Source organism: Salminus brasiliensis, chromosome 1 (assembly GCF_030463535.1).
Source record: "Salminus brasiliensis chromosome 1, fSalBra1.hap2, whole genome shotgun sequence".
Taxonomy (NCBI): Eukaryota; Metazoa; Chordata; class Actinopteri; order Characiformes; family Bryconidae; genus Salminus; species Salminus brasiliensis.
This window is the reverse complement of record NC_132878.1, coordinates 58,587,506-58,702,953: the sequence shown is the minus strand read 5'-3', so window position 1 is coordinate 58,702,953 and position 115,448 is coordinate 58,587,506. Positions and strand designations below refer to the sequence as shown.

General features: G+C 40.8%; 3 protein-coding genes and 1 pseudogene across 7 annotated transcripts; all 4 read right to left on the bottom strand.

Moving 5' to 3' along the window:
- Positions 1-8,692: 8,692 nt before the first annotated feature.
- yy1b (YY1 transcription factor b) lies at positions 8,693-15,496 on the bottom strand. The gene is made up of 5 exons (XM_072683466.1): positions 14,801-15,496; positions 12,782-12,944; positions 11,854-11,914; positions 11,206-11,364; positions 8,693-11,007 (listed from the first exon to the last, which is right to left on the bottom strand). Exons 1-5 carry the CDS (start codon positions 15,339-15,341, stop codon positions 10,825-10,827), a joined length of 1,107 nt encoding a protein of 368 aa, XP_072539567.1. The 5' UTR covers positions 15,342-15,496; the 3' UTR covers positions 8,693-10,824.
- A 2,365-nt stretch (positions 15,497-17,861) lies between these two features.
- On the bottom strand, positions 17,862-74,270 carry evlb (Enah/Vasp-like b). Of its 2 annotated transcripts, none has more exons than XM_072683453.1 (13): positions 73,892-74,270; positions 36,216-36,384; positions 34,361-34,538; positions 25,598-25,661; positions 21,569-21,660; positions 20,999-21,294; positions 20,470-20,570; positions 20,269-20,320; positions 19,867-19,915; positions 19,569-19,629; positions 19,209-19,269; positions 19,055-19,112; positions 17,862-18,838 (listed from the first exon to the last, which is right to left on the bottom strand). In XM_072683453.1, the coding sequence occupies exons 1-13, from the start codon at positions 73,894-73,896 to the stop codon at positions 18,801-18,803; spliced, it is 1,224 nt and encodes a 407-aa protein (XP_072539554.1). In that variant the 5' UTR covers positions 73,897-74,270; the 3' UTR covers positions 17,862-18,800. The 2 variants fall into 2 exon arrangements, with proteins under 2 accessions (XP_072539554.1, XP_072539547.1); XM_072683446.1 differs by lacking the exon at positions 73,892-74,270 and adding an exon at positions 57,418-57,849.
- A 3,049-nt stretch (positions 74,271-77,319) lies between these two features.
- LOC140577058 (echinoderm microtubule-associated protein-like 1) lies at positions 77,320-81,070 on the bottom strand (annotated as a pseudogene).
- Positions 81,071-87,256: 6,186 nt separating this feature from the next.
- Positions 87,257-114,868, bottom strand: LOC140559782 (bromo adjacent homology domain-containing 1 protein). 4 transcript variants are annotated; one of them, XM_072683424.1, is made up of 7 exons: positions 114,781-114,868; positions 95,998-97,725; positions 95,520-95,875; positions 95,252-95,411; positions 94,319-94,398; positions 92,835-92,926; positions 87,257-92,725 (listed from the first exon to the last, which is right to left on the bottom strand). In XM_072683424.1, exons 2-7 carry the CDS (start codon positions 97,703-97,705, stop codon positions 92,539-92,541), a joined length of 2,583 nt encoding a protein of 860 aa, XP_072539525.1. In that variant the 5' UTR covers positions 97,706-97,725; positions 114,781-114,868; the 3' UTR covers positions 87,257-92,538. The 4 variants fall into 4 exon arrangements, with proteins under 4 accessions (XP_072539525.1, XP_072539507.1, XP_072539515.1 ...); XM_072683406.1 differs by lacking the exon at positions 114,781-114,868 and adding an exon at positions 114,227-114,659; XM_072683414.1 differs by lacking the exon at positions 114,781-114,868 and adding an exon at positions 101,596-101,679.
- Between the last annotated feature and the right edge of the window lie 580 nt (positions 114,869-115,448).

Sequence of the window (115,448 nt, the reverse complement as noted above, 5' to 3'; positions counted from 1 at the left end):
GAAAAGTGGCATTTAACCAAATATCAATGCTGTATGTATATTTAATGATTACTTGCAGAACCACCCCCCACCCCCCCCACCCCCCCCCCAAGATGAAAACTTGTGCACCAAATTGTTGTTTATTTTATTACAGATGTATTTTGTGCAGTTCAAAGATATCTTGGAAAGTCCAATGTTACCATGATGGATGTATCACTCCCCTGTTTATGAATTTTCCATTCCCATTTCAATTGGAGTTATTGGCAATAGCTTCCTTTCCAACTTCAACATCATTTGACAGCTGACTGCCAATTCTGTTACATTCATTAACAAACTCCCGCACTGGCTGCCATTACACTGATGGTGGGGAGAGGGCAGGTTATCCTACCCACTCAGAGACAACAAGGCCAATGATGCTCTTTGGGACTCCCAGCCACAAAGGAACTGCTTGCCATCATAAATAAAAATTAGTCAGCTGGGCCTGCTATGCATTTTTATTCATGCTACAGAGCAGGGTAGGGTGTTAATTGTTTAATTGTATCATGCTGAGCACCTGTCTAGAAACACCTGCCGGCCTGCACTTACTTTCTCCTCTGCATTTATACAAGTTTTCCTTTAATCTGTCACCCATCTGTATGTTCACTTGTTAAACATGTCTGATTATCAGTTTTACTGAAGTGACCTTGGGTGCAAAAATGGTCATATAAAGAATGATATTATTTTGATTAATCATGCTCTTTGAATAATCAGATAATGATGTATATTGTTTTTTTTTCTGTATGCCTCAACCGGTCATCTCCCTCACAGCAAAATGTACCTTTTATGACTAGTCACATGCATGCAGTACTAATTCTTCATTTGTACCCATTGACTTTGATATGGTTTTGTGATTTACACTGCATTTAATGATGGAGACACAGAGGCCCAGTTTTAGTTAACAGGCCAGGTCTTAAAGATTGAACAGAGAAGGATATTTAAATGAGATGCTGATGGCTGTTTTGTCAATTAATGATTGATTAATTCATGCACGCCAGAAGGGCAAGGTTGTCCTTGGTTCTGCTCATTATCGATATTACGCTGCAAAGTTTTGCATGCTATGTGACCGTCTCGAGGGGGTCCCATAAGGGCACATAAATAAAAGATGAGTATGTGTGGCAAGAGCATCTCTTGAAATGTGATGAGAAGTGCTCCTTAGCTCTTGGGGTATGTTTCAGTCAGCTGTGGATAAACAGAGCTTGCTGTGTTTGCAAAGGGTCAGTAATAACCACTCCTGCCATATGGTGCGTTGCTACTTCAGTGCTGATCTGCTGAGGCCAAGACAGTAAGAGTTTGGGTTTAATTCCCCTCATATGAGAGAGGGTTCAACCACTTTAGAGCCTCTTGAAGCTCTACAAGCACTTTCTAACATCTTCATTCTATCTATCTCTGTCTCTCATTCAGCAGCCATGGCAGCTCTGTTTACCTGTTCAGCAAATACAGTTTCCAGTTACTCTGTATTAGGCCTAACTTTTGATCATCAGCATATTAACCTACATTTCTCTATTGTTCAGCCATCAGTATTATCATTCTATGGCAGAAGTTGGGGAACTGTGGGGTTCTGCACAGTTTGGTGATTTTCCTGCTTAAACACACATTACTCAACTATTGTAACTATTGATTTTTTTTTTTGGGGGGGGTGGCTGAGGCAGGAAGCTGTTCTACACTCTCAAATATAAATGTGCTGAAAATCATGATGCCATGTTTGTTCCTCAAAAGATCCCCGTACAAAATGAATGAGGCTTTTTAAAGAACGTCCACATAATGCACGGGTTCTAACTCTACATCAAACCCAAGAATTGCCCAGTGGGAAATCCACATGTTTTATAGCAGCTTTTTATACACTTCCTGTGAATGGTGTAAGGTTTGCTTGCTTCTCTCTTTTCACAACCCCGTTTGGTTTATTGCAAACACCACTTTCAGTGGTTTGCAATAAACCAATCAAACACAATATAAACAGCAGCTCAACACTAACAACACTCAACTAATAGAACATGTGCTTTCTCCAAATTCAACACACAATGATACTTTTAATGACTCTGCAGTCTCAGATTTATTCAACCCCTTCATGACAAGCGTCTTTAGTGCTTAGTAGAGCAGCCTTCTGCTGTTATGACCTGCTGCTAATGTGATGCATAGCCAGGCACCAGCCTTTGGCAGCGTTCCTGAGGTATCTAAGTCCATTCCTCATGGGCAGTGGCCTACAGGTCACTACTATGCTTGGGTTTGCTAGCTAAAACCACTTTCTTCGAATCCCACCAAAGATTTTTTTTATGGGGTTCAAGTCAGGCAACTGTGATGACCACTCCAGAATCTTCCAGGTTTTCTTCTGAAACCAAGACAAAAGTGGTATTTGTGTTGAATTTGGAGAAAACACTAGTTCTATTAGTTGTGTTGAGCTATTTCAACTGTTCTTGTTTCATTGGTTTATTAACAGCTGAAAGTTTGCTAATAAACCTAAGTTGCAATGGGGGTTGAATCATTTCTATTGCAACTGTAGCTGTGAGGATTTGACTGCATTCAGACACAACCGCAGAGAGGTCAGGTGCTGGATCATAAGCACCACTCCAGCTCATCATAAAGGTATTGGATGGATCTCATCACTCCAGAGAACAGCTTCACTGCTCTACGATTCCAGTGCTTGGGGGCTTTATATCCCTGTACCCAACAATTGGCTCTGGGCATGGAGATCTTAGGCTGCTCTATTCTATTGCCAATTTATGAAAGACAAATCTCACCAAAACCCCTTTTCCCTCCTATCGACATAATGACTTATTTCCACAAGATTTTGGCTCTCAGGTCTCTCAAGTTAATGACATGGTGAAATAATAAGTTCTCAAATGTCAAGTAAAATAAGTTCAGGATAACAAGTCAGAGCCCATTCCCTCTATGGGCTGGCAAGAATGGGCATCCATAGTCTGACGCTTTCTTATGGAGATTAGACAAGCTGTGTCTGGGCGCCCCCTAAAGTAGCTGAAGTCCCTAATTAAAAGGAGTGTCGGGATACACAGTGTGTGTTTGTGTGTTGAAGCTGAGTATTTACAGTCTTTCAAACATTAGGAATGGATGGCAAAAAAACCTCAGTGCATCCCATGATTACTGTTATGTCATATCAAGAGCACAGACTTATCCAATTAAGCGTCGGCCAAGAGAGCAGAACCTTAATGTGGGTAAAGGGGGTGATGCTACACCAAATAAGTGGACTTTACATACCTGCGGAGGGAGATTCTAAACAGGATTATGATATAATGTATGCGCAGGGCAATTTCACGCATATGCATTATTAATGCGGGAAAATGTGCTCTGAATGAACATCCTTGTTAATATTGAATGTGATTACTCCTTCTGGGAAAGGGCTGTCTAGAATACAGTAGGATGATTGAAATGGTAAAACTTAAACAAAACTCAAGACTAGGTCAGTGTGGCATGTGGCAGAACTCGGGGACAGCTGTCCAAATGCAATACTGTATCAAAAAAAAAAACCATAATAAAAACAAAAAAAGAATGAGAAAACAAAACAAACAAAGCCAACAAACAGTAAACAGTCCTTCTTAGCGCAACGTAGTGGCAGTGGCAGTCTTGGCAGAGTCTTGTCTCCGTGTATTGGCCTTGTTCTGCTCAGTAACAGAAATATACCATTGCAGTTATCTGTCTGGAGGTTCGCTCTAAACAGTCACTGAGATTGTTCAGTCATTATCATCAATTGAGGTGCATAACACAGAGCTAATAATGCGCTGTTTAATTATATGGTTCGGGCCTGACTCATTAACGTGACGGGGTGGTTTGAAATTGAACACTGACATTTGGAAGTCATGATGCTTAACACGCATTTGCTGGAAGCCTGGTAATAGCAAGCTTTCAACACCTGATCTACTGCTCCATGGCTTGACGTTGGAGGAGAAAGGAATGGGACACCCTGAAGTAAATGCTGCTCTCGTTCATCCATTCAGTGCGGGTTCAAGGGCTAAAGGACACACTATCACCCTCTTATCAATGCATTAATCAATCACAGCTCTACAGCTTGTTTCTGCTCTCTCTCTCCCTCTCTCTCTCTCTCTCTCTCTCTCTGCCTCTCTCTCTCTCTCTCTCCACCTCCATGGAATTCAAGGGTATCTGCACACAGCCCTTCATGACTCAGTTACCTTGGCAACATATTTCTGCATGAATATATGTGAAATGCAGGCTTTGCTCGCTGCAAAGACACACAGGCTTCATCTGTGTCAGAGCTGCTTTTGATTCTCAAGTCACCTGCTGACAGATACTCACAGACACGTACAGGTTTCCACCACACACACACTCACACACACTCTGCATTTTCATGTAGATTCACCCAACTGCCGCTAAATGAAATATTCACATTAGCTAAATGAATAATACATTATAAAAGGAACAAATAATGCATGATGGCAAACAAACAGTTTGACTGAAAATCCACTTCTGCGCTTCATTACGGTAACAGAGAGCAACCAGCAGAGGCACATTCACTACAAGCCTTGTGATTTGGCTTGTTGGGGGAAACACTTCATAATCAGCCAGAAACATCCATGTTTCAGGTGCTTACAGCAGGCAGGAGGGTTCGACTGACATCAGCTGCATAGCAAGTAGCGCATTTGCTCTCCGCCGCCTTTGACAGTCGCAACAAGCAATTGCCTCCATAAATGATCCAAATCTAAACAAATGCATGAGCAGCCATGCAGAGTCCTCGCACTGCTAAACTGCCAATTCTGTGCACACAGAGGCGCAGGGCTGACACAGAAACACACACCCCTGCTTCCCTGAAGCCCTGTCTGCCTGCCTGCCTGCCTGCCTGCCTGCCTGCTGCACGAACACCCTGTCGGCGGCTGTTTAGGGGGGCATGTGAAAGGTGTGTTGCAGTGGGTTTAGCAGGAGAGCTTTATGCACTGTCAGAATTCCGACTTCTTCACGGCTACACCGGAACTGGAGCAGGCGTTTGAGAGGCCCTAAAACAGCTGTGCGCAAATCAGCGGCTGAATGAATGAATACACACTCTCCAAATCCGCGCTCTCCAACCCTCAGCCCTAATGCCTGGAGTCAAAAGAAGCGGTGCTGGGGATCAATAGAGCAGGTACACCACAAAACCCTTATTAATAGATACATCGCGAGCCTTTCTTCTCATCATTTAACACAGGCCCGTGTGTGAGGACTAAATCTGGCCCACTTCAATAGAGTATCATTCTGGGCAATGTGATACAGAGTGGGTTCACCTGTGACCTGCAATGAGGTGTACTGTGTGTGCACTGTGTGTTGTGTGACTGCTTGTTTAACAGCTCCTTTGTGGCATCAAAGAGTCGTAGAGCCTTTTACATCATCATCATCATTGTCGTCTTTGTCATCATCATCACTGACTGATCCCCATCAAAATGATCCAATGAACTCAGTAACCCTGCTGAAAATGCAGCTCAAGCCCAGCTGTTGCTGGGAGCTGGTTTTCAGATGCTCCAAGCTGGTCTTTGATGGTCAAGGTGGTTGAAAAGCTGGTCGTCCAGTCAAAAAACCTACCCTGTGCTGGTAAACAAGCTGGTGAAACTGATTAATTAGCTTTAGCTCTTGACCATGAACAGCATTGTGTCTGCTTTTATTGGTGTTAGATGGATTTGCTCTTCTATTAGCTGGACCAGCTGGACCAGCATGGTCAGCACAGTTCATGCTGGTCAGCCACCTTGGTCAGGTTGGTTATGCTTGTTTATTACAGTTAGCAATGCATTTTGATTTTAGCATCACATAAAGGAGCTTCAGTAATACTGGGGCAGTGGTGGCTTAACGGTTAGAGTGCCAGGCTATTGATAACAGGGTTGTGGGTTCGATTCCCAGGCCTGGCAAGCTGCCACTGTTGGGCCCTTGAGCAAGGCCCTTTACTCTCTCTGCTCCCCGGGCGCTGGAGTTGGCTACCCACCGCTCTGGGTGTGTGTGTGTCCTCACTCCCCCTAGTTCACTAGTGTGTGTTTGTGTGTTCACTACCACAGATGGGTTAAATGCGGAGGACACATTTCACTGTACATAGTACCGTGAAATGTACTATGTCAGGTCATCTTTACCTTTAGATGACCTGACAACTGACATATAGATATACAGAGTCAGACAGCCCACTCAGGGCATACCTGGAAGCGCTGGCTGTACTGAAACGAGTAGTTGCACGCAAACAATCTTGAGCTTGAGTCTGTGAGACCCAGGTCTCACAAACAGAACCAAAGACATTCCACTGCGAGCAGAAATGATACTTCAGTGGTTCCTCACCTGCATGCCAACCCCACACAATGAAAAAAAATAAATACTGCTTGTATTTGATTTTGTTAACCATCAGCATCACACGTTCTATACATATATTTATTATTACAACATTTATTGCATTTGGAAGATTAGGGTTTTATTGATCTGCATTGAATTCAATGTATTGCATTTGTTGCCGTCTACTAATAGCTGGTAGATTTCTCCAAGACGATAATCCAGATAGATTTATTATGAATTTCTACATTTACATTAAAAAGATCAGCATTGAGTACGTGTGCGTGAAAAGTATCAAATGTCTGCATCAGCCCACAGTACAGTAATGTGATTATTACAGCTGCAATAATGACATTTTCTGAACGTCCTTTGCTCTCTTTTTAGATGAATATTTATGAAGGTATGATTATTGTTTTAAAAATATTTCATTATATTAAAATTCCAGTTGTTGGCCAAATCTTATTTCCAATATAAAAACACTGAGCCCTTACAATTCTGGAACAGCTGGAGTAAAAAACAAACAGATTATCTCTCCAGATCCTATAGAGTCTTTGATCCTTGCTTGTGGACTTTCTTTGTCAGCACATCCCTCAGGCTTTCAAGGCGTTAAGGTCAGCGGACTGGGACGGCCATTGCAGACGCTTGATTTTATGGTCAGCAAACATTTTTAATGTGGATTCGGAGGTGTGTTTTGAATCACTGTCTGGGTAGAAGATCCAACCATGACCCAATCTTAGCCTCCCTGCAGAAGCAGCTAAGATTTGATGTAAAATCTCCTGATATTTGATAGTGTCCATGGAGCCAAGCACCCCAGGAAGGTTCAAAGGCCTTTGAAGAAAAATAGCTTCACAGCAGCACACATACTCCACCATACTTCACTCTGGGGATTAGATTTTTTTCTGCATGCTTTTGACTTTTTATGCAAACCCACCGCTGATGTTTCTTGCCAAAAAGCTACAAATCAAAGTCCCAGAGGAGTTTCAAATCACCTTTGTGATTTGACTACAGAAGATATGTTCTTCTGGAAAACCTTCCAGGTTGTTAGCACATAGATGTGGTGTCTAATTGTAGCTTTAGAGACTTACCGACTTTAAGACATAACCAACTCCTACAACTACCCTACAACTGACATGTGGAACATGTGGCCTCTCAACCCGAACTCTTCTCGTTGCCTGAAAGCAAATTAGAATATTAGTGCTATTAATTACATCTCCATTTTTTTTTTCAGGGTACAATACAGATCCTAGTCAAATGTGTGAACAAGGTCTAGGAGCTTCCAACACATTTACAAAAGGAATGGAAGAATTTTCATGAGCGTCAATAACTGCTGGAATACTGCAATAACTGATGTTGTTCAACATAATCAGTGTAAAATTAAGCTAATCAGCATTTCCTCAACCTTTACTACTAATAATGAAATGATAATGAAAAACAACTCTGTTTAAACAGGTGTTGTATGAATGATCCTTCAAGCCAAGTCAGACAGTAGAAGCACACACAGCTAGTCTTTCTGCACTACTGCCAGAACCATGAGATGGTTATTAGTTAGCTCAAGCACTGCAACATCCAATATCTGCACAATACAAGAACTGGGAATGATCATTACAGAAAAAGACCTGTAGCAATCACAATCATGTCATGGTAATGTTCTGAACTGTCTAGCTGGCTATTACACCCATAAAAAAGCAGTTTCACTTGTTCAGATGACTTAATTATACAATATAAATGAACCAGCATTGCAGCTCAGGACCACGGACAGCGCATCAATGAGATTCAGGCTTATTGTGAGAAGAACTGGATGATACGCTAGAGGGCTTAAATGTTCCAATGATCTATTCTATCGTTGTCGTTTTGACTGAAAGCTTAATAACGTACAAACAACATCAAAGGACAGCGCGACTCCAATGTTAGGCAATGATATCTTCCAAAGTGCTCTCCAAAAAGATATATTGATCTAGCACAGAAGAAAGAGCAGGGAAAAGAAACAGAAAGGGGGAAGAAAAGGAAATGAACAGGTGTTTTTAATATATTTAAGATCATAAATTTTACTTGGGGGGCATCACCTCTTATTCACATCTTGACCACAAGAGGTCAGTATCATTTCTGAGTGCATCAGAGATGCCACTCAGAGTCTGGGTCACTGGATGACCGTTGAGATCAACAGACACATGACGAGCAACGGCATACAGATCTACTTATTTAAACACCTCCAGTTCAGAGGCTGTTTTAGCTGCACATACATACTGACCCTTTCTAAGGCTTGCCCTCCAAAAGGCGAGGAACAACCCATATAAAAAGAGCTGGGACCATATTTCAGTACTCTCTCCTTTTTCTTTAATTGCAGCTCACTGAAATACATGAAAATGTAAATATTAACAAAGAATTTCATGGTTTTAGGCTTTTACAATACACAAATCTAAACAAAGAAAAATGATAGGTCACACTGTGTTTTATTGTGAGATGGGATTAAAAGTGAATTAAATGTTTTTTGCCATGTGAGACAAATGTGACAAAAGAGAAAGTAACTGATGAATAAACACTTTAAAGCAGTAAACACTTGAAATCACGCTGCTGTCCAATTCTACATGATCTCCATACAGCCATACAATACAAGTATACAAGATTATTCAATGGTTAGATTACAACCAAATAAAGACAGAAAGAAAACAAAACAGTAAAAGATAACTTTTTACATAAAATACTTTTGAAGTATTGTCTTACAGTAACTATGATCCACCCTTCCAAGAAGAACATGTCCTAAGCAAAACCTTAAATCCTCATGGATAAAGAATGATCAAGGCTGAAGCATAATCCCAAAAATAAGTGTACAATATGCACACTCAGAAATACAAAATTAAACAATATACAGTGGCAAGCAGATGTTTGGGCACCCCCCCGTCAAAATTCTGTTACTGTAAACGGTGAAGTAAGTAATACATGAACTGATCTCCACAAGGCACGTGGTTAAAGATGAAACACTGCATCCAACATTTTAACCATTATTTAACTTGAGTGTGAAACATGGAAAGAAGCTCCATGCAAATGTTTGGGCACCCCAAGAGATTTAAGCTCTTAGATTCTCAGACTCTTAAATTAAAATAATCTGTGCCCACAAAACAAAAGGCGGCTATAAGAAAACAGCTATGTGTTTTTAGCTAGCCGTTTCCTCAGTTTATTATGTAGTTAAGAAATGGCACTTGGTAGAGGTTACGGTTTAGGTCTAATACACAAAAAAAACAAACTTGGATAAAAGCAGCTTGTATTTATAGAAAGGCAATCAAAAGCCCCATTTAGCTGCAAAAGACATTCAGAGAGATTAAGCAAACTGGAGTAGTGGTGCACTGTTCTACTGTCCTTCATGGAAATGGCATCTGAACATAGCCTTAACTTTACCCTAACCCCAAAACTCGGTGTCTGAAGTTCTAAAAAAAAAAAAAAAAAACAAGTCACATGGACTGAAAGTTAAAATAGAACTTTTAGAACTGGCTACAATGAGCAAAGATATGTTTGGAAAGAAAAAAAGGTGAAGAATTTTATCAAACACCACCTTTCCAGCAGTCTATCACACATGCTAAATACCAGCAAATTCTGGAAGCAAACATCACACAGTCTGTAAAATAAAACTGAAGAGGATGAGCGCTCCAGTGGGATAATGATGCTAAATATACCTCAAAATCCACCATAAACTACCTGGTGTTACAATTGACCCCCAACCCAAACATCATAATCCGTAGGTAGACTTCACTAAGAGCAGTGCATGCATGACAGCCCAAACTCAGTGAAATAGAAGCCTTTTGCAAGGAAGAATGGGTGAAAATCCCCCAACAAAACTGAAAGACTCTTAGCCGCTACAGCGTTTACAAGCTATGACACCTGCCAAAGATGTACAGAAAATGCAGGGTGCTGCTAACTTTTGCTTCAGGACCTTTTGCATTTTGGTTATTTTTGAAATGGTAAAAGATGAAAATAAAAACACAATCTTGAATCAACTAAACTAGTAAAGACATGGAAGTCTTTAACTTCATGCCTTTTTGCAATCAGGTCATATTTTACTCACTTTGCTAGTCACAACAAGTTTTTTTTTGCTAGTTTTATTTTTTCTTTCTTTTTTACCAGGGTGCCCAAACTTCTGCATGGCACTGCATCTATGCAGACAGGTGAAATTTAAGTAAGAGCGAAAAGAAATGAAGCAAACTGTCCAAACGTCCTTGTTCATCTCGTTCCTGTGGTAAAAAGCAATGTCTACGAGTTCCATCATTCTGCTGGCCGCATCATATGCCATCAAAACGTGGGGTGCTCAGCTGGGTCGCACACAGCCCTGCTCTGCTCCTCGGCAAGGGCCACACGGTTAAGCAGGCTGAACTGAGGACAGATGGGTTGCCAATGTTTAGCTTCTGTGTCTTTAACAATTGCCATAATTTATTCCAAGATCTTCAGGTCATGATTTTTTTTTGCCCCCACTCCTTAGGAGAACTACAGAAGAGCACAGTTAATTCCTCCAGTGTTAGGATGTTGCGTTGAGGCGGAGTCCAGGTGTAAAAGGAAAAAAAAACAGAAAGGATGTGCTCATTGGTTGTTTTTGGCTTTTGCGTGTGTTAGAATGTGCGACTTGAGGTTGGTGGACTGAGCAAACTTTTTATTGCAACCGTCAAACGGGCAGACATATGGGCGGTCTCCGGTGTGAATCCGGACATGTGTACGGAGGTTAAAGTCCAGCGAGAAGCGTTTCCCACAGCCCTCAAAGGTGCACTAATCAGGACAGACAAACACAAGAGTTAGCTTTCTATTAAACATCACTCAGCTCTGTATTTACCACTAGTTCAATCACAAGAGTGCGCTACCAAAAGATTAGATCTCTAAATTCAACAAGCATCGGGGGGAGACAGGGCAGACAGGTTTTTACAAACATAATATATTTGGTGATGTTAGGCAAGGGCATGTTCTAACCTGGAAAGGCTTTTCTCCGGTGTGAACAAGTTGGTGGCGCTTTAGTTTGGAACTCTCCACAAAGGCTTTCCCACACTCAGCACACACATGAACCCGAGGCCCATGAGTGTGTAGATGTTTCCTCATAGCAGAGTTATCCCTGAACATCTTAGTGCATCCCTGGGGAAAGCCAATGTGATTAGGAGTGTAATAGTGTTAATCTGGTAAATGAATATTCCAACAAGAAAACACTCAAAAACACACTGGACATACATTTCTGCAGTATAGCTAGCTAGCTAGCTAGCCAGCCAGCAATAAAATAAATAAATAAATAAATAAAAAAAACAGCATTACTTGAGCTGCGGTACACATGGAGACAACTAAACATCTAGCATTTTAGCTATACAATGTCAGGAAACATTTTAGGATGCATCTGGACACACTGGCAATGCTGAAATGAGTAGGTGAGGACATAAGACCTGCGTGATTAGGCCCTGTTGCGATCTATGCAGAAAACTAACTGAATGATAATGTAAGGAACATCAGGAGAAACATGAGAGGAACAAACCAGTTCATAATGTGCCACCTAGTGGCAATTAACAGTACTCTGACGTGATTTGAAATCTAAAATGCTAAGTAATTCATTACATACGACTTCAACACACTCACTTTGTGGGGGCAGGCTATTGTCCTTGGTGCATCGTCCTCTTTAATCTTCCGTGGTTTCATTCTGGGAGAGCAAAAAGGACACTTGAATTAAATACAAGAAACAATATTACTCAATCCACAACTTTTTAGTCCCTTTTGTCATTTGTGCAAACAAAAATAAGGCAGTGGGCGGTCTGAAAAAGTTACATCACCACTAGTTTTCTCTGTGAGTGGAGAAGAGCTTGGCCCCTTATAACCTCATTAGTGACTACAATAAAAGATTCACTGTATATCTACAAACCCTGTGACCATTACGTTTAACAGTGCACCACAGGCCCACGGCTTACCGTACTGAGCTGCGACCTAAAGGGCCGCCACTGTTACTGTAGGGACTAAAAAAAAAAGCCAATTAATTATGTTGAAATAAAGTGTGCTGTACAGTGCATCAGTCAGTGCAGAAAAGTCTTGCTGAATTTTCTCTACATCAGATGTAGTGCAGAAATAAAAAATAAAAGCAATGCTCACTGTTACATGCATTTATTTTTAAACATGTTTGCTTATCTCAGGAATCACGCAGCAGGGATCACTGCAGTCTTAATACAAAACTACTCGATATCCTTCTGCATCACAGCTGCAGTAAGCATGAGTTTCAGATTTGCAAAGTAATATGGAGTACACAAGGAAACCAATATTTGAGTGATACTGATTTAACAGCAAACAATTACAGCCAGTGATTGACTGCTAACAGGATTCCCTGCAATAAAGAATGACAGCCGAAACAGCCTAATCAGAGAGCCATTAAGGGTGATCACCCCATTGCTATAGTCACACTGCACTCCACACTAGAACTCCTGATTCTGTCCAAAAACCAAGTGCTATGTCGAATTCATTACCATGATAATGGTCATTACCTCAGTAAACAAGTCACTGAAGTGTGAAATGGGCTCACCTGGCAAACTCTGCTAGCTGTTTGGGGTCTGAGAGGTCGATTCCTGGAATGCCACCAGGTGGGAGCTTCTTTCCAGTCATGTATTCAGAGTAGTCTGGAGGAGAATTCTCTCCAATGATCTGTTCCTCCACCACAGTCTCATGGTCAATGTCCTTTTTGTCATCTGCAATGAAATGTTTAGTGTGCTGTGAATGTCTTGACCAAGCACAATTTCCATTTAGTTCCTGATTTTAACAAAGTGGAAAAGATAAAACATGACAGAAAATGTGGAATGACCTTCATACATTTCCCAAATTGTTATATTGAGCAAATAAACACTAACTGTTCAACAGTAAGCACAAAGTAAATACCTGGTATCTTGATTTCAAATGGAGTTTAACCATTTTCTTATCAGACTAACCACTCGCCCTGCACAGTGGTATCTTTTGACGACAGATTAATGTTTTTTTTTTTTAGCTGATGCAAACCTTTAAGAGACTACTTCATGGCACAGATACAACCTGCAAAGATAATGTAGTGGCACAGAAAAAAACTATTTTATTATAAATCTATATATTAAACATAATATAATAATAATAATAATAATATTATTATTATTATTAATTGATTCCCAGGCTTGGCAAGCTGCCACTGTTGGGCCCTTGATCAAGGCCCTTTACCCTCTCTGCTCCCCGGGCGCTAGAGTTGGCTGCCCACCGCTCTGGGTGTGTGTGTGTGTGTGTGTGTACTCACTGCCCCTAGTTCACTAGTGTGTGTGTGTGTGAGTGTGTTTTCACTACCACAGATGGGTTAAATGCGGAGGACACATTTCGCTGTACAGTGTACACTGTACAAATACAAATACTTTAATAATAATAATAATAATAATAATAAGGAAAATAAAAATATCAACATGTAACCCCACAGGATGAAAGCAAGAAACTAACAGCACAGAGCTGAGGAGCAGCTGGTGCCATCAGCTATGGCTAAGACACATTACCACCCAACACTGTGGCCTCAGACTACCCCTAGGGCAGTTGCCAGACATGAAAACAAGGGTGGATCACTCCAGTCCTGACAGGCTCGAGTCACAGTTTGACTACCCTGCTGAGGAGGGGGGAAAAACAGAGACATGGTCTCCTAAACCAAACAAGGTCGAGTTTAAAGAGCCAGGAAATGACCAAGGTGTAGAGGAACTGAGTTTCCTGGCTGGAGAGCACACAACTGTCACTGTATGAAGAGGCGGAAGCGCCTCCGGCTTTGTTCAAGTACACTTGTGTACAGTCGAGGACTGGGTTCCGATACAGGCCTGATAGCGAAGAAGACGACATTAAAAACAGTCACCCACGATAAAAGGCCACTACTGACATAACTGACACTGATAACCAGGTTAAATCACGATGAACGCCTTGATGAATCTATAGCTAGCTAATGTAGCACTGTGCCGCTCAGCTGTTCGCCAAACTAGGAAAACAACCGCAGACAATACGGATTAGCAGGGTAGCTCAGTTAGCTCAGTTGGCTAGCAGTTAGCCCAGCTGAGGGTGGCTCCAGACAAACACACAAATCACCGATAAAGCAGTCCGAACCGCTATTTTATAATAAGGACACTTCGTGTATACGTCCTAGCGCAGCAAATGCATCCATTTAAGCGATCCATGGTCATCCACTGCCTCTCTAAACCCATGTTAGCCCGTAAGACCCCCCCGACTCCGCGGCCTACACGCAGCGCGACCAGCGCGCTCTCTCCGCCATCTTCGCCATTTTTACGGGCCGCCATACTGGACTCGGCGAACATGGCGGCGCCCAGCAACACCTAAAAACATGGCCTCCCTTCAAAACAAAAACACACCAGTCTAAGTGCTCGCATTTTCGGCGTGCGGCGGTCTCGGCGAGACTCCCGGCACCGCGCTACGGGTCGGGATCGCGGAGAGAGCCGCTGTGAGCGGACAACGCCCTGCAAGGGCCCTGCTTTGTCGGCTAACAACACGGCAGCAACCCGCCGAGAGAAACTTCCAAATTTGGCACGACGAAGCTCACCTGACGCCCACATCGTAACGGAGAACTCGCCCTCGAGAGTCTTTATCTGCACTTGCTTTTGCTCCCATTTTCTCCCGGTGGCCTCGGACGCGCTCAGGTAGCTCTTTTTGCCCGCTTTCTTGCCGCTGCCTGCCCCCTTCTTCATACGCCCCACGGAGCTCTTCCCCGCGACCGTGACCAGGGTCTGCCCGATGTACTCCTCCTCCGCACCGGGAGCGGGCACGGGGATGAGGATCTGGTCCTCGAACCCGTCGTCGGCTCGGAGGTCTGACTCGTCCCCGCCGACCACCTCCTCCCGGGTCTGCACCAGAATCACCTCCTGATGGTGGTGAACCTGGCTCGGGTCGTCCGTTACGAGCGGCTGCAGCGCGATCATGGGCTGGTGATCATCATCATCGTCGTCGTCGTCGTCCTCGCCGACCACCGTGGTCTCGATCGTCTCCACGGGAATCGTCTCCACCTCGATTTCGTGCAGCTCCACTATTTCAGCCGGCATCTCCGAGCCGTCTGTCTCTATGTACAGCGTCTCCCCCGATGCCATGTTGAACTCCGCCAGCTTTGCTCACTTGCTTGCGCACGCACATATACACACACTCACACACTCACTCACAGCAGAGCTCGTTGCCCCACAAACACACACCCCCTTCCCTGAAACGATAGTCGCTGCCGCTGCCTCCCTCCCTCTCCGATAATACAAATAACTCCGCTCCGTTCACACACGCTCACGTCTCCACTACGCTCCACTTCCAACTCTCGCGAGATCCAAGAAGGCCTGGGCGCTCACTCTCACACACACACACACACACACACACACAGTCCGGGACTCGAAGCATATTTTAGCTTTAAGCTAGCCTAATAGTTGTGTACTGAAAATCAACAGTGTACTTAATAACTACAGAAAACAAATTATATGTAGTATGGTTTTTTTTTTTTTACTGTTTGACACACTTTGGCACATTGTAAACCATCATTACTGCAAAGCAAAACATTAAATGTGGCTTGTCCAAAAGTAATAGCACATTAAAAATGCCCCCCCCCCAATTCTGTTGAGGCGTTCACTTCTGAATGAACAAAATATGCCATTAGAAAGATGTCCAGACTTTTGCAGTCTGTTCATCCCAAAGGTGTTTAATAGAGTTGAGGTCAGGGTTCTGTGTGGGCCTGTCAAGTTCCTCCAGACCAAACCTACCCAACCATGCCTTTATAGACCTTGCTGTGTGCACTGGGGCACAGTCATGCTGGGGCAGAAAAGGACCCAAACTGTTTCCACAATGTTGGAAGCACACAGATGTGTGAAATGTCTTGGCCTGCTGAATTAAGATCTCACTTGGACTAGGCGGCTTATAGGCAATCTCTGAAAAACAAGCAAATAGCATTATCCCGCTACCAAACTTTACAGTTGACACAGGGCAGTCAGGCAGGTAACTGTTCTCGTGCACCAGACTGGCAGATGGAGAAGCATGATTCTTCACTCTACATCTAATGCTTGCTGTTGTGCTTGGTGATGTAAGTGGTTGTTTGCAGCTGCCCAGCCATGGAAACCCGTGCCATGAAGCTCCTTTAACTTTACATGTACTGTAACTGTACTGTAACTTTACATGTAACTTTACACTGGATGGCCGACTTGCTGTGGCTCCTTAACGCTTCCACTTTGCAATGATACCACTCACAGTTGATGCTTGAATATCTAGGAGAGAAGTAATTTCACCAACTGACTTTTTATGCACTGGTGGCTCCTGTTACAGAACCACACTGGAGTTCAGTGAGCTCTTCAGATCCACCTATTCTTTCACTAATGTGTGGAAAGGCAGGCTGCAAGGCTAGGTGCTTGATTTTACACACCTGTGGCAATTATCCTAAATAAAATACCTGAATTCAGTGATTATCAGCCATAACATTAGTAGTACCACTGGCCTAATATAGAGTGGGTTCCTCTTGTGCCACTGCAACAGATCTGACCATTTGAGGCATGGATTCCACAAAACCTCTGAAGGTGTCTTGTGGTATTTGGCAGTGGTCTAGCTATCACAATCTGGCCTTGGTAAAAGTGTCTCAGATCCTTAAGTCCATTTTTCCTGTTTTTATCACTACCTTCAAGAACTGACTGTTTACTTGCTGAAGAGTTCTGCAATAGTCCTTCTTCTTTATTATTCCAACCACCACCATGTTTAACAGCTGATCCAGTGTTCTTGGGGTTGAATGCTTCAGCTTTACTCCTCCAAACACTTCTCTCATTTGACCATAAAGCATTCCTCCAGAATGCTGTTTCTCTGTTCAAGCACTTCTAATTTGTGGAGCAACTTCACTGGTGATGTAAAACTCTCTCGACTGTACAATGACACTGAGACTAGTGTTCCTGAAATATGGCAGACTTGTGTCTTGATGGTTATTGGGTTGTTCCTGACCATCCTCTCAGCTGACAGTTTAGCAATGTTGACTTTACCTTCCAATAACATATGTAGGACCTTCCTGATGTGTAAATCTATGATCCTCCCTGGCAGAATTACTGAGAGTTCCTTGATCTTTCCCTTTGTACTGTGTTGGTGAAGCTAAAGAGTGCTTTAAAAACAACCTTTTTATTTGGGCACAGAGAGGCTACCATCTGTAGTCAATCATGATCACTAACCGGAAGTTAAGAAGCCTTTGCAAGTTAAAGTATGTGTCTTATGCATAAGACATTCTGCCTGCTTGGGCAGGATTTTGAGGCAGGAAGACACTCAGTCATGTCCCAATGTAAAGTTTAGTAATGTATCCTATTTTATTGGGCAGAAATGCTACCATGGCAACATCAGGACATACTGATACATAAGTGGCTGTTCACGTAATTTTGCTCTTGTATGTTAATTCCAGAAAACCCAGAAAAAGCACAATATTACCCTGACATTCATGTCTATGAGGAGTGTATGTGAATGTCAGACTGTAACTGTGTGTATGTATAAAATATATGAACAAGAATTTCAAATCTTTAGACAATGTGAGAACCATATGAAGCACGCTGCCTATTGGCACTAGAGGAAGCTCACTGTATCACACGTTGGAAAGATTAATACACAGACCTCTCTCAAGTAAACACACCACCTCATTTATCCAAGACATGTTTTCACAGTTTTATTTCAATTTAAATGTAAGGTTTATCTTCTTTTCATCCAAACCAGGAAGCACTTGGTCAAAAAAGGGAAATAATAGAACAAACAATACTTCACCATATCCTTGCAGCCAATAAACATTTTATTAACAACATGGTCACAAATACTCTGGTGTACTGATGTGTTTTTTTTTTTTTTTGTTCATAAGATTGCAATATCCAAAAATGCAAGAGTTTGTCCCCTGTCCCTCGTCACTGGCTCCATCTTGTTTTAAAAATCTTTCTGTCAGTGATTACCTACACATTTTTGTTGCCAAAATGATTTTTAAAAAATATTTAAAAAAAAAAGAACATGATCAGGTAGTGAGAAGTAAACTGGTAGTGTATATGCTTATAATAAACTTTTAACACAAGCAAAGGAAAATAAAGATCAATAAAAATACAAAAGGCGTACATTTAGACATGTGCAATGACCAATGCTATTGTTATTATTATTATTATTGTTATTATTATTGTTATCATCATCATCATCATTTCTATCCATTTATTTTTTAATCATTTCATTACCAGAAACCTACAACCGCTTACATGAACACCACTACCACCACCACTAATAATAATAATAATAATAATAATAATAATAATGAAAACAACCATAAAAACAAATTTCTCTAAAGACTCTGAAAAGACAGTCACCAAATATTAATTTAAACCCAAAAAACACAGATCAGTGCAAGTGTCCTCCATCCATTTGTATTTCTGAGGGAAAGCACATGTACCCTTCATGTTAGAGCAAAATGATCCATTTGCTTTAACATGGTGGTATCGTTGCTGGGCGTCTTCCCTTCTTCAGCTACAGCAGGTTCTGCCAGGGGTTTGGGTCTCATAAAAGATGGGTCGCACGGGTCTGGGAGATTATGTCGTGCTAATTCTACTAAGTTCATGTCTAATGGCTGAAAGAGAGAATAGAGACATATTAAAGGGTCATGTAATGTGATTCATGGTTCGTTTTGCATAAAGTGGGGTCACAAATGATCACTTTCATGATTACAAAGTGACATGTCATGTACTTCTCATTATTTCAGTTCATTAGGCTTTGGTTTCATTTTGGACTGTGTGGTTGTCTGGATGTAATTTACAATAATAAATTATTCATAAACTGAACCTACCATCAATGATTTCATCCTTCACCTTGTGCAATTCACGAACAACTTCTTCCAAGATTTCCTAATCATTCATTCAGATTAATTAGTTAACAGAAACTGTTAAGAAAAACAGCAGACAACAATACAATGGATCAGTTTAACGAGGTTTAACTGTTACCTGTTTCATTCTGTCAAAGTCTAAGGCGTCTGTGTCACTACCACTCCCCACGGGTCGAACCCTAAACAGACAAACATGCACACACATTTAAACTCAAGGACTGTCAGCTTATTTTCTTTAAAAAAAAACTGGAACAGTTTTTCTCTTAATGTAAACAGATGTGCTTCACACTGCTGAATATTAGTATACAATTAATATTATTAAGGTGCATAAGAATTTGAATCATTGAACTCCAGTATTTTGTTAATCGTTTTAGTGCAGTAATGGCTAATATTGAAAAAAGGAAAAGAGTTGATGACATTAAATGATAACTGTAAGCTAGTCATTTCTTTTATAAAATGTTTTTAAAAACTCTCTTACCTAGATACCAGCGATGATCTCTCTGCAGAGTTGGCTCGATCCCACGGCTTCTTTGCACCATCTACAGGAGAGCATAAAAACAGCAGATTACAACCTGCATGTACCTCTTAAGTTGAGAAAGTCTCACGTGCTATGCCCTGTTATTTGGCAAATTCAATGAATTATTTGAGATGAACTGTATTTATATTACTGTATTTAGGAATGAATAAACAAGTGTGAATACTATTATCATCTGGCTGTACACTGATCAAAAACGGACTGGTCCATAATATGTAGAATGTGTTGGGGAGCTGTTTACCTGAGGCGTTCTGTCCTCTAGACATGGGAGAGGAGGAATTTGGATCATCCTGAAATACATAGTACAGTATAGTCTTTAAAACGATTCCTGTCATGTACAGAATTAAACTTGTGTTGAAACGTGAACATTTTCATATGTAAAAAGCTAAATTATTTTTCATTATCGTATCAAAACATCACACGGTTGTTATTGTTTTTTTCATCAAGTCGGCAGCTGCTCTTTTACATTTCATGATGAAAAGACCAATTACAATGGCACAAAATGACCTGTAAATGAATGTGCAACAAGTTCAGAAACATAAACGTTATAATTTCAGAGATACAAGGTATGACCAGTAATGTTGTAATACAAAACAAGAACAAACAGATCAAATAAAGTTTTCAGTATCTTTTCAGAACTTACATTTTGGCTGTCTCCATCTTTCTTGTCTTCAGACTGGCTTGCAGCTTTCCGTCTAGCAATAAGAGAGCAAAGGTCTTATGTTATTAAACCGTAGGTCATTACTGATGATTCTACACTACTGCACAAAAGTTCAGATTCATACACAACACTTAATTGCTTTTTGTTGTCTTGTTGTTCTTAAAAACTCTAGCATGTGCTGACCTTCGTGCCAGCAGGGCATTCATCTCCTCCATCAGACCACCGCTCCCTCCACTCGACCGGTTGGCATCATTTTTGGCTCCAGATGCTGAACTGTCCTCAGGCTGTGGACACATGGGCCAGTCAGAAAAGAGGCCACAGTACTTTGTGCTGCATGCAAGCAGGCCTGAGAAAACTGCAGCTCATTTAAGCTCCTACTCCTGACATCTGCTCCAAGCTCCATCTTTAGACATCTTAAATTAGAACATTGTTTCACAACAAGCGAGCTTCTGGCCTAATTAGAGACCACTGAAGATCTGGATTTTTGACACTGAGCTTACTGTGTACACCAAATGTTAGAATGGTAGACGTGGTGGTACATAAGAAAGTAATCTTTAAAGGGCCAGTATTCTTCATTTGTCTTGTATTGTAAGGGTCAATTGGTAATGATTGTGTGGGTTTAACCTTGTTGTATTACCAGACCATTATTTTCATCCTAAACATGCACAGGAATTGGTCCTTAAAAATATCTTGGTGCTAATATCAAACTGACCCTTTGCACTCGGCGCAGTTTGGCTCCGGCGATCATGGCAGCAAGGCCGGTTGGTGCTTGTGCTTCCTCATGGTGCATCCCGTGGCCCCCGTAACCACCTCCGACCACAGGGAGGGGGGGTGGAGGTGGAGGAGGAGCTCCTGCTGAAGGAGGTGGAGGCCCAGGAGGTCCAGGAGGTCCAGGAGGTGCAGGCGGCGGTGGAGGAGGTGGGCAAGGTCCTCCCATTGACATGGGAGGTGGCGCTACATTTGGAGGTGCCACAGAAAGCACAGCGGGGTGTCCCTGAAACGGGGAACCTGCCGGGAAACATGACACTTGCTAAATGAAAAACCTATACAATGTGCTATTAATGACATAATAATAGATAATGCTATCTATCCCACACACACACACACACACACACACATATGATATATATATATTTTTTTTCTAATTGTACTGCACAAAAGGATGACATAAGGATGAGGAGAATTGAGCACTCTGTTATTGTATTTGAATATATATGGTATCTAGGAGTGCAAACTGAAGCTACCAAAAAAACCAACAAAGCACATTTGCTCCCTCTCCTACCTGAGTTGGACGATCGCCGCTCTCTCTCAATATGCGCCTGCATTTGTTGCTGCTGCTGTTGTTGCTGCTGTTGCTGCTGCATCTCCATTTGCCTGCAAAGTGCACACATACACAAAACACATTCAAAGAGCAGGCCATATAATTTACTGTACACAAGCAGATCATTACCAAGCCATTACTGTCACACAATCAGCAGCAGTACTGTGAATGTTCTCAGCCCAGCTCACAGGAGAACGATGCTTAAGATTATTGGTAGTGCTGAGTAACAGTTAGTACCTCCTTGTGCTGTCAAGAACACTTTACTGCTATCTGCGCACACAACTAGTTGCTGCTTTTGCTTCTTTATTTTTACCTGTTATGGTGTTTAAAAAAAAAAGGATAAAAAGGTGCATGTATTCGTCACTGTACAGTGTGGACTGTACAGCGAAATGTGTCCTCCGCATTTAACCCATCTGGTAGTGAACACACACTCACACGTGTTAGGGGCAGTGAGTACACACCCAGAGCGGTGGGCAGCCAACTCCAGCGCCCGGGGAGCAGAGAGGGTAAAGGGCCTTGCTCAAGGGCCCAACAGTGGCAGCTTGCCGAGCCCGGGAATCGAACCCACAACCCTGTTATCGATATCCCGGCGCTCTAACCGCTGAGCCACCACTGCCCCTGGATTTCCTCTTATGGTGGACTTGTTGTTTGTTTGTGTCCCCTTTTGCTGCAGCAGCAGCCTCTGCTCTACACTAGATGTTGGAACATTGCTGCAAGGATTTCAGCTACAAGAGCATTAGTGAGGTCAGGTTCTGATGTTAGATGATTAGTTCTGGATCACTAACTAAGGGTGGGGTCTGCGTGTGCCTCTCCATCTCAGTCTTCCAGGGCGTGGTCCATGCTAGCAAATAACCCTATAGTATTATAAAGGGGTATTATACTTGGCATTAGGCATGACCTTGTGTGTCTGTTCCAGAAAATCTATTCTATTGGCTATGGTTTTCTATGAAGATTTGACAAGCTGTGTGTGGGCAGTCTGATGCAAGGAAGCAGCTAATGTGATTGAGTGATAGGCTAAAAGCTAACCCTATTAGACCCAACAATATCTTTAGCTAGTTAACCACACAATACGCTGCCTAGAAACAAAGGGGACAGCTACATCACTGATGTTTGACCCGAACTCGGGCTGAGTCGAGCCGAGATTTCCCACCACTTTCCTCAGGCCCTGTCGGTTTGGGATCAAGAAAATGGTTTGTGACATAGGGCTACGTTTTTTTATGATTTTTTTTTTTGGAAAGCTATGGCGTGATAATCATAATATAGTAATAACTCACACATTGATCATTAAAAAGCTGAAATCCTTTAGCCTGCTAAATGTTGCCTCGTTCATAATTTTTTTTTTTTTTTATCATTTGCATAGCATTACTGCTGTTTGCGTGTTAAAGGCTAAACGCTTATTATAAAAATATTAATTTGTTCAGAAAGTATTTTATATTCTTAAACCTTGTTAAATTATATTCAAATAGAGGAAAGTCATTCAGACATCACAGCCTATTTGGCCTGTGGATCATGGTTCCCATTCCTAATAAACAGTTTTATTAACAGGTCTCTGCTTCTTCCGTGTTGCACTGTTCATTAACATCATTTTGAACAGATTTTGCACATTTAAACAACTCGGAATTGTAGTTTAAAAAGACAGTTTTAACAGTCTTTACGGGCTCGGGTTCATAATGACAGTTAATGGGTCAGGACGGGTCGAGCTCGGACAGAACGGGCAAGGGCTGGAGTAGGGTCGGGCTGGAGTTTTTGGGCCCTAAACTCTAAACTCTAGGCTAGGCTATGCTAAGTTCTTGTGGGCTGTCACAGTGAAATTTACCAACCATTAAAAGCAGAGCTTTTTGAAGAGTCCACCATAAGAGGAAATCCAATGTGTGAAATAAATAGGCCTGTAAACTCCCACCAGTCAAAGCCATATATTTACTGTTTATACATCAAAAAACACCTTAAATATTCATGTAAATGTATTCTATGGTATTTTAGTGTCTAGATGTTTACATAGTGTATATGTATTTGTGTGTATGCAGTAATCAACTGCACAGCCTGCATTGCATGATGACATAACTAGCAGGTGTGAATTGGTTGTGATTAAATTGGTAAGACAAGTGTGTGGGAGGGGGAAATCAATCAACCAGTCAATCAATTGGACAAACTGTATATTGCTAATTGGCTTAATAATGTCTCTAATTGTGAATCCGATGTCTCCTCTTTCGCAATCAGGTTTTGCTGTGCAACTCTTTTCTGATGATGTGACAAGGCTGCCTTTAGATTGTTATATTTCTGTGATGAAATTTACTATATGGACAAAAGTATTGGGACACCAGGTTCATGTTATGATTTTTTTTTAAGTCGAGGGCATCAAAAAAGCATTTTCTTTAGTTGGAGAAACTGTCTTTGTAGCTTTCTACTAGATATCTGATGGGAGCATTGCTGGGAGGAGGTGATCACATTTAATGACAAGAACGTTAGTGGTGTCAGAATGTTGATTAAGCATCCACCTCTCCTCATCCTCAACTCCTCAACTCATCCCAAAAGTATTGTGTGTGCATCTGAACATCTGTGGCAGCAATTGGTGCAACATAACACAGTTGAATGCAGTTATTAGAAGGGGTGTCCACAAACCTTTGAACATATAGTGCATCATCTGGGAGACTGCACAGGTCAGAGCTACCAAGGACCCACCTTGCTTGGCTGCAGCCTAGCTTTTGTAATGTGGCTGCTGTGTCATGAGCACTTATATACATTAGCAAAGGCATTGCACACAAATCAGTGTCCATGCAATCAATCTGTCTAAAGCCCCATTGAGGACAGACATTCACCCATATCTGAGAGCAAAAGAAAGAGAGAGACAGATTGTCGTGGAATTTTCCAGCCATGCACTGCTGAGGAATAGCTGAGCAAGCAGTCTGGTTACTGTAGAGACAGGCCACACTTTAGTTTTTCCATCTTTTTACCACAAGGGGCAGCAGCATTTTCCCACTGACTTTCCAGGCCTGGTGCCATCCTATTTTCCTTTATTCTCATGAAGTCAGACAGTGGAGATACCGAAATACCATGGCTAAGCATAAATCGTTTTTTTTCTTTCTGTAAGCATATAAAGAGGAATGCTACAGAGAGGTTCGAGGGATATAAACTCCCCCAGCTCTGGGTTGTGATTATGTGACTCTCTCGTGTGATGGATAATGGGCCGAGATAGAGTGGGGTTTGAGATCCAGAACTAATCAATCAACATCCGTTCCTGGCCTTACTTAATGCTTGAAGACGGGATGCAATCTAATCCTCATGGCAAAAGCTGTAGCTGTACTGCAGCAAAAAGGGAAAATTCCTTATGTATGTCCTTGGTTTAAAAAAAAAAACTTGATTTGAGAAAGAAGAAACGTTGATGAGAAGGTGTCTACAAACTTTTGGCTATACAGTATAGTATAGACGCATAGAAACACATTACATTAAACATTCATGGACACAGTATTTTCTGGCAGCAAATCCTTGAGGAGATCTCTCCTACTACACGACCACTCTGGAGAGACTATGGAGCATTTGGGCCTCCAGTCTTCCAGACTAATGAACAGTTATATCCCACAGGCGCTTAGACTATTGAATAGCCTGATAGTCCCTTACAGATTCTGACTAAAATATTACCTCAGCCTAACTCCTCATTCTCATCTCCTGCACTCAGTCTACTGCACTCCATTCAAGAGACACTACATTCAAATTCACATGCCATTGTTACCTCCTGCTAATGACTATTATTATCACTGATATTATATCACGATTATCAGTGGGAATCAAAAATAATACATATACAAACAGCCACTCCTCCTGAGGACTATTACAGTTTTTGATTTATCTTTCCCAACACTACTGTCCACTGCTAACTGCTCTCTACTGGAAAGTTTATGCTATAGTGCTTTTTGTAGGCGCAAATGTGGACATCCTCATGCTAATTACAATGATTCCACTGCAGTCACAATGATCTTTTAGGCAAGAGCTTACCTTCTTTGTGCCTCCAGTTCATCTGTGGTGGGCCCATTCTGTACCTGGCGCTGAACAGCTGGACCTGTGTGCGAACAAGAAAAAACAATTGAAAGGTTAAAGGGCTGACCCAAGTTTGTTAACCCTCCCTGGTTAAATGTAAGCTTCTAGTAGTAAGTTAACAGAAGAAGTGTTTTCTGTTGTGTTTTGTTAACTTACAATAGACGTTCAACAAACTGAAGTACAAATTACGGCAACCCACTTGCTCACAAGCACCATTTTTACAGTTAGTTACATTTGTCACAGTTATTGATAATGATAACAAAATCACTGTTATTCAATATGAATCATTTTTCTTTTGTGGCTCCTTGAAACAGCAGGGAAATTCTGTGGAGAGTGTAGACCTTCTGTGGAAACCACATTTGTGTTTACAAGTAGAAGAGAAGCAATATTTTTAAAAAGTGAAGTTTAAACCTGTGCAATGTAACTGTAACTCAACATATATTTATATATATATATAAATTTAATACATTTAAATATATTTTATATTATTACTTTCTGGACCTGAATTTTCTATCTCTAGTAATTACATTTGAATATATACCAGCACATATAACTAAACCAACTTAACAATGGGGTAAACATGTGGCAAAAATGATAGAGAGACCTTGTGTCTTGCTAAGAAAGGTGACTTCATTATTAGACTGGGTATTTAGGGAAGTATTTGCCTTCAGTGCTTGACTCTTAGTCTGGGTAATGAAACATGAAACACTTAAATAACAGTTTAAATAACTTACTGTCAATGCCACATAGGCCTGAAAGTCAGAGGCCACACATCAGCGAGCTGCGCCATTGCGTGCCTCTGCGCACCTCTTGGATGAGGCATGATATTCTATCTTAGTCAGCCTTCTTAATTCAATCCACTCCCACTGAGACAGACGTTACCTGGCTCCAACCAGGTGGGATGTGCCTGAATTCCCGCCCATCACCACGTGTGCCTTACGAACGCCACACGTGTTTAGATGGTTACATCTTGTGCTGTTGCTGAGACTATGGATGTTACATTTACTCAGATACATGTATGCAAGTACAACCTGGAGGGATCTGCACTTTCCTGAGTATTTTCAAATGATGATACATTTAATTCATTAACATTTAAATCATTAACATTAGTTAATAATTCCTTATGTTTAGTTTAATTGACTTTCAATGCTTATTTTTTTTATTTTAGCTGAGAAGCTCTACTGTAATTCTATGAGTTACTCAGTACATTGAGTTGCCACTTTACAGGATCTGTTTGAATTGGGTTTTATTTTGGCACGATTTTTTTTTGTTTCACCAAATTAATAATTATTTTTCCTTAACACTTGTATGTTGTGCTACAGTGAATTATCAATAATTTAGAAGTGTTTTTTTTTACCAGAGGAGGATGGGGCCCTTTTTGGTTTCTCCCAAAGTTTCTTCCTCCAGCTTTTGAAAGAGGCTTTTACCACTCTCGTCTTTGAATCGCTCACTGTGGTTTTATGTGCTGCCTGTCTTTTGTTTCATTACTGGATTTCCATGATGCTGCTTTGCAACAACATCAGTTGTACAAGCGCTACACAATTAAAATAGATTAAACTCAAGTATGGGCTTAAGCTTTAACCTTTAACATTTTAGGTGCTGTCTAGAATCATGTTCTAATAGGCTGTAGTATAGAACCATCTACAAAATGTGTTTCCCCAAAACCATCTAAAAATGTGTTTTTGATCAATCCAAAGAAGCCTTTAACCAGACATAGGATCATTTAATCATCCAAATGGTTCATAAAATTGTCTTTAGTGAAGAATAATTGAAGAACCTTTTTTTAAGAGTTTACCCTACCACCTCTGCTCCTATAATGGAACATTCTGAATTAGGTGCTCATATTAATTTAATTGTATTTTTTTGTAATTTTTACAGTTTTTCACTCGTTGACATAATGTGAATGTTATATGTTATTCTTTACATTGTGTTCAAATTTAATGATAAATGGACCAATAGAAATGCTCCAAAATGACTCTTATCTTATTACACTGACTTGCATTGAAAGTGTAAACTGTAAAGTTACTATTTTGAGATAACGATGTCTTGATTGTAACTGCATGATTACTTCTATAATTACACAGCCACTCGTTTTTACTGCTCATTATTCTGCTGTGTATCCCAGGACAGACTTAAATGAGCCTAGATATTTTATTTCAAGGCCTTGCAGACCGTGAAGTGCCCTCTGGCCGTCACACTGTATGCTACGATAATGATCTAGACTTGGCAGAAACCGATAATGGGACCAGTGCTTCAGACCATTTCATGAGTTGCTATAATTATCCTTAAGAAATCTAACGATGCTTTATCATTTGATTGTGTGAAATATTTGATACATACAAAAATCAGACTCTTTCTGATCCGGTTTTGAAAAAAAGATGAATATTTTCATATTTAATTGAAGAGGACGATTTAACGAGTAAAACAGGCTAAATTATTCAAAGCTTGTGAAGTGCTGAAGGGTTGCTAAGGAAAAAAAAAACTCAAGATGGCCTGTCAGATGGAGGGGGGAAACTACAATTTGCCTTTAAACTGCTGTGCTGTTTAGAGGAGGGAGGAAGAAACATCAGAGGTGTAAATGAACCCTCCAGGCAATGACAGCAGCACACCTCATTACTGCTAAACGCTGACCACACATACGGCCATCCAGGTTGAATCCTTTAGACAAGAACAGGTGAAGACATGGACAGAGCAGGTAAAAGTCTGATAGCTGCCTGCTAATTAACAATGCTTAAGACAGCACTGATTCCTCAGATGCCTCAAATGTACAGGTGTAATAAGAGATACCGTTACTTCCTCAGGCTCAAATTTCAGCATTTCGAAATGACAAATAAAACACAGTAGAACCTGATCTGGGCTCTCGGAGCCAGGCACCACTGCTACAACTCATTTTTCATTGATGCTTTACGCACATGCTTCACACGCACGTATGCCAAACTACCAAAGCTCATTATCACCAGTGTGGAATATAACACATATAGTGTGAGAATGATATGCACTGATATAGGTGGGCCGATGACGAAATCCCATATTTTACATGCATACACTTACCAGACACTCCAAACTAAAAACTACAATGCTATATCTGTCCAGATTAGTAGTAAAGTAAAATAAATAAAATGGCGATATTTTGGTGCAATACACTCTAAAAATGAAAGGTATTACTGAGCAATGCAATAGAAGAACCATATTTGGATCCCTAGGTGAGAGTTATCCACGTTTGTGAGAGATGAGATAAGTGCAATGAAGCTTTTAAATGTTTTAAAGAAACTTCACTTGATGTAAAGCTGCTGTACACTCACACCACTCTCTTGGTGCTTCATATAATCGAAAGTGATAATGGCATCACTCAAAGAAACCTTTGTTGCATCTATATTTTTGAGAGTGTAGCCCAGCGTCACCTACACGTCCTGCTATTCCGGAGTTCAGTAAACACATCATCAGCTTGAATTGTCAGTCAAATCTAATTTGGAACAGAAGCTGATTTTAAAAATGAACCAATCTGCTCATATATTCTCTTTATCATGAATGGTTTTGAATGGCAAGTGTTTACTGCCACAAGCTGTGGTGGAACATGACATTACAAGCAAGTCAAATGTGACTCTTAACAGTTACAGTACCCTTGTATGAACCTACAGTGGTTGCCCTATTCTGTGGCAGACATACGCATGCATTTATCTCTTGTTTGGAGCTCACTGTGGTCTAACTCAAGAATCTAATACTGTAGCGGGCAGATGTGTTATTTTCCCTGTTTTTCACCTCAACTGCAAGATAAACTGTAGTATCATTCATTTCAAATCAACTTAAAATCAAATGACGATCAATTTGAGTCAAGAAAGGGTTGGAAAAGTACCTTAAGAAGCCTATCTTCATAAACCGAAGGCCGATCCCCGCCTGTAGCCACCCCAACAACTCACACGCAAATGATCTAAAGCCTGTGTCTTCTCACACACTTCACGCAATAGCTGTATCTGACGTGTAGGAAGATGATGGGGAGATGAAGAGAGACAGAGACAGGAGACAAGGCAGAGCGAGCAGTACCTACAGGACATCTTGAAGAAGAAGATCCGGCTGTGGCAGATACAGAAGCAGTGGCAGACCCACTCTCTGCTGATCATAGCGTTTCCGGGTCCCTCATCCCTTCTCCCTTTTCTCCCCCTCTCTCTCTCCTCCTCCTCTCTCCCTCCTTCACACTCCTCCCTTCTGCTCTCCTGTTTCTCTGAAGGGTAACCCCACACCTGCTGTGGAGCAGCAGGCCAGCGAGCCCACACTAGCTCATGTTTCTCTTAGCCTTCCCAGCAGGCTTCATGCACTGCCACACACACACACACACATTCAAACACCTCCAAGCCATTAGAGGGCACTCTATTAGGTTCACTGTTGGCAAAATGGTGGAAAACAAGAGCATAACTTTCCCAGATGGAGCAATTGTGGTCCTCCTTAGTCCTAATTTGGCCTGTGCGGCATAAGGTGTCTCAATTATCATTTTGCCGTTTAAAGTGGTCCTCAGCAGTCCTCAGCAAGGTAGCAGACACAGCCTCACACACAGAAAACCTCAAGATACAGGTGATGACCAGTCAGAGTGGATGATTTCGCATCATTTATAGCTGTCTGACCAGCATGGTGGAGAAAAAAATAGACAGATGTGAGTATGTTTATGAGATGGCCTATACTGCCAGCTTCTTTTCCACCAGTAAAAAATAGAAAAGACCAAATGCAGTTCTGTTCATTCATCTCTATATCTGCTATTTCAGTGGGTTCGGAGCCTATTCGGAATACCCCTCTTATTCATTCTCTCTCACCTAGGGGACAATTTAGCAAATCCAATTCACCTACCAAGCCTTTTTTTGGGAGTTGTGTGAAAACCAGATGAAAACCCGTGCGGACACAGGAATAACACACAAACTCCTCCCTGTCCACTGAGCTACCCTAATGCTGTTCTATAATTTTTTTAATATAGCGTACTCATGTAGTTTGGCAAACTATCAGACTAGCCAACACATGTTTGGTGCCTGCTTTTTTTGTTTGGTTTTGCAATGGAGCTCCAAGTTCAGTATAGCTAACACGTAGTGGAAGCTTATATTCTGCAAATTAGCACAATGAAAACAGAATGCTTAGCTCACCACACACTCACCTCAATCCAAACTGAGCTGTGAAGTAATCTCAAACAGACTAACAGCCATAAAAATGTGGTTTCTGACACTGTATGATATGGTCTTATCTATAAAAACAGGCCACAAACAGACACTGATTAGCTTCATACACTCTGAAATATGAAGGTGCTTGAAATGGTTCGTTGAGGGATGTTCAATAAAGACCCATGTTTGTAAAAGGGATTTGTGAATGAAAAGAACTGAGGACAATTATGGTTTAAAAAACACATCAGGAATCTGACATAGGCTTTTAGTTAGGAATGATAGGTGATAGGTAAATGAGCTGGTTATTCTGAGGCATCACTCAAGCACGTCAAGCACCTTTTTTGTAATAAGTGTAAGTAGTAAGTTGTAAGTGTAGTAAAAAACACTTAATATGTCTTGGCTGTTTTTACTAAATCTGGGGTTGGGGTACATTATATACATCGGAAACGGCTAAAACTAACCTAGATAATACACTACATATACAAACTCCCATACGGCACCGTGTCCTGGTCCATCCTGGGCTTGTAACACTCTACGACATTTACTATTCACAAACAGAGGGAGTGCAGTACCAGTGGCAGACGCACAGCCTTTGTTCTCTCTTCTCCCCCCTCTCCTCTTCCTCTATCTCTCTCTGTCATTCTCTTTCAACGACAGAAAGAAAAATTGGAGAGTCATGCTCTAGTACTGAGCCCAGGGGAGCACTCCTCAACGACTGAGTTTAATTAAGATTAGCACTGTACTGGGAAAACACTTCTTGGGTAATAACTTAGAAGCTCCCAGTCTCATTTACCTCCATAACCCCTCTATGTGTGTCTCACTCTCATTGCATGTCATTGAGGGAATTGTGTTCATGCAATTAAAGTGTGTGAAGAAGCGTGTGAGCATGTGAATCAAACTAATGGGTTTGGGAGTGCATATATATCGAGCTATATTTTTACTCATTTCGATTTTTGATCCTATAAAGGAATACACCAGCATATTTCCAGCTAATATGTTTGCCAAACCTGTAGTCTATGATGAGTTACCACAGATAACAATTTTGAGAATTTTTTGAACTCAAGACTGTACAGTACAGTCTTAAGTAAGGTTTTCTGTTATTTTCTAAGTACAATCTGGTTCAGAAAATGCAAGAACATAGAAAAACTGGGATGTTTCTCCTTTTTAAACCTGGAGATAAACAACAGAAAATGTTGGAACTTTTCAAAAGTTCGAATAAAGCAAAAAGGCAAGTAAAATGAATTAAGAAATATTCTATATTCAAGTTTAAGCAAATTTGTGACCCTGGCTAACGAAAAAAAAACATCCAGGTCATCCAGTAAAGGCTGTGTTGAGATTTCAGGTGGATTTTGGGCAAAATTGTAAAGTTTATGCCAGCTTGAGTGCATGCTGACATTGTATCAAAACACATATTATGATCATACTGTTAATTATTATGAGGTTGCCCCCACAATACATACTTTTAAATTGAATTTACATTTAATTGTGTGCATTTTACAGATCATGGATTCAGCCAACTATTCTGTCTTTTGCTTATTTCTAATGGTGTTTGTACTTTATTTGCGTGTAATTGTTAAATTATGTGTTTTTATACTGGATATACCCGGATACTGTGTTTATTTAAGACACTCTTAAATGTGCAACAAAAATAAAGCACTAATAATTTTTTTTTAATTCAAAATTTCCTTTTCAAAGATTCTACTATGCTAATATATTATTTGTAACTTACAATTTGTTAAGTAATGGTAAATATAAGCTTTTACACTAGCGGTCTCATTCATTTGGACCCCACAATACAGGAAAATATGTCAGAAATATGTCAAAATCAGACTGCATGCAATAGATGCAGCAGATTGAGATCAGATAGAAAAATTCTGCGATTTTCCTTTAATCTATGCGATGTGATCTACGAACTACATTCTCCAGCTACACAAGGTTCTCCTCCACATTTCATATGTTCTTCTGTAACGAGCCTGAAGTCGGCACTGCTGATTCAGTGCACACCATTAGAGGGCACTGTGATTCCCAAATGGCCATGCCGGCTCCATGCCCAGAATGGCTCAGTAGCACTGCTTGCATTGCTCAACACTCAGCCACAGATCCACTTGAGTACTCACTGTATGTATCTGGGTTAAAAATGATCAGACAGACTTCTGCTACAAATGTTCATGGGCAATACTAAGAAGACCTGCCAAAGCACTCACAGTGGAAGCACCATCTCATTAGTCCAAAGACTGCTGGGTTCAAATAGGGTGACTCAGGGCATTTTTACACCTGCACTTTTTAGTCTAGTTAAATGAGGACCCAAAAGACTGCACCAAGACACTAAGAGGTGGTCTGGGTCCGGTCCTTAACAAACTCTGGAGTGGTGAGAATGTGATCTGACCTCGATCTGACCCAACGATCAGGTGTTATTCCACAAGTTTGAGTAAAGGGCTTCCATAGCCCATAGCAATGTCATCTCTAGCCTTGCTCCATGTGAAATTGAACATAAATATGCACTAGTCCAGGACACAGTATTGCTGTTATTGTCATCTGTGTAACAGAATGTACATTTATATACAGTGCAACAAAAAAAAAACAATATTTAAGGTGCAGGGATGAATGATTAGGCAACAGTTTGTTCAGTAGAGGGTTTCATTAGCGTTTCATTAATCCCCCAGCCCAGCCCCTGTCCCCGCCTGCCACCGACCGTCTGTCAGCCTCTAAAGACTTATCCCATTAACCATATTACATGAGTTTTAAACAGTCAGCTCCGCCTGCAGTCTAATTCTTCTTACACTATGTCTTTACATCACAGCCCGACCACCTTCTGTCATGATTTTTTTTTTTCTTAAGAGTTTTGATTGGGTGGCTATTTTTATCTCTCCGGGTTCTATGAGTTCAAAAGACAAAAAGGCAGATAGACCATCCGAGGCCACAGAGGTCAGACGGGTTACATAAGGGATTTAGTGCATACATAGTGTGTAGAGTGTAGTGTGTGTGCATGGACATGGTCTGTCCTCAGGAGTTTTAGCTGTGTTCTGTTTGAGTTAAATAAGACATTAACCAGCCTGCTTAATATTCTGGTATAACTAAATACACATTTTGTGTGTGTGTGTGTGTGCAACCAACATGCTCAGGTACCCAGTTCTGATGCATTTGGGTGAAAGGCATTAACCAGCCTGCACTGAAGTGATGTGGGGAGAGAGAGAGCCATCTACCCATCTGGAGAGAGCAAGGCCAACTGTGCTCTTTCAGGTTCTGGCTGCTGACGGCAGGCAGTATGCCCCTTTACATGATGTGGAACTCTGTGTGCTTTTGAAATTACACTCATCAATCTTCATCCACTGCATACCACGTACTCTCTGTGCAACACTTTGCATGAAACCATATGCTTACACTCCTAGATTGCTGTACATCACAAGAAGTGCTGGGGGCAAGATTCATTTTGCTGATGACAGTACAGATGTCAGTTTAAGCTGTAGTGGTGGTAGTGGTGATAAGAGCAGAGGAACAGTAGTAGATAGCTGAAATAGGTTTAATCATAAGGTTAAAACAAGACTAACTCAAATAGTCCCTCCGCACTGTGATGCATGCTCACCTCCATCCTGGGTGCTGAGCACATTGAGGGCGAAAAGCATGGCATTGGAAAAAGTGGTGGCCTCCTCCTTACTGGCGAAGTTGAGTCCGTACACCTGCCTGGCATCGCGCCACTGGTGAAATGTAGGAGTCGCCTGATTGTATTTCAGCCCCTTTACGATGGAGTAGTTAATGACAACCTGGGAAAGGGGTCGAGAACAACAGTCAGCAAGCAGGGAAACATTCATGAATCTGGCCCCCCAATTATTTGTATCTTGCTCCTAGTTCAGATATATGTGACCTTTTTACACAGCATGACTATCTAGTCTGAAAGGGTGTAGATGAGAGAGTAAAGGTCCTCGTTTGTGCATGGTTGTGATGAATATGCCCTCCATGTTTCTTTAGCGTGGGCAAAAATGTTGATATTTGAGTCTATCTGTATCTATTGAGTATTCTGAAGTAGAATTGTAGGTTAATTTTTGTGCAGCTGCTTTTCCGAGGAGCCAATCAGTTAGGAGAGCTATACAATACATTGCGTGCTGATGAAGACTTGAAAGAATTTCATCTTCTACATGATGCGTCAACATCTTAACAAAGCATTCTTGGCAATGCAATCAAATTAAGGAACTTAACTTGCTTTGTAGTAGCAAACTATTGCAGTGACATGCATATTAGTCCTGCCAACTTGGCTCAGAAATTAAGTTTAAAAATTTGCTTGTTTGTTGAATACTGTAATTCATGCAGAGTTGAAATACATTACTGTTTAAGAAGATCATACAATTGCAGTAAAAGCATTTTTGTTACTAAATCCATAAGTGGACCTTATAAATATGCAGTGTTCCAAACCATGATTCTCAGCCTGCAGGTATAAGTTGTTTCTTTAAAAGCATACAGGCTTATGTTTTACATAGTCTTAGAGACTATTAGAATAGTAATGGAAATGGAGGCCACTTTCCAGATTCCTCAGAAACGCTGCCAGAAGCTAGTGTCTGGCTGTGCATCATGATTGCAGCAGGTCATAACAGCAGAAGGCTGCTCTACTAAGTACTAAAGGCGCTTGTCATGAAGGAGTTAAATAATTCAGAGTCTGCAGTTGTCATCAAAACTGGTTCTGCTGAATGTGGAGAAAGCACTTGTTCTCTTAGTTGTGTTGAGCTGTTTAAATTGGTCCTGTTTTATAGGTTTATTGTTTTGTTATTGTGATATTTTTGCTTGGGTACATTAACTTTACAGATGAACATATTTTATAATCCTGCATACACATGAAGATCAGACACATTCACAGTGCATATATATGTATATACACTTTATAATATTTGGTATTGTGGATTATTGTGAAATTGTATTATTATTTGGGTGGAGGCTTTATAAAAGCCAATATGGGTTTGTTTGCCTCTACCCACACTGAATGTAATGCTATGTTAAGAGTATTTTAAATTGTGCAAACAAACTAAACTATTGCAAACAACATTATTGCATTTTGCTAAAATTAACCTAATTTGCAATGGGGGGGTGAATAATTAGATTGCAATAAACATTCTGTAGTTAACAGAGTCAGTGTCTGTTATTGAGTTACTGTCAGGGGATAAAAAAAAATCTATACATTTAAATACCTAATTAAACCTGAAATTTGTTTTTTTTAATAATGGTCAGCAATGGCTTTTTCTACTGTATGTTTGGCATCCACAGAGATGTCACATTTATAAATTGCCCCATCACTTAACTGTTGGCTTGTTGTCATTTCAGTATTGTAACCCAAGCACCTTGAACAGTCAACAGAGTACTGGAATACTGTCTCAGACAATTGCCTTTAAACACAGTGGCCTCTATTTTGAGACCTGGACCCTAGTGTGAACATGTGTGATAAAATGAGTCACCTGCTGGTCCTGCAGTTTGACCCCAACCACACGAAAGGTGTTGTTGGCAGTGTTGTGGTAGATGTTGATGCGGCTAAAGCCTTGTTGGCCTGGCTTGATTGGCACCCACTTCTTGCTGGTGTCATCGTAGACCATCACCGAGGCACGGGCCTGGCAAATGCTCTGCTCACTGCAACACACACAACAAAAACAAAGCTAGTCAGGGCCTACTTTCACAAAACATCAATGAAGAATAGGACTGCTCATTTGCTCATCAGCTCATTAACTAAGATGTTAGTAAAAACACTATGTTAAATTATGAAAGAATGTACTACTAGATCACCTCTCCTTCTCTTTATACACAGCAACACTGGAAATGACTGTAATACCACAGAATTCATTTCACTATGATCAAAGAATTCATTTCACTATGAAAAATAACAAATCTTTCTAACATCATATATTCATGTCAAGAACATTCTAAAGGTGTTAGGGGTGTCAACATCTACAATCAAAAGAAGCCTTTACAAAAATAAATACAGAAGGTTTGTTTTCGTGGACACATGAACCCAAGATTTACTCAAAGAAAATGAGGTAAAAAAAAACCTTTTATGATCTAAAGCATACCACACTCATCTGTCAAACATGGTGGAGGTACTTTTATGGCACTAGCATGCATAGCTGCCAGTGGAACTGGGTCACTGGTCTTTATTGATGATATGACTGATGATAGAAGTACCAGGATGTTTTCTAATGTGTAGAGATAAACGTTCTGCTCAGATTCAACCAAATTCTGCAAAACGAATAGGATGGTGCCACACTGCACAGATGAAAAATGACCCAAAACATACTGTGAAAGCAGCCAAAAATGGAATGTTCACCTGACCTCAACCCCACTGATCATGCTTTTCACTTACTGAAAACAAAACTGAAGGCAGAAAGTAGGCCACAGGCAGCAACTTAAGACGGCTGCAGTGAAGGTCTGGCAAGGAATCTCAAGGCAATCACTGACAGCAAAGGATTTGCATATCTGTCCAAATATGTATGGACCTGACTATACGACAGCCGAGATCAACAAAAGACAGCAAGCGAGACCACCGCAACGTGGAGAAACTTTCCTAAGACCAGAGAAAGTTTACAAATATTGAAACTGCTGCCTGGCTTTTCCTTTTTGAAAAGGTTGTTTCTTTTGAAAGGTATAAAGAGGAGAGGAAGAGACGGGTCGAGGATGGGAGGGGCTATAAAATCACCTCTACTGTTATCTTTATTACACCTATTTAAACAAACACCACCAAAAGGTATACCTTATTAAATCACCTTACCTAGTACTGCAGCACATTCTACCGAGAGAGAGAGAGAGAGAGAGAGAGAGAGAGAGAGAGAGAGAGAGAGAGGAAGAGGGGTGGGAGGGATGGCATGAGTTTTCTGCTGAAATGAGAAAAACAAACAGAAGCCCCATCTGTGCACAGCTAAAAGTGAGAGTAGACCCCAAGGCTACTGAAGCCAAAATGGGCTGAGAGCACGAAGGAAACACACAGGCAGATAAAGAAGAGGAAAGAGGAGCCTTCAGAAGCATTCCTGTGCTCTGGTCTGTGTATTAAATATGGTTTTCAGTACTATTTTCAGTAGTCACACTGCAATGACGCACTGATCCAGTACACTGGGTTTGACCTGGCACTGCTGCTAATTAAATTGATGACCTTATTGTTAATCATGACACAAACACGTTTTACAGTGAAGTGCTGTATGTAGATTTTAAACTGAAGGAGAACAATAAAGGCACTGTTACTATACTACACAGAAGCTGGCATGTTCTTCAGAGTTGTGGAAAACACACTAATGCCCTTAAATCATGCCACTGTTTAGACTGTTGGCACATACATCTCAAAGTTTGCACAAATGTACTGAGTCTAGCTTTCAGATATTATTTCCAAAAGTCTGTGACTGAGTAATTCCGATGTCCAAATGACAGCATACACCAAAATTCCCACAAAAGAATGACTTTTCTTTAATATACAATTCTCGAGTATCAAAATAGAGTGCAGTAGTGTTTTTTTTTTGTTTGTTTTTTTTGTTTTTACAAACCAACAAAGTAGTTGCATTGGCTTGGAACAGGCTTGTCCTAGGCTGTGACACGAGATTGAACAATGCAGCGCATGACTAGAAATTTGACTGGCCCAAAATCGGTTATTTGAAATTGACCGGCCAGTCACTGGTCATGGCCAATCAAGCTAAAAATCGGCAGATTCTGGTCACCGGACGTTCAATTTGCACCTCCTTAAAAGTGCAACAAATATAAGCACAGTTTTATGTCGGTACTACTGCACATAGGGTCTAAGAAAATATTTGAGTACAGCAATACTGTACAGATTCTCAAAAATGCAGGATTGATTTTGAATAATTAATCATTCACACGTACTGGTGGCAGACAGTGGTTCATCTGGAGTTGTGAACCTCAGACCTCTGTTCTGACTGCTTAAAAAGTAAACTTTTCTTTGACTCAGATTTTATGCATATCATGGTATGTTTGAGTATACATTTTAGAAATTTCTAAAAAATATGCAGTATATCGCAATACATTAAATCCTAACCCCTGTATCGTGATGGGTATCATATCACCAGGTTCTTGCCAAAACTCAGCCCCTCACAGCTTATATAATCACACAGAAAAGCACTGGCAACAGAATGAGATGCTCTGGAGCAGATCCTAAGATCACCACGACCAAAGCCAGGCGTCAACTGTAGGGCTATAAAGCCTACATTGTGTTTACCAAGACTGTTGTGGCAGGAATGCAATCAAATCCTCCCAGCCATGTTCCAACATCTAGCGTAAAGTCTTCCCAGAAGGGTAGAGGTTGTTACTGCAGTAAATATGATGCTGCTATATGAATTATTTAAACACTCTAAGAAGCTAAATCTCCTCGCTTACAGGCTTCATAATTGCTATTACAGAACTACAGCTGTGTTCCAGGTGAAACTCTTTATTTTCAGGGGTTCGAGTAAGAGATGTGGTGGTATGGCAGCAGACTCTTGATCTTTTTGGAGAAAAGAAGGAGAACTGAGATCTTATTTTTGTACTCTGCATCTTAACTTTCAGCTCCAGACAGCCTCTGGTTATAAATAACCACATCTGAGCCTGAGAGACTAATGCAACACTCACAATACATTAGCAGCACTCCTCCTAACAGCCTTTAAATCGTCCAGCGTGGAAACAGCGCACTGAGCTGTTTAATTTATTTTCCCACACATGGTGGCTGAGTTCATTTTTAAAAGAGTTCCTGGCACCACAGCGAGAGACCCAGAACAAATGAGACAGAGAGAGAGAGAGAGAGAGAGAGAGAGAGAGAGAGAGAGAGAGAATGTGAGAAAGGGAATGTAAGAGAGATGGAACGACAGACATGCAAAAGGAAAGCGGGGGGAGGAAGAAAAATGTCTGAGAGAGATAAACAGAGAGGATAGAGACAGAGAGAGAGGGAGAGAAAGAGGCCGAAAGAGAGAGATGAGCAAATAAGATAAAGAGCAAGAGACACTGAGAAAGAGGAGAGAGACTGAAAAAGGGAGAGAACTTCAGAAAGACTGTGGGAAGAGTCAGAAACAGAGGAAGAATAAATGGGGTGAGGGTGAAAGTAAGACGAAAGCGGAAAAAAAGAGTAAGAATAAAATGTAGTCTTGATTAAAACACTGAAAAGCATGTCTCATCTCTAACTTCTTCTATTCAACAAAATTAACCACACTTTCCAGAAGCAGATACTATGGTGGTCCTTTAAATGACAAAAAAAGGAAACGTACTACAAAACTGGGGAAAGAAAAATGGTTTGATCCCAAATGCAAATTTCTTTGAAAGAAGAAAACTCTCAAACCTAAAACATCAACAACCAGAACCTAAACTACAATTCTTCTGACAAAACTGAAGATGCTATTAAACACAAATAAGAATCTGGGCATTCAGGAATAGCGTTAACCCCACCATACTTACCAATAGAAACTAGAGAGTGTAGAAACTGCAGAAACGGTGTGTGTGTGACTGCAGATCAGCACTGTTCCTTTGTTCTAAGTGTTTGCTAAGGTGTTGCTATGGTATAGCTGTTGGTTGCTAAGGTGTTGCTAGATGGTTGCTACGGTGTTGCTATGGCATAGTTCTTGGTTGCTAAGCCGCTGCTGTGTGATTGCTAAGGTGTTGCCATGGCATAGGCATGTTGTAAAATGTGGGGTGCCAAACGATGCCCAGAAGATGGTTAGTGCAATATGGTTGGCTAATAGATCTGTGTCTGCAAAAATATTTGGCTAAGACGTACCAGGCCAACACCAAAAACGTATCCAATACATCTGTTGTGTGCTGTGTCCACAAACCTTTGGCTGAAATGCGGGGTGTCAAAGCATTCACTCAACAACTCCAATCTTTAAAATCCAAATCGCTACACAAACCAGGTCTTGCGACTATGGCTTTCCCAGATTACACTGTAACAAAAGAGCAACAAAATAATACTACAGTGTTCTTGTTATAGTGATGAACACAATGCTGTGCTATGCTCAGCAAATTATTCACAAGCCCACCATAAAAGGAGACAAAGATATAGGGCTGTCAATAGGTTTCTAAAACCACCTGGGCATTTTTCACCCCAACCAAATTCACATGCTTCCTTGTTGGGCTGGATACGGTTAAAGTGTGCCATTTTACTGGGACACAAAATGTATTGCCAAATTCATACATAACAAAATTCCCCAGTAGCTGCAGATTTGAAAAACTGCAATCCGATAACTCTCCCATACTAAGAACAGTAATTTACATATTTTTTACCTACTCTATCCAATTAAACAAGACTATTTACACGGTCTGTAATGGAACATGAGGTTCCCGGTGTTCTATGTACTGACGATAACACTGATATACTCAGTAAAGCATACTGAGTATCACAATAACAATATTGCTCACGATTCAATAAAATATTTCTTTGTAGACACATTTCTATTTCCATTTTTGACATAAAATTTTGTCATTTCAGTCATCAAAAGCATTTCACTAGTTATACAGTGACAATGTACTTGATCAATTCATTTAATCTGATTTGATCTTTAATGAATTCCTTTAAAGCAGCACTCCTGAGCTGCAGATGGCAGAACTTGACAGTTCTGCAACTTCTGAAATCTGGAGCCAAGGACTTATTACTACAATCCATGTAGTGGAGACAATCCCGATCCTAACAATTTCAGAGGCATCCGTGTGAGCAGTAATCTGGGGAAAGCTTTCAACAGCATTTTAAACAAGAGAATTCTGTCTTTCCTTAGCACAAAACACAATGTCCCGAGCAAGAGCAAGAGCAAAAGCAAGAGCAATGTTCGGCAGCGTTTAACATCTATATTAATGAGTTAGCAGTGCAGTGGGAACAGGTTGAAACTCCAGGACTCTGGACTCTGTGGGATGGAGAAGTAGACTTGCTGCTCCGTGCAGATGACTCGGTGCTGCTGTCCCAAAGCACACAGAAACTACAGCAGCACTTGGACCTGCCAGAACTGGGCCTCAGCAGTAAACCTGCTCCACAAAAAACCCAGATGTCAGGAACACAGGTAGAGCACACACTGCAGTACACTTCCCTCAAACAGATCCCAAAAGTTCTAGATCATTCTCAGAAAAACGCTGCAGAGCCAAGAACTGACCCCTGAACTCCTCAGTCTCCTCAGTCAGCTGCTTCTGAAGCACTAAACCTGAAAGAGTATCTAACAGACAACAGCCTCATAGCACTGGTCTACAGCCCCATCTGAACACCAACCAGCTCAGTAAGAACAGATATGTAGAATGCTAGAAGACCGCTATCAGGCTCTAAAAACACACATATATATACTGGAGGAGTATCTCCTCATCGTCAGAGATCCAAATTAAGAGTTGGATCCTGACTAAGAACCGACTCCTGACAAAGTATCATGGTCTTTGGTCAGACCACAAAGTCCTGGCTGCACAGAGAGGACAGACTGTGTGATCACTGTATGGCTAGCTCTTATTTACTGCAAATAATAAATAAAATGCTGCCTTAAAGTGGATTTTCTTCCCCCTACAGGTGGGAAGTGGGATTTGCGCTTTGAGTCATCCCTAAAGAATGTGATTTACATACGCATTTCTGGACAAGCTGAGAGATACAGAACCATCACTGAAAGAAGCAAGTGGACGGAGGTGGTAGAGTAATATTACAGGATTTGACTATATGAATATGACTTATGAACGAAGGTTTCACAAGCGTAGTCATCCCTGTTTGTGCAGTAACCATCATGCCTTTCTTACACTTATAAACTAACAAGAAAATAATTTACAGAGCTGATCTCAAATGCTGGGAAAGTCTACAGAACTAAAACAATTACAGAACATTATCGGAGAGGGGTACACAGGAAATCATCTTTATTCATCTTTTTTATTATTATACTATTTTTAGACACTTCTGTTGTCAATTGTCTTGTTGTTACTGGTACTGGCAATACTTATATTACTATATTCTACTCATTACAGTCACGGCAACAAAGCTAGCTTGAATTTTGCCGGAGCAGTACGGAATAGGACAGAGAGACAGAAAAGAACAATAAGAATTGGAAAGATACTGCAGGTCTAGGACATACGCACACACACACACACACACACACACACACAGTGCAGACATGAATAAGTCAGCTGGTTTGGTATGCACCTTGACAGAAGACTAAATAAAGAAAGAGAGTACGGCAGGAGTCCAGCGCTCAGCTGTCTCTGAAGAGATTTTAGCACACCAGCTCTGAGGAGAGTGAAGCATCCTTTACAGAAGCAAACTAGATTTGCCGAGCACACTGAGTCTGACCATACTGCCACTTAGATCTCTCATCAATTTGCCCGTTAATCCTTCAGCTTTCTTCTTCCTAACTAACTCTTCACATCTGTGACCTTCCTTTAAAACCACTGCCGAAAATAATACACATCACACCGTGTAAAACAACATGAGTTAAACAGCACAAACAGCGCACAACTCTGTACACCAGGTATTCTGTCATATATTATCATTCTCTTTACAGCACAAACACACACACATGGTCAAATGAGATGAGCTGCTGGTGGAACTGCACAAATTCATACAGTGACTGGGGTTGACAGAATCAGCAACCAAACCTGTGTTCATCTAACTGTGCTATTCTGACTGTGTTCTAACTGTGTTCTGTGCTCAAACGTGTTCTTACTGTGCTCTTCAAACGGTGCTCTTCTAACTGTTATTCTAACTATGTTCTGTTAACTGTGATTCTAACAGTGCTTTTCTGTGTTGTAACTGTGCTTTTCCAACTGCATTTCTGTGTTGCAACTGTGTGCTCCTCTAACTATGCACTTCTGTGTTCTAACTGTGCTCTTCTAACTGTGTTCTTCTGTGTTATAGACATGCTCTTCTAACTGTGCCCTTCTATGTTCTGTGTTCTAGCTGTGCTCCTCTAACTATGCACTTATGTGTTCTAACTGTTCTCTTCTAACTGTTATTCTAACTGTGCTCTTCTGTTTTGTAAATGTGATCTTGTAACTTTGCATTTCTGTGTTCTATGGAAGTCAATGTAATGTGTATATATATTTTTATCATTTTTGGAGCAATAAGCAATAACAAACGACGTACACTGTGAGACATGACATACTCGTAATCCATCTCGTTGTTTGGTGCAGCTTCTCTGAGGAAGATCAGTGCTCAGACTGTTTACGCAACACATTCTGTTGTAGCACAGCAATGAGCTCACATGCATAATGAGGTGTCCGTGTTGAATTCTGTTCAGTGTAATAGTGCTCTATATAGTGATCTGGGTTTTCACATGTAGGGGATGGTATATATGGCACAGTTTCGGACACAGCTGTGGTATGGCAAGTCAGTGTGTCACTAAGTTAAGCCAGTTGTGCTGCTGGTAGAATTCAGCTAATGTATATGTGTGAATCTTAGAAATATCAAGGAGAAGCTATGAATCTAATCTTGTTAACTTATGCTGTAAGTAAAGGCTGCCTTAGCAATACAGTTTAGCCTTGGAAAATATTCCGATTGCATTTCTCATTTGAATGTGTTTGTATATATACGTAGATATGTGCGTATGCTCGTGGATGGGGGGTAGCAGCCAGCAGGCAGCCTGTCAGACCCCCTGAAGATCACGAGCTGCCTGTGAAGCTGCTTGGGCCCAGCCGCATGCCTGCACCACTCATGGATAATTCAGCTGGCCTGATGTTAATGTCAATGCACACATCTCTCCTCCTCTTCTCCCTACCATCCCCTTCTCTATCTTTCTGTTCATCCACCCCCACCCTGCTACCACGACCCACATGCTTCATTCTTCTAACCCCTTTTCCATGTCTCATTCCCTGAAGCCCAACTTGGATACAAAGCTGTATGACTTGGCCATCCATGCAGCTCTCTGAAAAACCCTGCAGCCTTCTGTCATGCTTTTCATCATCTCTCCAGATTCTTCAGTGTCATGTCGACTGTCCACTCTAGTGAAGGTAAATATGAATGACACTCTCGACTGTAATACACTTCTACGTTACAATTTTTTTATCCATTCATCTTTTCAATTTATTTAATTAAACAGGCTGGTACTGTGCCTTTAAGACTGATACTCTTAATGACGTCACAAAAAACGTTCATTACAACAGGCTCCTTACCAAAGAGATTCCAGATATGGTCAGTTTTAAAGCTTTAACATACTGTGTCTAATGATTTTCTTATAATATGGATCCTTTAATCTACTTACCAACTTGGTAAGTATCAAAGGCAGACAAAAGAAGTCATTTATTTTTTACATCTTCCCTGGGGTTTACTTATAGCATTTATGTGGGTTTATGCAGCAAAAACGGCATTTTTTCCTTGCTGTTTTCCATCCTCTCTATCTCTTAACATGCTGATGTTTATTACTGTACCTTTAAGACCTTTAAGAGCTCTGTGCTGATTGCCTGCCCAGTACATTCAAAAAGCAGTCCAGGCTGAAACCTTACTCATAATTTTCACATCAATGGTTAAGGCTAAACTGCTGTAGGCTGAGTTGGTGGTTATATGTAAATACATTGATTTTTATAACATCACACAAATCAATTCAAAATGGACTGTTTGTGCAGCTTAGTTTCCACATAATAATTGTATGGGCTGGGGAGTGAACAGAGTATTTTGAAACTCTAAAAAGGATATGCTACATTAACCTCTTTTATTGAGGCACGGGTTTCAATTTTGTTATTTATTTATTTATTTATTTGTTATTAAAGAGCTCCTCCAGCAAAATGTGTGTATTTGATCTATCATTTTAAGAGTTCTATAATAATAATAATAATAATAATAATAATAATTATATAATTTGGTACATATTGCACTCCCTATTTTACCCCCAACTCATTAGTTAATTAATTAAGCCCATCCTGAGTTGCTGTGAGTGTGTTAGAGCAGGAAAAACATGCAGGGCAGGGATCCTCTAGGACAGGGGTATTTAATTAAAATTCAGTACGGCCCAGTTACAGAAAAGTTCCTCAAGCCAAGATCCGGAACATCGTAATGTCTTACTTGCATTATGGTTCAGTGCCATATCCTGAATATTGAAGTAGACTAGTAGTTATTATCAACATTTTATGTTGGTGTCAAACCAGTCCAATTTATTATATTTTAACAATATTTATTGTCTTTTTACACTGAAGTGGACAAATGATAAATTATAAATAACAGACACTCTGAATAAATGTTCTTTTTTTTTATTTCAAGTACAAAAAGTGCATCTCAATAGGGCGCTTGAGATGACTGCTTTTAAAACTTGCCAAGGTCTCAGAACACACGAGACATACTGGTTTAGAACTGCCTGTGGGAAGAATAAACATGTACAAGTCCATTCTTGATTAAAAGCTTGGTTTTCACGCTCCACTTTTCTCTGCTTAGAGCACGGCATAAGAATCAGCTTTCCTCTGACTCGCTTTCTTCTACGACTGCTGTTTCTCAACCCCTCCCTGTGTGTTGCAGCACTAACCATAAGGCAGATATCTGGCTGAGTGGCGGCACGTGATATTTACAACATATGTATTTGGTTTGTGAGTTTCCTAGATCGCTTACATCCTGTCAAAATTATATAGCTCATAATAGCTTATCGGTATGGATAGCACAGCATCTGTGTCCGGACCTGGACCGCAGTCCACCTGTTTAGTGACCTCTGCTCTTGGGCCACTATTTGAAACCACTATGTAATGGAATGAATAGCACGTCATGCACATGGATTTGTCAATAACTACAACCAGTGTTGTAAAACAAATAAATAAATAAATAAATAAATGTTTGTGTATGTGTGTGTGTGTGTGTGCATGCTATCATGTTCTGCAATTATAGTAAACAGACAGGGTTAGCACCGGAACAGGTGACTGAGGCAGGTTTAGCCAGGTTCAATTGTGTGTTTAGTGAACGCATTGACTAAATGCTCTGGAAGCATCTGCATCTCCCTGACCCCCACCACTCCCCCCCCCCCCCACCGCCCCTCTCTCTCTCTCTCTCTCTCTCTCTCTCTCTCAGCTGACTGAGCACATCACAATAATCACTCTCTTTGTTTCATCTCATTTGCTCTCCACTACATACGCTACACATGCCAGGGCACCTCGTCATTAACACAGCAATCTCACATCAGCTCAACTAAGCTTAAATAAGCCTAATAAATCATCTGTCTGAGACCTGTGAGACTCTTCAAGTTAAGCTGTGTTTTTCTTTTGGTCAATCAGAGTGCATTACGCTAACAGGTAGAAGGGGGAATCATAAAGATATCGTTATATTTAGCAGGGCTAGCTGGCACACTTGCTGGTGGGGGCAGGATGGGACATTTTTAAGTGCTGTAGAATGTATTATTTGCTGTATTTTAAATAATCTGATGTTTACATAGAAGATGTTTGATGGTGTCGAGCTGAAGGCCAGTGCTACAGATCTACAGTTGTGGCACAGGCTGTCTTAGAAAACTGACTACAGCTGTCAACAACATTATGCTCTCCTACAGACCTTGTCACAGCTTTGAACAGGCCTCGACTTCTTTCTCTAGTGGGCAGGGTTTATGTAAATGTTGGGGTGTGAATATAATAAGTCAAAACTGTTACATAGCAATTTTAGGCTTTACGATTTGGCCTATTTTACAGCCCTATTTTGGTTCCGTTGAGAAAGTATACAACAGTGTTTGATGTCCACTGCTTGTCCCTTCTTAACAGTGTTGCACTGATACAGATACTGTATCGGTATTGGAGCCGATACTGGCACTTACACATAGTATCAGTATCGGCAATAGAGAACACCGATACCATAAAACTTACCATACATACATTTTTTAAAACATAGAACATTTTGGTTTGCATACTTTATGAAACCAAAAGTTTAAACAACCAGTAAACAGCCAGTCTTTAATAGTTATCACCATTAAACAGACTTTTTTTTGTTTTTTGTTCTAAAACCAAAAGTTGAGTTTAAGCAGCTTGTTTTAAGGCCACACACTGAAGTTTAGTATCTTTTTACAAAGAGACGTGTACATGTAATGAAATAGCACTGAAACTTTTCAAATGTGCAGTTACTTAACCAGTACATGCTGGTCTTTTAAAGGCTTATCAGGATTTATAGTCATCTATTGAGTACTTAAGTCAGAGTTGGTATCGGCACTCTGTATCAGCAGATACTTGAACATCTGGTATCGGTACCAGAAAGGAAAAAGTGGTATCGGTGCATCCCTACTTCTCAATACTCAACTATGCCAAGGTAAATGCAGGTTTCCATTCTAGGATCCCTTAAAAGTGAAAACCAAAAGGTTGTACAGTTTTTAGCCAACATTGGCATCATCTGAAATTCAGTCATTAACCGTTTTTAAGAGCTCTGCTGTAGATTCTCCAGCTGTAGATTTTCGTCAGCACTCGTCAGCGCCTCCACCGTCATGAGCTAATGATCTCACCGCACTGAATGACATGCAGGCTGCCTAATGCTGCTGTACTATTAGCTGCTCAGAGCTCCAGTCTCACAGTCAGCATTAAAGAATTAAAGCACGGCTCAGTGAGGTGAGTGGGCTGATGGTATGACGCATCCGTGGAGCCACGAACACACAAACAGATGAGACAGTGTTGTCAGGGAGCATCTCTTCTTGCTACGAGCTACTGCACAGGCCCTGATCGGAGCTGCGCTACACACTCATCTGAACACTTCTGAGCGTGCCTCAGCCATCTGCACTATGCTGTTCATCTTCACACAAATATAATTGGGTATGAGAGCAAGCAAAATCATACGTTATGGTGATCAATTAGATCACAGTACGCTTTTCTATGTGAATCGTGAGACTCGTTAGCACTCCTGTAACACTCAACAACTGCATGTACAGTGGGTCCAAAAGTCTGAGACCACTAGGGAAAATGCTACTATTCTGCATTCCATTTGTACAAAGACCTCTAGGGGGAGGTGGTGTCTCCGGGCTATTGATGACAGGGTTGTGTGTTCGATACCCGGGCTCGGCAAGCTGCCACTTTTAGGCCATTGAGCAAGGCCCTTCACCCTCTCTGCTCCCTGGGTGCTGGAGTTGGCTGCCCACCACTCTGGGGTGTTTGTGCTCACTGCCCCAAGTTCATGTGTGTGTGTTCACTACCACAGATGGGTAAAATGCAGAGAAAACATTTTGCTGTATGTAGTACAGTGACAAATATGTGCGCCTTTACCTTTTTAATGACTTCCCAGGGAGTTCAAGGTGGCCCTAGACTTTTGGATCCCATTGTTTCATAAAGATCATTTTGGCCTATTGATGACAAGGTTGTAGGTTTAATACCTGGGCTCGGCAAGCTGCCACTGTTGGGCCCTTGAGCAAGGTCCTTCACCCGCTCTGCTCGCAGGCGCCACAGCAGTGGATGGGTTAAAGGAAGAAGCCAAATTGCATCTGTGTCCAACACAAATGGTGGGTGTCTTTGTCTTTTGACTAATTATGGAGATCCTGTAAACATCTACAACTAGTTTACAATAACTGTAAACTAGTTAATGACTGAATAATTATATTTTATTATGATCAGCAATTATCTGAATTTTTTTATCTGAAGTAATTAACTAACTAGCTAGCTACCTCACTCGCTGATTGAAGGGAAAGATGGCAACTTTATGCTGACTGCAGTTATGCAGGATAAACCTGCATCCCACTATGTATGATCTGCAACAGTGTCTGTCCACCTGAATGTAACAGCACATAACTGATGCAGAAATAACAATGCCAACACCACACCACACCACAGTCAGCCTCGGTAATGATGACATCATGCACCGATATCCCTGGACCGCAGAATATGTCAGTGTAACCGTCTTTTTAAACTGCAGAGTTCATGTTTGAGTTCATGCAGCTTGATGTGAAAATGTCATTCCTTCTAAAAATAAGTGTTTTTAATAAGGAATGAGTATGATAGATGCATGGGCAAGTAAAGTGTAGCTGAACAGGGTTTCTGGAGCTTGAAATGCAGTTAAACATTCATTTATTCAGAGAGTCAGGGCCATGCAATGAAAAGAGTTATATCACATCACATCTGGCAAGTCCATAAACACACACACAACCACCACCACATTAAATCTCTAGTGGGAATGACGGTCTGACATTCTGCTCCCTGTGGAGACACAGCCACCATTCTATACCTCAACACTTAGGCTATGGCACATTTCATCCAGACACACACACACACAAGTCTCTGTCGTGTTTGTAGGGTATTTCCATTAATGCTTGGATAATTGGATAACAACTTCTATAGTAATTCAAATCTTACACCCAGGATCAACCAAAAGTCTTCCCAAATCCCAAATGGCTCAATGCAAATGTTGATCAAGGAAATTCTCATAAACATTCCTGGTTGTAATTACTCAAAGAAATGTGACCAATGTACTCATAATTTATTGGATTTTATATACACACATATATATATATATATATAAGATTCAGGCAAACATCAAGTGAAGTTATGAAATAACTGAATTTTGGGAGGAAGAACACACCTAAAGCCCCTTCTTCCCCAATCTAACGTCCTATGATTTCCATCTCTATTTTGTTCAGGACAAAGTCTTGCGCAACCCACCACTCCGTCACCTTCCTTTAACTCATATCTCAAAGTCCTAGCTCCACTCATCAGAGGGGGTCTGGCTTTCTACCACCAAGCAAAAGTGACCAAGAACTTCAGGCCAATGTTCTCTGAGTTCTCCTCCCACATTATCACAAGGTCCAAACTCGCAAAACAGCGTTTCCTTGTAACAAAATCATTGTCGGGACTAACAAAATATCCCCCCACTGTAACCCTTTGTGTCACATATACACACACAGTCTAATGGTGAGAGCTGGCCAAAGGCTGCTATACTTCTTCAAAGTGAGCCCCCAGACGGCTTATGAACTTCCCTGCCGTTGCCAAAAAATGTCTCGGTGCGCCAGCCAAGATGATACATCACATCACACACACAATTACAGTCTAATAATAGCCTGCCTTGTCACCCAGAGACACACGTTCATTAAAGGAGAGCTATTCTCATTCACATATCACTTCCAGAGCATTGTACCAATGAACAAATGTTATGGCCCAGCTCAGCCAGTGTGTAGCAGAGAGCTGAGCTCAGCAGAACCTCAGGCAGAAGCATTAGCAGATTTAGCAGTTAGAGACTGTTTGAACCGCACAGTTCAGCCTTTATGAAGGTTTTAGGGTTGCTACGTCTTCAGCCAAGGAAAACAGTTCGGCCCGAAGCGTTTCCAATACGCCAAACAGAGCAGTTGAAAATTATGAGTCAGGCCTTTTTTTTTAGGGTGAGTGTTACATAAGCAGCTTGCTCGGTTGCGCATTTGAGGTTTTTGGTGGCAGAGGAGGAGGAAGAGGAAGAAAATGCTCCCTGCTCTAAGATGGAGAGTGTGAGCTGAAGCTCAAGCTGTCTATGAAATAATTTACAGTCTTGAAAGGATGTTCTTGATGGGACGGACCTTAAAGTGATTTCTGAATTCTTGTGCAATCTGCAATCTACTTGTCCAAAAGTATTAAGACACCCCTCATCTAATTAGTGTTTTAAGTTTTAAGTTGTCTTACTTAACATGTTTAATCTGTATATATATAAATGCTACCATATGCTAAACCAGTAACTGTGTGGGACGTTCTAGAGCTGCTGTAGTGATGGTGTTCTAATAAAGGTGTTCTCTGGAATGGACTTGAGAGCCTCCCTACAGCCTAACACTGGTGTCCCATGGGCCATTGATGCCAAAGGGGAATGATGACTCAAGCTAGTGCTACAGATCAATTGATGCACCACTGTAGACCAGTTAACCTCTAATGAACACCTTCCTTTATTATCCCCACTATTAACTAAGTGTTCAAAATATTCTGATAGGTCTGTGTGTATATATACACACACAAGCACAGTACTATTATTATTATTATATATAGTATTAATGTATGTATTACTGTTTTACAAATACATTAGTGAGTGTATAGTAGTATTTATAATTATCATTCATCACCTGGTTTGGCTAATCAGTGCTAAATGGTGTTAAATCAGGTGAGCTCCCCTCCCAGTCTTGGTGCCCCACCCCATATAAAAACAAACTGGTAAAAATCAGTATAAGCCTTGAGTACACTACACACTTCTTAAAGCAGTTGCAGATTATAAAAAGACTTGGTATCTCACACTTCTGGACTTAGGGGCTAATGAAAAAATGTCCAATGCACACTGCAGCTGAGCCGAACCGTACACGGCCCAAAACCTGCGTGCTTCCCATTACCTAGGAGACACAGATTCACACCATAATTTGCACAGACCCAAACGTCATGGGTGAGAAGACAGAGTCAGCATGGTCCGTGCAGACTGCAGAGGGAGATGGAGGCGAGTAGCACAGTACCCTACATACTAGGCAAATGTTGGCTTCTCACTCGAATTTCCGTTCCACCTACAACGGTGCTGCAGTATCAGACATGTGTTAGCGCCAGAATGTGGCTGCTGCGTCATTTCAACGTAAAATGAAAATAAGAAACTGCACTTTTCATCCTCTATTTTCATTGGCTAAAGACAGAACCCTATGGAAAGATCACCATTCCCAATGCCAAGCATTGCAGAAGGAGTATAAAGCCCCCCAGCACCCCCCCTGAACCGATCAGCAGAACTGGGCTCAGTTAAAGGACGGTGGTGCATACAGGCTACAAACAGAGACCACTGCTTGTGCCCGAGCCCCTTTTTTGTGCTTATGAGGATGTTTTACCTGTGAATATGTGTGTGTTGTATGTGTGTGTGCAATGAAGCCTGGAATCTCGGAGGCACCCACGTGCTTACTCAGTTCACTGCATACACTGCAAGAACACCCTAATCTGTTGGCATGACAACTGGAGTGAAATATGTGCCTGGCCTAGAAAGAAATGCTGAAAAGGAAAAGAATGAATGAGCTTTGTGGTGTTGTAGTAAAGCAGCACGGCTTCAGAAGCTTCACACTGCAGTCAAATAATGCATGCAGTGGAAAAGCTTTTCTCGCGCCCTTAATCCACGAATGTATCACAATGTGTGTTGAGCTGGACGGCAATGAGCTGGACACTGAACACACAGAGCTATTCAAACAGCTGGCTGTTCAAACCAACAGTATCATCCCGGTCACGCAAACATTTTGTACACTGTATGTCCAAATGTTTGTGGACACCCCTTCTAATGCATGCATTTAGCTAATGTAAATGTGCACACACACACACCTTGTCTAGTTCCTGTAGAGATTTACTGCCAATAGACTAGGACTCTCTGCAGCAGATAAACATGAACCTGTTGGCACCAAGCCTAATGCCAGGTGTGGGCTCAAGGGGTTTAAAGCCCCCCAGCATTGAGCTGTGAAGCAGTGGAACTGTGTTCTCTGGAATGATAGTTCATGCTCCTATCTAATACTTTCGAGATGAGTTGGGGATGAGGTGGGGTGGCAATCATTCAATATCCTGACCTTACTTACGTTCTTGTCGCTGAATGCAATCAAACAACAATGCCCCAAAATCTAGCAGAAAGCCTTTCCAGAAATATAGTCTGAAATATAGTCTCTTGCTATGCTGTAAACATAATACATTGACTTGTTGTAAACATAAATAAATAAAGTCATGGAAAAGTGTTACATATGGGCCCTTTAAATCGACAAGAGCTGCCCTTGCACCATTCCTGACCTCATATATTTACAAGCCGCCACCCCCAGTATTTCTACGGAGAATGCCTACATAGTATTTGCATTGGGAAAAACCTCCAGGGTCTTTGTAGTAATCTCAGGGATTACACATAATGAAAATAAGAAATGAACAGTATGCACATCTGCAAATGCCAGCAGCATGAACACAGAAACAGCTCAGTAGGATTGCGGGACAGGGAAGTGTTTCTGGATTAAATACTAACTATAACCCTCAGCTCTCCCAGGAATTCAGAGCTACAGGTTCTGCCTTCTTTTTAATATTATCCTCAGCTTCCTTAAAAAGGCCCTATAATGTAAAACTGCCTTTTACAGCTGGTTATGAACTCACTGTTTTACTGATGTCACAAAAACCAACACACACACACACACACACACATCTCCTCAGCCTGGAATTGGCAATGTAGCCCCGCCCCTTCACACTAAAACAATAGAGTTTCAGGCTGGACTGGGATCTAAATGAGGTACAGTACAGGACAGCCAATACACAAATCATCATCATATCAGCCTTAATGTCACAGTAAAAATGAATAAATAAATAGTACAATTGGTAAATAAACCCATGAAATTGTCTTAAGTAGACTCAATGAAAAAAAAAACAATAAAGCTGTAGTTTTAGGGCATTCATAAATTTGGCTAATCAGACGCTAAACCGTGAAGAAATACTGCTTTTTAAAGAATGTCATCTATGTAATAACTAGGGATATATGCAGCTCAGCAAGGCTTACTCTCAGAGACAGAAAATCTCATGTAATAACAGAGACCTACCTAAATTATGGGAGTGAACGTCAGAGACGTTTTTTTTTCTTCTTCTTCAGTTCAGTAAGCTTTGAAATGCCTCCTGTAAGCAATGAAACATCTGAGCAGAAAGCATCCTGCCTTTCTGCTTCACCCCCATGGTTTTATTCTGGCCTTATTTCTTACATCTCCAGGCATGAGAAACAGTGATGTGGGCACTATTCCAATTTTATTCTTTTTTTTTTGTTTTTATATATCTGGAGGCCCAGCTGTTTTGTCTGGTCTAGTCTAGAAACCAGTCCAGAGCCGCTGACTGAACCCTGTTCTTTTCCAGAAATGCATGCATGCTCACACAGATGAACCCACACATCAGAAAAGGTTACGTTTGGTCTCGCTGCCTTGCGCTATCAGAGCCGACAGAATACACTGAGTGTTCTCCAGTGGCGTGGTTGCCATGGCGTCCAGACCAGTTGTATTATGGGATACCAGGGAGCGCCATGTCTCCATGGTATCCAGAATCCTTTCTGCAGGTACAAAGGCTTTCCTGTAGCATCCACTGCTGCCTATATGGGACACACATACACATCCATTTCTGTTCCAGTCAGACCCCAATTTCCAGTGCCTGCTTCTTCCTATGCATGCAAACCTCTAGGGAATTCCCTCTCAATTGGTTTTCCTTTCTTATTCAGTCTGTATCTCTCCTCCCTTTCCCTTCTGATTACTATTCCGTTCCTGACTTCCACACTGCAAACAGCACTGCACTGAACTTGGTCTAGTATATTTTTTGACAATTATTGTGTTGTTCTGATTCACATGGATGTGTTGCAAACATCTTCAGTCCAATTAATTCAACACTATTTAGTCCAGAAGCCCTACAGCTCCAGGTATGCCTCCCATCCTCCACCCGTTACTCCCTTTTGACCCCTGGCTTTTATTTGTTCTGTCCATCTCTCGCCATTTCTCATTTCAACCCCCATCTTCTGTACTAATAACCTCATTATTGATCGTACAGTATGCCACAGTGTCTGTCTGTAGCCTCATTCTGATGTCATGAACTCTCTGTTCCTCTCAGTCCAGCTGATCAGCACTATCGCTTCAATAGCACCAGCACACTGAGCCCCAGAGCAGTGGAAACAGCCAGCAAATCAACACCACAAACAGCCAAGCCACGGTCAGCACGCGTGAGCCAGCTACACTGCTAAAAGCCCCTGAGCAGTGGGCTGCTGGTGTTTACCCATAAAGGCACAGTCCAAAAGAACACAATCCGACATAACAGACCCTCCACGAATTATTGATATTCCTATCAACATGACAAGAGAAACTATCCAATAACCTAAATTCCAAGCAGACACGGTGCTTCTCTTCACGGGCCATTAACAGCAGCTTCGTTTTCAGTCAGTAAATTTCCACACTGCTCCTTTTTTAACAGGTCTCTGTGCGGTGGGGTTGGTGAAACTGCTCTGTACTGAAAACAATATGTGAAATATTCCCCTGGATAGCAAAGCAAATCTCTTCTCTGGCCCTCATTCCTGCAGGAGAGGGCATGGATTTGAAGCCAGTAATACAATCCCTACTCTGCAGGAACAACCACCAGCTCTACGTCCAAGTCAAACAGACATGCAACGATTATCTCCCAAACCAGAGAAAACACACAGTGGACGGGAGTCAAACACATTCTGGAGAAACATGCAGGAAACAGTGCCAAACTCAAAATCCAGTGGTCAGGCTTGAGATTTTTTTTTCTTCTACAGTCCAGTAGGAAGGATTGAGCCATCACAGCAATAAAATCTGATTAGGACCAAAAAATACCCGGCCCGGGTCTTTAAAGCGGCTCTAATCATGCGATTGGGAGAAAAAATGGATGGGTCCTGCCGAGAGGCAAGAGATTAGAGGACAAGATGAAATCTGAAACGATGGATGAGTGGAGAAATGGAGAGATAAAGTCAGGTTGGCAATGAAAAGACAGGGTTACTGAGAATGCTAGGCCCTGAGCCCAGTCCACTGGGCTCCATAAACACACCATTCAACAAAGAACTGAGAGAAGCAGGATCTGATCACCTCTCAGATGTTTCGCTGCTTGAAAAGTGATAAAAGCTCACCACATGGGTATTGTTTTGGTGTGGAAGCAGAACCAAATCTTCAAATTGCTAAATCTAAATGCTAAGGTAGAAAGGTAAGGTTTTCCAGATAATTTTGGACCATTTCTATTGGCCTATGCATTATGAACCCTGCACACAATGGATGCAGCTGGTGTTTTCAAACTGAAACAATAATAGAAAAGATCTGACTGAGTATTTCCTAGGTGAGTGTGTTTTTTGCTAAGGGCAATGATAAGTCAAAGAACCATCTGAAGTTTAAATGGTTTCTGTGCCTGGTTAAAACAGTTCTTCTCTATGTTGGAAAACCTTTTGTACATAGAATCTATCAAAATAAACAGTTCTATATAACAGCAAAAAGGGTTTCTCGCTATTGTTACAAGTCAAGGGCACACACTCTTGTCTAGTCCCTATAGAGAAGTACCGTCAATAGAACAGGACATGAATATTGGCTCCATGCCTAATGCCAGGTGTGGGCTTTGAGCTGTGGAGTATTCGAACTGTGTTCTCTGGAATGATGATGGTGCTCCATGCAATACTTACTTACTGTCACCTAATACAGTCAAATTCTTACTGCAATAGTCCATAACCTAGTAGAAAGCCTTCCCTGGACAATAGAGACAGTCACTCCAACGAAAGCAGGATAAACTTCTTTTTAACACCCTTAATTTCAGAAGAAACAATAAATGAGCAGGTGTCTCAATACTTTTGTCCTTATAGTGTGTTTTGGACATCCATACACTTAAACACACCTCCAGCAGTTCTCCCTACATGGTTGTTGCAGAAATGCAGAAAACACTGTCTGATGTATCACTACCTCACTTTAAATATGCTCTTCCTTCAAAACCCAAAGTGCTGATCCAAACTCGGTCAGCAGCGTCAGACCGCACTATTGAATGGAGACTGAGCAGTCACACAGCTTCTGCTCAAGTGTCTTCGTCTGCTGTAATACTGTAATACTGCTGATGCAGCTTCACGAGGCCTCTGAGGAATCACCTTCACTAACGGTGAGAAAGACCGAGCGAGACGCCGGGAGAACAAAAGAGCCACAGTCCTGCACTTCAATTGCATTAGAAAATTGTCCGTGCTGGCGCTACCCGCAGCCTGGCGAGCTCTGGCAGAGACCATAAATCAAGCATCCTGCAAACCTCTTCGTTCTCATAAAAGCCGCTCAATTAGCATTCCGCTCCACACCTCGGAGCAGCCACAGAGGACAGCTGGCAGCCGCCACTAAAACCTACCTGATCTTATACTCAGTGACCTGAGCGCCAGCATCACAGTAGATCTGGGGGAAGTAGAAGCGGTGAGACTGGAGGTTAATATCCATCGCTTCAGGTCATAGCAGAGAGGAACAGGTTGCTCCTTCCTCGTTCTCCTCCTTCTTCTCTTTGGCCGCCTCGTTCACTCGCTTTTTTGCTCGGTGGGTTGTAGGATCCCCTCCCCCCCTTCCGCTCTCGCTCCCCTTGTAGCGTTTAACGTGAACGGTTCAGGAACTGGACGTGTAGCAGCATCTCAGCCACCTTGTCCAACGCAGGAGTTGCAGAAAGGCCAACGTCCATCACAAACAGGACTCACACACACTCACACGTGTGCTTGCCCTTAGCCTCCGTCTGAACCACGATCCTGGAAGGGCTCGGGTGAAAAGGGGAAAAAATTAAGAGAGCAATCTCTTCCTTAATCAGAGCTGACGAAGAGCAGCGCACTGGAGGAGCACATTAATGACACAGTGGAAAGAGAGAGAGAGAGAGAGAGAGAGAGAGAAAGAGAGCTCTACTCGGTTGAATGAAATGATGATGCTCGCTATGAGGCATCACCCTCACACTGCCTCTCTGCCTCTCTCTGGTTTCATCTAGTGGATTACCAGCTCCCTCCCCCAACCCTCCATCTCTCCATCCCTCCCTTCCTCTATCCTTCTCTCCTCCTCCTCCCTTTCCAGCTGTGACAAGAGAGATGGTCTGCTAGCCCCATAGGCTAAAAGCCCCCCTCCCCCCAACACCAATGATGCTGGCTCCTCCTCCTCTCTCACTCTCTCTCCTGCTCTGTCTCTCTTTCTCCCCTCTTTCTCCTTCTGTCTATTCCTTAATTGGTTCTCCCTCTCTCAGTCTCTTGTGCCCTTTCGCTTTCTTGCTCTCTTTCTCCTTCATTCAATCTGCCTTCCTCCTTCTCTCTCTTCTATTCTCCATAAGTCCATTGCTCTCTTGGTCTCTCTTTCTTCCCCTCTCTCTCTTTCTCCCGCCTTTACTCCCTCTATTCCTTCTTTGGTTTCCCTCTCTCTCATTCTCCATCTAGTCCTCTTTGCTCTCTCTGTTTCTCTCTTGGTCTCTCTCTCTCTCTCTCTCTCTCTCTCTCTCTCTCTCTCTCTCTCTCTGTCCTTTGGCTGCTAAAGATCAGAAGTGCAGAACTACAGCAACAGGAGGAACTGCAGAACCAGTCCTCAATCTCACCATCACCACCCACCTTTCCAGCGAAGTGGACACTATTACGCTCCACACCTGTGTCTTTTACTTTGACGCAACCATTTAAGCTCTGGTGGCTGCTTGACATGTTTGAAGGTTTAGACCCTACACATATGTCTTCACACTAAATTCACATACACTTAAATGAACACTTCTAATGACACTGTGACCACAGGATATCCAATACACTCTTTGGGTAGCACAGAGATACTGATGATACAGTCCAGCCCGTACAACTGGATGTTTTTGATATGGTTATTATGTGTGATTCATTTCTGAAGAGCACAAGCTCAGTCTGACATAGCCAGATCCTGTCTGCTCCTTGTTTTTTAGGGCCTTGTATTTGCTATTATTTCCTGATGTGTTGCGCTAGGTTGCGTAATCCTATCACGAAGCTTTATGTAACTTTACACAATCCTACCAAGTCATTTTTCTCTGGTGCAATCACAAAAGATACCTGCAAAAGCTAATGCCGTGTCGTCATGTCATGAATGATCTACCATTTTCTGTAGTTTCCATGATTATTAAAGTGAATGCCTATTAGCCAAAAGCTACCATTTCTGGAACTCTATAAATAGAATATGAGTAGCTTTGCCACTTTATTATATTCACATACTTTATAAACATGTACATTTTTATTCTTTCTCTTTTTGTCTTTTATTTTATTTTATTTTATTTTATCAAGTCTTTATTCTTACACAAACAGTTGCAACTGCAACAACTGCAATGTCCCTCCTGGGATTAATAAAGTATTTCTTAATAAAGTATTTCTGATTATCTCAGAAGGCCTTCACACTGATTAAACAGCATGAATTACATTAGATCCTGGGAAACAAGGGAATGCACTCCAGTCCATTCAATCACCCCTCTTTTACATTATTACCAGGTCAACAAATGCATTTGGTAATTATACTTATTGCTGGAAATGGAATCTCATGTGTATGACATTTCTAACAGGAGCTCATTTAATGCATGAACACATTCTAAAAGGGCCGTATTCTAGCTCCAGATTAGCTGAAAGCAGAGGTTACAGATTGTGACTCCACATGGCTCATAATCTAGAACAGGCTTTTTTTAATTATATCAATGTTATGTTATGTTTTTTTTTTTGTATTATTCCTTTTAATTCCTAGGACCCTGAACAGGAAAATGTGGAAAAGAAGATGGGTGGATGGATGTTATATTTTTCCAGCTAAAGTGGCATGTAACTTATGTCAAAAGAGTGCAAAGTGGATAGGTAGAAGTGAATTGCAGTAAGGGTGGATGACACAACATTTTACATAGGGAAAAAAAGAATAGCATATGCGTGTGTAATTTGGAGCCAGTGGTTGTAAACACAATGACACTGATCTGGGAAAGCACTGATCATCATTATTATGACCAATCCTGATTTCTTTGCAAGGATTTAATGAGGCTTTTTTTTGTTTAATCTAAAGCTCACACAGTTTCAGTCCACATGCTTCTTTCACTTTCAGTGAGGGATCTGTATCTCATAGCTCCTCCAGAAAAAATGTGTCCTTTAGTAGGTGCTCAACGCACACTGTATGAAAAGCCCAGGAGCAAGAAATGGCAGCAATTCATAGTGTTGCATTATTGGGCCAAACTAGCTTTTTACATTATTAAACGAAACCCCAGTTGGCTGGTCAACTATTATAAAATCAAATAAAGAGCAAAAATAATACAATAATACATTGCCTTATCATGTCATCATAGCTAATCCCGAGATTGGGCACTATATAGAACACATTCTTTGCAAACATGACCCCATAATTGTACACAGTGCATTTATGTCATCCATCAATCCAAACAGACAGGCAGGTAGTTAGATGTATAGAGATGGAGGAGTGGAAGCTGTTTAGACAAAGGTACAAGCAGCCCCTCCCCCCAGCACCAACCCCACCACTCTCTCTCCAGCAGGTTCCTGCCTGGCTGCAGATTGCATTCTAATCCTTAAAGGGGAACACCTCCATTTGAGCCCAACCAGGAGAGTCTACTGTCTACGGCACAGTCTACTGTAACTGTAACCGCCATTGGCACAATATGGGAGGGCATGGCCTTCTGCTTCTGCTAGACTCACACCCAGTCGCACAGGACACAGGGCAAGTGCTACTGACAGTGAAGGTAAGGGGGGCAGGCAGAGATGAACAGATTGAGGAAGAGACAAGTAATTAAATAAGCATATGAACGAAGCAAAAGCAGAACCATCAAACCTAATTTAGTTTTGCTGGAGGAGGGAGAGTGTGAAAAGACGGATGACGCAGAGGGGAGAAAGAGGATGAAGTAGAGCAGGAAGATGGAAGAATGTAGAGAAAACTGGCTGAGAATGAAAGGATGATGAACCAGCTAGAGAGATGAAAGAGAGAGAGAGAGAGAGCGAGAGAGAGAGAGAGAGAGAGAGAGAGAGAGAGAGAGAGAGAGAGAGAGAGAGAGAGAGAGAATGTGAGCGAATGAGAGAGAGAGAGAGAGAGAGAGAGAGAGAGAGAGATGGGGGCTGACAGCTGTCTCTGAAGCTGATCTCTGTTCAGGTTCAGTGCAGCTTCCCCAAGGTCACACTGCATTACGAGTGACTACGGCAGTCAGTCACTTATCTGACCAGATCTCCACTATTTCTTATGGATCAGCCAAGTCTAACTTTAACCCTTCCAGACCGAGATGCATTACTTTTCTTTACTATATTATCCAAAAGGTACGTATTTATTGCTCTAGAATGTACAGTTTTAGGTACAAGTTCACATACACTCAACATGAACATGAATGTCATGACAATACTGGGCTTTAAAATTTTTTGGTAAACTGGGGCAGAATGAGTGACAACACACATGTTTAATAACAAAAAAAAAACAACAAAAATATTGGTTCAATTTTATTTTTGGTTAAATGTCCACTAGCGATTTGCACCTCCACCCAATGCTTTAGGTAGCCATCAACAACGTGTTTTTTTAACAATATCTGATCACTCTACTTGGTAGAATATTTAGTTAAATCAGGTTTCCTGACATTTTCATTATTCCACATATTTTTGTGTTTGGGGTTTTGCCCATTAAAACACCCGAATGGGTCCATCTCTGTTACAAAAAAGGTTCTGTATGGAACCAAAAGTGGTTCTTCTACTGCATCGCACAAAGAACCTTTTGTAGCACCTTTATTTTTTCCAGTTACCACAATTTCTGCATTTTCATCATTACATATAAAACTGGTATATTTAAATCATTGGTTATTTTGAATAGATATAAATACAAAAACAAAAAATCATGTGTGTTGTGTTCATACTGAGGCCTGGTTCCTATCACCATCACTGTACAATAAACCATTTCACATGAAACTATATTGAAGGACATCATTTACATTAGAGTGCAGAAATTTGCAATCTTTAATATATTTATTATTAAATCTATTTCTTTTATTTATTTTGTCATTTTATGGGAAAAAATGCTGCCAATGGGGAAGAATTCAGTCACTGGTTGCTACCTGGTGTATGTATGCATTTAAGGATAAGGGGTGTGATTTCAGCGAAGGCTACATCAATGACTGTAAAAAACATGTACACATGGTTCTATGCTGTCATTGCTATGCTGTCAAATTTGCAACCAGAGTCTGTACATTAGAGACCAGAGCCAGTAGAGCCAGATGTGCCTACTCATTTGGTAGACCTGCCTTAGGCCAAGCATGTCTTAGGCCGCCTTCACTGAGCTCCTAGTGTTGAAGCAAAGCGTATTTTATCCCTGGATATCCAGTTTGTCTGGTAAGTGTCTTGTAAATGTCTCAGCAGTAAAAGTGCAGTGTGTTTCCGTACAACTCAGCTACTTCATTTAATAAATAGAAAAAGGGTGCGTCAATCACACCATTCCTGAGCTTAAGTCCTTCTTACGACAGAGCAGAATGCTGAAAACTGATTTTTGGGGGGAATAAAAATGTGCCAGTATTATCACAGGGGAAACTAACTGTTGGAATTAGACACTGGAGATGGAAAGACAGTTTAGAGAAGGAAAATGAGATGAAAGACTATCACTAAAACATATGGGGATGGGTAGAGATACACATCATACTTCAATGAGCCAGCAGAGATGCTAGACCTGTGGATCCTTCACTTTTAGAAGACAGTGTTTTCTACAGTCACTGGGCTACATTGTCAAAAGGCAGTTAAAAGAAAATATGCTAGCATTCTCCCGAGAGAGTGTTTTCAACTTGATGCAACCACATTGTTATAATGAGCATCTTTTTAAGATTATGTTGTGGAGTGTACAACTGCTATTAAGCTTTACAGAAGAGCCTTTCAGTGTAAACAGAATACAGAACAGATGCACTGTAGGAGGGGCATGCTGTCATCACTTCATTAAGCCACTTTAAGAAAAGCTAAAACATATGTATTCCAGCCCGTATTACATCTAACACTCCTACTCCTACAGAGATGCTTAGAAGAAAAAAAGTGGAAGTAGTGGGATGAAAGTATGGGGAAATAGTGTGAGGAAATCTTGGGAAAATAGTGTAAGCAAAAGTATGGGGAAATAGTGTGAGGAAATCCTGGGGAAATAGTGTATGCAAAAGTATGGGGAAATAGTGTGAGGAAAGTATGGGGAAATAGTGTGAGGAAAGTATGGGGAAATAGTGTGAGGAAAATATGGGGAAATAGTGTGAGGAAAGTATGGGGAAATTGTGTGAGGAAAGTATGGGGAAATGGTAAGGAAATCCTGGGGAAATAGTGGAAGGAAATCCTGGGGAAATAGTGGAAGGTAAGTATGGGGAAATAGTGGAAGGTAAGTATGGGGAAACAGTGGAAGGTAAGTATGGGGAAATAGTGGAAGGTAAGTATGGGGAAACAGTGGAAGGTAAGTATGGGGAAATAGTGAGGAAATCCTGGGGAAATAGTGGAAGGTAAGTATGGGGAAATAGTAAGGAAATCCTGGGGAAATAGTGTGAGGAACAAATGGGGAAATGGTGAGGAAATCCTGGGGAAATAGTGGGAGGAAATCCTGGGGAAATAGTGGAAGGTAAATATGGAGAAATAGAGGAAGGTAAGTATGGGGAAATAGTGAGGAAATCCTGGGGAAATAGTGGAAGGTAAGTATGGGGAAATAGTGTGAGGAAAGTATGGGGAAATTGTGTGAGGAAAGTATGGGGAAATGGTAAGGAAATCCTGGGGAAATAGTGGAAGGAAATCCTGGGGAAATAGTGGAAGGTAAGTATGGGGAAATAGTGGAAGGTAAGTATGGGGAAACAGTGGAAGGTAAGTATGGGGAAATAGTGAGGAAATTCTGGGGAAATAGTGGAAGGTAAGTATGGGGAAACAGTGGAAGGTAAGTATGGGGAAATAGTGAGGAAATCCTGGGGAAATAGTGGAAGGTAAGTATGGGGAAATAGTAAGGAAATCCTGGGGAAATAGTGTGAGGAACGTATGGGGAAATGGTGAGGAAATCCTGGGGAAATAGTGGGAGGAAATCCTGGGGAAATAGTGGAAGGTAAATATGGAGAAATAGAGGAAGGTAAGTATGGGGAAATAGTGAGGAAATCCTGGGGAAATAGTGGAAGGTAAGTATGGGGAAATAGTGGGAGGTAAGTATGGGGATATAGTGGGAGGTAAGTATGGGGATATAGTGAGGAAACACTTGGAGATATAGTGAGAAAAATCATGGGGAAATATATAACATAGATATTATGTTGCTATAACATTTGTTCCCTTTGCAACCACTGGCTGCATTTAACCCGTGTACACTGAACTCATGTGTATTGTAAAAGCCCCTGAAAGAGTTGAGCAAGCCTACCACCATAAAAAGAGAGTGAGAAGCTTACCCATACTCATCCACTTCATACATGGCCAGTGGGACGCAAAAGAGAAGAAGGAGAGAAGAAGCGCTCCTGAACAGAATAACAGGGAGGGTAGGGGGAAGGAGAAAGAGGGGAAGAGAAGGAGGGAGGGGAGGACTGAGGGTAAAAGAACTGTCAGTGTAGACAGTAAATATGTTGTCCACTCTTCATATCCACATGGATACTGACATATAGCAAGGAGGCAACAGAGTGAGAGAGGGAGACAGACAGAGAGAAACTGATTGAAGCTGAGGAAGATCATGTGGTCCACCTTCTTGTCTCTCAGCTCATCCTCTAAAAGGATTGAGAAGCTATAAGTGACAGGATAGTGCCCTGCCCATTAACACACACACATGCAGACTTGTTTCAGTACAATCTGAGGACATGTGGTCAACCAAAAGACCAATTTTCTCTAGTTTCCCTACAAAGGGTACAGCAGCACATGCCTCTTCTGATTTAATGTGTCTAATAAAATGCAATCTGATCATAAAGCACACATTGGAGTAAAGAATACAGAGCTATAATACCTAGTGTCTAGTAAAACACAGCATTTACAAAGGTAATTTGGAGCACTTTATTTAATTACTCAAGTATAAAAATCCAAACAATTACACCTGCACCTTCTCTTTTACCATCCCTGCCTTTCTACTACCCTGTACAGCTTTAAAAGGCCTGTTTCAGAGCTGTGATTAAAAGGAAAGCTATAATAGCCACCCCTCGCTGCAGGTTTTCAAGAACCCTTTAGTGGCAGAACCACTGTTCTTCTAACTGACCCAGTTATCACCTAGATGGACAAGCAATGGAAGCCTACCCAGAGCGTTCCACTGTAACAGCATATTGTAGGTTTGCTGCACTGACAAAAATGGCACTTTGAATTTACATGATTTAAACGTGTCGAGCAGCTGCAAATGAATCAAATGTGTTACATCAAGAAATGCATTGCCAAAAAGCAGCGAAAGTGTTGATGTATTTCATTTGTGTACAAACACTTTGATACATTTGATACATACAAGCCATTTGTTCCAGTGTAGCTTGGTTTGGGTTTCTAAACATTTCACTCTGCATGTCCATCATTAGTCTTACTGCAGTCAGCTAAACAGAGCTGCTATTAAGGTCTTTTAGTAATGGTTTAGCCACAAAGTCAAATCTGAGTCATTTTGCCCCCAATGTTTCACGGTCAGCCCAAATAAGTTTGGTGTCTAAAGTTTGCTTCTGCATGAATGACGTAAATGACATAACTAATCAACAGAGGAAGCTTATGCCATGTTCCATGTGTACTGAGATAGCGGATTTATAGAAATCCAAGAAGGAAAGTCCAACTAGAACGCTCGTACAAGTAGAATTTATTACTTGAAAAAGGCGGGGGGGGGGGGGGGGGGGGGGGCGGGGTGTTCAAAATCCAAGATGGCCACAATGCACATCAACAGTAAGAGTACACACAGTGCCAACTTCTATTTGTGGGAGTGTTTCCATGATGTTTGGACAGCGCAAAAAACACCTTACATCGCTTTGTTACACAATACAACTGGTATCGCTAATAATGCTGGAACCTGGAACATAAAAATTGTGTGGGACATATTTTGAGTAGATTTGCCATAAAACACAGGAAAAAGGACTGTCAAACCAGTTCTGGCGTCTGAAGAAGCTAAAGACTTCAAGACTCGCGGTCAATTCGGCTGTGCCACAAAGCTTCACTGAATACAATGTGTTACATCGACACAATTCCTGCCAAAACTAGTGAACTTCAAGAGAACTTAAACTGAAAGAGGAGATCATGGAGGTATACAGTTGAGTCTAGCGGCAAAAATGCTAAATGTTAAACAGTGCCAACAAGGACAGTGCAAAATTCAATTATGACCAGACACCAAATGCCTGTTGAGGAAAAGCCAAACATGCTTTGGTCAATCAAAAACATTTGAGGCAAGACAAAACTGTAAGCTTGATTTTAGGCCAAAGCACTGCTTTACATACTTATGACGATATGGAATTCACCTTGGACCTTCTCTAATCAAATCAATGAGTTCATCTGTATTTATCTTCAATACAATTGCTGTAATATTGAACATACAGATCATACAAATCCAGCGGATCAAGTCTCTGACCCTTCCAGAACCAGACAGCTGTTGTTTCTTTTCATTTCCTCAGCAGGAACCTGCAGGGGAACTAGCACTTCATGCTGTACTTAGTCAGAGGCCTCCTCACTCCACACTTTCCTGAGAGGACTGCTTTGTCCAGGGTTCATACAATTTCAAATTCAAGGACTTTCCACGACTTTTCAATTACCAAAAAATTCAAAATTCCAGGACCAAAACCTTTTCCTTAATTTGTCCACTCTAGTAGCTGAAAGACTGTCCAGGCTAGCTAGTTAACAACATAATGCATGTTCATAATACCACGGCCAAAACTGTGCATGGTCATATGAAATACGGGCAGTGATTGGTCATGTGAAAAATTATGCAACTGTAAAAGTTTGTGCTTTATATCATTATATAAAAACACGACAGGAGCTCATTGCAATATTTAGTTATTTTTCATGGACTATTCAGGACTGGATTTTAGCAAGTTTATTTTCCATGACTTTCCAGGTTTTCCAGGACCTGTATGAACCCTGTTTGTCTTTGAAGCCTCATCTGGTCAACAGGACCGAATTCAGCAGGAGCAGTTCTATTTCAAACTCAAATGTGGGCCACCCAAGCAAGCAGCATCAGAGAGATCCATACACACCAACCAGGATCAATATGCACTCAAGTGGATCTATTGGCAGCGTGCTTTTAGTGCCTTCGCATTGAATGATATTTCAGAACAGTAGAGCCCTGTGCATACTCGACTGTGTGAAAGCTATCCCTGTAATGACATGCAGTTCAATTGCCTATTGTACATGGTGCCATTCAGGTTATGACCAAAGGGCTTGGGCAGGAAGAGGTCACTCAACAATACTCCTCCCATCATAGGTCTTCCAACTGGTGAAATAACAACAATAAGAGCACTGGCCCTGCTCTTTGAATTGCAGATGATATGGAGATCTGAGGCAATGATATGTACCTCTTTCTTTCAGAGCGAGCGTGGCGAGTTTTGAAACAAAATACACATTAGCATCCCACAGATGTTATAGTCTATTAATAAGCAATCCCCTATTCACTTCCTTTGTGAAATAAAATCCTCTATCCATTTCTAATCTGAGGCCCCCTTCTCTTCTTTCAGGTGCATCTGTCTCCAGACCACAGCATCAATCAATGCAGTATCAAGGAAGCATTCTACAGTTAGTGTGCTGCTGTATTATCAATGCTGTACTATTATTATTAACAGCATTAGAAGGACATGGAGAATGCGGGGACACTGATGCATCTCATTGTATAGGGATGTGCAATATTGACAAAAATGATATCTCAATATTTTCTGGGATTCTGCCAATAACGATAATTAGCCGATACTTTTCATCCTTCAATATGTGTTTGTAAAAGTCTTGCATTGCACTTCTTATTGTTCTACTTATTTATTTACTTAAAACTGAAGCATTCAAGTAAAAAAACAAAAAAGCTAAACCAACAGTGCAAGAGTTACTGACATTACAAACTTGTATCTTTTTTCACATTATTTCATGTTATTTGTCATTTTCAAAGGTTTTAAGTTAATCATTTTACTTTATGTATGTTTAAACATCTTAACATATTCAAGATCTATTTTACTTAAACTGCAAATTATGTGACTGCATTGTTTCTTATAGAAGTATGCAGGGGTCACACTTTCCGGTTTTTAACTCTAATCATTCCTGGACAGAACGCTAGCTAGTGTTCTTGCAGTAGTCTTTCCTATCAGGCTAACGGGCGCAGTGAATATATGAATTAAATGGTTTCCGCAAAGTGGGTGACATACTCGATAATGTCTGCTCGCACATCATTAAGACAACAATTAAGATATTATAATATCATATTACATATCACACACCCCTAATGTTATACATACACTTTTACACAAGATGGTCCACTAGATGATAGTAAGGTCAGGTACTGATGTTAGTTGGTTAGTTCTAGATCTCAAACAGCTTCCAACTCATCTCAGAGGTATTGATGGAGCCCTATTGCTCGACACATTGCAGTGTTATACCCCTCCAACTGAGGCCTGGCACTAGGCATGGATAACTCAGGCCCTTAGCAGTGATATGATCGGTCTCAGTGGGCCATTTTGTCACTGATCCATCCAAAGAGGACTGCTCCAAATAAAATGATGTTAATAAAAAGAATATTCCAAAACAATAATTTTATTTCTTACATCAATTAATCTAATCCTGGTTTAACCGGTAACCATACATAACACTATATACACTATACTACGTAAATGTATAACTACATACAGTTTCACTGCTGAGACACTGATGCATCAGTGTTCTGCCAGTGTAGTGGGAAGAATGTATTTTATTAAATACCAGCAAATAATAAAAAATCAAACCATCTGTAAAAATGCTATAGATGAAAAAAGGAAGGCTTTTACAAAAGGATAATGATCCTGAAAACTCCTCAGAATCCACACTGGACTACCTCAAAAGGTTCAAGCAGGAGATTTTTTTCATGAACATCACAATTCCCCCACATTACAACATTGTAAATCTGAGGATAGACCTATAAAGGATAGAATGAGGATAGAATGACAGCTCAATAATTTCACAGGACTAGAAGACTTCCATCTATACTCCTCTATTTTAAAACAGTAAAAAGTGAAAATATAAAAGTCATCTAAAATATTTAAAAAATGTTTAAACTTTTAGCTTCATGCCTTTTAGAAATCAGGTCATCTTTTACTCACTTAGCTATTCACAATGACAGATGTTTTGACCAGGGATGCTCAAACTATGGCATGCCACTGTACATGTCTGCCCTATATACCGCACTGGAGCCCAATCTGACAGATTCAACAGTCACTGAAGAGGTGGAAGTACTAGGGGACTAAAAAGGGTGTCTGAGTCAGCTAGTCTGAGAGGAATTAAAATAGCTTTGTAACTGTTTGCTCTACAGCTAAGCGAAATCAGAACACTTAATTGTAGTGCGGGCCCCACTGGTTTTAAATGAGGTCAATAAAATTTGAATGCTGTTAATGCTGCTAGACTTTCTTAGATGTCCTGTTGAAGTGGAATCATTAGGAAAGTGTTAAGTACCTTGTAAACATTACCTTTCATAACCGTAGGCTTTTTTCCTGATGTGGGAAGAAGGGAAAGAAAACTAAACCGCCCTGACATACTTGAACATAAAAACCATTATGTGAAAGAGTTGAATTAACTAATTTGCATCAAAATAGTGCCTTTTACAACCTTATATGTGCCTACGTGTACCCAAACAACCGGATGATCTTACCCACACACACACACGCAGGCATAAAATCTCTAAAAAAAATGACACAAATAAAGTATAATCCCAGATTAGCAGCAGGAAGCATACTTATGACAGAATCATTGGGTTAACACATTCACTCAACACCTCTAGGCCAACCAAAACAATACCACAGTCACAGATTAGGCTGGTCTACATCAGGGGTGCCTAACTCTGGTGCATGAAAACTGCAGAGCGATGCTACCTCAGATTCCAATCCAGCCCTTCAAACCAACCACAGTAAGCCAATTCTTCCATCTAATCAAATGTATTTACACATTTATATGTTCATTTTGAAACACATATTATTGTTCTAATTGCCAACTGTACGGCATCAGCGCTTTATAGGATGATAGCTGTCTAAAGAGTTCCTTCATTTAAACATAGTGCTGTTATTCCATTTATTATTTCTTACTGTCTAGCACAAGCCATACCCTGTAAATATTCACACACCTGTGTTCAAGCACTGGTCAACCCATAACGGGGCTGCAAGCATATTGTTAAATCTTCCAGGGTTATTCATTTATTAACTTTTGTGAAAAAACATAGTTATCTAGGCATTTGGATGTTAATTACATAGTACTTATTGCAAACTTGCAAGTTTATAAACTCCCTACAGCACAGTCAGAGACCATCAGTTATTTCAGTTATTTATAAGTCTACATAAATAAATGATATTATAATTTATTTATACTTATATGAGTTATTTAAGCCAGTCATTTAATTCCCAGTCAAATCAGATGTTACATTTTTAATTCCTTTATCAGTAGATTTTATGGAGAAGATGAAATATTTGAAGCTTCTCACAGCTTTTATCTTAAAGAGAGTTCCTCTCTTCCTTCAGATCTGAAAACATCCACAGGTGTTTGTGTTCATCTTTTGACTGTAAGAAGACGACACTGGGTCTGAAAAGGTGTAGAGAACATGAAGAAGCTTACTTAAAAAAGCAACATTTGCCAAGCACACTGCTGCTGTTCTCAAAACAATAGTCTGACCACCCCAGACCTCAATATCATTGAATGTGTTAGGGATTATTTAGACAGTGCTCCAACATCTAAGCTTGAACTTTGCAGGTGTAGAAAAATGACTCAGCAGAAGAACTGAAAGTGAGCCTGCTGAAAAGAATTAAAGCTGTGATGAAGGTAAAGGATGGACTGTGGAATTGTTGAGGTTTCTGTGTCTTTTTCTATTAGATGTCTGTTAGATTTCTAAAGCTGATTTTATATTGGCTGTTTTGACTAGAAATGAAAAATGAAATAAATGGGTGGTCTGGGATGCACAATACCGTATAAGCTCCTCTGCTATTTTTAAATGACCTATCTAGTCATACATGTATAATAATTATATTTAATTATATATAATATATAATTAGGATATCTCTAACACATAACATACTGATCATCAGAAACATATCTTATAAGTAAATTGGCATTGTTCTTATTGCAGTAACTTTGTAATTTAGTAAAGGACAATAACAAATATATCATATAATGGTTATTATCTAGATATTATCTAGATTATCTAATATCATATAGATATTATCTATCTGGAACAACTGATATTTTCCTCTGATATAAGCTCTTGCCCTGATAAACTGTCAAGTGGATCTTTATAGAAACATAACACCCGTCTTCTAAATGTCCCCGACCTAGTAATTTGCCAGAGCGTACCAGGCCAGTCTGCATTCATAAATGGGGTTATTGATACAGCCCATGCAGACAGGTCAGATATATGTAGACCACTGGTGACACACAAACCACACTCTGACACACACAAACATAAACAAGTCTCTCAACCTGTGACAGACACCGGTTGCATACATGTAAATGAAAGATGCATTTATCATATAAAGACAAATGAAGCAAATGAACAGATGGGTGTAAATACATAATATACAAAAATCTGCATTCTTATTTTTATTTATATTATTATTTTATTTATGTTTATAACCTGTATTAGCCATTTATCTTATTACTTGGGTTATACATTTTTAAGTTTTTAAACTTAAATGTCAGTAATTACTATCTACGTTATCTAAAATAAACACTATGAATAAATATATGCTGCTGTCCCCAAAAGCTGCAATTCTGCCCAGATAAACAGTGTTTAGGTTTTAGATGAATGTCTATGAGCCCTGTAACTGCAGCCATTGCATTAGGCCTGCCACTGTGTGCAGACTGGCCTGCTGGACAGCGACGGCAGGCAGACTTGGCAGCCACTGTCCCTGACCTTGGGGGGAGCAGAGAGTCTTCACACCGCCTGTTACAGGATCTGCCAGCACCAATTGGTCTCAGCGTGGCACTCAGAAGAGACCTGCTGTAACTGGCGCTGGAGGTGAACTGAAAGCGCTGCAGAGGTGAGTGTAGGGGGATGTAAACGTCACAGTGTTCTGAGGTCATGCAGATCTGTCTGCTGAGCATTTCAGAAGATTTTTTCACACCAATATAAAAGCTATTCAGCCTTCAAACAGAAGACTCTGACTGTCTGTAGCTGCTATTATTATTAAAATTATGTTTATTCCCTTGGAATTAGAATCAAAAAGATACAGCAACCTGGCAATATGATAGACAGTTTAAGTGACTGGACCTAAACACTTTCATCATAAACAAAATGACCACTTCTCTGAATCTATACAACACAAAATTCAATCTGGGATTCATATAACTTATTGACCATGCAGGGAACTAAAGGAGCGAAAGAGGAAACGCAGTACAGAGGCAAAAGAAATTAGGATTTATATGTAGAGCAGCACAATATGGACAAAAGACGTATACTGTGACTCTATTTTAGGGTATTGTCCTTGCTCCTTCACCTATAGGAGCGAACTGATAAAGGAATTGTTGGCCAATGGCAATATTTTTACATTCCAATAAACAAAATGCAGACATTAAAATGTGATTAAAATGTACTGTACTGGTACTGTCTGCCTGACCCACCAGAGCCAACAGGGCTGTATTTTTGGGCCTCAGCAGAGTGGGTGAAGTGTGTCCACGTTGTGTGTATATTAATTGCCTCAGTGATATAATGTTGTGTACGAGTTAAATCCGTAAAATATTGGTGATCTGATTGTATACTCTGTATATTCTGCTGTTTGTACAGAACTGTTTCTCTATGTATTCTAGAAGTACTTTTCCTATCCTATATGCTTTGTGATTCAACTTTTCCTTGTATTTTTATGTTAACTATATTATACTTCATACCTGCCCTGGGACAGCAGACCTGCTGGGCTAACTGTACCTGGCTTAGTTCTGTTCATGAGCTACATTAACCGACTACCAACATTCATCTGACACTGTGATTGGTCAAAGGGCTCGCAGTGCACAGCAATGAAACACTCTGATTGGTTACAAGGCTTATTTGCATACAGCCGCCTTCTGATAGCAATGTTGCTAAAAAAAATTCAATAACGCTATAAAACCATAACCTGAAATCAAACAGCCTTATTAATGTAGTATTAATTATTAGTGTATTATATTTTATTATATATTAATAATGTATTAATGTATTTACTGTGTGTGAATTTATTGCAACCCTCAACCCCCCCCCCCTCCTCACCTCTCTCAGCTCTTCCCATCAATGAAAGCTGAAATCACCATGTTACGCACGTGCCGTCTCGTTTCTATGACAACAGCGCCGTTCTACCCAGACCACGCCCTCCGCTGGGCCCTGCGTGCGCGTCCGCGTACGTGCGTTGTCCTGCCCTTTTCCACGTCTCGTGACCGTTAAACGTTCATAACCGCGTCCGTGTGACCGTAAGAGGCCAAACATCCCCTCAATGACCCATCCTCCCGCCTCCTGCACAGGCCGGTGACTGAGCCGCTGCCCCGCCTCAGGCCCGCAGCAGGTAGCCGAGACACCGGTCAGACCAAAGCAAGCAGGCGCGCGCGTACACACACACACACAGCGCTGCTTTAATCGAGCTGCTTTTTTTTTTTCACTAGATGACCAAACTGAAAAAAAGCGAGGCTGTGAGACAGATGCGGTCAGATAATCCTATTATGAGCTGCATCTCATAACCCTCGCAGCCTCCCGTGCAGCAGCGCATTGTGCACGAGGCTCCAGGAGCGGCGCGTGCTGCTGCTCCAGCGTTCTCTTACCTCATCGCTCCTCTGCGCCAAACGCTGCTGCGGTCTTTCCTGCCTCTTCCGCTGCTCTGTTCTCCTCCAGCTCACCGCCTCTCTGCTCTCCCTGCGACACTCGGCTCTCCGCTGCTGCCCCGACAGCTCACACACTGCCTGGGATGCTGGAGCTGCAGATGCTGGGGAGGGGGGAAGGCAAAGACGACGCGACACAACAGTCCGCTCGCTCTCGTTCAAGTGTGAAACAGCTCTGGCCTGTACTGTCCGCCCTCCTCACTTCCATCTCACATCGACCGTGTCCCCTGTGTGTGTCTGAGACGCTTCGGCACAGAGACGGGGGGCTGCTGCTGCTGCTGCTGCTGAGGGGCCATGTTTCCACTGGGTGAGCGAGAGAGAAAGAGACAGAGAGCGCGCGCGCGAGAGAGAGAGAGAGAGATGGGGTGGAGGCCCAGTGGCGCCCCCAGCAGCGTCTCCACAAACATACACCACGAACCGTCGATCCTGTGTGACCTTGCATTTCTCCCCAAAACAAGAGAATTAATTACTAAAGCATCCATTAATCCCCTCCTCAGAACAGGCGCGTCCATGACCCATATTGGTCACACTTCTCAGAATAACACTGCTATTCTAGGAGTGGTTTATGCCTTTTCTATAGCACTGAACAGGGTGATGAGGCCTGATCTTAGACCAGTGCTCACAAGTTGATGGTCCTCGCTGCAGAACCAGTCCAACTCCTTCCCCATCGTGTCTTTATTGGATTGAACAGGCATGTTCCAGAGTTAGTAGAAGTAGGCTAGTAGTAGTACACAGTAGTAAATGCTTAGTCTATGGCTTTTTTGGGGGCTAACATTGCCTAACATTGAGTAGGTCAACCTTGTGCCACCACAGCAGATCTAAGCTCCAAGTCGAGGCATGGACTCCACAAGACCTCTGAAATCGCCCTGTGGTATCTAGCACCAAGACGTTAGCTGTAAGTTGTGAGGTGGGGCCTCCATGGATCACGTTGATGAGCCTTTGTTGCCCATGACCATGTCACCGTTCCACCTGATGCCTAATTTTTTGGAGATGCTCTGTCCCAGTCGTCTAGCCATCACAATTAGTTTTTTCTCAGAGTGTCCTAGATCCTTATGCTTGCCCATTTTTCCTGCTTTTAACCTTCACCTTCAAAAACGGACTGTTCACTTGCTGCCTAATATAGCCCACCCATTGTTATGCCACTGTAGATGAAGACACTTTTTACTTCACCTATTAATGTTATGGCTGATCGGTGAACTTGAATCTAAACAGATAGTGTTGTTGTTCTTAGCTTTTAGCCTAGCAACTGCTCGCTCACCCGGGTTCGGCCTCCTCAGACAGGGCTTTTAAGTTCCCCTTCTGATGTGTGGTTAGCTTTAGTCTGTGGATGTCCAGTTTGTTATCGGTGGAGAGGGTTAGCTTACAGCCTAGCACTACCTGCTCGACTTCCTGCTTTTAGCTTTAGGTTTTAGCTCACAAGGGAGGTTCAGGGTCTGTCAGTGTCATGTACGGAACGCTATTGAGCCATGCCAAGGTTTTTCATTCTAGGACACCTTTAAACACACACACACACACACACACACATGTTTTCTTTCAGTTTGAATATTTCTCCCTTATGCAGTATGCTAAAATTAGGAAATGTACACAGCTGCTCACACTGAATAACAGAGAAGGCCGTCGGCCTATATACTAGTTACTTCAGTGTGGTTGGAAGTCTAGGAGATCAAAATTGACCTCACCCTCTATGATTGGGTTGGATGCCCCCCTCTCCCCCAGTGTGATGCTACTAAAAGTGAGTGTCTTGCCTTAGTGGGCAGATTTGACAATGGTTAAATTGGAAGAAAAAAAAAAAAGCAGAAGGGACTGGACAGTTGCTTTCTGATTATTGCCATGTTTAATCAATCCTCATAAATCCACTGCTTATTATTTAGTTATTCCGAGTAAGACTGGTTATTAAGTACATACTATGAGTTATTCTGTATCCACTATGGAAGTTATGTAGCTATAAGAGTGAGGAGGTGAAGTGTGGGCTGACATACCGGAACTGGAAAGGGTGTAAACAGATTACTGTGTCTGAGAGGAAACAGAATCAGTCGATGTTGTAATGTTGATGTTGGGAATCACTGTAAACAGACTGATCTGAGTTTGGTTTATAACAATAATGCACATTTTGTTTAGCATATTAGGCTAAATACTCTTGTGTGCAGTAGTACCTCTGTTTCCAATTGCGGGCCTATTTAGAAGCAGGGTCGGACCAGCAGGTGGCAGTCTGCAATATGTGGTGACACAATGTGCCTGCCATGTCACAGGTATACTCACTAACAAAGTAATGTATTGGAAGAGCTGAGTGATGTGAAGGGGGGTAGTAAGACAGGGACAGAAGAGTTCCAGTCAAATCTGCTGAGGGTGGAAATTTAGAGAAACTATACTTATGATATAGTAAAAGTAGTACTGTGAGTACTGTGTCTTATTCAATTTAGAGAAATGAATGGCAAGAACATGGAGTTATAGTAACAATGGTATTAAACAACTACATAGTATATCTATAGTAAGTAAACGTACATAAGTAAACACTAGTAAACGGTCAAATAAAGGAGAAAAGGACATGTTGGCATCTCAAACCTTATGCTACCATACGAATAAGTATGTGAACATACTGCATAGTCATCAGAAGTGCATTAGGTAGTGTGGTAAGGTAAGTACAGCAGTGTCTTGTTTAATATGCAGCTTCTGAGTGTGGTCACTGTGTCTCATGCAATGATAAGTTAGTATAGCTATGGACAGTTTCAATTAACACATTTATAAATTTGGGTGGAGGTGGTAAGGGGGAATGCACAGTGGTGTCCAAGGCAACTACACGTACGCTCTCCCATTTAGCATTGGTCAAGTCCAGTTTCATTTCCACCATGGCTTTGTAGTGGCTTTGACTTTCCAGTAATCATTCAGACTTGCAGCTGTTTTTTATTTTAATTCACACACGTCCATATGTGAACTGCATTGGTTGGCTTTAGTCTTTGCAGAGTTGTGCAGTTCGTCTTGCACTACCCCTGTTGGTTTTGACTGAGCCCTGTCTATGCGTACTGGACTGCTTCAAATAAAAGCTACTCAGTGAATGTACACTATATGTCTAAATATTTGAGAAAACCCATTCTTATAAATGCCTTCAGCTACTTTACATCCCATACAGAGAAGTACTGCAAATAGAACAGGACTTAGTAAATTCTACCCTTGCTTTATGTGCTGCATAGTAAGGAGAATGCATTAGCGTTGTAATTGTATTGTAGTGATATGAATGCTGTGAAACTGCAAACAGAGCCATACAACCTTTTTATGGAAAAGTACTTTTTTTTTTACAGACATGCCAATAAAGCAGAAGCACACTGATAAAAGACAAGCAAAGATATGAGGAAAACAGTTGATGATGTGTCAAATTAGAGAAAGATGGGTACACATTGATGTGTCTTTTCGCCAAAAATAGAAATTCTGCTGACTTTCATCCACCGGAATCTGCATAACAATTACACATCACTCACTAAACAACCAGCAAACAACTCATTTGTGGCTCATTACCAGTAGTAAACCATGCTGCTTCCACTAGCGTATGCACTAATGGTCTTCAGCATTTAGTAGCAGATCTGGAAGTACTGGCTGGGTGATTTAATTGGGTTCTTGTAGGTGGGCGTGTTGGTGGGAGAGAAAGGGCTTTGGCATGGGCTCCTCTGTTTCCGGGGGTCCATGACAGTAGGGCTCTTTCCTGCTCCTGCTTTAGTCTTCTCCAGGGCTACTTTATCCAGAGGTGGCCCACTGGCAGGCGGATACGCGCTCGGCTGCATAGCTGTGTCCACTGCCATCTTAGTAGACCCAGTCCTTCTTGGAAGGGGGCTCAGAAAAATCTGCATAGTCACTAAGTGAAGGGGGTGCATGAAGATGGGGACGATGGGGGTTGGAGTGAGGAACAAGGATTAGGAGTAGTGTATTTAGAATAGATGTCAACAGAGAGGCATACATAATAAGAATAATATTTTTTTAGTTTAACTTTGAAGTATGTTTAAATTGTATTTCTATGTTGTTTCTTATTACTAAAACTAATGACTAACTTTAGACACAACGCAAGGTGGCATGACTCCTACCTTTGCAGTGAGTCACACGTCGGGTTCCTAAACAAAACATAAGACCAATGATGACAGGTTTTAGCATTAGCAGCAATAGTAAAGTCTGTGAAAAAAAAGTATAGGACACAGGAAAACACAACATAATAATGATGCAATATAATGCTTTTCTTACCTACAACGCTGACACTGGCCTCCTTTGGTTTGCTACAAGATGCAGGTAAACAAATAATACCAATAGCAAAGCATGATGCTCACGTTTTGAATGCAGTAGATTAACAGTCACTCCTTTTCCATATCTATGTAAAAAAAAAGTCCATTTGTAATCTACTGATGTACATCTTCTGTTATTGGAAGCAGCCTGACCTGTCTTGCTGCTTCTTATAAGTGGTTGTGGTTGTGGTTGTAGGTGCTGGAGTGCGTCTGCCAGGAGGACCACTCGGACTGTCTTTCACACTGCTTGCCGGGCTTCTGACAAGAAAGATGAACAACTCACTTCAGTTAACGAATCAACACACGTCAACACAGTGCAGCTTTTGCTGTCAGGTTACGTGCTGTAGTACCTAGAGGATGTGGCAGAGGGCAGCGTGGAGCTGGAGCTCTTCCTCAGTGAAGAAGCAGCGTTGCTGGTTGATCTGGAAGACAGGGCCAGAGAGACAGGCCTGGCTGCTGGGGAAAATGAGCAAAGTTCCACATCAGAGTCAGATCATCTAGATCAGGTGTTTTCTAAATGGCCTATGATTGCAATACAATCTCCAGTGTATGATCTTTATACACTGGACCAAGGAGGACAGACGTTCTCAAGAAATGTGTGTTTGTGTGTGGGGGGTACCTTTAACAGACCCTCTCTTGGCGAGTGCTGCAGTCTGTTCCTCCGAGATGTTGAGTCTCTTGAGAACGTCTGCTAGCGCCATCTTCAACAGCTGGATCTCATCCTCTTGCATCTGAATGCGTTGCTCCAGGTACGTGAGCCGGTCTGCCACCTCCATGTTACTGTGAGCTGAGGCATGGTCGTCTGTAATACACAGAGAAAAATGACACTTCCCATGACACTTAGCCATCTTTCCCAGCATGTTTAGAAGAGATCTAAAATTTCACATTTTCAAGAGTCCAGCTTCTGTAGTGTTCTGTAGTGCAATATTTCTCAGTTGCCATGTAGCCAACATCAAAACATCTGGATTTCAAGGAGATGTAAAGGAGCTATTACAGATGATTACACAACTGGACATGTAAATGTTGCAATCACCACCATCACACTCCCATCAGACTCCCAATAGAGGGACAAACAATGCCGCTAACACAGGTATAACTCTTATTACAACCTATTAAACATACAAATTCACTGTGTTTGAGACAGCCTACCAATGTAGAGCATTCTAGAGTCTGAGATACTCTATGCTTGCTTTGGCTATGATGTTCTCTCGGTCACAGCTGGCAGACAGCATTATTAACATGTTAACATAATGGAATATAGTTTCACAGAGGTAACTATTTGAGTCTGCTGCTTCCTCTCTTCCACCAATGTCACTAAATCCAACCGCAGGCCCGTGCTACCTCCAGAGAACCCATATGGAGATTGGGATTAAAATAGCGCCTAATCCCAAGGCGGTAAAAGGGAATTAGCAAGACCGCATCCTGCTGGAGCAGAAATACAAAACAGTGCTGACTTCCCTGTGTGTTCACTTCACTTATGTAATATTCACAGAGCCACAGAAATGGACTTGTCCTAGATGGTGATCCCTCAAATTATTTCACTAGATGAAGTTATATTTTCTATCAGACCAATACAATGGACAAAAGCTTGAAGACTTGCCTAACCTGCAGTTAACTTACATTCAACAAAATCTCTCAACCTTGGTCCAAATTCCTACCATAACCATACTAAATAATAAATAATGATTTATTTGATTCACCAGAGTTTGTTAATATTTTGCACGCTTTAGGTAATGGTTAAGGTGACATGTTCAAATAAAGTGAGGGCTAAAATACATCCACATCCAAACATTTTATGCTTTCAAAAAGCAAAATATATGTAATAGGAATTATACAGCATTAACTTCTAATATTAAACAATAAGCTCCTATGTCAAATTGCAAAGCTATACAATACAAATGTGACTTTTCTGGTATTATTTTGTTAGAAAATGTTATATATCCTCCTGAGACTTGGACTTTTGCTTGGTGTGCATTTAAGGGTTTGGGATTAGTAGGACCTAACAAGTATAAACAATACACTTAGTCTTTGAACAGGAACTCATATGAGGCCAAAGGGTCAAAGTTTAAAAAAATTCATTCACATTTAACGTCATGGTGCAGAGAAGCAGAAATGTAATGTCCCCATATGAGGACACAGCATCTCAAGAGGATGTAACAGATGATAAAAACTGGAAAAGTAATGTACTACAAAATATGAATATTAATATGATTAAAATGTGATAGTCAAAAGATGATTATTTGACATTTAATTTGTTCTTCTTTTATAATTTTGTTCATGTCCTATTTACACATTATTATTATTATTATTATTATTATTATTGTTGTTGTTGTTGTTAGTGTCATTTGGATGTGTATGGTCAGGTGAAAAGGGGAACTAATCAATTAAATAAATAAAGAAATAAATAAGCATGCGCGCGAATCCACAAGAGAAGTCAGTTTATCTCTCCATTTAAATTTTAACAGTAGAGGACGTGTTAAAAGTAAGCATTTTAGATTCTCTAGTTATATATTCTCTCTATAAAGTTATATAGTTATATAGACTGTGGAATAAGCTTTTCTAAATTCTACATGACTGGTTTAGGCAGTAATCGCTCTTTCTTCTCACCTGTTATCACCAGACCTATTCAATTTGGTGAACTCATTAAAAAATACTTTCACAAACTGAAAACTAAGCCCAATCATTAAAAGTATGGAAGGAGCACACACTGACCTACTATGAAGTCTGCTTCAGGTGCTAGAAGGGCATCCCTGTGATATTGCTCTCTCAGCCGTACTCCTCCAGCTTCAGCAGCCAAGGATCCAGAGTGCTCCACCAGCTCCTCCATTTGAGCTTCTGAGACTGCCATGCCTTCCTCCATGTGAGAGAAGGTCTCCTTGGCGTGCGTGTGCGAGTGTAAGGAGGTCCTGTGTAGCGGGCCACACTCTTGCACACTCTTCTCCCTTGTGACCTTCTTAATTCACAGGGACACCCATACACACATCTTGAGGTGGGTGATGTCACTGCTCCCAGATTACTGGATCTGTTAAGCCATCTCAAGTGCTCAGCCAAGATTGTTGGGGAATTTGGGGGGGGGGGGTGTACATGCATGTACTGGACAATGACATGTGAGATATGTGTGCATCAAGGAGTACATACTTTAGTCAAAACATTTGAAAATGATTAGATCAAGGTAACTCTAGCTTATCAATCTTATCATCCTGGGTACTCTTCTAGGTAAAAAATGACTAAAATGTACTAACTAAAATGTATGATATATATGGCAGCACTTTTAGATTTTTTTACATTATACATTTTAGTTAGATTTTTAAAATATACAAATATACATGATGTTTGAATTCTCACATCATGATGAGAGTACTGTCCATGCAAGTCTTATGACAGCTTGATAAGTACTATAAACAGAGAATTACATTATATACCATCATTTCATATTGTTTTATTATTGCAATACATCAATAACTGAATAAACCCTATATAAACCCTATAATCCTTTCAGAATCATAGGAAAGGGCAAGTGATGCAAATTTTAAGTCTTGTAAATACTCCTTAAACCTTGTCCCAACAATCAGCAGCCAAGGGCTCCTCTAAACAGATGCCAAACACGCTTAAAATAATTCTATAAGAAGACACCAAAGAGTTTTAGTTATCGGCCTCCTCATTTAATAAATGTAATGAAGAAAGAACTGCTCATAGTATTGCTGTAAAGGCAAATCAGAACCTTGTTTGACTGCAAAAGACCTTTCAAGAAGACTCTAGAGTGCACGTGCACTGTTTTACTGTGCAGCGACACCTGCACAAAAATAACCTTAATGGAAGAGTCAAAAGTAGAAAACCTTTCCAGTGTCCTCACCACACAATTAAGCTTCAGAGATGTATATAGGCACATCTATACAAGCCTGGAGCATTTCAGAAACAAGATTAAAATAGAACAATTTAGCTACAACGAGCAAAAGGTGCAGAATTACATGAAAAGAACTCCTCTCCAACTGTTTATGCGCTGCGTTTGTGTTGCAGCCAGTTGCAAACATTTCCATGGTAGAGGGAAGAATAGATTCAATTAGGTACCAGCAAATTCTGAAAACCAACATCACACCATGTGTAAAAGCCTGAAGATCTCACAATCCACATTGGAATTCCCCAAGAGGTGTAGCTTAAAGTTTTGGAGTCCCCCACCCGAAACATCTTTAACAATCTGTAAAAAGAGCAGCACATTCAAGACAGCCCAAGAATCTCACAAAAACTTTGTTTGCGCTCTGCACAGAAGAATGAGTGAAATTCCCACAAACAGGAATTGAAAGACATGTAGCTGCTTACTCGCTAAAAGGGGGTGTTACTAAATACTGTCCATGCAGGTGGCTCAAATGTTAGGCCCTTCTCTTTTTCTTGCTGGAATTGGAATAAAACATAATCTTGTAGAAAATATTCAATTTTAATATGCAATATTAAAGTTTTTTTTTTTTTTAACAGTGAAGTTATTTTAACAGTGGTGGATGAAATGTTTATGGGGCTGCAACTAAAAATATAATGTACATCTAAAATAATGTGTTTATATATAATATATTTTATATTATATAATATATAAAGCTTAATATTTAGGTTCGTTCATATTCATGTATTATACTGAAAACACTGTTTTTTAAGGGAGGACTGTTTGCTCCTGTACTTGTGTTTGAATCATTTTTGCCCTTTGCTCCCATTTCTGATGCTCTAAACTGTTTCTGTAACCCAACACTTCCCAACAAGACCCTGTAATGAACATTCTGCTTATGCAAATCAATGGATGATTAGATGGGAAACCTGCTTAAGAGAATTCATTAAAATCTCAGTAAGCCCTGGAAGTTAATTGCCTCTGGGCCAGACAGCATGGGGGGCTGGATAGATGAGAGCATGATGAAGTAATGGTATCCCCACTAAGCTCTCATTCTGTTTATCTAGCACCCTACAGATTGGTTAATAAAACAGATGTTTCATTCATCTCCATCCACACTGGAAAAAGTGATGCATTGCTTTTTTTTTCACTAACCCATTAACAAAATATGTGATCAGCATGATGTTGTTTTTCATGTTATTCCACTTTTGGGAATAACATACACATTGTATTCATCAGAAAACAAAGCACACATTCAAAATGAGTAAATTCACTGCATCAGGTTTCCAGTGCATAGTGTTTCGAAACTCAAGGTACCTCCTTGTCTTGCTGATGTTCACACCCCTGACAAAGCTGCAGAAGCTCTCTCACACACTGTGATTATAGTTCTGGAGATAATTATTAACCTGAGGTGTTCGGGTCAGCCATGTAATAATCATTACTCATTTAAAAAAGTGTGAAAAAAAAGTGTTTCACAAAAAATCCTCCAAGCTTTTTTTTTAATCCCTGTCAATTCCAAAAAGGGATCTCTGTATAATACAGTAAATAACAGTAAATAACCATTTTGTTGTAAAATGATATGTGTGACAAGTTCACGTCAAACCGACTACTCTAAGCTGAGACTGAGCATTTCAGAAACAAGATTAAAATAGAACAATTTAGCCACAACAAGCAAAAGGTGCAGAATTACATGAAAAGAACTCCTCTCCAACTGTTTATGCACTGCGTTTGTGTTGCAGCCAGTTGCAAACATTTCCATGGTAGAGGGAAGAATAGATTCAATTAGGTACCAGCAAATTCTGAAAGCCAACATCACACCATGTGTAAAAGCCTGAAGATCTTAAACACACCTCACAATCCACAGTGGTGAAGCTTAAGGTTTTGGAGTCCCCCACCCAAAACATCTGTAAAAAGAGCAGCACATTCAAGACAGCCCAATCATTTTTTTTTAAATACCTGTCGATTCCAAAAAGGGATCTCTGTATGATGACAGTAAAGAACCATTTTTTTTGTAAATGAGATGTGTGACAAGTTCACGTCAAAGCGACTACTCTTAAGGTGCTAGTGAATGAAGCCATGAATCTGGTTAACCTTCAGGAAAAAAGGAATGGTGATTCCAGTGATTCTAACAGCCTCACATCACTAAAGAAATCCTCTTGTTCTTATCAGAAAAGGAATGAATCCCTGGCTGCAAAAGGTTTGAAGACTCCTTCTTTGTGAAACCAAAAGTGAGGCTTCTGCGGCATCTCTGAGAGAAGCCTCTGTGGCACAGTGTTCTCTTTATGACAGGAATAAACACTGTATAATATTTTAATGGTGCCTGAACTATTATAGGTTCTAAGTTGGCCCAACTCAGCCTACCTCAGTGCTAGGAACACCTACACCACAACACATCTCCGGTATCGGTCAAAGGAGCATGGGTTCCTCTTCAAGGTTTTTTTCCTCTTGTTCTGGGGGAGTTTTTCTTTGCCACCGTCGTCAACGGCTTGCCCTAAAGAGGCTTGGACACGGGTCTCTTTAAAGCTGCTATGTGACAACATTGGTTGTAAAATGAGCTAGAGACATTTGGATTGAATGGAATACAAGCCCACGGCATGATGAAGAGGAGTCCAACATTTCGGGCACATAGTGAAGTCAAGTTGAATTCATTCAAAAAAGCTGTGAAGTACAAGTTGCCTTTTCATTTTGAGTGGACCTGACTTTAGTGTAGAAAAATGGTGGAACTATGCAAGTCCAAATTTATTGTTCTCTTACTACCACACTGTAGAGCATGTAGATTTTTTCAGCCTACGCAGTGTGTGTGGTCAGTATGTCTTGACACACACTCCACAGAGAAAAGCCCTGCTGTCTGGTCACAGCTCGACCACTGCTAATAACTTTAAAGAGGATCAGAGAGTCCAAAGCTGAATCCACCTACAGCCGTAGGAGATACAGACAAGGACGGCAGGCTTTGCCAGGGCGCAAGGCGGACTTCCAGTGCAGCTGAGTAAGACTAAGCAAGAAGACCGCAGTGCTCAGAATCACAGCAACAACAGAAGTACGGCAATATAACAGATGCTTAAACATGCAGGCCTGAGTGGGAAAACATCCCACACACACACTGAAGCTGAAGAGCAGACGGGACACAGAGAAACCAATAAACTCCAAACACAACAGCCATATGTGCAAAAGCATTCGCTGGCCAAGATCAGTCAATATGCATAGTGCACTACAAAGACACAGCACTGCAGGGCTTAGAAACACATTCTATACACACGCTATGTTCAATTAAATGTGTTGCTGCTTTCCTGGCATGGATCAGACCTTTGCGCACAATCCACATAGTTTCATTAGGGTTTAAGTTGTTAGCCTGCTTTATCCATATTCCACCAGCATCTGTGATGTGCGTTCAGGGTTGGAACTGTTGGAACACACGATTTTCCTTTTTGAGGTTAAGCTGAGGAATTCTAAGAAAGACCTCCTTCTTCATTGTTCCATCCACTTTGTGCAATGTACCAGTTCCAGTGACAGGAAAACAGACCCAGAGCATGTTGCTACCACCACCATGTTTAACAGTTTGTACATTGTTATTGGAGTTAAATGTCTCATTATTACTCTACCAAACATTACTCTGGTCATTGTGGCCAAACAACTCAACAACTCATCCAACCATAAAACCTTTCCCTTGTCCATGTGTATAGCTGAAAACGTTGGTGCCGTTTTTGGAGCAGGGGCTTCTTTCTTGAATGGTAACATCTCACTTTTCGGCAATGTGAAACTCGCTTGACGGCAGACGGTGACACTAATGTTCCAGCAGCTTCCAGTTCTTGGTAGGCCTGTGCCATGGTGGTTCCTTGGTTGTTCCTGACCATCAAAACTAATTTCCTCTAATTTTCAGCCAGGGGTGACGTCACCTCCATATAACTTGAATGATGGAATCTGTAGTTGTTTAAAAATGATTCCAAGAAACATTCCTGACTTGTGCCGATCTATGACCCTGTTTACACCCGGTCACTTCATGAGTCTGGAGTATCAGGATAATATCCTAATATAAAAGGCCGAGTCACATATAAACTGTGTAAACACAAGTGTAAACACATTCAAGACGAATTTATACCAGATACAAATCCCACCACTCAGACCACTTCAGGAGGTGGTCTGAGACACATTTGGAAACATGTGTAAACACATCCATCTCTCCAAGACGCATCTCAACAACCTAAACCCCTCCCGGTAAAACCAAAACACTAGTATTAATTGCAGGGCAACCAGCAGATTTGCATATTCCATCCCACACAGTGATTGAATTTTAGTCATGCTAACCAGAGACGCATTTAACTACCTAGTGTAAATGCATGTGGCTAAAATCTTATCAGGATACAATCCACATGTGAATGAGGGCTATCTCTTTCAGATTTGTATTTAAGTTCCTTGGCCTTTTCCTACTGAGCCATGTTTGAGTGTTGTTGCTGACCATGTGCATCCCCTTATGACCACGGTTTACCCATCTTCTAATGACTACTTCCAGCATGATCATGCACCATGGGAATCCAGTAGATTTGGGAGTCAGTTGCGGCATAAAAGTGCTTTTAAAATACTCTTCAGGGATTGTGTGATACAGTCAGACCAACATGAATCAGAATTGCGTTTCCAACATCTACTGGAATGGACACCACAGGCCCTACCCAATATCAGCCTAGTGTTGTGTATATAATATGTGCTTAGTGAGTGTATGTAAATGTGTTGGTTTTTGTGACATAAGTTAATTCAACATAATTTACATATTTGACCTTTATGTAACAGCTTTAACAAGGCTTAAAGTTATATATTTGATTATTTTATGTGCCACAACATCTGAGCTCATAGGTTAACTGCTGACATCTAGTGGGTAAATGGTGCATGTCTTAATGCATCCTTCTGAAAAAAAAAAAAAGGGGGGGGGGGCTCACAATTCACAACAGTGGACCAGATGTCATGGTTTTTATGGTGTCTGTGGAACTCATGGGTGTGGTTTGCTTTGCCAGTCCATTCATAACCAACAATGAAAAAGGCTTTTACCATAATTGTACAGCATTGCCACACGTGCTACAGAACAGGCACCTCCACAGGGTAAAAGACTTTGAACCTGCAGGCTCACTGTGTGATTTGTCATATAAATTCATGCATGTTGCAATAAAAACACTTCAACAAAACAGGTTTTAACAAAAGCATGTTTTTTTTATAAATACTCTTTCATTTGAACAATAATCAGCAGGGATTCTTGTTGTCATTAAAAAACAAAAACAACGAAAACAAACAAACAAACAAAAAACAAAGAGTGCATGACAAAGCAACACAAATGATCAGATTAAAACATACCCACCCCCTCCGCCCGCCCTCTATTCCCAATTCAAAAATAACTTTTTATTCATTCTCCCACTCTATTAAAATATATGTTAGCCATAAGCACTAACCTAGTAATACAGAGAAAAACGGAAATCCTATTATACTATTGGTCTTGATAGGGGAATCCAAAAAAAACCAAAACGCCTCTTGTTTTTGGTCACCGTGGTTCTGGTTTAAAAGGAACTCTGAATCATTAAAAAAAACCCACATCAACAATTATTTCATTGCAGAGAAGTGGTCAAGCTCTATGATATGGAGGGATTTCATGACTTTAAGCATTTATACAGCCATGCAACATGTAATTAGCCACAATGGCCACCAATAAACACTTGATTAGGGACTTGTTTCCCACGTCTGCTCTTTTTTAAAGTAAAAGAGATGTCTAAAGATTCAATCTTGGATACTTGCAAAAGATTTAGACCAAGCTCCCTCATAATGTGGCGAGTTAACCATTCTCCTGAAGTGTTCAAAATGTGGGCTACCCATGAAGAGCCATCAGCTCAGAAGGTCTTCCTGGCACATGCTGGTACTCTTAATGTTCAAGAAGCCTCAAAGACCATGGGACTCCCCACTGCAGAGATTAGGCATCATCACATCAAACAACTGTGGAAAACAGACGTTTCAGAAAACGGTTTTTGTTCTGAAGCATGAAAACCCAAAGAAAAAACAAAGAAAAAAAATAAAACAGCAGACTCAGTATCCCTCTATGACCAGAAAACCAGTGTAGTGGAGTGACAATGGCAATCACCTGCTGTTCTTGGTCAAATATGTATTCAGAGGACAGATGACGTACTTTTCCTACCACGTACAAGAGTAATTCGATGAGATTTGGCTTGTTTCCCGCAAACCAAACAACTTACAGCGAATGGGAAAAGGCCACATGTAAATGCATGTCATATAGGATACTATGGATTCACAGCAACTGATAATTCAAGTACCTATGTGACTAAGGTATGTTGACAGAAATCGCTCTGCAATAACAGCAGCAGTACTGTACACTTACTAGTTGCTGAGGCTGCCCCACATTTATGCCATAAACACACACAAAGGGGCACCAGTAGAAGAGTGTGCTTTGGTCTTTACCCCTTGATGCCAACTCCAGTCTCCATAAATACAACAACTTTTGCAGCTTTTAGCTATTTTACTGAAGACTTCATAACTTAAATTAACAAATCAAACCATTTCAAAAAAAAAAAAAAAGGCGCTCATTGACCACAAGTATTGCAACAGCACTTCAAAATACTTAGCAACTAAGATGACTTGTTACTTGAAATATAGATAGACAATCTATATAGCTTGTATACTCAAATGTTAAATAACCTCTTTAAATATAGTTACATGTCTCGTAAGTACTAAAAACATATTGTGCAACATTTTATCTCATTTGAAAGATGGCCTGGCGATTCTTCAGTAATCAATACATGTACACATTTTTTTTTCTTTTTTTTCTCTCCACTGATGGCTCTCAAGTAATCCATACCTTTGGATTCTAACCTAATAAAATTATAAAAATTAAACACTGTCCATGTTTTAGCTCATGCCTATTTGGTTATCATTTTCGATTTACGGTCCACATCAAAACAAACTTTAATTAGATAAAACAATAGAAGGACTCTGATTTAAATAGACTCCTCAAAAATAGTCCCAAAAATATATTGCATATTCTACTTTTAGAAATAGACTTAATAAAATATCTCATGTTTCCAGGAGAAATTGAAAAACAGAGAAATATTTTGCTTACAAATACGGGATCAAAAACCTCTCGCTTCATTTAAACCACAATATTGTCATTTGAATAATTTTTTTTTAGAGAAGACCTGCCGATCACGGTATAATTGCAGCGACGTCGGCGCCAACGATGCAATGGAATGAAACAAGTTCTGGGTATTCTGCACACATTAGAACGTACACTTATATATATACCATATATAGTAACGTTGGAAAGCCATCTAAACTCATCTAAAATCTTAAAGCAGAAATTCTAGTACCACTGTACACCATTTCAACATTGGAATAATTAATATATAAGTATGGATATGGTTTTACGGTTAGAGGTTCATAAAACAAAACTACAGACATTTTAATCCGAGCATTCCTGTCCATGTATAAATTTCAGGCATGGGAAGTGTTTTTAAATAGCTGGGACCTTTGAGAGGGTGCAAGGTTTACCAGAAGAGAGCTGATTCATATTTTTCATATGTTTTTCATTCAGTTTTTGGACACTGATATCTGTTAAACAGAAAAAAAATTCTCGTAACACAGGCTCTGATTCAATCAACACAATTCAGAACATTCATATACCAATGTTGACTTACATAAGCTGATCATGACGGCTGTTTGGAGAGTGTAAATATGAATGCCTGTCGGCTCAAGCCTGACAATATTAAACTAAACTGCAAACCCACAACACAACAAAAGAGTGCCACAAGGAAGATTAGCATTTAAATGCATAGACTTGAAAAACGAGCTAATTGTGTATTGCAGATCCTACATATAAAACAATGCTAAGAAGATTTGTCCTGAAAATTCTTCAGATAAAAGTTTGTCACCCCTTAACACACGCACAATTCAACTGGCATGTTAGGCTGTAGCATACAGTACAAGCCCTCTGTCACATGCATAAATGTATCTCTAAGACTCGACTAAACAGCCCCTTGCCTTATTAACAGGTAAGGATTACACCAGTCTTCTGAGATACCTCGAATCATACCACTAACTTTGTGCTTCATAACCCAGCAGAACACAACACTGACACTCTCTTTACAGGACAACAACTGAGGAGTGTCACTATGTGACCGGTTCGATAGACATGATGGAAAATCAGGAGACCTTAATCCCAGGTGAAATGCTGAAATGTGCACTCAGTTAATGAAAGAGTGGGCAAAATCAGACAAGAGACTGCTGTAATCCCTACCTGACAGGACACTGACACTGTTATTAGGCAAGAGGACGCGTAACCCAGTATTAGATAAGGAATTATGCATGTGGCCAATTTTTTTTGTCGGGTAAGCTTACAAAAGGCTGGACAGACAGACGAGCTGGGTGTTCTGTTGTAGAATCCCTTTACTTTCTGAAGACGTGGAAAGACTTTAACCTTGAAAAGTACGAGTACTTGACCTACTCAGCATCACACAAATAGTCTAATATCACAGACATCAGTAAACTGCGGATTATTTACGAATCTACAGACTATGAAACCTGCTGCACGGCCGCCACATATGTTGAGATCTGCTTTTCTTCTGTTCTACTTTGAAAAAATCCTTGTTGATTAAATCACTGCCGTGAACAGTGTTGATAGAATCGGAGCTGCGGGTTAAAATGTGAAGTAAAACAAGCAGCAGAGCGAGAGAAAGGAAAAACAAATAAAGAAATGGATTAGTGCAATTTTACTAGGGTTACTAGAAGCGAGGGAAAATGGGCACAGGCAGGATTTCGTTGAATAAATATTCAAAATATATTCGTTATAAGTCTTGAGTGTCTCAATTCAATATATTATAAAACCTTTCCTAAAAAAACAAACAAAACAAAAAAAACAAAACAAAATTCGACAACAAACGTGAATCATGTCCGATCCGATCTACGGTATTAGAAAGCACAGGCAGATACGGGGGTCTTAACTAGTGAGTATGGTAATTAACACTGTGCTGACCTTTGGTTTATTTGATTACAGGAGTGAATATTCTTAGAAGATTGGGTCCAACTAGCTGCCTACAAAGCTACCTGTAAGTAATAAGGCAAGACAGAGAAAAATGGAAAGGGAGGACAACACTAAGTGAAATTTCATTGTGGGCAGGAGGTTTTTCTTCTTTCCCACTCAGTAAACTGGTTGAATAAGAAATCTCCACTTAAGCCCTATTCGGATGAGATTAGTTTTACATTTGGAGGCGGAGTAATGTAATTTTGACCAGACTCCCTCAGTGTTTTAAGACCAGTCCGAATGCACCATGTCAGTCTTTTTTGCGGATTGCAAGATCTCTGTGCCTTTCACGTTCTGCAAAACGAGCTGCAAAAATGTGACATTTCGTTAAATAATCTGTCCTATCCTGTTTTTTTTCTCAAATATGAAGGTGCTCAAGGAGGCATTTCGTTTCATCAAGCATGGCACAGATACCTCAGGTAGTTCAAGTCTGTGGCAAAGTCTTTGCGTAACGTAGCCTATAGCCTATATACATGTAGCTGCTAATTTTCAAACTAAAATTTCATTATTGTAGGTTATAAGGTTATCATCACTTCACGTCACGTCTTTTTGGAGGTGACAGCACTGCGTAAATTGAGCAGCCACTCCAATCTCAGCCAGCTCTGCTGAGATTTGTTTTCCTGTGCGAAATAAATTTACATACATTCTGTAGTAAAATTACATTACTCCACCTCCCCATGTACAACTAATCCCGTCCAAATAGGGCTTTAGTCCCTCATGATGAAAAACACGAGGAAGAGAACCAAGAACATGATTTGTCCACTTCCCCTCGTTCTTTCGGCCTAAAATAACTCAATCTAGACGCAGCTAAATTAGAACAGTCTTGATTTGTCCTGCTGTAAGTCACAATTCGAGGAAAAGATTTTATGTTTATGCTTAGAATCTGAAATTGCAGCTTGATCTAACTCACCAGTGTCATAGTCCAGTGTAAAAGACAAATCACTGAAGAGATATTAATATAAACCAAAACAAACAAACAAACAAAAAAAACACAGCTCACCTTCTATGCAGTACAGAATAAAGTACTGATATAAGAACTAGCCTACATTTAAAATATAGGGGTGAAAAAAGTGAAATAAAGCTGTCAAGCTCTCGTTCTCCCTCCTCTATAGTCACTTCACCTTAGATAATGCCACTACAGGGAATGTGGAGACAGGTTACTGATTAAACCATTCCCAAAGATCTCACTTTTCATTGTGATGATAAATGAGGGATGCTCCTTCAGTGGCGAATTGCTCTCCTACCTGCACTTTTCTCCTAATTCAAATCATACCTCTCTTCATGATAATGAGAACAAAACAGGCCAGTAGGTTTCACACAGAGGTCCTCTTAGAATGGAGGCTTTCCATTGTGTGTGAGGTGCAGGTGTGTGTTCTCTACGACCAGTCTTGAACCTTTACTGCAGGTTCTTCAGTATACGGCCGTAACGGAAGTCGTAGACGTGGCGACACAGGTAAACCAGCTCGGGGTCAACATCATCGGGCACAAGTCGGTGAGAGGGGATGGCACTGTCGGAGGGGCGGGGCACCACTGGGGTGCTGTCGGGCACGCCCTCTGATCGGCGCTTTACCAAGGCACAAAATCTAAAACACAAAACAGTACACTGTTGACTATCCATGCACAGGTGTGAATCGATCCCGGTGAGGTACAAGTACAACCCCAGCTTCCCAAATCAGAAGTGGAATATCTTACCTACAGTACTGTGCTAACGGCAAAACATAGCATCTGTCCTCAATGCAGGCCACACTGTTTTCATCTTGATGTCGAGAGGCAAATATTTCATTCTGAAAAATAGCAACAAAAGAACAATCATGCTTTCTGTGTTCAACATTTAGCTTAGCGTTCAACAAAGCTGATTGCTACATTTTAACCCTAGTCCTTCCCAGCTGGAGCTATAAACCATTTTGGAAGCACTTTACCTGAACAGGAGATTTCTATAGATCCATTCTTCATGAAATTGTGACAGAATATAAAGAATTTACATTAACTCAAGACAGTAAAAATGGCTATACAAGATTTGCGTGTGACAGCAATGATATTCTTATGATATGCACCAATTAGCCACAGCATGCCTATCTGCCTAATGTGCTGTTGGCTCTCCACGTGCCACCAAAACACCTCTGACATTTCTCCCACATTCAACACTTCAACTTATATTTTTAGCTGTTTACTATCTAAATATATCCTAGACCCAGACATGAGCGGTCATGTGATCATTAACATTATTTGCTTTATTTGCCATGATGGTCATAATGTTTTGGTTCATCAGGGTATATCAGTAAGCTGACTGTTCAACATTATTAATACACTTTCTTCGCAAACCGTAAAAGGGAAAGCTGGGGGTAAGACCAATTCTACTCTGAAGTGTCATTTTTGATTACACTATATGAAGGGTGTCTACATAACACATTCATATCAGTTTATATAAACACTTCATAACAGCTTCAGCGTCAGAATCAACAAGTACATTACTTTTTATTTTAAAGATCTGAATAACAAGCATTACAATTATGCCACCATATATTTAATTGCTTAAACTTCTGGGTTTTCTAGGTTAAAATCAACATCTATGAACTATTCATAAATTCATATTTTATCTTTTATACCTTTTATCTCTATTTTTGCTTGCTCTATGACTTAAATTAAAAAGTTTTTTCCTTCTGCTGTAAAATTACTATATTATAGTAATAAGCATAGGTCTTTGGAGATATAAGGTTTTTGCATAAGTGTAAATATATTATCTTAAAAAATATTCCCTATGTTTTAACATTAAAAAACTCCACTGCCACTCTGTACTGTTATTCACCGTAACCCTTTACATTCCAAGGCTTATTACACACTAAGGTGTATTATTCAGTAACTACAAGGACTCCTGTACAAACCGGTGGGGTAACAGAAGTTTGTAATAACACTTTTGGGCTTAAATAATAAGGGGTTAAATAATAAATACATAATAATAAATAAATAATAAAATACAAAGTGGTATACTTTCATTAATGTCGAATTTCAGTTTCTACAGGGCATGGGTGAGTAGTATAATCCCGTAGAATGCATTCAAGAGCATATTTCTCAGAGCACTTACTATTGTACACAGAACAGAAATTATATAAAGCATTACACAGGATGTAGATTGAGACCCATCAGAGCTGTCTGGAGAGAATGAGAGAATGTCTCACCTCACAGTGCATGCTGGGATCCCTGCCTCCCTGTGTGTGTTCAGGTCGATAGTACCAGAACAGACTCATCATCAGCTCTCCTGAAAAAGGGCAGCCACTGTGAACACTTAACAATGTTTATGGGACTGAACATAACATCTAGGCAGCTGTAGATCTGCCAGCAAAATGAGGGCTACAGACGTTTAGAAAGCAAAACAGATAAACTGTACATTTGGGAACAAATATCCACAGCAAAGAGGGAATGCATAGTCATTAGGTGGCTTACAAAAATGACCAACTTACACTAGGCTGTTATTACTGTTTGTCACACAGCATTTCAGCACAGTAAATATCCAGCAGATAAATCGCCAACCAGCCTCAACCCAGAGAACACTGGTGGCAGTAGAATAAATGAACCACAGATACAGCAACTGAACCACAGCTGAAAACAATGGCACCATATAACCACAGAGGGAAACAGACAAAAGCAGCAATTTAGAGACGTCTAGTAAAACGCCCCACTGCCCGACTAATCACCTTACAAATGAAACACTGAACTACTGTTGTTCTTCAATTTATAGACTTCAAAATCTATTCAATGTAAGCCTTAAATAAAAATATTGATTAGTCTTTTATTATTTTTTCTTGGATTCTACATATAGAACAGTTTAACAACAGTCCTTGAGAACTTCACAGGAGAAGGAAAAAATGTCAATGTCAAAGTTTTTTTTTCCAGGTCATTTTGGATAATGTCTAAGGTCCATTCATCATGAACTTCTGACAAAATCTAAAGAACAACTGCCAGATTCACATTATGTCAAAAAAGTCATCATGCTTTAGGGTGACAGTGACAAAAAGCTAAGCGTAGTACTGCTCATAGACACCACATGTCTGAAAACTAAACGCACTTTGCAAAATGCAATTTCTATAAAACCATGTCTAATATTGTCTCACCTGTCTTGGGGTCATCCCACAAAGCTGATATCTTGGCCACGTATGGTAACGATTTCTTTCTCGGTCCAGAGCGCAACAGCACAGTGTCTCTGACCCGAATCACTTCCCCATCTCGCTCGACTCCTTCATAACACTGTCGCAACGCAGTCTCATCTTCTCCCTGCAAAACAACACAGCGCCATAAAAAAAATTAAAAAAATGAAATGTATCTTGTAAAAAATCTTGTACAGATTGCCATGCTACCATCAGGAAAATCAGGAAAACTCACCGCAATAAAGACTTCTCTCTCTGTAGGTTCTCCAAAGGGTCGCCAGCCATTTGTCGTTCGGTGGCGATTCGCCTTTTTCTGCTGTTTGGCACTTACTGGGCTGGGCACTGGCTGTTTCTGAGACAGTTTTGAGTGCCCCTTAGCAATGGAGCCATTGGGTGGTTTGGTGCTTTGAGGGCATTCTTTTGGTCCTTGAAGCCTGACCTCTGTCTGTCTGTTGTCTGAGAGGGTGGACAGGAGACGCGGCAGAACCGTTGAGGACGGGCTTACCCTGGGCAAGGGGCAGCCAGAAAGGGGCAAGGCCGGTGGCACAAGCAGAGAGGTCTTGTGATCCCCTTGAGGTGAAGAGTAGCGTTCTGCAGAAACAACATACGCAACATCTAGTGTGAACAGAACCTCAGGTCTGGGTGGAAAGTTTCATAAAGAATCGTTTATTTATTTAACATGTATTCATTCATTTTTAGCTCTCATCTCTTACCCGTTTTGATTTGATGGCTACAGTTGGAGCAGCCTGTGGCATAAGTGCACGCCCTGCTGGTGACTGGCTGCATAGCACTGAACGCGTAGCTGCCGACCCTGCAGCCCTCGCTGTAGCAGGGTGACCCCACCGAATTGCAGAAGGCAGGGTGCGGGATTCCTGAGGCATGGGAGACGGAAGAGGACAGCAGCTTGGACCCGGAGACCCTACGGGCACACAGGGAGCTGTGTGCACAGGGTAGAGGCTGTGTACTTAGGCTAGCTGAAGGAGGCCCAGGATGAGCAATGTGAACGTAGTAACTAGAGTAGCAAGGGTCTGCACACAGGCATGGGTGGGCACTGAGGGTGAGGGCTGGGTGTGCCAGTGAAGACGGAGGAACCAGGCATTCGTGCTTCACCGAGGTCACGGGGTGCTCGTCTGTCTCACCATAGGCCTTCTGCCCCAGGAACAGTGCCAACCTGTGGCAGTATTCCACTGAGCCTTCAGGAGGACAGCAAAAGTACGGAGAAGTAATGTCTGTCTCCACCTGCTCCTCTTTCACCACCTTAAGGGGATATCCCAACATACTGCGAGACTGGTACCCCTGTTTGGTTAGGCGGTGATGGTCAGTTGTCCCTTCCCACTTCAGTTTGGATTCAAAACACCCCCTGCTCTTACACACTGCACAACCATCTTGCGGTGAAGCCTGTTTAAAGCCTTGCTCCTTAGGCTGTCGCACCCTGGATTTAGACCGTGAAGTGTGCTTTCCTGACGCTGTTTCCCTGTCCTTACTGTCGGTCTTCACTCGCAGCTTATTTCCTGTGGTGGAGCTTGTGAGCTTCAACAGGGCAGCAGCATTTAGTCCAGCAAGCCGTCTAGGAGCGGGAGCGTATAGAGTCAGCACACTGTCATCTTTCTCCTCGGACTTGCTTTTCTTGGCCTGCTTGTGGCTTTGGCACGTGTCATTCTTGTGGGCTTGGGCAGACCTTTTAGAAAGGGAGCAAATCTTTGCATCATCTGTTGCAATAGCCACAGGTGGTGCTTCATGCTGCTGTTTTTTAGCAAATTTGCTGCCTAGTGGCACATCTGTTTTTTCCAGCAGCAGGCTATTGACCGCCTCAGCATTGAGAGAGGCAAGGCGACGCTTACGAGGCTCCTGAGCTAGGGGTTTATTAACAGTTGGTTCTGATTTAGTTTTACTCTGTGTATTTAACGATTTCTTGGCTTTTTCTAGCTTCTTGTTAGGCTTTATGCTCTTTTTTTGCCGCTTTCTTCCTCGAATTACATTTGGATTCTCATCACGTAAGTCGTTTCCCTGCTCCAAAGCATCCTCCTCCAGGCGGGTGAGTAGGACATGGCAACTCAAGGCCTCAGCCTCGGGCGTGCTTCCCCGTCCTCGTAGTGGGTAAAGCTTCCTGTTCCGCTCTTCCCTCAACTTCTTGCTCACTTTTGCCTTGCCTTTCTTAGCCACATCCTTCTTTCTCCCGTTCTTCTTCACAGAATTCTCTAGTCTGGCTTTGCTTTCAAATCCATCACGGATCCATCGCTCCATGTCTTCTCGTCCCTTTTGCTTGCTCTTCTTGGCCACACCCTTCAGAGCTTTGCGCTCTTTGAAACAGCGCTCAGGCCAAGCTCTACCCATGGTCTTAGCGTGAGACCAGCCATCTACATAGTCACGGCCCTCGCCACGGCACTGGCTGAGGGAACCCTTTTTCCGAGCTTGGGTCATCACATGCTTTCCAAGAAAGTCTAAAGGGGGCAGAAACATTGCAAAAGGCAATTAAATGAAATGAAATATCATTTAAAATGTCATTTAATTAAACTTACTAACTAAAATAAGCTGCACAAGCCGTTCAGGGTTACTGCCCCACCACTTCAGGCACAGGTTACGTACAACGTTTCTGAGTTAGCTCACGTGGCTTTCATTTTATGACCTATTAATTTAGCGTTCTTTACTGTTCACTTGTGACTGATCACTGTCTAAGCACTGCTTTGTTTAATTTGATATAAAATACAAATTGATTGATTAATATAAAATACAAAACATGATTTTTCTTTCTCTTCTGCAGATCAGCTGTCAAGTATTACAGTTGCTTTTTCAACTGCATGTTTGGGTTGTAGTGAGCTCTTACTATTTTCTTTGCTTAGCAGTCACCAATGCTTTTTATACGAATGACCAACCCACTCAATTCACAAGAAAAAACAAAGGCTGAATTCATAGGAAGACATGACGATTTGTAGTCACTGTTACAAAAACAACATATTCAGTACTGATTCATATAATGCACATTATATCAGCTAAATATCATTTATGTTACTCCAATCTTGGAAACATGGAGCACATTATTAATATCATGGCATGTTGGACCATTGACTTCTGGTAAAAATACCTGTATTTTTTAATATCACAATATACATCGCAATAAATATTGCAGTTATTTTTTTCAATATCGTTTAGCCCTAATAAACACATTGTGACACGTATTTCCATTACTTGAGTAAACACACGAGAAAAGAACTTTAAATACCTTTTGGTTGATGTCCTGAATACAACTGTACTATTCAAATCAAATACAAATTACTCTGTGTTGTTTAATACTAGAACAAAGACATGAATGCCGAATGACAGCTATGCTATACTGCATTGTGTTGCTGCATAATCTACAAATAAGACTAGAGCTTGGAATATAGAAGGTGTGTTGCACAGTACAAGGCATGCTGGACTGGACTGCTGATGGTTTGTCTTTTTACATGAAAATTGAAAACCTCATGCATTGGGATTTTATGCATGTTTGATGCATTGTTACACTGCTAGTTATAGAGCAAAATCTGTGCAAAGCTCAGTGACAGTTTGTTTAGCTGACAACTGCAAACACTCATTTTGCATTGATTTAATAATAAAAGTCAAAGCTTGTACATTTAGGTCTGTTTAAGCAGGATTTACCAAACACTACAGCAGTAATCCAGTTAATACAGGCTGTATTTCAGTGCTCTTTCAATGCTCTTTCACATAGTTAATTAGCATAGCCCCAGTACTCCTAAAGTTCCTTATAATGATATGTCAGGGTACTTCAATCTAGGTTCTGGAGGGCTTCCCTGCTTAAACACACACAATTTAACTCATCTGTTAAATGCCAGATTTAGTGGATGTATCTGAGCAGGGAACTTGCCAATGTGTGTATTCCTGCCTTACGCCCAGTGTTTCCAGGTACGCTCTGAACCCACTGCAGATCTTACCAGGAAGAATTGGATGTAAAGCTGGTTAGATGGATGTACTTTTTATGAAATTATTCATTAAAACAATTTTTTTTTTGTTTTAATAGTTGAGGCAGATTTTGACCAGTAAATAAACTAGAAAAGTGTACCTGGCTGAATGTCTTAGATTTTTTGGGGTGTAAAGTGACCACTGTTAGAGTTAATGCATTATATGGACAAAACATCAGCATTTTACTATTGCTATGACAGCACTATGCCTTATAATGTGTTAAAATGTACTGATAAACGAATAATCATCTAATAAACATTTGACCAAATAATGGACTGTTGGGTGACACTCATTTGAAGCTGAGATCGGTCTGATCTGCATATTACAGTATTCTAGGAAACCAGTATCGCAAAGGCCAGCAGCACTCTAATGATTAACCAGCAATATACCAGATAGCCTTAGTGAACTTGGTCATTATAGATTTCAACCACACTCATAAGTAACCGTTATCAACAATTGTACTGTTTAAAAAGTTTTAATGTCTACTAGTGGGTAAAACACACTTGGACAAGTAGTTTTACCATCTAAATCACGACATCAACATGACATGATGTTTGCTGACTAATGATAGAAGTATGCTACTGCTACTATTTTTCTCCCAATCAAACACGATCATTAAAAAGAGCACAAACCTGCAATCAACATACAAAAAATAATAATTTCTTTCTCTTTCAAATTGGATTTGATGACCCTGCCCACTTCTCGATTCAGTTGCTAAGAGGTGTGCAAAGTCATTGAGAGTGGTTTCATGTGAAATGTGCTACTCTAGCCAAGAAAGACTGTTTACAATGGTGGTGATAGGATCTCTAAAATCCTATAAAAATCTCAGAAAACAATTACACAGTATGGTTACGAACACACCGCCTGAAGCCTGAAACAGCATTTACGACAGCTCTGAGACAGGACGGTGTCCCAAAACAATTCTTTGTAAAACATGCAGGTGTTGTAAAGCCAAACTAGTGGATAACCACTACTGTACAATATTCCTGACTAGTCCATATAAAACAGGCCATTTTCAACAGCAAATCAAGTGATATATATTTACAAGCACTGGGACCTCTGGGGACTGGGGTTTCTGATCACCACTGAATAAACTGAAGCTGGTTTCATTAATTAATTGACTGAATTATGCAGAAATCTGCAAAAAAAAAAAAGTGAGCACTGCACAGACACTTTATCCATATTAGTCTAGGTTAGTGTCTCTAGCATACAGGACACTTTTCTCACTTATTTTGTATTGCAGTGTTCATTTTTATTATTTTATCTGCTTTTGGTTTTGCTCTTCTGTCTATTTCGATGCTTTCCGTGCTGCTATAATGTGAGACTTTCCCTCTGGGGTTAATACAATTAGATCTATCTGTTTTTAATGTAGTCTAATGTAGTGAGCTCAGAGGAGGGAAGACCTCCGGGTCAATGCACAGACTACCACACTGCTTTTACTTATGAACAGGCTACAAACTGGCTTACACCTTCAGTACACGTTGCTATAATTTTCCATGCAAAAAAAAAAAAAAAGTTTCTATCATTTAATAATACGCTCGTGCATGCGCCGATTACTCAGCCGGTCATTATAAGCTGCACATTACATGGCAATTAACGTTTCCCTTTTTTTCTTTTATGGAGGCTAATACTGCGTGTAAATCCTCACTATCACGTTTCCTGGTAGAGTGCTAAGCTGCCGTTTCTCCAGGCAGGTCCCGCTGCACCTGACCCCAACAGCAGCCGACACTCACTCGGCTCTGCTCGTCCCCTACCCGCCACGGCCATGTCCCGCAAAACGGGACGGGAAGTTTAGGGGAACCCACCAACAAAGCGGAGCGTCGATGGGCGCGGGCGCGGGCGCGGGCTCTGAGGCGCCGCCGGGCTATTACCGTCGCCTGAAAGGTCCGGTTTCGCGTTCAAACTTAAGTTTAGCCTAACTAGGGGAGCAGAGGGGGCGACGGTTGAGCCGTGCTGCTGTGCTGCGCTGCGCTGCGCTGTGGCGGTCCTCCTCCTCGACACCTCGGGCTGACACAGTTGGCTTGACGTCAGCCTACATCAGAGGGAGAAATAACAGCCTGCGATGTGATCGGTGCAGAGAGGCTGCAGGAAAAACAGCACTTTAGCCATGGCCAAGACACAGCCTCGCAACAACACACCTTCAAACCAAATGGCGTTTCGCCCTCTCGCACACTCTGGAACTACGTCCAGCCAGCCCACGATGCAGCTACAAATCCGCCCTCGCCACACAAATGTTTTCGCCAAAAGAGAAAACGAATTCGTCCTGGAAAGGGTCGCACACAGTCAGCACCAGAAACGCGCGCAGGCGCCGTTTTTGAGTGGTCTTTTCAGCCCCACATCCCAGCCATACTCACGATCAAAGACATAATCCAGGCAGCCGTCGAAAGAGGTGGATTTATTAGTTAAATGGCAAAGCCCGTGGTCGCGCTGAGGTGTGTGCGTGAGGGGGGGGGGGCGCTCTCTTCTTCCTGCTTTGCCGATTTGCACACAACTTCAGCTGCACCAATCAGGATGCATGCGCGCGGAGCTCGACACGGCCTCCGACCAATCAGAAGAGGGCCAGTTGTTGTTTCCAAGCGATGACTATTTGTAAATAATAAACGCCAGCCTTTATAACTTCAGTCAGACGCCCCTCACGGGGCACCGACCACCATCTCTCAGCCTCCCTACCCCCCTGAGACAAAGTTCAGAGTCAAGTTTAGTGCTGGAGTCTGAATTAAGCTGTGTTACCTTATTAAAAAACGGGGTGGAAAGCTGTTTGTTTATCTAGACAACAAGCAGAGAGCATGTTAGGTTTAGCTAGCTAACGTTTCCAGAGCTCTCCTCAAGAACTAGCTACCACCTAGGTTATCTGCTCATTACAGTGAAGGAGGTGAGCTGCTGGGAGGTGACTGGAGATCACAGAGAATCAGCAGCCCACCCTGTGTTCTTCTAACTGCGCTCTCGTTAACTGTGCTCTTCTAACCAACATGTCAATAACTCCAACCTTTGTTTAATGGGTTAGACAGCTTTAGGAGGACGCAGGTTCGGCTGCCGATTCTCTGTGATAACCTCTTCTTGAGGAGAGCTCTGGAAATGTGAGCTGGCTAAATCTAACATGCTCTCTGCTTGTTGTCTAGATAAACAGCATTCATTAGTAACAAAGCTTTAATAATGATACAGGAGGCTATTTATGAGCTTATCGATACACAGAGTGCATTAGCTTCACCATTTCCACAGCTCTCCTCCAAAACAACCATCATTACAGTAAATCAGGAGAGTTCATGAAAAAAAAAACATTATGATGTTTATAAAGTTTTATTTCAGTCTAGATCAGAACAGTTTGCTGATTTCCCAGCTCTAACGAGCTTAATAAACCTGATAATCAACAGGTGAGTTAAATCAGGTGTGTCTAAGCAGGACAAGCAAAAAACTATGCAGGAATACGGCCCTCCAGGACCGGAATTGCCCACTCCTGGTCTAGATGTACCCTGCTTACATTTTAAGGTACATTTAAGGGAAAAAAGAGAAAACTACGTAAAACAGCTTTTGCTTTTCATTTTGACTCATATTCTACATATTTATACATTTCAATAAAATTCTGTGTAGGCAATTTGGCACAAATTCCTCTCCAAACAAATAAGTGTGGTTACACTATACTTTATATAAGTACTTCATATTAAGTGTGGGATACTGTAAAATGCTTACAGTAAAATAACAAACACAACAATGTTAAGGTGGCTTGATGTACTAAAACAACAGCCTTACTTATCATGAATAACAGTACTCCATACTGCCAGATGGACCAGCCTGTGATCTAAAAATAAAGCCAGCATTTTTACGTTAAGATGTTTCTTCTCCATTAGGGACCCACTAAAAGAACAAAAGCTCTCCTTTATTACTTTATTTTTAGACTTCTCCATTTGTCAGTATTAAGAAAGCCCAGTAATATGTGAGAGATGTCTGGTGCATCTAGGTAGCTGTTTAATACTTTAAGAAACATGTTTCATATATATATACATATATTTGCAGTATATATATATATATATATATATATATATATATATATATATATACAGATACAGATATTTGCAGTATATATATATATATATATATATATATATATATATATATACATATATATAGCCAAAGAGTTGCTGGCCAGTGTGTAGGATTATTCATATAATCCAGCAATGTTGGATATGTTATGAAATGAGCTATTGAAGCACTTCACTTAAAGTAGGCCATCATGCTCAAACTACTAAAACACACTACTACACCTCAGGAAGACACACATAACACAAACATGAGATCACAAATAGTGTGTGTGTGTTTTCAGACTAGATATGTTACAGGATTGATCCCGAAACATTCTTTTTTTTTCCCTACCGATATCCAATCCAGTATGTTCTGGTAATGCTGAACATATTATTCATCTACACTAATATTCATTAAGCAATCATAAACAATGTTTTACACTATTTGTCATATCAGTTCATGTGTTTGCATAAAGAATAAATACAAATAAACACACATCCAGTAGTCAGAATAAAAGTTAGCGTAATCAGAATGTATGGTTGATCAGGAAAGTTGATGATGTGGTGGTTAGAAGATGGTGGTTTGGTCGCTGATTCTCTGTGAACTCCAGGCACTGCATGAATTGGTTTAGTTCTACTAGCATCTGACCTGATTTACTTTAATGAAGGGCTGATTAGATACACTACAGAATGTAAAAATCACAATGCATTGTGTAAGTGTTTTTATACTATACAGAGACAATGAGACCTAAGAGTTTTTGACAGTACTGTATATGGTACATTCAGGTATGGGATATCTGAGTTGGATTTCAAAGACAGCTTTAAAACTAACCAAACTCCACTCCTATCGCATTGCAAACAAATAATTCGATGTTTTGATTTTGCATAAAATGTCAAAATAAAACATTGTAATGTATTGTAATTGACATGTAAAACATTGTAATTGAATGTAACACACCTATTGTTGTTCATTTATTGGTAAAGTGTTATTTAAAAACTTGTATTCCCAAAGAATAGCTGCACCAAATTGTACAGCAGTCCCTGTAGTTACTGAACTATACAACTTGGTGTGTAATTAGCCTTGGAGTGTTAAGGGGTTAAACACCAGCTTACTCCCAGTTTATTACAATTTCAGCAGATGGTCACTATGCTTTCTAAGTGAGCAGCAAGAAACACTGCAGATAGGACAATTAAATGTTATTTCTAAGCATTTAAGTATAGTGAGACATTTTTGACAGCCTATTAGTGGGGAGACCCATGGCTTGGTCATTCACGGTCTGAAATGTGTGACCTCACTGCCTCATAAGCCTATTGCCTACTGCCCCAAAATACCTGATTGTGCCCTGTGTAGTTAAAGATTTCACAGCGTTTATATATGAAACGTGCTTGCAAAAAAATGTAGCACAACCACACAACAGACTGGAGTGCATTTACAACCGCATACATCAGCATAATGAAAAATACATCAAAGTGTGAAACACATCAAAACAACTACCAGTCCAGCTGTACACATGCATTACATTGAAAACTCATCCCAACATCTCAGACGTTTGCACATTCTTATTTAGGGCTTCTAACGAAGGTGGGTGAACACTTTCCTTCAGTGCATCTAGTGCTGAGAATGAGATCCTTTCAATCAAAACTAATGTGAAAGTGAACCACACCGCAGTATGACAGCATGACGCCATCAGCATGGAGCTTTCACTTTTCCTCACTACACTCTAAACCATAGACGATAATGACCCTCAGAATGACGTGTCCCAAAGGCTTCAGGGAGGAAGATGAAGCAACTGCCTAAACGTTTGTGATGGAACTTCAGTAGGATTGCTATGTTTATACACTTCTGCAGTGCTGAAAAAAACACTAGTCTATTTTTCCATTCCATGACATGTGGTTGTTTTGGGTTTTTTTTACTTGGGCCTGTTGGGTCATTTTGGGTTGTTTCCAACAAATCCTCAGTGCTGGGTAGTCTACCCACTGAAATAATGTGTTTAGTTGGGTTCATTTCACTCTGCTGGGGATTTATTAGATAAATTGGTCACTGGGTTAGGGTCTAGATGACAGTCACAAGCTAGACAGTGGGCGACGTTTGCTGTTTACATAAATGTGAGAAAGCTGTGTAGGAACACCTAAACTGAATTTTAATCAGGTAAGAAATCTCTAGGACGTTTACTGATTTTTTTTGTTTTGGGTAAAACCAACTTTTTCCCAAACATTTAAACTTGGCTCATTTTCTCGGCATCTGCTAGGCAGATCCATCCCTGGCATTCATCTGCATGGAGGTCATCACATGTTCTCCACTGCCTGGAGTAGTGAGACACGCTCGTGAAGTCAGTGTTCATACACTTTCCACAGCCCCAGAAAAGAATTCCTCAATTGGCTTTAGGATTAGGAAATATGGTGGAATGTACAGCGCAACAAAATGTGGGTTATTGGCGAACCAGTCCAACACCTGCATAAGTCACCAGAAGCCTTTTTTTACATTGACTGAAGTGTTCTTCTGATTGAGTTTGCACATCTGAGACTAGCTGGCAATCAGGGTGTTCCATTTGTGTGTGTATGCAATGTGGTAAAACTGTAATTACAGCAATTGCAGCAACACAATCTACGTTCAAATTAGGTAAAATGACCAGGTTAAGACACCATTTTAACAAATTGCATTTCTATATTCAAATATTCAAAAAGTGCCCCCACTGCACTTATGCCCCTACAGCATAACGTGTCCCTTTATGCACTGCCTCTATGCCTGAACCTTTCTTTTAAAAAATAATAAGGATTCTGAGAAAAAGATCAGACATTTACATTGTATTAGATTTGATGAATGGAGCACATTGGAGTTTAGTATTATGCCACATTTCATTTGGCTACATACGCTAGGACAGATGCATTTTATTACAGTTAATCAGTACATGTCGTTTACAGTGGGGACGCTTTTTAAAATTCCCCACTGGGAATGTTTTCAAAATGCAATCTGTTGAAACGGTTCAGCTCTGAGGCACTAGGCACTAGGACCATGTACCCATCTTCTCCATCCAGCTATTCCTCATCATTAAACCGATTCCTACAACACACTGGGGGTTGCTGTTGCATGTGTGTGTGTGTGTGTGTGTCCTGTGAGGTGGACTCGGCTAGCTCGTTACATCTGGGAAACTGAGTCAGCAACGGCAGCTCTGCTCTAGAACCACTGCTGTGCTGGCTGTGAAATTATTCATGATACTGGTCAGACTAGTGGATTGGCCCATTACAATATAATGAGGCTGAAGCATATCTGCTCAGCAAAGGTATTTGAACCTAGTTAACGTTGAAGCACATATGTGGATTCATGAGCTTAAATCTTTCTGTAAAGCAGTGCACCAGCAGCTGCATGCTGCAACATGCGCACAATCCTGTCAATAAAAGGAAAACTTAACGGATCAGTGCAACATTGCTACAGGCAAGCAATTACATAATAGCTGTGTATTATTTTTTTTATTATTATAATAATCATCATCAAGGTAATATACACTTTTAGGCCCCATATGGTCACTGAAATAATAAAGTGTAAAGAGCACAAACTGTAGAATTCGCCTAGTTACCAGTGATTTCCATCTGAAAAAGAAATGACTGAATTGCAAAAATGACATCATGAAAATGACTCAATGAAAATACAGCACGTCTTTATGATACTGACCATCAGTTATATTAATATGAGAGCATTTTCTTAAAACCTAATCAGTTATTTTGACACTCTGAAAGTTTGGAGCACTTTTTCTGTTGAGCTGCCTGCACTGGTTTAGGTTATTTACATACTGCACTCTAACAATGTCCTTTTGGTCATTCGTTTATGTAGTGTGTGTCTGGATTTAGCATTTGTCTGTCTGTGCAGGTTTAGTGTTAAAGTGCTTTCTGCTCAGTTATGTGATGCCTATGTGCTATTATTTGTTTCCCAGGCATTTGAACCCATGCTGGTTTTTAGAATGGCTTCAGCGAGTTTGTTTTAGCTGCTATCCTTTAATATTTACATCAGAAAACTTCAGGCGTTGCAGGTATGGTGGCAACTGCAGGTCATGGTCATACACATACAAAATGTTTGTTCTTAAGGGTGGGGGATGTTCAGGTCTCTTCCCCTTTCACATGATGTGAAAGAACACCCTGTCCAGACCAATCAGGCACTCTTCACTTTCATTTGTCAGTGCCATGATACGCTTTTGAATCTTTGGGGAAACGTAAGGGCTGAGGGTCTTTTGTTCTTTCTGTTAAGTAAGTTGGCTTTTTTTTATTCAAGGCTTTGTTAACTGCATTGTTATTGATTGGGGTTTTGGTAAGTGCTCGAATGCCCTGAAGCAATACTTCCCTTCACTTTCCCATGAAAAACATACAATCATGAATAAATCTGACCCGGATTACAGTTGAACTAGTAATGGCTTCGACACACTACACGACTTGTAGAGTTGTCAGGCCGCTGTACTGTACACATCTCTTGTAATCGTGAATATTTAAGTTGTTGTGGTTTGCACACTAATGACTGCAGGACACACATTACACGACAGATGAGTTGGTCTGCTCTTCTTTCACCGCAGAAATACACGTGAGACATGGCACATTTTTATTCAGAAAAACATGGATGACGATGTCCACAAGAGGCGATCGGAAAAGAATATGTGTGAAGGAGTGGGGTTGTGATGGGAGGCCAGTAGGCATGGTCTGTTCTGCAGAGGGAGCTGGAAGTAAATCTCCATGTATATATATATATATATATATATATATATATATATAAATAAAACAGATATAAATAGATATATATAGATATAAAATGCCAGATATTTTTTTAACTTGCTTGGATTACGTCTTTAAACAATTCACACATATCGATCTAGAGATGATTTTTGAGCCCAGAGTAAACACCGATTTGCCTCTGAGCTGATTTTTTTTCTCAGCGACTAGGAAAACCTGATGGTGAGCGGAAAATCAGGGCCAAAATCGTGTAGTGTGAACTCGGCATAACCAAGCGTCTGGCAGCAGGTCTGGGGGAAAAAAAACTAATGCAGCTCAGTTACACTTTATTTGGATAGGACACATCTGATGCTCCATAGAACCTTAACTTTCTTTTGATTTACTTTCACCTAAAGATCTAGTAAATTCATTTTGATTTCCCTCACCCTGAACCAGGTCCTAATGCTAACCTTAACCCAAAAACCTGAATCTAACCCTTAACCTGGTCCTAACCCTAAGCCTGGCCTTAATCCTAATCCTAACATAAAAACTGTTGACAATCAAGAGTTGTACAAAGTACACTGTATTGTACCTAATAACTAATCATGCTCTGATTGCTTTTGTAAGGGCCGTATGGAACAAGCACACTGTAAGAACAGCAGGAATTGCAATACTGGGAAATGATCCTCAACTGCATAGGGTTTTTGGGCAGTTCACTCAAAAAAGAAATTATTATAACAAGATCATTTGTGGGGAAAAAGGTTTAGATGTTAATGTTAATATTAATGTTAATATTCACCTTAATGGTTTTTACTGAAATTGGCCTTGACAGTCCAATCGTTCGGTTAACAGCAGGAAGAGACAAGTCTGGAATCCGTTTTTGGACCTTGCTGGATGTGTCTAGTGCCTGGAAGGATTCAGGCCAGGTCACACAATATTGATTTCTAACTATGTATCCCCATTTGTTATATTTTTTTACATTCTGACAGAACTTGAATCTGGCAGATGTTCTTTACATCCTTTGCATGTAAAGTTTTTTTTTTCTGTGCCAGCAATGATAAGCAGATTAGTTTGTTCGTGCTTCATTACTCTAAACAAAAAGCTTAATTTATGCCAATTGCTAAATGTTTTCCTTGAATCTGAAGAATTTGAAAAGGCAAAGAGACATTTTAATTGAAATGATACTTTAAGTTGTCATTGGCCGATAAAGAATAATTGCCTATTTTTTAATGGACAAAATAAGATATTTAGATCATTTCGATTAAGCTATTAAAATAATTAATATCTAAAGCTAAGACTAATATTAAGTACCTAATATTAGGTACTAATGTTATGGCTGATCGATGGATATAGAATATACACTATATGGACAAAAGTATTGGGACACCTGCTCATTCATTGTTTCTTCTGGAATCAAGGGTATTAAAAGAGTATATCCTGGTTTTGTCAAAGTAACTGTCTCTACTGTCCAGGGAAGACTTTCTACTACATTGTGGAGCATTGCTGTGAGGATTTGATTACATTCAGTGACGAACATGTTCACTTTTTAACAATTTTAACGGCCAGCTAAAAAGAGTGACACAGCCAAGCTATAACCACTGGTGCTGCCACACTGCTGATTGCTTCACTGGCTAATCTAATGCTACGTCTAAACCACACACTTATATGGTTTACATACTACACCAATGAATGCAGTTCTAATAGCTTACATACTATTTCGAGTGGTTGTGTGTTGTTTAGCTTCAGGTGCAACATAAGGAATAGTAAACCTCTGACTAGCAAAGTGAGAAATTTGAAAGGTTTGCTATGAGGCCATAAGATGCAATATACCAAAAAAAAAGGGTATAGGACAGAATCACATGCCCACATGCCCACAAAAGCACGGGTCGTGTCCCCAATGTCTGTTACGCCCTTGTTACACCAATAGCCTAGATTACGCCACAGACATAAGCAGTGAAGGCTGGCTGATGCAAACAGGATAAATCATCATCAGGCACACTCCACTGCACTTAATCCCTCTCTGGAGTTTGAGCGAGTGAGTGGGTGAGTGAGTGAGGGAGCACACGGCACAGGGTTGTTGCTGCATTATGAAAGATGTTACACAGACAGATGTTCTTTAAAGCTAGGATGTTACACTCTGTCCAACTTGGATTTCCCTGCTCTAACACAGTCCTGGTGATTAATTGAATCATGTGCTTCCAAGGGAAAGCATCGAACTGTGCTGGATTCCACTTTTACAGGGAGCTGGACGATCATTTTAAGCCAACAGAAGAAGCAGCAAGTCTCCAGGGAGCTCTTACATGCAATCAGACAATCCATTCAAAACCACAGGGTAAGTCAATATCTTTTCACGGTACAAATGTAAAGTATTCATTTCATCTGTTATAACGACAAACGACACTGCTTGCAATCAATGCCTGCCACACAGACTAAACAAGCTTTAAAAAAGACTAGTGTTTATACCTCAACCCACTGCATCAGTTACTGTTACTGCCTAACAAAAAGCATCAGACAAGTAGAACAGTTTGCTAAAGATAAATGGCAAGAGTCAAGCTTTGACTCTGCCAAAGAAAAAACAGCAAAAGGTCCGATCAGCCAGGATCAATTGGCTATTAGGACAGCAACCAATGACTAGTTCAGTAATCGACTAATCTGAAGATTATATTATTGCTAATATTAGGATGTGTGTCACTGTAATGATAAGACAAATGATCTACATTGTTTATATTTTGTTTCTGTGTAATGAAAATTAAATCGGCAGCAGAATATCGTCCCTGTCGCAAAAAAACCTTGCAGATCAATTTATGATTATTTTTTGATGACATAATGTAACTCTGACAGTTGTTCTTTACATTGTGTCATACATCCAGGATACATGGACCAACAGAAATGCTCCAAATTGATTTGGAATACAAACTTTACCCTGACTTCCACTGAAAGTTAAGATTTGTTTTTCATTCTATTGTAAAGATATCATTACGGAGATACTAGATTTTTGAATGACAAAATGATCAACATATTATTAAATATTTTAAGTCAGCATTAGCTAGTCACAGGTAAATAATGAGTGCCATTTCCTGCACTGTGATTATGACTGACAATTGAACATCAGCAAATTATACTAAACTTTGTCATATGTTCACTTTTTCAGATGAAGCGAACTTGCTGGTTGCCTAAACCACTGCTTAACCACTGCTTAACAACTTAGGAGGACTTAAGTAGTCTGATGTCCTATTTGGTTAAAAACATTTCAGCATCAGACATATGTCAGAAATATCAGACAGATTTCATGATATATGTATTGAATTCGAGATAATTAATATTAATATATGTTAATTATCTTTTAATATATTAATATATATATGTTTTACTAACTTTACTGCATTTGTAACCCTGCAGAAATGTGTCACACTATTTTCATGTACTACTTATGCAGGTGGGCTTTTATTTGTACAATCCAATAAAAACATTAGGGCAGCCCTAGGCAATTTACACATATTCTTAAAGATTTACTTAAAAAATCAATTAAAGCTGCGATATACCCGGGGGTGTCCACACATTTGCATACGGCTGTACATGAAAAATATCAGCTTCAGCCACACCCACAGTCCCTATAATGCTACAGCCTTGATGCTATGCCTTGAGAAGTGCCGTGAGAAGTATAATCAAATAGTTAAAAAAAACGTTAAAGCCCCTTTCACATTCGTGGCTGTTTTTGGTGCATTCATTCAACAACTGAGGCTACACACACAAGATTAAGTTCAAGCACCCTATATCGCTATTGCACAGCAGTACAGCAGAATTGCACCTCTGCATTTGAACCTATCCTCGACAGTGGACACACACTCACACTTACTGATAGGACAGTGAAAACACAAACCCACAACAATGGCAGCCATCTCAGCACCCTGGGAGCAATTTAGGGCTTACGTGACATGCTTAAGGGCACCTCAGGTGTGGATGCAAGGCCTAGGAATTAAACACAGGACCTTCTGACCCAAGCCCACTTTCTAACCTTTAAACCACTGCTGCCCCCATATATAACACGTATAAATATTTTTTATATGTAAATGACAAAGAAATAAAGGAGCAGAATTGCCCTTGCTCTGAAAGGTAAGAAGATCCAGTGTATCAGAATCGGGCCGATCCAGGCATATTATAATGCATCCAGTATTGGCTATTTCAATCCCAATCCTGTTATGAGTCTTTGTTCTAACCATAGTGTTCAGAGCACCATCTGGTTCCCTCAAGGAACCAGGAACATTACTGTCCAGATGGCAGCACTAAGGAGCGATCTCAGAAGACAAATAAACGTCTAAAGTTTAGTTTAGAGTTTAAAGTCTGCAGTGTGGATCTATTTTACAGTGGAACATGAAAACAGACCACAACATCTAAAACTCTAAAACAAAAACTATTGCTGAAACGCTCTGTTTTACCAGCGGGAGAACCGCACACCTTTTTTCTGAACCAGCACTTAAGAGCTAATACACACACACTCTATCGAAACCCAAATCACAGACCATTCACCCACTATAAAACAGTTATTTCATTTTAGTAGACCACAAACAACAGCTATCAGTTCAGGCCAGAGTGTTTACCTTTACACACACACACAGGAAGTGATGTGGCTGCAGTGTTTTAAAGGAGCTGGGAGCTGATTGGTCAGGGAGGAGAGTCAGACTGGATTCTAATAAATTATATTAAACAAACTATAAAAGTCATTTTAAGATACGTCTCTACTAAATTACATCAATCAGTCCAGAATGTCCAATTATAGAAACTGCTACTAAAATACAGTGATTTTAATTAGCACATCTTATCTAAACTGTGTGGCTGGATCGGTTCGATATCGGCTGATACTCAGCACCGTGATTGGTCTCTGTTCCTCATCATGCGAGGAACCTGAGCTAATTCCAACAATTACAAAAAAACTCATTTCCATAAGAACACTATATATCACAAACAGCTGCAAACAGGCATGCAGCAGAGGGATCTGGTCTGATCTATCTGGACGTCTGATCTATACATCGTATTCCCTCATTACTGCACTAGCAGTCTCATCATTCAGGATTCCCTTTAAGCCTGCACATGACGTCACCGCCGAGAGCCTAGCCTCAATGAGAGCAAAACTTGCACCTGTTGCACACACACACACACACACACGCGCGCGCGCCGCTGTAGCATAGATTAAAAAAAGACCGAAATCCAAACACCAGCTACTAAACCTCTGACACATTAAGCCCACCTCTAAAGCTGTGTCCACGTGCGTCTACCAACTTTGCTAACAGGTTTTACAGTGGATCCCCCTCTTCGAGCCCCCTCGGTGCTGATGACGTGCCGTGTGCGCAGCAGCACAAATGTCCTAGGTGAATGTGCAATGGGTGCCACATGTGGCACTCGTACTAACAGCATGCACACCTTCTCCTGAGGTGATCCAAAAAAATAAATAAAAAGTCAACGAGAGAGGTGGTCGCAAAAGCTAGGAGATAGGTCTGTCGTCCCCTCACTCGCCCACACACTCTGACTCTCTCTCTCTCCCACACACACACACATATACAAGATGCTAACGAGCTAATGGCATGTGTCATGGTCCATTACCGAGCATTAAAAGGCGTGGATGTGGATTATAACAGTCTTAGCAAAACCAATGGCCTTAATTAGTAAACACGTCGTTTGGCTCTTTTTCCCCACCAAAGTCATAACATGGTTTTAAACTGCCTGAGGGACCAGAACCTCGAAAATGAGGCTGTGTAGAAGGTGCCAGCTGTCTGTAAATTGCCTGCAAGTGCCAACTAATCCCACAAATCCTAAGAGCTCCGATGCTAGTTAGCTAGCTTTCCACAAAGGTAAAACTAATAAATACACATGATACGCTGGGGAACAAGCTGAAGTTGAAGCTCCTTGCTGGATTTTTCCGGTCCACCTTAAATGGTGCGCCAGTTACAGCCGGGGGCGTCTCGGGCCGAACGTACAACTGCCGCCCCATTTAAGGTGGACCGGAGAATTTCCAACAAGAAGCCAACTTCAGCTTCGTGGTTTTATTTGCTTGCTTTTTTGCTTTTTTGCTGTCTTTCTGTGTTCTAACAAACCACCTTCACAACACCGTCCAGCCTCCACACGCATGTTTCTGCTTTAAATCTGTCCACAGCTAACCTACACTGCAGCGAGGAGAAACCGAGAGCCCCGCCGTAAGGCTAGCTAGTTCACACAGCCGTTAGATGGTCAGCAGACGGTAATAGCTAGCTACCTCCGTGCAGGAGCTAGATAGCAACCTTACCTTACAGTCGGGAGCTACAGAGGTGCAGCCAGGCCACGGTCCGTCGCCCTCTCGTCGCGGTGGGAATGACTCTGCGCTGTGTCTGTCCTGCAAACGGTGCTCTCCCCTTTGACTGTTGTCTCTGAGACCGGAACCGGAGCCCGCATTCTACACTGTATTTTACATAACGACATCATCCCCGCTCTGTGTCCGATCACATGCGGGGAGAGATGGTTCCTTAAAGGGACACTGCAGGAGCCGGTTTAAAACTTAAACTCACGAAGTCTTATTGTAGTCTTTTTAAAAGAAATAAAAGAATAATAATGCAAACAAGCCCAGGCATGTGGTAGCTAGCTAATTGTGTCTTAATGTCCTCTGTATTCAGGGCCACACTGATTTCTCACAATTCTGACCCAATCACAGTCAATGTTTTTGCTGTCCATCGTGTAGGCCACGGTTTGATACGGATGCTAAAACCGATTAGCACATTCACATAATGCAGGCACTTCAGCTTTAGGACTATATAACATTTGTACAGTGTTATAAAGGCAGGGAAATGAATGAAACGCAGATACCTTAGTGCGGTAGTTCAATGTCACCTAAACATCCTGTTCTTCTGGAGTTCAGTAAACACATCACCACCTATTAGACTGTGTCTGAAATGGAAGGCAGCTGCCTTGATGCCTTGCTGCCTTGCTGCCTTGCTGCCTGTGCTGTCTCAGAAGTCAGTACCTTAGAAGGCAGCACTGTGATGAAGGTGGCAATACGTCACGGCATTGCCAGGATAGCCACAGCCTCAGCTGTCAGTGGTGACATAACTTATTAAAATCGTTAGACATAACAACACAAATTACACAGACAACTCGTCAGAAATCAAATACGAAGGAGATATGTGAGATGTGAGGCAGATATTTAAGGCAGCGAAGGACAGGTTGCCTTCACAAATCAGCCAGGTGAAGGTACCTTAGCAGGCAGCTTTTTGTACATTTGATTGAGTAGGTAGCATTTCTTACACCCTAGATCTAACCATCTGTCAGATGTTGGTCAAGATTTTAAGTTTAGTACCTTCATTTTCATTACACTTGTCATTGTCGGACTAAAACCTTGTATCTCCAAAATGTCAGCTTTACAGGAGACTGACTTTCAATGGAAGTCAGTGCTAAAAACTAATATTTCAAGTCATTTTGGAGTATTTCTACTGGTCCGTGGAAATGTTGAAAAACTGCCTAATACACATTATTTT

What these genes read in the sequence shown, in the direction of transcription:
- evlb (XM_072683446.1), bottom strand. Translation starts at nt 57,503, where the DNA reads ATGGATATTAACCTCCAGTCTCACCGCTTCTACTTCCCCCAGATCTAC. An exon ending in GCGGCGATCGTCCAACTCAG is followed by an intron (nt 21,295 to 21,568) that starts GTAGGAGAGGGA and finishes GTTTCCCGGCAG; the next exon opens with GTTCCCCGTTTCAGGGACAC. An exon ending in AAGATGGAGACAGCCAAAAT is followed by an intron (nt 19,916 to 20,268) that starts GTAAGTTCTGAA and finishes TATGTATTTCAG; the next exon opens with GATGATCCAAATTCCTCCTC.
- LOC140559782 (XM_072683424.1), bottom strand. Translation starts at nt 97,705, where the DNA reads ATGACCCAAGCTCGGAAAAAGGGTTCCCTCAGCCAGTGCCGTGGCGAG. An exon ending in TAGCCATCAAATCAAAACGG is followed by an intron (nt 95,876 to 95,997) that starts GTAAGAGATGAG and finishes TTGTTTCTGCAG; the next exon opens with AACGCTACTCTTCACCTCAA. An exon ending in GTGGGATGACCCCAAGACAG is followed by an intron (nt 94,399 to 95,251) that starts GTGAGACAATAT and finishes GCCCTTTTTCAG; the next exon opens with GAGAGCTGATGATGAGTCTG.
- yy1b (XM_072683466.1), bottom strand. Translation starts at nt 15,341, where the DNA reads ATGGCATCGGGGGAGACGCTGTACATAGAGACAGACGGCTCGGAGATG. An exon ending in CAATAGCCTGCCCCCACAAA is followed by an intron (nt 11,365 to 11,853) that starts GTGAGTGTGTTG and finishes GGCTTTCCCCAG; the next exon opens with GGATGCACTAAGATGTTCAG. An exon ending in CCGGAGAAAAGCCTTTCCAG is followed by an intron (nt 11,008 to 11,205) that starts GTTAGAACATGC and finishes TGTCCTGATTAG; the next exon opens with TGCACCTTTGAGGGCTGTGG.